We start from the raw sequence: 140,245 nt of genomic DNA on the forward strand, positions 1-140,245 counted from the left end.
CTTGAAATTTAATTTTTGTAAGAGTCATTTTCGTAGTCATTTAATTTTAAGCTCCTCTGCATTTCGTTTTAAGAGTTTAATTTTTATTTGCTCATATTGATTTTTAATTATTTTTAGATTCATCTCAATGTTTGTTTTAAGCTTAATTTCTTAATGTTATGAAAATCAATATCTTGTCACACTAAGCACCCACGTTTTAGGCCAACAAAGTCATATTATTACTTCTCAAACCTCCATTTTTAGCGCCACTGAATAGAATTAAGTGTTTCACTCGTGCTTTCTCTAGTACTCTGTTTGGCTACGAGGGGAAAGTTGTGGAGGTTAAATATGCTAACTCTGAAATTGACTTTTTCAAATTCAAATATCAACCGAGTATTTTACAATTTTCTAATTTTTCGAAGTGCTAAAAGTATTTTAAATTAAAAATTGCTCGTAACTTCCGTTCTTTAATTACTGAGTTTCCTGGTCTTTACGTTTGTTGAATTTTATTTTATTTATTTCTAAAATTTTCAAATAGGTTACATCTTACATTTTCCTAAAACATAATCTTTGGAAACTAATCTTCTTTTGTACTTAAAAGTTTTTCATATGTTCAGAGATTCAATGTATTCCTTGTGCTTTATAATTTTCCCATGTTCTTGTCCCCGAAATTAAATTTATATTCTCCTTTCTGAAGAGCTGTTATTTTATGAGGTCTTAAATCATCTTAGTTTGCTTCGACAAAATTTAAATGTTCTCAGCTTTTGTTTTGGTTAAATTCGATGATATTTTCTCAGATTATAGGGAAATATAAATATATAATGTCCTTGAATCATATGCGTGTAATTCAATTGTCCTTTCCTGTTTTACTAAAAAAACATAGTATTTGTCATTTATGTTTATAGACTTTAATTATGTCTTTTATTATGTTGTTTTATTAGAATGATGATTGTAATACTGAAGTATCAGAAGTCACAAGTATTGCCTGAAATTTTAGAATGTTGTGCCTGAAATTTTAAAATGTTGTTCCAAAGAACAAAAACATTATGTGTTTATCATTTATGTTTCTAGACTTTAATTATGTCTTTTATTATAGTGTTTTATGTACTTTAAGATCTATATTAACACTTAACTCAGATAATCATTCGTTTATTTTTATTATGTTTCTTAATGGACGTGTTTGTTTTATGTTTGTTGCTTATATATAACTTAAGTTTGCTGTCAGGCGGGTCTAGCCGAGTACGTCTTTAGTGGGTAGTGGGTGTGGGGATGGATTTGAGAATGTACCCGCGTGGACGGGTGTGGATTTGAAAATTTTTACCCATCATGAGTGATGGGTGGATGGTGGATTGAAAAATATTAGATGATATGAGGATGGGGGAGATGATATCCGCACCCGACCCGCCCGTTTGCCATCCCTACAAACTTTCATGTTTTCTGGTTTTTTAGGTCAGTTTAAAATCCACCACTTCACTGGAAAAATCTATACTATATTCTATGAATTTATTCATTTACTTTTGTTGTAGTTTCTCCGGAATTTTTTCGTAATTCGTATTTTTATTGTTTTATCATTCCCCTATGGAAACTTTTGAAATTCCTGGAATTCTTTAAAGCTTTATATCGCTTCACCAGCTACAATCCTTTCAAATGATGATTGACAGACCTACATAATTTATTAGAACTAATCGCAACTCTTCCTTTAAATGAAAAAATAAATATTAGAAAACTGTCATAATCTCATTTCTTTCGTCAACACCTATATAGCATGTGATTCATGCCAAAGATGGAATGAATCAACATCAACATGATTATGCCTGATTATGGTCCATCAGCTAGATTAGTTGCCTTACAGTTTATTTAATTTCTAAAACTTGATATCCATGAAGCTGTTGAGGGACAACATTTAATTGGAGTGGGATATAATTCTCGTCTCTTTACATATACATATCACTCCAATTTTTTATCCCCCATGGTTGGTTATCCAGGCCAGTTACAGAAGATTAAATATGAAATAAATTGGGCTAATAAGCAAAACCCCAAATTGATCCATGGAGGGTTCTCCACGTGATATGAAGGCCCCTTCCATACTACCAATAAAATATAAATTTGTAGTTGCGGATCCATCATCCATGGAAGAACATTACTTCGATTGTAAAGTGGAAAAATTCCTTGTATGTTGGTTCTTCTGAAATGCGTAATAAGCTCTATTCTTCGATCTTTCCATCAATTATCATTCTTTCCCTCTTTTTCCTCTTCCTTTACTCCACTTTCCTCCCTCTTTATACCAATAACGACTCCTCTTCACTGCCCACTAAGAAGTTCCTTCCTTTATCCTCTTCTTCTACTTGTAACCTTTTTGATGGCAATTGGGTGTTAAACTCCACCAAAGCCAAGCCTTTCTACGATGAGACCTGCCCATTTCATAGAAACGCCTGGAATTGTCTTAACAACAAGAGGGACAATATGGGAATCATCAATTCATGGGAATGGGTACCCAAAGATTGCAACTTGGAGAGAATTGATCCCTCGAGGTTCTTGAGTTTGATGAGGAATAGGAATATTGGGTTTGTTGGGGATTCTTTGAATGAAAATTTTCTGGTGTCTTTTTTGTGTATTCTTAGAGTGGTTGATGGGGGTGCTAAAAAGTGGAAGAAAAAGGGAGCTTGGAGAGGGGCTTATTTTCCCAAGTATAATGTCACAGTTGCCTATCACAGGGCTGTTTTGCTTGCCAAATATAAGTAAGCTTTGTTTACTTTCATTGATAGTTTTTTCCCCCAAATTGATTGAAAAATGCCATTGATATAATTTTATGTCCTATTTGTTATATTGTGATGCTTAGAATTTCACAAAACCAGATAGCAAAAAGAAAGTTGCTTGCTGAAACTGTGTTAAGCAATGAGTAGGCCATGTTTATATCAATCTATTAGAGGAAACTGGTAAAATGAAGCCACTTCCATTAGAGCCTTCATTAATGTTGTCGTCATGAAACATTTTGCCTACACGTTATGTTGTTTAGTTTTAACTTCCTCTTGTTGACAACAAAATCTGAAAGTTTTGTTCTTCCAAGGTTTCACGGCAACGGCTCCCAGTGTTGTTGTTCTTAATTTTTTTATTTAGTGATTCTTGGAATTATGTTTTCCCATTTTAATGATGTAGACCATCATGGATTAAACTGCAAGTGGTGTTTTATCTGCAATGAGAATTGAAAGCCCTCATATTTTCATTCTCTGAAATCTTTTTCGGATACGGGATTGCATTGTAGTTGCCATGACCGATGAATTTTTGGTTGGGATGGCTCTCTTCTGATTATTCCACTTGCCAAATTCCCTCAGTATTGTCCTGTATGTTTTAATATTAAGATCTGAATTGGAATGTCGTATCAGAGTTGACATCACTGTTTTTACCAAACTGCTGACGACTTTGACATGTTGTTTTGATCGGGAAACCAGTTTCTGACTTGATTGTTAGCAAATTTTCTTTTCAATGCTATGACTTGGAACTATTTTCTTATTTTAGTATCAGTAACATATGTAATATGGATTCTTATGTTGTTTCATTGGTCTTTCTTTGTTGTATGTTTCACCTACTTTTGCATTACTGAAAAAGGTGGGAGCCAAAACAATCTGCAGTTTCTTCTCAAGATGAACTAAAAGGAGTATACCGAGTGGATGTTGATATTGTTGCAGATGAATGGAGCAGGATCACCGACTTCTATGATGTTCTCGTTTTCAACACTGGCCATTGGTAATTTCTTTCATCTAAATTATAGAAGATGTTGGTCAATTAACATCTCTCTTTTTGTTATTATTTTCTGTCATCATAAGGGCTTAATATATAATTTTGAAATGCTTTTCTGATGAAATGTAGAGTATCTTAATACATACATAACACACTTCCCTTCATTCATATGCCTATGCATGTGCGGCGCAGTTATCCTGGGCCATTCCTCTTCGAGAACATCCTGTGCTAACCTTTGATTTTATCTTTGATTAGGTGGGGCTATGATAAATTCCCAAAAGAGACTCCTCTAGTATTTTACCGGCATGGGCGACCAATAAATCCTTCCCTGGGATTATTGGATGGCTTTCAAGTGGTTCTTGAAAATATGGTTCACCACATTCAAAAGGAGGTTCCTAAGAAAACTCTCAAGTTCTGGCGGTTGCAATCGCCGAGACATTTTTATGGTGGCGAGTGGAATCAAAATGGTAGTTGCTTGTTTGACAGACCCCTTGAAGAAGACCAGGTATCAGTTGATAACTTTTAATCATTCTTCAGTTGCAATGTCAAGGTTGTTTTTTTTTTCAATACTCCATTTAGTTTAGTCACATGATATTGCCAACTCTAGTCTTTTTTAATTTCATTGGCATGCCTTGCATGACAATTCATCCAATGTTAGTATGGTTTAAAACAGAATCTAATATTGGTCTAATGAAAACCATTTTGAATTCTAAACCTATATTTGGAATGTGCACTGGTATATTTACATTGGATTCGATACTAATGCCTGGACAGCTTGACTTGTGGTTCAATCCCAGCATCAACGGAGTGAATAAAGAAGCAAGAACACTTAACCATCTAATTAAAGAGGCAGTGCAAGGCACAGATATTCAGGTGCTTGATCTGACTCATTTGAGTGAGTTCAGAGCAGATGCCCATCCGGCAATTTGGTTAGGACAGAAAGATGCCGTGTCGATATGGGGCCAGGACTGCATGCACTGGTGCCTACCTGGTGTCCCTGATACATGGGTTGATATACTTGTGCAACTAATCCATAATAGCTTCTAGACAGGATGACGAAATGTGAAGAGAATCTAATCAAGTTTTTTACATGTTCACCTTGGATAATGCCGACCATCTTCCTCTTCGTGCAATGGATACACCTATATGTGAATGTGAATGTGAATTTGCACAGGTGAATGCCATAAGATTGGTGTCTTTGGAGATAAATGAGAGTTGACTGTTTGTAAATTAAACCCTGCTGCCTATAAGATTGCTTTTTATGGGCGTTATTTTACTCTTCTTTTTCCATTTTTCGGTTTTGGGGGTGGGGATCGAAAGATCAAGTTGAGGAATTCATCTACATTTCATAGGTTTAATATTCAAATGTGTAGAAAGAATGCCCATTTTTTAACTCATTCATTTGATTCTGTTCATGCTTTTAACATTTCTGAACTTTGAAGTTAAATGTAAGTGCAGCTTATTGTTAGCATATTGATCACTTGAAACATATTGGAACCGACTTAAGCGTACATGCAACGTTGACTAGATGACGGATGAATCTAGGCAGGGACGGCCGGGGCAATTGATTCTCCCTCGAAATTTCAAATTATCATATATTTTAGATGTTTTATATATTTTCTATTAATAATTTGTTTTTGCATTCTCTTATAATTTTACAAGTTCACATCTCTTAAAATCTTAGAAATTCACTATCCTAACATAAAATTTGACATCTGTCCTCTGGACAAGAGAGTTGCTTATTCCATTTTATTTTTTTGATTTATTTCTGGTGGATCTTTCTCCAGTATGGAAGTTACTTCAGCCTTTGGAAAAGAATAAGAGAATCAAAACTCTCATCTGAAATGGTGTATTCCATTTGTAAACTCCCATAGAAATCTTGTTTTGCTGAGACATTAAAAAGCCTTGCCACTTATGTTGTTACTATAAAAATGGGTATGTTATGTAAAACCAAAGACTTGGTGCTATTACGGGAAGAATAACAAAATATTTGTTTATGGATTTTTTTTGTTTCGTATTTAATTTTTTTTATTGTTTTAAACTATTTTATTCAGGGTAAACTATATAAATGGATCACTGAATTTTTAAGGTGTTTTCACTTTAATTATAAACATTCATTAAATATGTAATTCGTTTTCATTATGGTTATCGGCATTAACTGTCGTTAAAAATACTGACATGACATGTTAAAGCATTTTAAGGTTTTAAATTTGTAGTCACCGTTAAAATTAAATTTTTATGAACAAAACGACCGTCAATCAATTTTAACGACGAGAACAATTGGTTTGATCAAAAAATTGATTTGACTTTTAGATAAAATGTTTTAATTTTTAGTTTCAATTAGGATTTACTTGAAATTTGAAAGGATTAAAATATTTTTTAATAAGTTTGAACACAAAAGAGAGAGAGAGGAGTAGTTTGACGATCTTTTCAACGGTAGAAATCAACAAATGATAAGAGACAACAATCCAAGAGAAACTAATAGCTAAAATTTTTCGATATACTATTGTTAATCGTTAGATTATCTTGAAATCGAATTGTATTAATCTTTTGATCAAACAAAACATTTTTATTATTAGTATGATCATCGATCACTTTATTTATAAAAATTAAAAGTTTTTAAGAAAGAAGACTCCACGTTAGCAGTTGTAACGATAACTAACTATATTGATCATAATGAAATCGAATTAAAAAAATTAATAAATATAATATAAGTTTTAAAAGTGTAATGATTATTATTATTATTTTCACAAAATGAATATTATTATTGTTAGGTGAGGTAGTTTTTTTTGTCCACAAAAGTTTAAGTTATGGGTGGCTCCCAGTCCAGGGTCAGGACATATCTTAGATTCAATTGAGATTTACATAGGACTTTACAGATTACCCACAAAAAATAAAAGTGGTGAAATTCGAATTTGGCCTCGGCAAGTGAGGTAGTTTGTTTTAATTAGCTGACCTTATTCCCATATGTAATGGGATAAGTGGAGGTAGGATAATAGACTGCCAACGCCAGGTTGAGAGCAACTTCCGTGGGAGACCTCTGACAGTCAGAATTATGATAGGACTTTACAGATTACCCACAAAAAATAAAAGTGGTGAAATTCGAATTTGGCCTCGGCAAGTGAGGTAGTTTGTTTTAATTAACTGACCTTATTCCCATATGTAATGGGATAAGTGGAGGTAGGATAATAGACTGCCAACGCCAGGTTAAGAGCAACTTCCGTGAGAGACCTCTGACAGTCAGAATTATGAATTGCCCACCATAAGGCTCGATCTCACGACCACATGATTAAAAGCATTGCACTCTACCAACTGAGTAGACGAGCAATTATGAGATAGTTTGTTTTGTATTCATTAAATCTTCTAATTAAATACATAAAAAAGTGTCATTCTAAATAAAGAAAAAACGAAAGAAAAAAAAAGCGGAATCAGCCGGATTAATAAAACCCTAAATCCCTATTTTTTTCCTGGAATTCTGAGTATTTTTTAATTAAAATCCGTTCGAACATGGCTTCTTTAGAGATCGAGGTGGTATCATCAGAATCAGAACCAAAAACAACCCAACAACAATACTCTACTCAACAAATCCCTATAATCGACGTCTTCTCGGCCTCTGCTTATGGAGATTTTGATAAACTGAGAAAATTCGTGGAAGAAGATGACGCCTCACTTGCAACACCTGACGGTAACAGCTATTACGCCCTTCAGTGGGCTGCTCTTAACAACTTCTCAGATATTGCTCAATACATTATCGAGGTAAATTCGGATTTTTTTATCAACTTTCTGGTGGATTTTTCCTGAGAATTAAATAACTTTTTTTGGGTTAAATGTAATTGAAGCATGGTGGAAATGTGAATGCAACTGACAACCACCAGCAGACAGCTTTGCACTGGGCTGCAGTTAGGGGTTCGATTGCCGTGGCAGATGTGCTCTTGCAAAATGGAGCTCGAGTCGAAGCAGCTGATCTCAATGGTTATCGTGTAATTATTTTTTTTTCTTTTATCATTAGTTATCTATTGAGTCTTGGTTGTCCATATCTCCTTATGGGGCTGTAAAAGGCTTCATTTTTGTCCGGATTACGTGTCCAGTAGATTTTTTTTTAAAAGAGTGTCCACTAGATTTAAATACTGCACCAGGGGCATGATTTATACTTAAACCAATCTATTTTCATCTTCATGCATGTAATAATAGTATTTACTTTACTGCAGTGCATCTCAGGACTTAATGTTTTTTCTAATGCAGCCAGTTCATATTGCTGCACAATATGGGCAAACATCTTTCTTAAATCATATTGTTGCAAAATATCAGGCGGAATATGATGCACCTGATAACTGTGGGAGGTCGCCTCTTCATTGGTATGTTTTATGAAATAGGTTAAATGTATATTTCAGAATATTGGTTTACAGCATAAGATCATTTTAGTCTAAACTCTAATATATTCAACTAATTGTTTATTGGGCAGAGCCAAATAATTAGTACTATTAATTTGATATAGTCTTGTAGTATGTTTTTCTTTTTGGCTATTTATAATATTTTATGAATGAAAATGGTTATAGTTGCTCATGGATGAACCAATATCACTTTTTTGAATGGGGCTATCCCCCAACTATACAGGCTAGTACCAAGAGGATATAACAATTAGGTGTCATGTTTGTAAAACTGGGTTTTTCCCTACTATACAAGCAGCTAAGAGGGTATAGTGATCTGGTTGTTGTAGCATATTTGGGGAATGAAACTATGAAAACTTTCACATGCGACTTTGGGTATGTAGTTGATGTTTCCCATATATCCAAGCTGGAGGCAACCTGCATTGTCAGTCCTAAGTGCTTTCAAATGAACCCTTTCATTTGGTGGTTTTGTCATTAACCATTTGTTCCAAAAGTCATAGGAGTTCAACGAAACTGGTAATTGGTTAAGTTCTTACATTACTTTCTATTTCTTTGAGGTCATACTATTTGATTTGGGCAATGCCTAGATTGAGATTCATCGTTGTGTGGTCCTTTGAGGTCCCTTAGATGAACTGTTGGATTTGGTGGGTTTTTAATTCATCATTAGATCCAAAAGTTATACAGGTTGAATGGAGCTTGACTGGTTAAGTTCTTACATTACTTTCTATAACTAGGTTGTTCTAAAGTGTAGTGAATTCTATTAATTACAATTTCCAATCATATGATGTGTTAAACAGGGCTGCATATAAGGGATTTTCAGATACAATTAAATTGCTTCTATTTCGAGATGCATTTCAAGGGAGACAAGACATTGAAGGTACCATTCGACAGTTAATGTTTGCACTGTCTCACATGCAAGTTCTGTAGTTAATGTGTTGAATCCTTATGGAATTATCTTTATGATTTAAAGTTTTAACGGTGCTGGGAATCTTCTATTTTCTTACCGAACTCTGAACATCATTACGATTTATTCAGTGTGCTAGGCTAAAGATTATTCTCTAACCGCTTTAAAACTTCCAACTAAGTTTGATTTCATATACTCATTGCTGCCAGGTTGCACTCCATTGCACTGGGCTGTACTGAGAGGAAATGTGGAGTCGTGTGTGTTACTTGTGCATGCAGGCACAAAGAAGGAATTAGCGGTAAAAGATAAAGCTGGAAACACCCCTCTTAAGCTTGCATATGAAAAAGGTCATCAGCAGATTGCCCGTTTCCTTGTATGTAACTGTGTAGTTATGTTTTTCTTGCTTTTGTTTACCTAAAGTAAACTTTGAATCCTAGAGTTGTGGATGTGGTCTCTAAGAGGAAACTGACCTTTGGGATTAACCAGATGTATTGTCTCTGGATTCTTGTTAGTTTTGATTTTTGGGGACCCATTATTTAAGACGTTGCCTTTCTAGGGTGTATGTGAGGGTGTGGTGGAGCTTGAATCTTGTTTGTTTGGCTTCAAATATTAAGGACTGGAACAGCACATCTATCATCTAACATAGATACTATTGCACTGTAAATCAGTAAAATGTGTATATTTCATATAGAATGGTATTATCACTTCTCTAGTTTATTGCTTTTCGAGCTCTAGAGTTGTATGGTTAATTTAATTTGACGTCTGGTTAGAAACGAGTTCACAGAGATGGTTTACTCAGAATTTGCATCAAATTCTCAAACCATTCCATGTGACATCCCCTATTTTTACACTCTTAACCTTGGGTATCTTGTAGACTTTGTGGCTGTTTAATTTCCTTGTGTTGTTTTGATTTTGTTCAGTCTAAAGCAGATAGATCCAATAGCAAACGATTGGTGGACAGAATTCGCAGTGGGAAGATGGGGGAAGTTGGTTATGCTCCTATATTGTTTTGCTTTGTCGTTGTTCTAATTATCCTCTTCATCAACTCAGTACTTACTAGTGAGTAGACTATGATATTTAAGTAATGGACATGTTTGCTTTTTGCCATCAATCATGAATAATCCCTTTAAGTTGCATGTAGCTCCAAGTCTTCCTAAGGTAACTGCCATTGTTGGACTTTGGGGATGGATTGGTGTTTCTCTAGGTATTGCGTCATTGATTATGTTCTACAGGTGTAGTAGGTAATTGTTATGCTCTGGCTTTACTTTCATTGAGTTGATTTTACATTTTTTTTAATTTTCTGGTTTTCTAATTTGGAGCATGGTGCATGAAATATTGTTAAACAAACTTTGGTAATCTAATTGTATTACTTATCATTATATTTCTCTTTCGATTATTTGTTTATAGAGCACATTGCAATGTTCAATAGATGTTTAGATGTGTCTTTTCTTGTGTGGTGCTTTTGAATGTTTGAACAAAAATTGGAACATTTGACAATTTTTTATCTGTTTAAGTAAACTACTCAGTAAACATTTTATGATATTTGTAATTTCTGACCTTTAAATGAAACCATTATCTGATTTTAAACAAATTTTGACTTTTTAAATCTCTTTTCTCTTTTTCCTGATTTTCTTTCACAATTCTCTGCAGCAAAGATCCAGGCTATATAAAAAAATTTAGAAGATTGGATGGCTATGAAGATACAGAGGTATGAGAGTTTCTGTGTAATTGGTTATAAACTTTAATCTTGAACTGCGGCTAGGAATGGATAAAAGCTCAACTTCTGTGGAGATTGCTATATTGGTTAGGCACGGATAGCAGTAGTCTTTAAGTGAGCTTGGTCCTGATGCACATGGTATCATTTTTTCCTAAAAAGTTTTTACAGTTAACAAATCCCACATGTCATAATGTAATATCAATAACTTTTCTGTTTATATTTGTTTCTAGCACACGGTGAATTTGAGGCTTAAACTTACCGTAAATGGACAATCCATTTCAGTGTCTCTTGAATCTCTAGTTCCCAATTAGCTGGCAGAAGTAGGGACAAAAAGTTCTCTAGATTAGCCATTATTATGCATTAAATCAAGAGTTTGAGGACTGAGCCAGGCTGTATAAAAGGTCTAGCTTTGGAGATGCAGAAAATTTCTATGTGGCATGAGTGGGGTAAAGGGGAGTGAGCTTGTAACACCCCCAACCCGTACCCGACCTGGATTCGAGTCCGATGTGTCACATTGACTTTTCAAAACATTTACTTGTATAAAATAGTGAGTAATTTAAAAAAAAACTTTGATAACATTTAACTTATTCAAAACGTTTACAAAATATATCAGAGTTCATACAATTTATATCCTTAGATTACATGCCAACTACACTCTATAACCAGTACATATATTTTCTGATCTGACATTTGGTAAGGAGAACTGACCTGTCTTGCTCCGCATTACTCTTTACTCTTCTCGAAACCTACGTGTGAAACAATCACACGCTAAGTCGAAGACTTAGTGAGGCATAACAACTTATAATGCACTTTATAACATATATCAATACATGCATGTTCTGTTCTATCATGTTATACCAATTCCATGCATTCTTCGTATCATATAAAATCATATCAGATTAATTACAGTAAATACATACATACACATAATTCATCATTAACAGTTTATCATGTAATCACATACTTTTATGGTTAACCTTTTCAATCAAACACTATACACACACAACATCATATCATTTCTATAACATTTATCGTACCACTAACATATATTTGTTCATATCTCTGGATTAGCCCATGTACATATGTGAGAACTATCGATATGTGAGTCTATAGAGGTTGTGCACTAATGCTGTCACCACAGCTCGTATAATTGCACCGAAGTGCCGCGTAGAATTGCACCGTAGTGCCATATAATAATGTCCATAAGGACCACGTATTATTCCTTAAGAATCATATACATATACTAGGGATCAAGTATGTGTCTTTCAAGACTTCACACATGTTCCACAGAATATATATATATCCCGAAAGACCGCGTAGAATTGCACCGTAGTGCCATATAATAATGTCCCTAAGGACCACATATTATTCCTTAAGAATCATATACATATACTAAGGACCAAGTATGTGCCTCAAAGACCTCATAAATGTTCCAAAGAATATACATGTCCCGAAGGACCGCGTAGACCCTCGACTCTTGGCATGCCAACTATACCCCTAGCTCTCATGACACATAACATGGGCATTATCATTTATTTCATTTCAAATATTCACATAAACATGTAATTCACTTTCACATATCACGTATCACATAGCTTCTTTTCATATTATCACATAGTCACATAGTTCACTTACACGTAGATCATTTCCATATAATTCACATGTCACATATCTCATGTTCTTGTATAATTTCTATCATTTCTCACCCAATCACATTTATTCATGTAAACATACTTATCATATCTTGTTCACATAAGATCATATACTTCATATAACAAATAGAAACACCTAGAACACTTTCACTTAGCTTATATCAATTTTCAGAGTCCTTTCATATTATCTGATGACATATATCATATAGATATATATAATAACTGATATCATATTATCTACCTTATGCTCCATTTCTTTGTATTCCCTTTTTCATATCAGCATATATTTAAATATTCTTATATGTCCTATCAATATCCTATAAACTTATTCATATTCTCATATATCATATTTTAATATAATTTGTATAGTAATAATCTATAATTGTATCATATAATGATTTTACCCAAGTATTCATTTATAAAGTTTATATTACATGTTCAATTAGTCTCATACTATCTTATAAATAATTTTCATTTATTTTATATCATTTTCCTTTTCCACTCACATAAACCATCTATTTATTTAGTTCTATTTCTCATGACTTCCTCAATACTCTTTAATAAAACTTTGTAGCTCTTCACTATAATACATAAACCATAGTTTCCTTTAATTTATCAATCTTCCCTATATTACTTATGTATCCTTATTTATGCCCTCGAATTCATACTATTCTCTTAGAGTCTCCTAACATTTCTCGTATAATTACTTATACCATATCATATAACTTATACTTGATTATCTTATTCTCTCATATTCATTTCATTTCTTATGACTCTATCATATAACTTATTTCATGTTCTTCCATTATTACATATTAAAGTCTTACATACATCATATAACATATACAAAGCATATCCTTATCTTTAGTCATGCATACATACAATCAATGTAATACAGATAATCACATATAATTATAACTACACATAATCATGTCCATGACTTCATGCATATTACTCTAGGAAATAGACTCATCGCAAGTCTTATTTCCATTAAACACTACATATCACTAGTATGCACTCACCTGGGCCTCGTTGTTTGAATCAATCCTAATCCTTAGTTTGTTCCGGAACAAGCTTTCATTCTATATCTACATAATAATACATTAATACTTATCAGTATACTGATTGATATATTCGAAACTATCACTCTTTAGTCTCAAAGAAAAGCCAATTTCATCTTTTAATGAAGGTATGCATCGATGCACTACACCATGCATCGATGCATAAATCCTATTCGATGTTTGTATTTAATGGGATGCATCGATGCATAAATCCTATTCGATGTTTTCTATTTAAATTCATGCATCGATGCACTGCATGTGCATCGATGCACCTTAAACAATTTCTGGTATTTATCATCGATGCATCGGTGCACAATGAATGTGCATCGATGCACATTGCCCATAACTGACATTTTAGCACGTAAATCATCAACTCTTCCCTTAATTCTTCTATTTTAAGCCCCTCTTATGACATTAAACTCAACTACTATAACTTGAACCAACTTATATCCATGTAAATCATCTTTAACCTCAAAATCCTATCTTCTTTATGAGATTCAAGAATCATACCAAATTTTTCACATGTTTCAAATCCAATTCTAACACTTAATACTTCTTAATTAAGCTGATGGCAAGTCAAATCCAACTTTAGAACTTCAAAAACCTTTCTATAACAAAAGTTCATTTATAAACCCTTAATAGAAATTCCTTTCTAATTCTATCTCTTTGGTGTTTTAAACTTATATAAGCTTTCCTTAAGCTTATATAATACTCCAAGAATCAAAATCAACTTATAAATCCAAGAATTAAACAGCTGAAATTAAACTCACCTTTAAATGAGGCTTACGGGGAGAAGAAGAAGCTGGAGAAGAAGACTCTGGATAATTATCTCATTTCCCACGTGTTTTATAACCCTTAAAAGAAAGATAAAAAATCTTTCTGGTCAAATGACCAATTTACCCTTTATTTCCTTTAATAATTACTGAATAACCTTCATCATATTTCCAATAAATCATTGAACTATTCAATTATCCTACTTTAATCACCAATTTCTGAAACTTTATAATTTGGTCACTAATCCGGTATTGAGGATGTTACAGAGCTCTTAAGGAGACTTGTAGTTTGGTTGTATAATTAGTCTGTTACGACTGACTGAAAGGACGGTACTCATACTGTACTTTATAAAAGCACAGCATCTACCTGATTGTTAGAATCATGAATTAATTTTCCTGCACAACTACCATTCCTTCATGTTTCATTTCTTCTTATGTTAGGTGAATTGGGGAGTTTTTTTTTCTAGCTTGATCAATTAACCATAGGCTTGCCTTTTTAAAATTCATTCGAAAGGATGTGAGGGAAATTATTTAAAAAATGATTTTAAGCTCTTAATTTTTTTTTCTGTTATTTTACATGAATTGAACCGTTCTTATATGCTCAATTGATAGGATCTGTTGCTGAATGTTGATCTGAACAACTCTTCACTGTGGACAGGGAATTGGGATCAGCTTTGCCCTACCTGCAAGGTTTCCCGATGAACCTTTTCTTTTAACCATCTATTGCATATTTACATGAATATTCCTCATCTTGCAATGCTGTTTTGCGAATTTTATCTGTTGTCAGATAATAAGACCTATTCGTTCTAAGCACTGCCCTATCTGTAAGCACTGCATTGAACAGTTTGACCACCATTGTCCATGGATATCTAACTGTGTTGGGAAGGTAAGAAATTGGTCTTGAGCTAAATGTGGAAGATAACCATATAATGAGTGTCATCTAGATAGAAATGATCTGTTTAAGACCAATATCTTGGATGCAATTGCTATCATCTTACTGGTGCAGATATGTTTAGAAATTCATCTAGGAATAGGCTGGTAAATCACTCTTGTTTTTCATTCCTGGAGTGTGAAAAATCATATTCCTTCCGTTGCCTCTTGAATAGTTAGTTATTTTCAGTTTGGAAGATGTTATTGTTAGTGTTGATAAGAGTGTTTATATAAGGATGATATTGAAGTCACTTTGCTAGTGATATTGTTAGATGTTGAATTGAAGCCTAATATGAAGATCTAGGGCAGAAACCAATCCAGTTTCCCAGCTTTTACATCAATTCTGCAATCCATTTCATCTTTAGCCTCCTCAATTAGTTTTAGTGTTCCTTTCCCCCCACTTATCTGCTTTACTTGCTGTTCTCTTGCAGAGAAACAAACGGGATTTCTTTGTTTTCATTTGCATGGGAACTCTGACTTCATTCATTGGAGCATTCATTGCAGTTCAAAGTACCCACCTTTTCTGATTGAGATAAAATTTGTTTATATTCTACTTATTTAAAAGCTTTTGTTTGCGTCATTAGGGATTTGGACAGTAATACCTGCATTGTCTGCTGGTAAAACATGGATTCATCTTGTCATTGATCATCATCCTGGTATTGTTGCATTTCTCGTTTTGGATGTCGTGCTTTTGATTTCTGCTACGACTTTGACCATAATACAGGCATTCCAGGTAAATGAAGAGTCCATTTTTCTACTTTTAACTTTGTTTATCTGAACTATTTAAAGATTTTAAAGCTGGTTTAAGGAATGGAGAAATGACAATATCGATTTTAATCAAAACTGAAAGCAAATTGTTCCCCTTTCTATTTAAGATGATTTAACCTATATTAAAACTTTTCTGGTCTGTGTTTCCTAATGTAGATAGCTCGGAATATCACCACTAACGAAGTATCAAATGCTATCCGCTACGGGTATCTCCGTGGCCCTGAAGGACAGTTTCGGAACCCATATAATCATGGTTGCCAAAAGAATTGTACAGATCTCCTCATTCGTGGCTACACAGACGATGAAATTGCTTGGCCTCCATTACAAAGTGTTGCCAGTTAGAGAAACTACGGTTAGCTTGTGTTGTGTGTTCTTTTTTAAGTAGATGTACACATCCCATCCCACTTGTTAATATACAAACCCTTTGCACATTATGACCAGAAGAAAAGGGGTAAAAAGATACAAAAAGGATTATTCTTCGTACAGAAATGAACCTCTTCTATTTGCTTCCTGGTTAAAGGAAGATAAAACAGAAGCTTGTTCGATCTACATTGCGTTCTTAATCTTGTATTCATTACAGGAAATAGAGTAGGAGATATGGTAAAGTTCAGTAATTGATGCGTCTGCACTTGCAACGTTTGCTCATGGTTGGAGCTTTTGAAGGATTTCAAATGGAAGAAAATAGAGTAGGAGATATGGTCGGCCATTTTGCTGCCGTCCAGTTGCGTTTCATATTATACACTTCATTTATAATTTACTCTTTGTAATTGGGATGGAATCACGGTTGCAACTTGCAAGTTGTGTATTTATTTTTGGAAAATGCTTATTTTCTAAACATGACGGTTTAAACACTTGCTTGATAATGATATGAATATTCCATAGAACAATATGAACAAAACAACGTAGTCCAGCGCCTTCATGATTATTATTAGGGGAAATTATAATTAAGACCACTTAACTATTGCTCCTTTTTTATTTTGACCGTTGACTTTTTAATTTTGTTAATCAAATCATTTAATTAATTAAGTGTTGCAATCAAGTCATTTGTTGCAAACATTTAACGGTAATGGAAGATGTGACGTGATTACGGAAAAATTGATATAATAATAAATATAGTCATTAATATTTATACATTTAATCAATTTAATCCTAATTTTAATTCAATTAAATAAATTAAAATTTAGGACTAAATTAATTGAATATGAAAATATTAAAGATCAAATGTGTAATTATATCAATTTTTTAACAATAACATCACCTCTTTCATTAAATGTTAATGACAAGTAATTTGGTTATAACACTTAAATAATTAAATGATTTTATTCACAAAATTAAAAGATCGACTATCAAATAAAACTGATTAATAATTAAGTGATCATATGTATAATTTACTCTTATTATCATTACTCAATCGACAGAAACGACGTAGTCCGATGTCCTTCATCTTTTCCGTTTTCGTCGATCACCAGCGGAATAAGAATTGGGCCCCACGCTGACAAATGCCGACCAATCACATTTGTTTCGCATCATTTTCTCGCTTCTAATTGGTTGCTTAACGCCACGTCATCTCCCCAATCCTCCACCATTCATCTATAAAAACGTTGTGCTAATATTTAATCCAAAAGAGAATAAAATAACAAATATATAATCAGATTTCGGTTCTCTCTTAGCCTTTACGGAGTTGTTTTGCAGTGGACGGAAGACGATGAGGGTCGCCTGTTCTAAATCTTGCATTCTCTCATTGGCTTTCGTTTTATTTACGATTGTATCCTCTTCCACCGCCTTGGTTTCAACTCCCTATCCGAAGGCCGTCTCTGTAAGTTCTTTTAATGCTTTTTTTTATACAATCCATTGATATTTTTGGGGTTTTTCGTTATGAATTTGATGGGTTTTCTTTTTGGGAGTTTTTAGGATTTGAAAGATGTTGTGAAGGGATTGGCATTCCAAGCAGATGATTTTAAGATTTCAGGTTTGATATGAGGGATGCCCTTGTGGGCCATTCGGTGGCATATGAATTCGACATTGGAATCGATAATAAAGTGATTCCTTTTACGCTTTTGGAGGATGTAAATCGTTGGGATTACTGGAAGAGCCGGCTAGACCCGGAGATGAAAATGAGTTGGTGGAGCAGAAGGGGATTTCGGACTATGGGTTACCCGTTTTGGCCCCGTTTCAGCTGGCTGGACCAATGGAACTCTGGATTCAGGATGCCAAAGATATGCGAATCTCCTTACCGGTGATTTTTTTCCTTCTTTTTTTATATATATATTTTCCCCTTTTTCGTGTAACAAAAGTTTTATTCTTTGAAGCTTTGATATTGGGAATTTTGTTACTTAGGGATCTTAGTATTCATTGTTCATAACAAGTTTATTGGTGGTTTGATACTCTTGACTTGCATATCTTTGAAGTATATTTATTAATCTTATTGGTGGTTGATCCCGCAGCACGATGTAGATGCCGGTGTCCTGAAAAAGGTTATTTTAGCCGACAGTGCCGTGGTGACTGTCAAGGGTGCAAGATCAGTTAGTCTGCGCCATTCAGTCGATCTTCCGTTGCTTCTTAACAGAACTTATAATGGATTTGCATCCGGCCTTATGGCCCTTGCTCTGAGCATCTTCGTTTTGGGTCCAAAGGCAAACAAGAAAGGTTACTTTAAGTTACTCAAGGCTGATGTGGCGGCTCAAACGTTTGTGAAGATTGGTTTCGGGGTGGAGAAGAAGTTGAAAGAAGGAGATGGGTTTAGTTTGGAGGGCTTTCCTGAGTGGAGGACAAAGCCCTAGACGGTGAGAATGAACTTTGAGGTACTCGCCAAGGTTGAGGGGGAGAAAGTTATACCAGAGAGAATCATGCAGGTTGACCCTGTTGCTATGGAGGATACAATCGCACCAAACGAGCTGGCGGGGAACACGTCCATGTCAACCACTCCTGTTGTTCACCCTCCAAATCCCTTCACCTTGTAAATTGTTAAAGGGAGAAGAAGTGTCGAAGGTTTGAATTAGTTAACGAAACTGTAAAGACCGAGAAGAATCAATTTACCAGAAGATGTGAGCACATCATTTGTATTTAGGTCTCAATCCATGGAGATTCTTCAGAGTATCAAAACATATACAAAGCCCTTTTAACAGATTTTAAGTAGTTTATATATTGAACGACGCTCTCAGCAACACCAAATTTATTTGTTGATGAATGCAATACCCTTTTGAATGCTTCCAGCTAACTCTTCCTTTGCTTTCTCCAAACCAGCCCTGTTTAATAATCAGAGGGATTGACTGAGTTAATCTGCTATCTGTACCTAAGATAATAAGTGATTATATTTCTGACATAATATACCTCTCGTATTCGTTTAGGGGCCCTAGTTGAAAGACTTCCTCGGCTCCGGTACGACCAAGTCGTACCTTGGTTGCAAAGAAAGGAAGATTGGTAACCTGCGATCGAAATTGTTAAAGAAAATGTGAAAATGCAAGAAACAAGAAGAGTGTTGGCATGAAATGCCCGTATGAGAGGTACCTGGGAAGCTACAAAGGCACATTCCACGATTCCGGCATCACCTCTCAAGCCTCGGAGGCATGCATCTGCAAATTTGACAGCTGCATATGCCTATACGCACGTAAAAACCTTCCCTTTAGTTTATTTCATCCATCAACATTTTAAAAGAAAATAAGGAATCTGTTACAGAATGAATTGGAGATAGAATGGCCAACCATTGACAGAGTTGCAGATCCACCCCCAGCTTTTGCCTGCATAAGTGAAAAGATGAAACTTATAATTCAAGCATATCGATATATAACTCGTAAGAATAACACTTGCTCGTAGTTACTAGCCCCTCTGCATTTAGCAGGGAGCTAGTCCGAGGTTTGAACTTAAATCCCTTCTTTTTCTCGGAAACAGTTAATGGTGGTACATGGGAGACCGGACTAAGAAATGTTGAGGATGTTCCGACTTCTACTGTATATTTCATTTTGTTGATTCTGCAATCTCTGTTAAGGAAAACAAAGGGAACATTACCATACCTCAACAACTTCTGTCCCACCATTTTGAATGCGGTTTGTTAGATAATCAGTTTCTTCAGGGGTGAAGCTGCATGAAGGCTTGACCTGCAAAGATTTAAATCAAGAATAATTAACCGATGATAGATTATCAGAACTGAAAACAACTGAAATTTATAGATACTGTTGAAGACCTGTGATAAAAGAGGCAAAATTGTCACTCCTGCATGACCTCCAACAACAGGGACATTAACTTCTCTTGGATCAAGTCCCAGGACTTCCGCCTGTACGGAAAGACGAGAAAGTTTGCATATATAAGGATTAAAAACCAGAAATGCTGCAAAATTCTTGGTGCTCTAATAGAATGGTGGCTGAAGACATTGATTCTTCCATAGTCTACCATTATACGGTTATGCATACCACAAAAGTGTTTGCTCTGACGACATCAAGAGTCGTAACTCCCAAAAGTCGCTTTGGGTCGTAAGTACCGGCCTTCTTAGAGACCTCTGCCGCAATTGGAACTGTAGAATTCACTGGATTGCTTATCAGATTAACAATTGCATTTGGGCAGCACTTTGCGACTCCTTCACAAAGTGTCTTGACAATTCCAGCATTGATGTTGAAAAGGTCATCCCTTGTCATTCCAGGCTTTCTTGGAACACCAGCAGGTATGATCACAAGGTCCATGCCGGTCAACGCACTCTCGAGCTGTGGTTGCCCCAGGAAACCACGTACCTAGAACCCCCCCCCCCCAAAAAAATACTCGTATCGACGTTTTTGATTCGACATAATAATTTTTGTTCACTGTTAAATAATTGAAGTCAGAAACAACAGGAGAAGAAATATTACCACTGCACCAGTGTCCATGTGACTGAGATCAGCTGTGACACCAGGGGAGTTCACAACATCATAAAGATGAAGAACCGAAACAAGCGGATTCATCTTCATTAACATTGCAAGAGGCTGGCCGATGCCTCCAGCAGCTCCTAGGATAGCAACCTTGAACCCCGGTGACCCTCCTTTTGCTCGGCAATCAGCTCGCCTCAAAACAGAACTTTCCTCCATCTATTAAAACCAACACAAGAAAATAAACAACAAGAAACCCACCTTATTAATTAAAACTTGTTCTTATTAGACAACACGGAAGAGAACCCGGAGATTCGAAGGCTGGAGATGAGCCGCGATCCTGGCGATGCGCTGGTTAGCCTCCATTACTTTTTTCTTTTTTCTAGAGAGATAAACAGACAGTGAGGGTTAAAACGCGGGGTGGAGGTTAATATTCGGTTCTACCTGTGGCAAGAACGAATGGATTTGAACAGAAAAGCAAAAAAAGAGATAACGGTGAAGTTGACATAAATGTATATATTCATTTTGAGAAATTTTGATTGTGTGGAAACTATATTTTGAAGTCCTTATCCTATCTTTTAATCGCAAAAGAAATTCGTCTCTCAAAAACATGGTCTGGCTTCATTTCCAGGGTGATAAAATACTTGAGATGCCTGTTTTTTTTGCTCAAATACTTGTGTCTATATAATGCAAGCTGCTAACTGTAATAAATTATCAATATTTATTTCATCAACAGCTGCTAGTCGTCTTAATCAAAATTTACGATCAAATATTTTTTATTTACAGAATGGTGCGAACTTTAGTCGTTGCAGTAAATACTCGAAAAAGATAAATAGATTGCATATCAAAGCTAGAACAAACTTATGGCAATGGATTACAGTTACAGTTCTACGACAAAATTGTAAAAAAAATCCAACTCAAAACATCAAGGCTATAATGTCTGTCACAGTATCAGGGTTGGGATTTGGCATCGTGATGACAATGGTTGTAGACGATAATTTTAGAGAAATCAAACTAGTGTTTGAGCACTTGTTCCTTTAATGGTGACCAAAGGTTTAGTTGGATGTAACTAGGCCTTTGATTTTTTCCCTTTAGCTTCAGCAGCAGGTTTGGCCTTGAAAGGCATGAAGGACTTCCCGCCCATGAATGGCCGTAAAACTTCTGGTATTTCAACACCGTCTTCCTTCTGGTAATTCTCGAGGATGCAGCACAAGGTCCTTTCGGTCGCCGTAAGAGTAGAGTTCAACAAATGCACATATTGTTTTGCCTGTTCATTGTTCTGCAACAGGTAAACAATGGAATGCGGTTACAAAGCATGGACCAGAATTCAAGCAGCAGACTCAAGACTTGAGATGATAGATATTAAGCTATGGAAGTAGTTTCAGATTAATGCTAAACTGGTTTGAACTCTTATGAAATATGAAGATGGGAAAAAGGATGAATCGGTTTATATTTCTTAAACACTTGCACTCTGATTTTTTATATATAACAAGGCAAAAACCAATACAACCCACCTTTTTCTGCCCATATCTAATTTCCAGTCTCCTTGATTGATAATCTGTACAGTTTGAGCATGACACAAGCTCTCTGTAAGTCTGAGATGCAGGAAACCATGCTTCCAGGTCATATTTCTTGGCAGCAGCGTCATTAAGAGCACCAGAAACAATCACCACAATTTGATAAGGAAGCTTTAGCTGCAAAACATAAGTCACACTAATCCATGTAAAGATTCTTCAGCCTTAAAACTTCAGATGAAATAAGCTTTAACTAAACGTAGTACATTATCAACTGAGGAAAACTTGTGCATGGTTAGGCACTTTAGGTTGAAGGGCAAAGATTCCAATTTCTTTATTTAAAAGCGAGTTTCACTATGAAAACCAAAAAAAATTATCCCATGACCACCACTAGCCCTTCCACATGGCATGTGAAATAAATATGAAGGTAGCATAATAGAGCTCATTGGTCCAGATAAAGCCAACATTCAAAGAGTTCTATGATAGACACAAATGAGATTGGGTGAAAAGACTGGAAACTGTTACTAAATGCATTTGGAGTTATACCAGCTGATAAAAATCCTCAGAGTTTTTAATCATTTCCTCATGCATGTCCCAGGAGTCATTACCATTTGGACTGGTAATGCAGAACTGCTCCACTTTCTCAAACTGATGAACCCGGAAAATTCCTAGGGTATCGCGACCGTGTGAACCAGCCTCTTTGCGGAAACAAGATGAATATCCAGCATATCTGGGGGAAAAATATTTTCATAAACAAATAGCAACAGGAAACCCTTGACTAGAAATATAGCCATCACTTCTTTTTCATGGTTAGAACCTTTTAGGCAGCTCAGAGGGCTGGATCCAGTCATCTATGTGGTAAGAACAAAGTGGTTGTTCAGCAGTTGCAATAAGATATTTATCCTCACCCTCACCAGTCACCTAATGAACATCAACAAAACCTGTAATGCTTTAATGATTGGCAAATTCTTAACCTTAAAGAACAGCAACCATTTTCTTTTGTTTCTATTTCCTAATTATAAGAGGAATACTTCCTTGATAGCAAGTAAAGTCAGTAACAAAAAATTAAATCATCTCAATTTTGTAAAAAAAGTTCAAATCTTAGAACTTGAAAGAAAATCAAGACCACCCCAGTATATGGAAAGATGTGAGATCTCCAAATCAATCTAAAAATGTTACCTTGTAAAGTTCCTCGTCAAATTGTGCCAATTGGGCACACTTGGCCATAACCTCTTTTCTCATGAAGAACGGTGTTTGCAAAGCTGTATACTGCCTTTTCTCCAGAAAATCTAGCCCGAAATTGATCAAAGCTTGATTGAGGCGCACCCCATCTCCCTTTAGGTAGTAACCTCTACCTCCTGCTACATCAGCACCTATAGTACAGGGTAAGAGATCATCAGTTAAATGATTCCAAGATAAACTAACCAATTCAATTAGCTAGCTGAATTCATGCATAAAACAAAGCAAAGTTCATCATTAGAGAAACAACCTAAGGTTTCACAAACTAGTAGCTTAAAGAGAGACGCTAAACATCTTAAAACCAATAAACAATATACTCCATTACATACAGCAAAGCATGATAACCCTGAAAAATGCAATTACCCTTTTTTGTATCTGCAATCCCAAGAAGCTCGACAAGCTCAACATGATTCTTTAACTTAGGTTCCACACGCTTCTCACCCCAAGTTCTAATCACAGCATTATTTGCCTGCAATATATTGTCCACTTCAGTAAATTACACTGATTAAAGCATAAGCAATCAAAAAACCAACGGAATGAATAAAATTTGCTGGGTCAGTCACCTCGTCATCACTGACGGGAACTGAATCGTGCACAAGGTTACCGATTTTTTCCAATTTAGATTTCAAAACATCCCAAGAATCCTTAACCTCAACGTCTTTCTCGCCTATTTTCTGCTTAACTTCCTCTGTCTTTGCAATCATCTCTGATGCATCTTGCTTAGCCTTTTCCACATCGATTCCAACAACAAAAAACAAATGAAGAAAATGCCATAACTAATAGAAGAAACAAACGAGAGAAAACGAAAACTCACAATTTTAAGTTGAGCGACTTGCTTGTTGATCTTATTGAACTCTTTTCGCAGATTTTCAAGTTCATATAACACTGTACATGAAACTTAGCATTAAAAACGGAAAATAAAAAAATAAAATTAAATCGATACGTGAGAATGAGATTGGGAGATAACGTTGACGATAAACTTTGTCGAGGTCGATGATGGCGTCGACATCTCCGACGTTGGCGTAACGCCGCCGCAAAGATTCACGAACGATCTCAGGGTTGTGACCCTTCTCCTCTCTGAACAAATTGATGTCCAGCATATTTTTCTCTTCAGGTAACAATGTGAGTGAAATCGACCGTGTCGGGACTCGGAAATGAACCAGCACTAAAGATAAAACAGTATAAGAACTCGAAAACCCTAGTTTCTGATATTGTTTGGTTCCAAGTTCGCGCTATTCTTTCCTCTGATAGTTGTTCTGGATTCACAATCCACTGGGCGTTTCCCGTTTGAAACTATTGGGCTTCTAGGGCTGCTTTTAATTTAAGCCGAATTGAATTAACAATCTAACTAGCCATTGACTATTAATCCATTTTTTAGAGGTATATATTAATCCAATTCGACTTATTTACGTAAATATTGGGGGATATTTTGGTAAAAGTATTTAGAGAGTTGGTGTATTTTGAACCGTAACAGTTGAAGTTTTTTATGGATAAATTATAGGATTGATTACATTTATTTAAGTTTGGAATATTTTTTTACTAAATTTAAAAAACATAATATTTGGTTATTTTATTTTTATTTAATTAATATATGTCACTGAAGATTAATTGTAGTTAGAGTTCTTAAGGATTATTGGCGTGTCACAATAAATATATATATAAATAAAAAGAATTAACTATATAAATAGTCACTAATATTTGAGTAAAATTTCATTTTTTATTGAAGTTTCAAAATTAACCAATTAATCGAGATAATTTGCAATGTATGTCCAAGAATAATAATAGATACGGAACTCCACTGACACAAAGGGAGCAGTTGAAGCATTACCAACTGTTGTAGTCGAATCAATTTGCAGTGTTCTCACAACTAGAAGAATAGGAGCGTATATTTCCTGGCAGAAGTGCCCAAATAATGATTTAGTGATTGTTTAATTCCCAAAAAAATCCAGTTTACTTATTATTTCCCGAAATGGGGTGAAATGTACAGTGCTTCAAGTGGTTCTTCGGATATCTCGGCGTTTTTAGGGTTAATTTTTTCCATGCTTGATTTCTCGGCGTCTTTAGGGTTATGACACTAGGGGAATGCTCGGCGTCTTCAAGCAATTGGACTGTGGGATCTCTCGGCGTCTTCTGCATGCTACAGGGAATGCCAAGGTGGATCTCTCGGCGTCTTCACCTGTCGTCTGGCACACGGGAATCTCTACATGACTCTCTGAATCGTGCATGCATGCTGGGGGGCCTGGACGTCTTCATTTCTACATGACTCTCTGCATGCATGCAGAGTTGCTTTAACACTTGAATACAATAATAATGGGAGTGCTCGGTGTCTTTAGTTAATATGGTTACAAGGGCGTTCGATTTCCCGGCGTCTTCAGCTATACATGGAGAATATTTGGTTGCAGGTGGTCGTGAAATCTCGGCGTCTTCTTCTTCCTCCGAGATTCGTTCTGCATGCGTCTGTATTCTTTGTGGCCGAAGCGTGAGATTCATCTGAAGCGTCTGTATGCTTTGGGGCTGAAGCGTGAGATTTGTTGCATGCTTTGAGACTAATAATTTGCTCGAAGTCTTCAATTGCAGGGATGGTATTATAAAAAAACGTCAATAATTGGTGCACCGACTTGTTATAAAATAGGGGTGGGTATTGTATTTCATTGCATGCAGTTGGTTTTAACTTACAGAAGCAAGTGAGGGAATTTTTTTTGCATTAGATTCAATTGGAGCTGCTGCTTGAAGTGATATTGGAGATTTTTGTTGGTTCGGTAATTTTTCGAGCTTTGGTTTAATGTAGTTCAAAAACACGTAAGTTCTTTCTCGTTTCCCATGCGAACTCTGTTTTTTTCGTGTTGAAAGAATGCTCATATATGTTAGGAGAATGATACATTTAAATTTTGTTCATGAGACCATAGTAATGTAATTTAGAGTACTAATGTTAATTTAAAATTAGAAAATGTAAGTTTGATGATTAGGTATACGGAAAATTTAAGTTTGAGTATTATTGTTAATTTAAATTTTCGTGTGATTTTTAGTTGTATTTTTATATAATAATTATTAGAATTTTTATTTTGATTTAGTGGGAAAAAAATTCCCATTATGTAATCCTGACATTTTTACCGTAATAATAATGTATTTAAGTATTATTTTTATAAAACAATTGTTAACATAATTTATATTTATTATTTATAGTTTTGTAAATAATTAATTTTCATTACATTATTAATGTAATTTATTCTGAATATCTATATTTTTACGTGTAGAGAAAATGAGCAACAAATTTTTCACGATTGTCCATTACAATGGACATATGATGGAAAATGAGGTCGGAGTTATTTTTCAGTCTGAAACACCTATAAATATGATGTTTAAAAGGGACATCACATTTGCAGAGATCAAGGAGAGGATAGAAAGAAAAATACGTGCTAAAGTTGATGGTTTGAGGTACAGATTTATGGTATGTCCCAATCCGGTCAGGTATGCTGCAGTACCACTTGAAGAAGACGATGATATTATAACTATGGTTGAATTACATGACTCAACAAATATTCCAATTATTGAGTTATTTGTTGAGTTGTGTAATATATCTAATGTGCCTGGGTCATCAATAAATGTGGTTGGAACTTCATCTCAAATGGGTTTCGAGAGTCATTTCGATAACCCAACATATAGGTCAATGAACAGCTTTGTGGCGATGTTGGAAAGTGCAAATGAAGTTGGTGGAACATCTGGAGCCGCAGAGTATGATGCTGAAAACCACTGGGAAGAAATACTTGAAGATTCCAGTGAAGATGAAGAAACTGAGGAACCTCTTTTGGCTGAGGATGATGCCATGTTCCATGGTGATGAAGCTGATATCAATATTGATGAATATTCGACATCGTATCAACCTACCCCTCACATGCAGGAGATTGATTATGAAGCAATGAGGGCACCTGAATTCCCGGAGATGCCACATTTAACTTCAGGCTATATGATTGAATCGTCCGATAACTCTGGTGAATTAGCAGTTGGGAAGCAATACAGAGGAAAAAAGAAGCTACACTAGCGATTAAAGAGTATTGCATAAGAGGCCATGTAGATTGCAAGACTGCAGAGTCCAACCAGAAAACTTTGTACGCGAAGTGTGTTAAATATGGGCCCGAGTGTAAATGGTTGATCAGAGTGTCCAAAATGCAGAGGCAAGATGCTTGGGTCATCACAAGGTACAATGGTCCACACACATGTTTGCAAAACTCTATCGAACAAGACCACCGACTACTGGACTCCGATGTAATTTGTCAATATGTGAAGGTTTTGGTTGAACAAAATCCAAGGATCCCTTGCTCGGTGTTAGCTGCATCTATTCGAGACCAGTTCTGATACAATGTAAAATACAAACCCGTGTGGCATGCGAAGGAAAAGGCAAGGAGGTTGATATATGGCGATTGGGATACATCATACAATGAGTTACCTGATTTGTTACGAGCTATGAAACAATTCATACCTGGAACCATCGTGAAGTCTCAGACCATGCCTGCATACGACCGAGAAGATCAACTTGTTCAAGGGAAGAGAATATTCCATAGACTATTTTGGGCATTCAAGTCTTGCATAGAAGGTTTTCCATTTTGTAAACGTATGGTCCAAATAGATGGTACGTGGTTATACGGTCAATACAAACATATATTATTGATAGCAGTTGCGCAGGATGATCAACGAAATATATTCCCAATTGCATTCGCCATCGTTGAAGGAGAGACAACAGAGGCTTGGGACTTCTTTCTCAATAATCTACGTAAGTATGTCGTCCGAGAAGAAGGAGTTTCCTTGATATCCGATCGAGGAACTGGCCTTTTGGCAGTAATTGAACGACCGGGAAGTCGTTGGACACCTCCGCACGCATATCCCGCATATTGTATCCTTCATATTGGTAAGAATTGTATTGAGAAGTTTCATAACGGCCGTATTCGTAGGGAGATAGTCAGCATGGGTAAGTTTTATTTTCAGCATTTGTACTCATTTATGTGTTTGTTTATAAATTGACTTTAACACAATATCTATTTTGAAACAGGATATGAACTACGCCAACCAAATTTTGACAAGAGATTGGAGGATTTGAAGGCCATAGATGAGCGCGTTTGGAAATGGGCGTCGAAAATCGAGCGGGAGAAGTGGTCGCAAGCATACGATTGTGGTCGGAGATACGGACACATGACTACAAACCTTGCTGAGGCCATTAATTCAGTACTAAAAGGTATACGACATCTCCCAATAGCGAGTGTGGTGAAAGAGACATACTTTAGGTTTGGCTAAAGTTTGGTCTGATAAAGGGAAAGAGATCGAGTGTCTGATAAATCGAGGTAAAATCTGGGCTCCGACGGTGGTAGAAGCAATGGAAGCAAATGAGCGTATGGCAACCTCAATGTTTGTTCATGACTTCGATCGAATTGGACATACTTTTGTTGTCATCGCATGCATACGTCGCAACGAAGGAGCAGATCGAGAATCATTTACTGTTAATTTACGACAAAGATGGTGTGATTGTAGCCGCTTTCAGGCGTGGAGATATCCGTGTGTTCATGCAGTCGCTGCATGTATGCATACTGGACTCAATTCATACACTTATGTTGATGAGTGCTTTCACCTACAGAGGATATTAAATATATACAACCATGAGTTCAGACCGATCCCAAATGAATCTTATTGGGACAATCGAGATCATGATGAATGGTTGCCAAATCCACTACTTCGTAGAAGTCCAACGGGTCGACCGGAATCTACTCGTATTCATACCAGTATGGATATACATATTAAAGAGAAAGGCCAACCGAAGAGGTGTGGATTATGTAGAGGTGAAGGGCATTCAAAAAGAAATTGTCCAAACCTTCCACGGTATAGACCTCAGCAGTAATCTTATTATTTTATAAATTTTTATATTATATGCGATTCAATTACTCGAGTACATATTTAATAATAATTATTTAAATTTAATTATTTAACTTTAATGATTTAATAATAATTATTTAACTTTAATGATTTAATAATAATTACTTTAATGATTTAACTTTAATGATTTAATAATAATTACTTTAATGATTTAATTTTAATGATTTAATAATAATTACTTTAATGATTTAATTTTAATGATTTAATGATTTAACTTTAATGATTTAATAATAATTACTTTAATGATTTAATAATAATTACTTTAATGATTTAACTTTAATGCTTTAATAATAATTGCTTTAATAATAATTACTTTAATGATTTAATGATTTAATAATTTAATAATAATTACTTTAATGATTTAACTTTAATGTTTTAGGGTCTGTTTGTTTCCCGTAATTGGAATTACGGAATTGGTTTTCCCCGAATTCCCGTGTTTGTTTCACGTAATTCGTTTTCCGGAAAATGTTTTCCCGTGTTTGTTTCACGTAATTCGTTTTCCGGAAAACGTTTTCCCGTGTTTGTTTCACGTAATTCGTTTTCCAGAATGTAATTCATTTTCCTAGTAACAGAATTTCCTTTGTGTTTTCTGTAAAATGACTTACGGATTCATTTTCCGTAAGTCATTTTCCGAACTTTTCACTTCAAAGCAAAAATACTCAAAATAATTTTATTTTATGAATTTAATATTAATAAAATATTTTAATATCATTTTCATCAAAATATTAATTATTAAAATATTTAAAATATATTTATTAATATTTATAATAATATAATATTATATTTTTAATATTATATAAAATAATCAATTATATTATAATAATATAAGATATTATATTTTTATTTTAATAATATAAATTTTTTTATATATTTAATAATGAATAATATTATTTATATATTTCAATAATATTTTAGTAAAGATATTAAAATATACTAATTAATATTTTTAAAATATAATATAGTACTATTACTTTAATAAATAATTAATATAATTTATAAAATTTTATTTCACTAAAATATACCGAAAAAATGTTTAAATAACATCTTCCAAACATCATAAAACGTTTTCCAGATGTTTTCCAGAAATGTAATTCATTTTCCAGAAATGTAATTCATTTTACAGAAATGTAATTCATTTTACAGAAATGTAATTCATTTTCCAGAATTCAAATTCCAGTAATTCAAATTCCAGTAATTCATTTTCTGGAAAACCAATTACAGCTAAACAAACAGACCCTTAATAATAATTACTTTAATGATTTAATGATTTAATGATTTAATAATAATTACTTTAATGATTTAATTTTAATGATTTAATGATTTAACTTTAATGATTTAATAATAATTACTTTAATGATTTAATAATAATTACTTTAATGATTTAACTTTAATGCTTTAATAATAATTACTTTAATGATTTAATTTTAATGATTTAATGATTTAACTTTAATGATTTAATAATAATTACTTTAATGATTTAATAATAATTACTTTAATGATTTAACTTTAATGCTTTAATAATAATTACTTTAATGATTGAATGATTTAATAATAATTACTTTAATGATTTAACTTTAATGCTTTAATAATAATTACTTTAATGATTTAATGATTTAATAATAATTACTTTAATGATTTAATTTTAATAATTTAATAATAATTACTTAATTTTAATGATTTAATAATAATTACTTGACTTTAATGATTTATATTTACTGATATAATAATAGTAAATATATTCGATTCAATTACTTTAATTTGATACAAATAATTAAAATAAGGATTAAAACTCTTGTCGGTGTCGGGGTGTTGTTGAGTAATAATGTCGAGGCCCACGTCGGTTTCGTTGTTGTCGTTGCACTTGTTCAGGAGTTTGTTCAGCATAACCAACCTGCTCATTCATCGAGGGCATAGGTTCTGGTGTTGTAAATACATGCCCACCACCACTATGCTCTCCCATCTGAGGACAAACACTCGTACTTGTCATCATAGATGTCATCTGATCAAAATCATTTGTTGCCCCAAACATAGGAGGGAACATGAGTGATTTATGAGGAACATGATGAGGAGTGTAGGGCGTAACACCAGAATCACCAACCACTTGACTAAATGATCTTGTGTGATCAAAAGATTCTGGTGGGATATTATCCATTGTCTCTTGTTCTGCTCCACGGTGAGAAGAACTCCTACTCCCACTCCCACTCCCACTCCCACTCCCACTCCCAGTCCTTCTTGGTTTCTCGGGTTTATCGAATTTTTTCGTATACTCTATAAATTGTCGCCTTTCTCTGATCGTTGTCAAGAACGGCTTTCCATGTTCCCAAAAATAATTCAGGTAATCCGAACTCTTGAAGTCAAAGTCATCTGCTTGTATGGGAGTGAGCATTGGCAAGTATGAACCCCTGTTGTTCCAATGATTGATATGGTTAGCATGCCTCACCGACCAATCCTCACCGACCCTACCCCGCCCATCTAATCGATGAAGAGCATCATGATTCTCTGGAATGACTGGAATATGTTGGTGGAAGCCGAACTGCCTTAACACTCTATCGGCAAATTGGAACTCCACAAACATGAAATGGATCAATAGTGTAACAACACACCAATATTCACAACCCTCCCAGACATGTTGCGGTACGCACGACATAATTTCTTGATCATCGTACGGCCTCCAAATAAACTATAAAATAAAATTATATAGTTATTATTTAATTAAATAATTATAAAAATCAACAAATTAATAAATAACAATATTATAATATAAACATAATAAAAAATAAATTCACTTATTAATTTTATATATACCTCAACTTTGCATTTGATGTCAATCTTAAACCTAAACTCTTTCACGTTGTTGTACGCTAACCCCATTCTTTCTATTTTATGCCTCCATCTGTATACCAATCAAAATAAAATTTTGTAATTATTTTTCATTTAGAAAATATTCTTTATTTAATTAAAGATAAAATATTTTAAATCAATAAAATTACCTTCCGGCAAGAGGAAAGTCAACTGCAGTTCGGCTAATCGGTGTTAACCATGGAATTCTGTACCACGCCCACGATTGTAATAACATCGTGCATCCACCGATTTCAGTCGTGTACGCATCATTAACAATTAATGATGCCTTGCACATCTCGCGATATAAGAATGCCAATATTGCTGATGCCCAACTATACTGACGGGTCATAAAGAAGTTCTCCAAAAACGGAAGATATTGTATATGGACAAGATTACTGGATTTATCTGGCATCAAGATTCCGCCGATCAAACGTAATATATATGCTCGAGTTGCATATATAATGTCTCGCTCACTACATTGTGGATCGAGCTTAAACTTATTTGCCAACCAGGATAATCTCAGCCGTGACCCTTTTGCTATATCTTTGTCTGGTACCTTCCCAAGGTAACGCTCACATATTGCAAACATGTCAAGATCTGTATTTCCAACCACTGCCATTCCATTTGTAGGAACCCCTAGTTGTAAAGCCACATCCTCCAAAGTGATCGTACATTCACCACATGGAAGATGAAAAGTATGAGTTTCTGGTCTCCACCTTTCAATTAATGCACTTATCAAACCAGGGATCAACCGAAATTCTCTTACAAAAGCAACATCATAAAAACCCACAGTTTTCAAATTATCAGCAATACGTTGATCTGGCATTTCACAGTTGATAAGTCGAGGACGAAGGACTCGTTGTTCGTCATCCTGCAATTTATTAATCATTGTAATTAGAATTAATACACCGTTCTCAAATAAAAAAAATAAGTCGATCATATTACCAGTTCTCCCAAATTACTCGAAATGTGTCGACCATCTAGCCTCAAAAGAACATTTTCTTCTGCCATGTTTCAACAAATCTAGACAAAAAAAATTAAATATTACACTCAATTATTACATTGTTTTATTCAAATAATCAATTGCATGTTATCTACTTTAATAAAAAATAAACATCAAATATAATATGATCCCTAATTACTATTTGCTTCTCAACATTTTCAAACTTTGCAATTTAATCACTAAATTTATAAATTCTTTCAAATTTAACCAATTAAGCATATTAATACTAAATTCAAGCATAGTATACCAACTTTTTATAATTTACTCTAATTCCTTAAATTCTTCAAATTTTACAAAACGATCCCTAATTACTATTTGGTTCTCAACATTTTCAAACTTAGCAATTTAATCCATAAATTTTAAATTCTTTCTAATTTAACCAATTAAGCATACTAATACTAAATTCCAGCATAGTATAGCAACTTTTAATAATTTACTCTTATTCCTTAAATTTTACAAAACGGTCCCTAAAACTTTACAATGTTCCAAAATGGTCCCAACCTTATTTCAAATTATGTAACAACATATAAATTATTATTTCAGAGTGTAACAACATATAATCACAAAATTAATAAACTTATGAAACTAAAATTATGAGATCAATATGAAACCCTAAACCTTTAAAACAAGAATCAAATGAGATCTAGGGCTTGAGTTTAAATTACCTCAGGCTATGCTTTGTGATCTTGCTGCTGATCGATCTCCCTCTCAGGCTCTCACTGCTTCTGTAATTGTGAATTGCCTCAGCCCCAAACTCTCACTGCTTCTGTAATTGTGAATTGCCTCAGCCCGAGCAGTCTCTTATAAACACATTCGTAACTCATCCATGCATTATTGGATTTATTTGTTAAGAAGACGCCGAGATTTCCACGAAAACACCGAGAAATCCTTACCTAAATGTGAAGAAGACGCCGAGAAATCCAACAATTGCATGCCCCCCACATGCAGACGTGCAGCCCCTGCTCAACCCGTGATTTCTGTGCTTTCTCCCTGCAGAACCCGTGATTTCTCACGTCCAGTCCCATGCACAGCACTGAAGACGCCGAGATTTCCTACGAAGAATCCAACTGAAGACGCCGAGAGTTCCTATGAAGAATCCAACTGAAGACGCCGAGAGATCAATCATACATGCACAGCTCCCACATATCTATCATGCATGAAATTGCATGCATGATGAAGATACTAATTTTTTACCCATATTATTATTATTATTATTATTATTATTATTATCATTATTATTATTATTAAATATATATTAAATACATATATAAATAATTAATTACAGGCCCAATTACAACTGGACCGGCCCAGTTACAAACAAACCAGAACCGGTCCAGACCAACCAGAAACCCTAAACATTTGGGGGTTTCAGTTAAGGTTTCCTAACCCTAATCCCAGCCGCCTCATCATCACAGCCGTTGGATCTGAGAGATCCAACGGTCCTCAGATATGCCAGAAGAAACCCTAGGGTATCATTACCCTAGGGCCACGCGGCGCCGCCCCAGTTTCCAATCACCGCTGCCGACACTCTTTCGCCGCCTCCGCCGCTGCCACGTCCCAAATGAAGACTCCAGAAGACCAGCTGCCCTCCACACGCCATGGCTACGGGGTGAGTCACCACTGGTAGTCCGGTGACTCACCGAGACCCCCTCTTCGGACCGGTACGATGGACACACCGGTGGTGGCTATAAAAGCCACCACCTGAACCTGAAAAAAGAAAGAAAAAAAAAAGGAGGAAGAAGACAGAGAACACATACCAGAGATACAAAACCAAAAAAATATATATATATATACAAAATACTACCAACGATCTCAGTCAACATCCCACAACCAGCAACCAAAAACAGAAGAAAAAGGAGGAGAAAAACTTACCGAGGAAGCCAAACGCCGGATCTCACCAAAACCTTCGAAAAACCGAAGGTATTCTTTTTAGATTTGCTCCGATTGGGAGCCGTTTAACGGAAAAGAGCATCGGAACCGTCATTAGGACGGTCCGATCTACGTTTAGATGTAAAAAAAAAATTTCCGGCCACCGAAGACGGTGACCGGCGGCGGTGGTTGACGGCAGACGAACGTCGACTGACGGCTGCCGGCCGGCTAGCTTCTCTCTGTTCTAGAGAGAAGCGAGAGAAAATTCTCTCTCTCAGAGAAGAGAGAGAGAAAGAAAAAAAAAATGAAATGAAGCTGGCCCTTCGGGCCAGCCGGTTTTGACCTTATATAGGCCTTCCCGAACGACGTCGTTTCGAGAATGACTATGCGCGTAATTAGACAATAGTTAAACCCCGTCCGCCGTCCTCCTAATTTGTAATTTTTACATTCTAGTCACTAAATCGATTTTATAATACTTTTAATTCGGATCTTTAATTTTAATTTCTTTTATTTTAGTCCTTTATATTAAAATAATATATTTAGGATAAATAACAGATTTAATCCTTTAATTTTAATAAATAATATTTTAATCCTTAGTTTATATTTTTAATTTATTTTATTCTAATATCCGAATTTTAGATTATTTTATTTTAGTCACTAAATTATCAAAAAAAAATAGCATGTTCAATCCCTGTAATTCTGATTAATTATGAATTAGGTGTTTCAATTTTAATTTCACTATATTTTAATCATTTATTTTATGTATTTTTTATTGCTTTTAAATATATAGTTAGAATTGTATTTTTTTTACTTGTTTATATATTTAAATATTGTATAAATATATAATAAATAAATATTTATTTTAAATAAATTATTTTAATATTTAGTTTTCAATATCAAAGAAAAGGACAGTCTTAAAACAACTGGATGTCCTATTCTGATATTTTAAAATTAAAAAATTAAACAATATTATTTAAATTAATATTTATCAATATCAAAGAAAAGAGCTGTCTTAAGACACCTAGAAGTTCTTTTCTGATATTTTTAAATAAATAAATATTTTTTATATAATTTTGAAATAATAGGATTATAAATTAAATATATTTTTGAATTTTTAAATTTTAATAATAGAGACAATTTATAATTAAAAAGTACCAATTTTGGGCGTTGTAGGGGTGCTAATCCTTCCCTAAACGTAACCGACCACGAACCCCTTTTTATTATTAAAAAGAATGAATTTTTGGTTATAAACGCAGATCAGTTCAATTTTTTAATTGATGTTTTCTTAAAACTCTTTTAAAAAATAATTTTTAGGTATTCGACCTACCTGATCCAAAAGGCCGATGGCGACTCCCCAAATTATTTTCAAAACCATTTATTTATATAGATTTTCCCGCCAAAATAAATATTTCGTGCCCGGACGAAAACCGGTTACGACACATGAAATTGCGTTAAAGACGCCGAGATATCCAGCCTTCCATGCAAAGACGCCGAGAGATCCACGCTTCCACATCTGCTGAAGACGCCGGGATATCCAAGTTGAAGACGACGAGAGCTCCATCAAACCTGAAGACGCCGAGCTTTCCATATTTCCTATAGCAATCACTCCATTGTGGGAAATAATATCATGGCTTCATTATCTTGGGAATAAAAGTTTCCTTAAACATTATCTTGGCAGTTTTGCCATATTTCCTTGGTTAGAATACATTTGTTTCAGAGAAAGGATATCCTTTTATTGTTATCATCATCATTAGAATCACTATCATCATCATCATTTTTCTTGTTATTGCTTCGACTGGTATAAGGAAGTAAGGAACCCCTTTTCTGCTTTTTTCTTTTTCTTTTTGAGGGCTATTTTGAGCTAAAAAGACGATAAAATTGAAGGTGACTTGTCTAGATTTTAAGTTTTGCTGAGATGGTTGCTTCTTCTTCTTTCTTTCTTTTTTTTACTTCTAGAGTTGCATATGGGTTTATGCTTGGCCTGAGTCCTTGAGTTTCACTAGTCCAACAAAGCCACTCAACTTATGACTTGACCAAAACTGAGACAAACTGCTTATTGATGAAGTAGCCAAAATTGAAGAACAACTTGTTTTAGCATCTCATGTATATACATAATCTGAATCAGAAATCTGTTGCATTACAATGTCAAAATCTCAATTGTTAACCTGCTGACTGCTTCATTGATATTTTCTTTTATCTGTAAATGTATTGTCAGTCGGTATGATAAAAGAAAACTCTGAGACCAAACGGCAGCCAGCAAGTTGTTGAAATTAAAAAGATAGAACAGATGTTTTAGAAATGCTTCCACTTCTTCTTTTCATAGTAATAAAAGGATATCCTTCCTCTGTAGCAAGGAAATATACGTTCACATTCTTCCAGTTGTGCAAATTGTTTTGATTGCAACAGTTGGCAATGCTTCTACTACCTTTTGTGTGGGTGGTTCCGTATTAGCTCAGATTATTCTTGAACATATAATAAAATGATCTCCATCAATTTGAAATTTCGATGGGGAATCTAAATATTAGTAATCATTTATGTAGTTTATTCTTTTTAATTTTATATATTTATTGTGACATGTCAACAATTTGTTAAAGTCTAATATCAATTAATTTTCGGTAATCACATCTTTATTAAATAAAAACAAAAATGGTCATATATAATATTTTTTGAATTAAGTAAAAAAATATAAAACTTAAATAAAAGTGATAAATCTTATAATTTACCTATTTCTATCACTATTGATGACTTAATACATTATCATTTATTAAAAGGCAAATTACATTAAATAGTAATTAATGTTTAAGTAAATTTTTATTTTATATTAATATTTTAAAATTAATGATTTAACCATTACCGTGTAAATGACGATGATTGAACCCTGATTTGATACCGTTTCTTCACATGTTTGACCGTCCCTTTATCTCTTACAATCCTCCCGCTCTTTTGATTTTTCTCTCCACCAAGCCAATATCATAACTCCACCAGCTATAGCTTTCAAAACCGAGTTCTACCCACAATGAGTCAATGACTCAGAAATCCATCCTCTGCTTTGTGGTTCAGTGTCAACAATGGTGGTGCCCACCCTTTTATCACCATACCCTGACCTGCCATCTTCTGCAGTAGGCATTCTTGTGTCTGATATTGCCATGCAAATGAAACTTGTACACTTCCTTGAGGTTATAAGTAATCCTTAATTGATTCATATAAGCATCAGGAAAATCTGTTTCTCGCTCCAAGATACCATACATATAAAACTTGTCCTCCTTAGTTGAGAAAAAGAGTATTGAGAATTCAATGATGATTACCAGCCATAAAACAAGGTGACTGGAGTGAGTACTATTTACCACCTTCTCTATGTTTTCTCAGTGGACTGATGCAGTAAACCAGAAAACATAAACAACTGAACCAAAGGGGCATTGATCAAGACCTGGTCATTCAGGTAATTGCCGCGATCCCATACATCGGTCCCTCTCAAACTGAGTGAACCAACAGTGAAAACACGAATGTAAGTGAACCATTGAATATATTCAGCTACCAAGGCAAGGCATCAAAGGAATTAAATAAACAACCTCGGCCCTTTGAGTTTCCAATTATTTCATTCTTGATAAACTCCAAATTAGAATCCGATAGTTTGTAGGGGACCAAGTTGGTCTGGAAATCTGTTACATCAACGTTCAATGCACCGTCCAACCTAAGTGAAGCAGTCAAAGAGGAGAAAGTTTCATCGGTGTGCTCCAAAAGAGTGAGTTGAGAAAACACTATTGTAGGGCTCAACAACAGAATTAGAGACTTGAGGAACTGGATAGACACTGACCCGAAAACCAGCTTGGATTTCTTGCCGTAATCAACTGACAAACGCTCTAAAATTACGAAAAAACCCAGACAAGATCCAGTGCCCCCACCAATAGCATTGAAAATAAGGAACCCAGTGCAGTTATATAAACATAATCTAATTATAACAAATAATTAAAAACAATATTAAATATTAGATACGAAAACGTACTTATATTAATTGATATGTTTAAATCTTGAGTCTTTGTTTGATTGTGATCTTTTAAGAAATAAATTCTCTTATTGTAAAAACTCTCTACGAGATAAATGTAATACAAGTTAACATTTTTTTTAAGATCACCACCTATGGTATAGATTAAATATTATGTCAATCCTTTTTAATATTTATAAGTTTTTCTTTCATCAAATTATAAATATAATTTGTGATATTTGTTCTTTAATTCTATGACACCTTAATATCTAATATACATGTAATATAATAATTATTTAATTTTATATCATATTTTATGATAACATTATACATTATACAATTACATATAATTATTGATTTTAATCCGTCATCTCACGGTGGAAGAATTGACAATAAGTATTGGTCCTCACTTCATCAATAACAATGGATTTAAGATCAACAAAGACGACACGAGGGACGTGCTTTTCGACATCATTTTCCTAGAAAAAGGTGTTAAAAGCATCATCTCCTCCTCTTAAAGTCTTGTCACTTGATATTTGGCCATCATGTTGCATTTCATGTTTGAGGAGATAAAGTTCCTAGTATGTATTTTCGACCTAACCTCACACATTTTCTCCTCCGAACGAGAGGTTTCATTCGGATGCAAACGAGAACTGGATTGTTTTTGATGACGACACGAGATTGACGCTGCTTTTGATTGTGGATCTAGGGCTAAAATTTTTAAATATTGTTTTGGGGAAAAAATTCGTGAGATAATAATATTGAGAGATTATTTCGTCGAATAGGGTGAATGTCACAATATAACTTGGAGCCACATTGTACTCCCAGCGCCCTAGCCGGAACTCACCAAGGTCGCACTGTGCTCCATGCGGTTTTTCCCCACCAAGGTCGCATGGTGTTCCATGCGTTTAGCATGAAAAACACACATATGTCCCCCACTTGATTGCATGGCTTCTCCTCTCCCCATGAATGGTACCCGTCACGCTGCATGCAGCATGGCAGTCTGCGCCCTTACAGGGGGCAACAATAAAGGTTACATTTTGTAGCAGTAATTGCAACAATAATAGAGCTCGGTTGGTTGGGGTTTTATTATATATTGGGTGTATGGGAGGGAGGCACCGGGAGTAAAGAAAAAGAGAAGTAGAAGAAAGGAAGGAAGGAAGAAGAATAAGAAAGGAAGGAAGAAGAAGAAGAAGAAAGAAATAATCTGGTAAATTTTATTTTATTTTTTGATCTTTTAATCTCTTACTTAGTTTAGATTAAATTAGTTTTGTTTATAATAATGGTTTTATTAAATTGTTAATGTTATTAAATTTATTTTTTCTACATATTCGTTCAAATGACATAACAAAATCAACTACTTCATCTTGAAACTCAACATATTTATAGCCATTTGGGAGCGATGGTGTTATTATTATTTAATAAAATATTATTATTTAATAATAAATTATTATTAAATTACATAAGTTTATTTTATGATTAATTGATTAATTTCATGAATATTATAATTGTAGAAAGACGAACAACGAGTCTTCCGTCATCGGCTCAATATTTCCGCTAAGTCACACCTTTTGATTGAAGATAACCTACAAGAGGTTGGATTTTATTATGTCACATTTGTTCGAGAGTATAAGTTGGTCCCGGGTTTGATCAGTGCATTGATTGAACGTTGGAGGTCAAAAACACATACATTTCATTTTCCGTACGGAGAATGCACTATAACTCTAGAAGATGTGGACTTCCAACTCGGGGTTCCAACAAATGAGATAACGGTGGTGATGAGAAATCATTACAATAATGTGGAAACACTTTGCAATTAAGGCTGTCGTGGTTGGAGAATCAATTTAAACTCCAACAAAATAGTACCCAAGAAGAAATTGTATATGCAACTCGAGCATATATCTTGCAGTTGATTGAGGAGTTTTGATGTCGGATAAATCCAACAATCTGGTTCATATGCAATATCTCATGATTTTGAGAAATTTTCAGAATACGCATCAATACAGTTGGGAATCTGCGATATTAGCACTTGTACCATGAGATGTGCAAGGCATCAGTAATCGTCAATAATATTAATACAACATAAATCGGTGGATGTTTGATGTTGCTACAATCTTGGGCTTCGCACAGACTTCCATTTTTAACACCGATTAGTTGAACAACGATTAATTTTCCTCTTGCCTGAAGGTAATATTTATTTTCTCTATTTTAATTTAAATTCTTAATTTGAGTTTATTTATTGTGATTAAAAATAAGTAACACATATTTTTTTTGATTTACATATTGATAACTCCGTAAAAGGTAATATTTTGGGACATTTTCACTTAAGTTATTGAATGTTTAAGAGCTCATTTAGGACCATGTAGAAGCATTTAGTTGCATGTGGTGGAATTCGGTTTGCCGCGACATTTATTTTAAGCGGTGTTGCCTTATGGGAAAGGTGCTTGTTTGATGATGTGCAGGAACTAAAAGCAAGGAAAAGAGGAAAGGAAATGTCGTGACATAAGGAGATTGCTGAGCAAAATAAAAATGCCAAGTGCGACTGGCATTTCGAAAGCGCGCAAAGTGCGAGAAGATATTTTTGAAGCCAACTGTCTCCTACTCTCTGAGAGATCTGCCCGAGAAATCTACCTCGAAGATCCGCCTGGAAGGATCGGTACTGCAACCGTCGGTCCTACTGATGACGTTGCCTGCCCCTGCAGATCTTGTCTGTCCTTGGGTACCTGCAACGGGAATATACCGATCACTCAGCCAGCTACCCAGGCTGTATCATAGCCTGCTCTGGCCGACTCTCAAGCAACTTAACCATGGTTTTAGGGTTTCTTAGGAAAGTCAACACCAAGTCCTAGGATTAATTTTCCCCTATAAATAGAGGATGAAGCCACAATTTTAGAGACTTTGGTTTCACTCAGATTTGAGCTTAAAAAGTTAGAGAGAGAAGGTCTCACTTTTCTCAGTCAATCCTACTTACCGTGGCATTTGTCCTTGACAAGCCTGAGGGAGTGGCGTTCTAAGCGTCCGAGAGGAGCTAGATCGTTGGGAGCAGTTCTTGGTGGTCGAGGGAAGCATTTGGCAGTGCATGTTGAAGGCTTTTTCTCCTCCCCTTAGTTCTTTACTTTCATATTTTATTATTGGGTTGTAAGGAACGAATTAAACTTGCTTTGTGCTTGATTATTTCGAACCCCACTATGAACTAATCCTATTTGGTGGGAGTTTGCTTGGATGTTTAAGTTTTTATTTCAATGAATGGTTGTTTTTCTATGCTTTAATCTATTTTTTTTTATGAAACTTATTAGCCTTAAGGTTGTAGGAGCTACGAGAGTATCCTTTTCTTAGGAGGTTTTTAGGGTTCGATAGAATACATTGGTAAAATATCCTTAGTATTTGAGAGAAATTAGGGAGGAACTACATAAAAAAGGGGTTCTAGGTAGTAACTAGGTCTAATCCGCCTTAGAGATAAGGCTAGGATTTCATTCGACTAAAAGGAGCTGTGCAAGAACGCTAGGTTGGATGTTAATGCTGCCGCAAAAAGGTATTACCGAGACATATCCTATTATCTGGACCAATAGGATCACTGCAGGGGTTTACGCCAATCGATTTTACCAATGCATCTTTAATCTGTCAAGTCTCTTACTAGAGATAGCATAGGGCACCTCAGTAGATTCTGTCAGGTAGACTAGGCATATAAGAAATACCATTCGAATAAATAGACTTAGATTTTCCTAGTGACTCCTATCACTCACTTCTATAGTAGCTTGTCATGTGAGAAAGACAAAGTCCTATTAATTAACTCATATATTTATATTTCATTTTGCCTTGACATTTCCATTTGTTTGCACTAAACACAATCTATTTTGCCACGACATATTCATTCGCTACCACATCACCATCATTCCATTTCCATATCAATCATTCCATTTTGCCACATCATTATCATTTGTATATACCATCACTAACTTTACTTAGGTGACAAAGTAAAGTGTCTTGACAAACCTATTTGACTCCCTCAATTCCCTGTGGAGACGATACTCAACTTATCACTGTATTACTTGTTCGATTGTGTATACTTGCACATATATCTACACTCATTTGTAGTACTCACAAATAGCAGACACATAACGAGGCATAAAATAGAAAGGACGAGACTAGTGCAAAATAATATTAAAGAGTTTCGGATGAAAATCGACATTTATAGAAAAAAAGAATGTATATTTTATAATATAATATAATTATTTTATTTTAATTAAATTCATTTATTTATATTTATTTCTTTATAATTTTATATTTTTTTCCTAATGAATTAATTTTGGAGGCCTAATTTTATAATATAAATATAAAATAATATTTCTTTATTTATAATTTTATAATTTCGCGTCAAATTAATTTTTATAAATTTTAATTTTACAATTTAAATTGGAAGTTTTACCTAGATAGAGAAATTTTAACGTGTGTGTCGGTAGATGTTTTGGATGGTTGTCAATATTGGAGTGATGTTACATCATTGATTCATTTTGTTTTTGTTGAAATACAGTTTTCGGATTAAGTGTTGAGGCAGTTCGATTGCCATCGACCTATTCTACCCATTCTATGAGATCATTACCCTTACACAGATTAGATGGACTGGGTAAGCACAATGTGAAATGGGTTGCGAAGCACGCGAACTAAATTAATACTTGGAACAACAGAGCTTCATACTTGCCACATCTTGATCTAATTCCATATGATGATTTTAATTTTGAGATTTTGTGTAACACCCTTGGACTAATGCGGATGACCCGATCTGATCCGAGGTACCACATTAGGACCGCCGGAGCGACCCACAATTAAAAATCTCAGGAAAATTTAAAATTTCTTTTAAAACGTGTAAAATAATAAAATAATTTATAATTAAGATACAAGTTTAGAAAACCATTCATATATTACAAACAAAATTAAAATCATACACATTTTAGACTCAGAAATAAAAATAGAATACCACCTACATGCCCCCTCAACACATGCACCGGACTCTGCAAGTAACGCCGATGGAACTCCAATGTTGATGTCGATAGCTGCAATGGTTCAATTCTTTTAACCTAAAATAGTGAGTAACGGAGTGAGCTTTGGAAAGCTCAGTAATACAAAACTACCAAGTGATGCTGAAGGACATGCAAATAATATGTAAGAATAATTTTCCTTATTGATTCAAACATTTACAGATTTTTATGTTGAGCAAAGGTCCCACTGATATCTCATGTAGTAAAAGAAAGGAAGCTTTCAGTTCATAGTAAATGCTCGGTGGACTAGGTTCAAGAGATCATAATAGGGTGTCTAGTGTGTTCCCACAAAACTAGTAAAAATGTACAGATCTTTTTTTTAAACAATAGTAGTTTAAAACGAATTTAAAAAACTATAGTAAAATCCTCCAACTGAACGCCAATATGCAGTTCCCCAGACCTGTATTCATAAGGACTTACCCTAGGCCCAAAGGGCATAAGTGTCAACCTAAGGGGGCACCTTGGGTCCATAAGATCTTACCCTAGCCGAAGCATAGGTGCCCACTGAGGGGAGTGCCCTTAGGCCCATAAGAACTTAACCAATGCACACAACAGAGGAGCCAGCCTAAGGAAGTGCCTTAGAGTCCATAAGATTTATCTGATTAAATTTCCACCCAAGAGTCACTTTAGGTCCATAAGGAATTATCAGTCGGTGTTGAACCTATACAAGAAATTTCCAACAGCGATTAAACCTGCCAGAGTCTTCAGTCATACCAGAGTCCAAGAGTACCCCGTATAAAATAATTTCAGTCAGTAAATAGAGATATCATAAATCAGATCAGAGATCATAATATATATCAAAGTTCATAACATAAATTAGAGGCTAGACTGTATTTCACATAACAGAAACATACTTTTAAAATAAGAGAAAACATATGTGTGATCATGGAACACACTAGATGTTCCAAATATTATTCAGAGGTTATTGGTATTTATCAGATAGGGAATCATGAAACTTTTTGTAAACTAATTAAATTCAGAGACGAGATCCCCATAAAAGGGTTTAATAGCTGACATATTCATTAGTTATCCAGAACGTGATTTATATGATCATATAGTATTCAGATATTTTTCGGAGGCACTATGTAATCATAAAGGTATTCAAAATCCTTTGCATCAGAGTTACTTATGTTTTCATATATGACAATAATGATTCCATTATTCAGGAAATCAGAGACATTTTGGGCATTAGGTTCTTGGAGAATTCTTAGTGATTTGATCTAATAAGGGAGAAACGAAGATTCAGGGCATTTAAGATTTGTATCAATCTATCTGAATATCGAGTTAACTCAAATTGAACAAATCCCAGAAATGATACCTGTCAACCGATCAAATCGTTGTACTTTAAGGGTATTCACTCTTTACTACAGACAACTCTTGTCGAATTGATCATCTTCAGAACCATTACTTAATGGATCTTAGGGAGACGAGCAGATATTCCAATGGTCTTTATTACATTTCTACATTGCAACTATATCAGAAAATGATGACGTACTTGATTCGTGGTTCAAAACCCTTTTAGACATTACAACATATAAGATCATCAGTGTTTCCAGACTTATCCAAATTATTCGCTTGATTCAAGGCCATTGGGGTACTTAAATTAATTAGTATTCAAGTTTATCTCGGTCACTTCAGAGTTTCTAAAGTATTCCTATCGTTTTAATAATTTGAATACATACAAAACTTATATTCAATTCAACTTTGTCATTTCGAGTAATTCAGACGTATAAGGTACTTTTGGTAATTTAGCCTCTGGGTGTTCGCTCAAAAATTAGTAATTTTAAGTCCTTTACCATCTCAAGATCATGAGCGATTATCATGATTATTTTCACTTTCGGGGAAAAACCTTATCTTTTACAACATACCGATATTTTTGTAGTTTCATGTCCAAGTATTTCCAACATTTAACTTTTAACAAAATAAATCAGAATTTATGAGTCCTGAGATTTACTAATTTAGTGATTAATTCATTGAACTTAGATTTATTTCCGATTGGTCTACCAATTTCTTATATGAGTCATCCGAGTCGTATTCGGTTACCGATTTTTTACTGTATTTGGATCGAGTTTAGAATTAATTTACTATATATATGAGACCAAACATATTCATCCATGTATTTACCAATTCCAACATGTTCCATAAAGTATGCATAAGGCATTAATGTATTAACTCGATTTTCGTGCTCTACCGATCAAACATTTAAACTTCATTCGATCATTCTCGAACTTTAATCCAACGTCCAATGATATCTTGGATGTATACAAATAGAAATTATGTCATAAACGTAACTTAATTACAAAAAAGGATCAAATCGGGAGATTAATCAGTGAAAACAACTTACCGAGTTTGAATTTGGCAAAACGGACCTAAAAAACGGACTTAGGATGTCGAAAAACTTCATGATAGGTTTTTTTTAAAAGTCAACGGCTGGTCAACGACGATCAACGGCGGTCAACGCGACTCATTTTAACGGCTCGAGTGGCTTGGTCATCAGGCTCCCCTAAATGACAGATGACACCCACGCACAGAGGGCAGCGTGTGCGACGACTTCGATCGTCAGACGGAGATGAAAATTTCTAGATTTGTAGATCGAGACCTCGGGAGTCTTGTACATACGCTATTTTATGACAAAGAGCACCAAAACGCGATGACGGTGAGGGAAAACATCAGTCGAGGTTTGCTCAAGATCGATCATGGAACACAATGCTGGGGGCGGTGAGTTTAAATGATGATTAGATCGGCGATAATTGGAAGATTTTCACTGCACAATTTGAGGTTTCCGTCAATGCTTGGGGTGACATTTACGATGATAAACGCCATTACACAATGAAAGGATGGCCGGGTTAAGTTCTACGATCGACTACGCGTCGAATGAAAGGGCGGCAACGACCCGATGGTGGCCCGATGACGAGAAAGAAAGGCGAAACGGGGGGTGGCAAATGTTGGGTTTAAGGATTTTAGGTTTTTGTTTCTTAATGGAGAAGATAATTAGGGTTTTAGTTATTTTACTGCCCATTAAAAATGGGATAATTCAGGTTTAAGCCCCTAAATTTCCTATAATTTCAAAAATCGAGCTGCATACTTTTAAGAATATACAATTTGGTCCTCAACTTTTCCCTTCTTATGACTTTAATTTGATACTTAAAATTATTAAAATCTTACCCCTAAATTGGGGTGTGACACTTCGACTTACCTTTAGTATTATTGGGATCATGGAAAGTCGTACCTTACGACGTTGGGAGAAAGATAACAGTTTAAGAAATATAAGAAAAAATTTGGTGCAACCGATAAATTTATACCGAGTGGAAGTGGGAGCTCATCCCAACAACATGAAGCAGAAACAACAAACCATTTGATGATTCTTCAGTTCTGGCATACATACCCTAGTTGATGCATCTTTAGGCACCTATCTACTCTCACATGTTTGAATCGACGTATGACTTTGAGCAAATGACATCTATGATATCAAATATGATCATTTGTCAATCTACGTTTCTATGAGGGATAGAGAGCAAAGTGGTGGAATGATAGAGCATAGTGGTGGACATATATTTACAACACTGACTGATATGCCCCTAATGAATGAGGAGGATGAGTACTATACTAATGAGCAACCACAACAACCATAACGCATTAGACGTCTGCCTCGACATTATCATTCCACAACACCTCGACATCGACAATAATTATAAAGTCAATTGCTATTTGTATAAAAAAAATTAATAGTAAATAAAATGTTACTGTATGTTAAAATTAAATATTTAAATTATATTAGTATTTTCTAAACATAAGTAAAAAAAATTTTAGAAAATTTTTACCTTAACTTAAATATTTAAATTTTATTCTTATTATATTTTAAAATTAATATAAAAACTATATTTTTTTCAAGGCAAATAATTAACCTTATCCCAATGATTGGTGGAAACGGCTAAATATATTAAATTAAAATAAATTAAATATTCAATCGGGCGATGACACGTGTCATGATATTTAACACTACTAACACGTGGCACGATCTAATTCGAAGATTAAATTTATTTTAATTTATTAAAGTTAGGACTAAATTGATAGAATATATAAGTAAAAGTTACCAAATATGTAATTATATCAATTTTATTAAATTTTAAAAGTTAAAATGAGATAAAATATATAAATTAATTTTAATTTTTTAAAATTAAAACTAAATTAATTGAGTATAAGTGATAAAATGTGAAATTATATCAATTTTATTAAATTTGAAAAGTTAAGATGAGATAAAAAAATATATATATTTATATTAAATAAGAATAAAAAATTATATTTTTAATAAATAACAATAAAATATATATTAAGTTAAGATAAATATACATAAAAATACATATATAATTACAGATGAGGCTTATATCTTGGTAGGTTTGGACATTTCTTTTTTGAATGGCATTCACCCTTATATAATATGCATCTCTTTGGTTAAACCTTTCTCCCAACCATGGAAATCCATACTGTTATGATTACGAATGAACTCGGGTTAACCCTTTGGACTTCTACAAAGGATTGGATTTGCAACCATTCGTCATTATCATTTTTTGACTAATATGATTCATTGGGATATGTCTGAATGCATAGCTGTAGACATTTAATATCCTATGTAGGTGAAAACGGTCATTAACATAACTGTATGTGCTTATACCAGCATACAAACATGCATCGACTGCATGAGCACATGGATATCTCCATGTCTGAAAGCGATCATAATCACACCATTTGTGTCGTAAATTAACTCTAAATGTTTGACATTCTCCTCATTCGTTGCAGCGTATGCATGACACAACAAAAGTATGACCAACTCGGTTGAAATTATGAACAAGCATTGAGGTTGTCAATTACTCGTTTACTTCCATTGCTTCCACCACTGTAGGAGCCCAAGTTTAACCTCTATTTATGAGATACTCAATCTCATTGCCTTTATTGGGCCAAACCTTAGCCAACCTAAAGCATGTCTCTTTCACCCCACTCGCTATTAGGAGATGACGTGTACCTTTTAGTACTAAATTAATGGCCTTAGCAAGGTTTGTAATCATGTGTATGTATCGCTGACTCTTGTCATATAGTTGCAACCATTTTTTTCGCAGTATTTTTAAGAACACTTCCAAACATGTTGATCATCATAAAATACCTTTAAATTCTCCAACCTCTTATCAAAATTTGGTTGGTGTGGTTCGTATCTTGTTTCATTATATATATATATATATATATTATATATATATATATTATATATATATATATATATATATATTGTTATACCTCAATTAAAAAAACCACGTAAATCAATACACACATGTTGAAAATAAAACTTACACATGCTTACTATCTTGCTACGAATGCGGTCATTATGAAACTAATCGATACTATTCTTACCAATATGGCAGATACAAAATGTGGGATATGCATGTGGAGGTATCCAACGACTTGCTGATCGTTCAATTACCGCCAAAATTCATGTTCCTAATCGGATGTCAAACAAACTCTATCTTTTCAAACGACATATTGCCGTAGATTGGTCAAAAAGAAATATCAAGCCTCTGTTGTCTCTCTTTCAAAAATAGTGAATGCAATTGGGAAGATATTTCATTCATCATCTCGTGCAAATATCATAAACAATACATGTTTCTATTGTCCATACAACCACATACCATATACTTGGACCATACGTTTACAAAATGGAAATCCTTTTATGCATAACTTGAATGCCCAAAAGAGTCTATGAAATATTTTCTTCCTTGGAACAAGTTGACTTTCTTCGTCATATACAGACATGGTTTGAGACTTCACTATGGTTCTCGGGATGAATCGCTTCATTGCTTGTAACAAATGTGGTAGCTCATTGTACGATGTATCCCAATCTCCATATGTCAGCTTCATTGCCTTCATTTTCGCATTCTAAACCTTGTTTTATTTTACTTGGTATCCAAATTGGCTTCGAATAGATGCAACTAACACTAAACAAGGGATCATTGGATTATTTTCAACCAACACCTTCACGTATTCACATATTACATCGAAGTCCAATAATCGGTGGTCTTGTTAGATTGAGTTTCGCAAACATGTGTGAGGACCATTGTACCTTGTGATGACCCAAGTATCGTGCCTCTGAATTTTATACACTCTGAACTTCCACTTGCACTCTGGACCATATTTAATACATTTCGCATATATGGTTTTTTGGTTGGACTCTATAACATGGACATCAACATGGCCTTTGATGCAATACTCTTTAATCGCCAAAGTAGTTTCATTTTTTCCTTTAAATTGCATCTCAACCGAAAATTCACCATAATTTTTGAATAATTCAACTATGTGGTATGGAGGTATATATGGCATGTATGGGGAATAATGATGCCCTCATCGCGTCATAATCTATCTCGTACATATGAGGGGTAGGTTGATACGGTGTCAGAACTTCATTAGTGGCTAGATTAGGTGCACCACCACAGCAAAAATTATCATCACCAGTCAAAACGGGTTCCTCAGTTTCTTCATCTTTAATGGAATCATCATAGATTTCTCCCCATCGATTTTCAGCATCAACATCAATAGTTAATTTTGAATGATATATGTTTATCTCCTCATACTCTGCTACTGCCTACCGACTTCATTTTCACTTCCCAATAGTGCCATAAAACTATTTATCCATATATATGTCGAGTCCTCAAACTTATTTCCGAAAGTCATTTGAGATGAACTTTCAGCCACATTTCTTGATGACCCTAGAACATCAGATATCTTACGTACATCAACAAATAACTCAATATATGCAATATTTGTTTACTCATGTCATCCAATAATGGTTCCAATATCATCATCTTCTTTAACTGGTACTGCATCATATCTAACTAGATTGTGACATATGATAAACATGTACTTCAAACCATCAACTGTAGCTCGAATTTTCCTTTCTATTATTTACTTCATTTCTACAAATGTGATGTCCCTTTTGAACATCATATTTATAGGTCTTTCAGATAGAAAAAAAAACTTTGAGATCATTTTCCATAATATGTCCATTATATTGAACAATCGTGAAAAAGTTGTTGTTCATTTTCTCTACAAATTCAAAATTTGTATTTAGAATAAAAATTATCGTATACTATGATCATAAATCGTAAAACAACAATAGTAAATTTAAAAAATATTTATAAAATAATAACATAATAATCAATATTAAAATACCTCAAATAAAATTTCTTTAAACTTAATTCATCGTTTTTCTGTAAAAAAAATTAACAAACTATTGGACTAATTTAAGACAAAATAACATAAATTTAAACCTATTTAACATATAATACATACTCAAATTAGAATAACGAAAGAAAGAACACATTAAACTATTTGAAATGCTCCCTCTATTAATCTTCTTTGTAATTCTCTCTCTATCAATTACAATTGTTGCTCGTATCTTTAACTTTAGATGATCACTCCTAATATCATTCTTACACACACACACACACACACACATATATATATATATATATATATATATATATCTAAAAGAAATTCTTTCTTTATGTTCAACTTGTTATTACAGGGTATGGGTTAGGATAAGGATATGAGTTAAACTTTTATCATTCGAATATCAACTACCAGGTCGAATGCCAGCTACAAGCCTGCACATACGTGATTGGTGCATGGGTCATGCGACAGGGAGAGATACATGGAGTGCATGGTATCTTCGAATTTTTGGGGTGAGAGTCTCTTAGACTCCACGACGTCTCCGAGGTGTGGCTCCATAGACGCATGAACGATAATGTGTCATCATCGGTGCAGGGTATGAACACCGTGAGAATAATGCGTCTTCAGACTAGACTGTAACATTCACCTCATTAGAATAAATAATCTTTCCACAACATTATTCGACGAATTATTTTTTCTCATTGTATTATCTCACAAAATCAATCGTGGATCTAGAGGCAGTCATTTTGGAGAGGCAAAAAAATTAATAATCGTAACAATTGTCTCGCATAACAAAAATAATGTCAAATCAATTAATTAACAAGTCACATCAGTATTTCACCACCCCAGTAATCGTTTTATGTCTTCAAAGGTCTTCACCTCTTCAAACATTAAAAATTGGTTATTTATTAAATAATTTTAAATAATTTAATAAGGTTATTTATTTTTAAAAATAATTTATTTTAAATATTTTAAAAATATGGTTATTTATTTTAAAATATTTATTTTAAATAATTTATTATTATGGATTGATTTATTTTAAAATATGGTAGATTTATTTTAAATAATTATTATATGGATTGATTTATTTTAAAATATGGATGATTTATTAAATAATTATTAGTATGATTGATTTATTTAAAATATGGATTGATTTATTTAAATAATTTATTAATATGATTGATTATTTTAAAATATGGATTGATTTTTATTGTATTGTATGGATTGATTTATTTTAAATAATTTATTAGTATGAATGATTATTTTAAATATGGATGATTTATTATGTAGTTGTATGGATTGATTTATTTTAAATAATTTATTAGTATGATGATTATTTAAAATAGATTAATTTATTTTAAATAATTTATTAGTATAGATTGATTTATTTAAAATATAGATTAATTTATTATTGTAGTTGTATGGATTGATTTATTTTAAATAATTTATTAGTATAGATTGATTTATTTTAAAATATGGATTGTTTTTTTTAAATAAATTATTATTGTAGTTGTATGGATTATTTCAATTTCAGTATTGTAAAACTAAAATTATTTAAATTTCAGTATTGCAAAACTCTTTTAAGTTTAAAAATCAGTTTATTTATATTTCAGTTCATTTTAACAGTCTGCAGACGTTAAAAAACAAACAATCTTCTTCTTGCAGACTGCAGACTTTTGGTCCACCTCTTCTGCTGCAAATGTGGTCCGCAGACTGCAGACCTTTTACCTCTGCAAAAACAAACACCACCTAAATCATTATTGTATGAACCATGTTTATATTTGTACATGTACACATGACACAGGGAAGTTATACAGTGCGACAGTATTAATATGCGGTTAAAAAATATTATCGATTTTGTTATTATTTAAATAATAAAATTAGTAAAAAATTATCTGAAATATTATTATTTTTATCGGTTTTGTTATTATTGAGCACTTTACGCGCTCAAATTTGATAATATATTCAGTAAAATGGTACCTAAAATATTATTTTTCTACCATATATATTATCAAACCCATAAAACACAAATAATAACCAAATCAATAAAAATAATAATATTTTTTTATAATTTTTTACTAATTTTATTATTTAAATAATAATAAAATGACTTCCCCGATGACACAAATAGGCCTGTAAATGAACTGAACGTTCAGCGAACTGTTCATGAACCGTGCGGCGGGAAGTTCGTTTAAGTGCATTTATTTATTAAATAAACGAACATGAATTAGATTTTGTGTTCGTTTAATTAAATGAACGAACACGAACATATGTCTCATTCGTTCATTTACGTTAGTGAACATTCGGTTATGTTCGTTCAGTTATGTTCGTTTATGTTCGTTCATGGTCATTCATTTATGTTTAGCCCAATCTTCTTAAATCAATTTTGGTAATCAATTTGTAAGTATCTTAAAAATATTAATTAATATGATATTCTGATGACTAATTCTATAATTAACCCAATTTGATTTGGAGATTAAATCCAATAAGTTAACATGTGAGGCACCTCGCACCTATATTCTTTTTTTCATTTTTTTCCCAAACCCTTGTGTTCACTAGAGAGTGGAGACGGTCGTTGAAAGTTTCAAAACAAGTTATATTATAGTGCAATATGAAGTTTTACAGATATGTTTTCATCTCTTTCTCTGTTTTATTTGGCTTAATAGTTGATATGTAAAGTTATTACAAGTATCTTTCCACCTAAAACTCAAGAAAACATCATACTGCTTTCTAGAAATAGATAGGAAGATAAATGTAACAATCAAAAGTATATAAGCATCAGTAAAGAGAAAAATATATAGAATTTGCCAGAAAACAAAACAAAGGTTTCTATGCAATTTCTGCAAAAGAGTGTAATAGCGGAAGTAATGGATTTTCTAGGAAGAACTCATTAATAAGTAGAAAATACACTTTGACAATGAATTTTTGTTTTCATAGTTCTTGTGTGGCCTTTAGTTGGAGTAGACTTTAGGTACGTTAAAATTTTGAATGATGGTTTAACAATAATATCAGTTACGATATGTAGCATCGAAGGGATTTCGGATCTATGTTATTGCCTTGTAGTCCAATTTGTACCGTTCGAAATCTTCATGCTGTTAAATTTTCTACTCTGTCAACGGAAAGGACCATTATTAACAAACCTCACTAAAGTCTGACATTGATGTCACAAAACTTTTAGCCGGCAAATTTATTAGAATAACGTAATGGAAATAATTGTTCATATGTAATCATGTACTACTAAGATAAATGTTATATCGTTAAATTAAAGTCGTGTGAATCATTTAATATCTTTAAAAGATCGATTGAAATATTTAATATCTTCAAACATTTCATCACTGCTAATCAACTCTTTCGCTATTTATCACTATAGATTTGGTTGATTTGCATTGTCGACTATTTTTCATGAAAGAACAATGAAAGGTATGATCTCCAACGTTTATGTTCGTTTATGGTCGTGTTCATTTATGTTCGTGTTCGTTTATGTTCGTGTTCGTTTATTTATTAAATGAACGAACATAAACAAGTTATATTCCTTAATAAATGAACATGAACAAAAAAAAATTTATTCATTTATATTCGTGTTCGTTTATTTATTAAATGAACGAACATAAATATAACTCCGTTTATATGCGTTCGGTTCTTTTACATACCTAGACACAAACGTGCAATTTTTGATTGAATTGGAAGTCCACAGCCAATTTAACGCATGCCAGTGCTGTCCCATCTCAGTGCACCTTTCCAAAATTTCACGTCGACCAGTGTGAAATGCTGACCAAGAACTTCTGTTTTGGCGTAATTCTACCTCCAGTCTCTTTCTTTCAACTTTTAAGATTTAATCCCTCTACTTTTGGAATAATTTTAGTGTTCAACGTATTAATCGATTTATCTAAATTACATACTACAAAGATCTATTATAAAATCAAATATATTAATCTAAATTATTTTATTAATAATATTAAAATTTAAACCATAAACAAGGTCTAATCTCTTATTGTATTAAACCAATTGATAATTGATTATTTATCTACTTTTATTTTCATTTGCTTAGCCTCTCTTCCTATCTATATAGTAATTTGAAAATCAAAATTCAATTGATAAAATTATCTATATAGGTTTTCATTGTTAAATCTAACTCAATTCTAAGTATTCTTAACTATTTGACATTGAACACTCAATCATCCTTGCAATCGTAGATGCTCGAACCCGTAATATATAGGAATAGCAATAATTCCTTTAAATCACAGAAGTAAGTTAGTTCATGCTTGAACTTTAATTTTAAATTAGATACGTAGGAAAAAATTGAAATTAGAAAGTTTGAAGAGTATAGGGATGGGGACAAAATTATACATTTTTATTTTAAAATTCCTAAGATAAACCCGTATTTCCCTTGTGATGAAATTTAATCACTAAATTATTTTTTTCAAAATTATACTTAAATTATATTTTTAATTTATTTTAGTTACGTTCAATGATAAAGAGACACTATCTTATGGTGATATGTCAGCATCATTATTACTTTTTAACAATAGGTGACTAAAACGGAATAAAATATAAGTTCAGGTATAATTAAAAAATTAGTAAATGATCAAACAAAATTACTTAAATAGTTAAGGGACTAAATACAAATTTACGCTTATTTTGTTGTTCGTTGAGCTTACGTATCTTAATTTTCATTTTAATGGCCGATCATCTGGTCTCCATATATCTACACGTAGCAATAGATTAAGGGGTGTTAGAAATATGTGTATTCCTGAAAATTTTAGATTTTTTGTATATTAAATATATATTTTATATAAATTATTTAATTCGTATCCTTAATTATTTAATAATATCACATTCTTTAAATTTAAATTTTTAATATAATTTTTTATACTCGGACTCCGGACACAAATTCCTACACGTAAATCAAATTCAATTAATTTACAAATAAAGCTCTCCCCTCGTTGTATACGCATGCTCTCTATCGCGTTCCCATTTTCCACGCTTTCTCTTTCTCAATAGCCTCTCCACTACCTTCGGCCTTCACTGACCGCCATGCCGGTCCGGCGAAGCTCCCAGCGATGGCCTCTTCATGTGACCATCTTTCTCTTTTCATTCATCTTCATCGTTTCTTATGCAAAATCTGATGAAGTGGAGATGTTGCTGAAGTTCAAATCAGCTGTTGAAAGCTCGGATCCTAACGTTTTCAGTTCATGGAAACAAGGGAACTCTGCATGTGACTTCGCCGGAGTTGTTTGCAATTCGAATGGGTTCGTCACCGAAATCAATCTTCCCCAACCACGAATTGTGAGTTATGTTCCTTTTGATCCAATCTGCGAGTTGCGATCACTGCTGAAGATTGATCTCGGGAACAATTCTTTCCATGGGAATGTTTCGGAGTACCTGAAGAAATGTTCTAGCCTGCAATACTTGGATTTGGGAGTCAATGCTTTTTCTGGAAAAGTGCCTGATTTGTCTTCTTTAACTGGATTGAAGTTCTTGAATTTGAACAACAGTGGATTTTCCGGGATTTTCCCATGGAAATCACTGGAAAATCTCACGGAATTGACTTTCTTAAGCCTCGGTGACAATCCGTTCGATGCAGGTCCATTTCCTCTTGAAGTTCTGAAGCTTGAGAAATTGTTTTGGCTTTATCTCACAAATTGCAGCTTCACTGGACATATTCCTGAGGGAATTCAGAATCTCACTCTGCTGCAAAATCTTGAGCTCTCCGATAACAGATTGTCGGGTCCAATCCCAGCTGGAATTACCAAACTTAACAAGCTTTGGCAATTTGAGTTTTACAACAACTCACTGTCGGGGAAATTACCTGTTGGATTCGGAAACCTTTCGAACCTTAAGAACTTTGATGCGTCGATGAATATGCTCGAAGGCGACTTATCGGAGTTACGATCGTTGAAGAATCTTGCTTCGTTGCAGCTCTTTGAAAACCAATTTTCAGGAGAGGTTCCAGTGGAGTTTGGTGAGTTCAAGCACCTTGTAGGACTATCACTATAGAGGAACAAACTTACTGGTCAGCTTCCAACGAAAATCGGGTCTTCGTCGGATCTTAATTTCATAGATGTTTCGGAGAATTTTTTGACAGGTCCTATACCACCAGATATGTGCAAGAATGGCAAAATGGTTGGTCTTCTTTTGCTGCAGAACAGCTTCACTGGCTCAATCCCGGAGAGCTACACGAACTGTAAGTCGTTGGTTCGATTACGAGTGAATAACAATTCGCTGTCGGGGACCGTCCCTGCCGGAATATGGAGTTTGCCGAATCTCTCCATAATTGATCTTAGCATGAATCGTTTTGAAGGTCCAGTGACGGGTGATATTGGTAATGCCAAGTCTCTTGCACAACTTTTCTTGGCCAATAATCAGTTTTCAGGGGAATTGCCTACTTCAATCTCTCAAGCTTCATCATTAGTCTCGATTCAGCTTAGTTTGAATATATTTTCGGGCCAAATTCCGGTAACCATTGGAGAATTAAAACTCCTAGGCAGTCTTTATTTGAATGGTAACATGTTTTCTGGTGTCATACCAGATGCATTAGGCTCTTGTGTTTCTTTGAATGATGTAAACGTTGCTGGTAACTCACTTTCCGGTAAAATTCCCGAGAGTATAGGATATTTACGTAACCTTAACTCCTTGAATTTATCCGAAAACAAACTCTCGGGTGATATTCCGGCCACCTTGTCATCTTCTAGATTAAGCCTTCTAGACTTGTCGAACAACCAGTTAGTCGGTCCCATACCGAAATCATTATCTATTCAGGCTTTCAAAGACTGCTTTGAGGGGAATCCGGGCCTATGCAGCTCGGATCTCGAGAACTTCCGGCCGTGTTCGTCAAATCCCGGTACATCGAGTCATCTTCGCATGTTTTTATCCTGTTTCATAGCTGGAATATTAGTCCTGCTCGTATCATTAGGATGTTACATGTTTGTGAGGGCGAAGCAGAGTAATCTTGATCATCCATTGAAGAAGGTTTCTTGGAACATGAAATCATATCGCATGCTGAGTTTCACCGAAAAGGATATCATCGATGCTGTCAAATTGCAGAATCTAATAGGTAAAGGTGGATCAGGGAATGTCTATAAAGTTGAACTCGGAGATGGCAAAGAACTTGCTGTGAAGCATATTTGGATCTCGGATTCCAGAAATCGTAGAAGCTATCAAAGCAGTACAACTATGCTAACACAAAGGAGCTTCCGGTCTCTAGAATATGATGCAGAGGTAGCAGCATTGAGTGCCATTAGGCATGTGAATGTGGTTAATCTGTACTGTAGCATTACTAGCGAGGATAGCAACCTGCTGGTTTACGAGTATCTACCGAATGGGAGCTTATGGGACAGGCTGCATTCATGTCAAAAGATGGAGATGAACTGGGAGACGAGATACTCCATTGCATTAGGAGCTGCAAGAGGGTTAGAGTATTTGCATCACGGATGCGACAGACCGGTGATACACCGTGATGTGAAGTCTAGCAATATTTTGTTAGATGAAGAGTGGAAGCCGAGGATTGCTGATTTTGGACTCGCAAAGATCGTGCAGGACAGCAATGGAGGGGATTGGACTAATGTTATAGCCGGAACTCATGGCTACATGGCTCCTGGTAAGTTTCTTATGCTTTTGTTCATATGATTCAAGTAACTTGCATTGAAAAAGCTTCTGATTTGGTTTTAATTGCTGCATAATTTAATGGCAGAGTCTGCATACACATGCAAGGTAAACGAGAAGAGCGATGTTTACAGCTTCGGAGTTGTGCTTATGGAGTTGGTCACGGGGAAAAGGCCGGTTGAGCCCGAATTCGGAGAGAACAAGGACATAGTTTACTGGATCTATAATAAACTGAAGACCAAAGAAACTTCAGTCGAGGTTGTGGGCTCTAGCATCTCAACTGCATCAAAGGAAGACGCCGTCAAGGTGTTAAGAATTGCAGTACACTGCACGGCGAAGATTCCGACGCTTAGACCTAGCATGAGAAAGGTAGTTCAAATGCTGGAGGAGGCCGAACCTTGTAAACTTACTGATATTATTGTTCATAAAAAAGGTGAAAGTAGCCCCACTGAGGAATGGAAGAACAACGGTAAGTAAATCCGAAGCTATTGAATTCCTCATCCAGTAATTCCATGGAATTTGGAACCCCGAGTGAGCAGCAAGCACTTGGAAGCTTCTTCTTCTTGCTTGGCTCATTTGGACCATAGTTGCAGCAGATAGGTAGCAATAGAAGCAGGTGATAATAAATCTAAAATATGTAGGTCTTTTGTTCTTCTTCTTCCTTGTAATATATTTGCACCAGTTTTCTGTCAAGGAAATAATGTAATCAAGGCTCTAGTTGCTGTTCAACCACAGTATAAAGCAAATGTAATCGTTTTGGATCATCCGCCATCTGGTTTGGAGTCATGACAGATTCAGATTTAAGATATGTTCATCTAGTTCCTTTTCCTTTTCCTTTTTCTTCTTTTGTCTTGAACTATGCTAAAATTAAAAATTGATTGCGGATGTTTTTATAAGGGTAAAGTACACAAATGATCATCTAATTATAGGTATTGTTTTGTTGAATCTCCCGACTATTAAAAGTTATAAAATAATCCCCAAAATATAATACGTTGTTTTGTTGAGTCATTCGACCGTTAAAGGTTACAAAATGATCATTCGACTATTCATTTGTTGCAAACTCATTCTTTTTCATTAAAAAATTGATAACAGTCTGAGCTTGACGATAACCTGTTGACTAAGATATGATAGTCGTTTAAGATTTTGTGATCAAATTTTATCATACCACAGTCAGTAGGTTAACGTTCAACTCAAAATGTCGTCGATTTTTTAACAAAAAAGGATGAGTTTGGAACATATGAATAGTCAGATAATTTTTTTGTAACTTTTAATAATTGAATGACTCAATAAAGTAACTTCAAGTAACTTCTTATAATCGGTGAATCATTTGTGTACGTTACCTGTTTTATAATTCTATATTAAATTAATAAAATATATAAATATTTGAAATTAAATATATTAGTATGTCTATTATTTAACAAATATATCATACTCCTATTAGAAATTAAATAATTAAAACGTAAATTAATTAATAATCGAATGATTATGAATATAATTTATTGAAATAAAAAAATTACAATTAAGAGTTGATTAAATAAAACGGTAAAAGTAGAACAAAAACGCCTCATTATTTTTTTCAACATAAAAAAAGCCTCATTAGTTAAAGTAAAGCTAGCGGGTCGGTTCTCCCTCCCGATTGAGAGAGGTAGGGTTTGGGTTGTGGTTGTCGATTTCGAAGGAGAATCGAAGTGGGTGCCTCAATTGTATTTCGGCATTGCCCCCATCAAAAGACAATGGCGGGCATAACAGTAGTCATCTGGATAGTAGCATTTCTTATAGAAGCACGAATAGGAGGCATGAGAGCAATGTTAGTGCTTCATGCTCATCAAGCAAAAGAGTAGAAGAGGGTAGTTATTCAAGGGAAGATGAAGGTCTAAGAGACGAGGAGATCAATGAATTTCTTCAGTCAAGGTTTGTACTGAATTTATACGGAAAAAATCATTATGTTGAGGAAGAATTAGTGGTTTGACAGGATGAGTCTCTTGGCATTTGAAGCCCCTCCTTAGCCTATGCATGTTGACTTAGATGGTTATTAGGGAAAGCAAACGGTGAAATGTTTCCTCAACTGACCTGAAACCTATTTTATGATGACAGGGTGAAGCATGGTCGAGGTTCTATAGGTTCAAGGATGTATGACACTGGACCTTATCTGCCCACAAGTTCTACGTTCCCAGGGAAGCTTCCGACAACCTCCCTCGGAATGGAACATCTTGTCAAGTTGGGTCCTGAGAAGCCTTCTTCACTGAGGCATGATGAGTCTTTTTTCGATTCAGATCCCCATGTACATAGAAAGAAGAAAGATAAGGACGACCTTGCGAGATCGGATAAAAAACACAGTAAGAAGCACAAATCTAAAGAAAAAGGTAGAGATAAGTAGAAGAAAGAAGAGAACAGAAGTGAACATAGCAAGTGAAGCTGAATATTTGTCAACTTCTGTATACTACTGGATTCTTAGTTCTTATTCTATGATGCTAATTGATCATATATGCTTGAACACCAGAGTTTGAGTTTTTCCTTCTCTGATCCCTCTTTATACCGCCATCTAGAGGAGACGACTGCCAACTAAGCATTTTAGCAGAAAAACTTGCATTAAGACGGATATCATGAGTCGTTGTACTGATGATCTATCTCGTCAAAGATCTCCTCCTGGCCAAGGGCACAAACATAAGGCAAATGTGTGAGGAACTGTTGACAGAAGAGGAATCAGATGCTTGCTGCTAAATATGGTAAAGGGTAATGATACCTGTAAAAGCTCTTCAATGATATCTTCCATTGTTATTATGCCAACAGCCTCTTCGGAGTGTCTCGGGAGTGGATTGCCATTTAGATATAGGACGTCTGAATCAACCCCGTTTGTCCACTTCCTGCTCCGAGAACCACTAGAATTACCAGCGATGGGAAAGCTTTTCCATTTCTTAAGTGAACGCTTTCATCTTAAAGAACTATCTCGGTGATGTTTGTCACCGTCTATGTCGACTTTCACTTCTGGCAAGGGACCATGTCAAGAGACAAAGATCACAATAATAAATATCAGTGGCAAGAATTTCATCATAAATATGTTCATACGATCTGCTAAATCATGGTATGAGTGAAAATTGGAAAGAATATGTCCCAGGGAGGCTGATACTTACTCCTAACAGAGTTACTAGAGGGCGTCTGATCTGTCTTGTTGCATTGTCTTACAACGAAGGCCATGCGGCTATGACCCTTTTAAAATTCATTTAATATATCATACAATGGCAACGATTCTCGAACCGTATAACATCCAAATATATTTATACATATAAGCAATCAAAGTGTCAAAGGGGTGTGTCGTAACCGGTTTTCGTCCGGACACAAATTTTTACTTGGCGGGAAAAATAATGTAGATACAAAATAATTAAAAAAAATGGTTTGGGAGTCGTCATCGGCCTTTTGGGTCAGGTAGGTCGAATACCTAAAAATTATCTTTTAAAAGAGTTTTTTAAGAAAACATCAGTTAAAAGATAAACTGATCCGCGTTTAACCAAAAATTTGTTCTTTTTAGAAATAAAAAGGGATTCGTGGTCAGTTACGTTTAGGGAATGATTAGCACCCCTACAACGCCCAAAATTGGTACTTATTAATTATAAATTGTCTCTATTATTGAAAATTTAAAAGTTCAAAAATATATTTAATCCATAATTCTGTTAAGTTTATTAATATAATTTTAAGATAATATATTAATATATATATTTTATTAAACAAGATATTTATTTATTTAGAAATATCAGAAAAGGGCTTCTAGGTGCTATAAGACAGCTCATTTCTTAATATTAAAAAAATAAATAAATTTTAATAAAATATAATATAAAAATAGATTTATATATTAAAATATTTTTTATCAGAAAATGGACATCCAGTTGCTTTAAGACTGTCCTTTCTTAATATTGATATATATTAAAATATGATTGAAATGATTTAAAAATAATATATTAAATTTATAAATAGTATTTTCATAAAATAAATAAACATTATTTATATATATTTATAAGACTTAGATAAATATTATATATATATATATATATATATATATTGACATAAATAATAAATAATAATAGTAATACTAATGATAAATATATAATCATAAATATATGAAAGTAAAATATGATTAATAAAATTAAAACATAGTATTAAAATGTAAAAAGTAATAAATCTTGTAAAATAAATGAAAATATTAATCTTAGAGACTAAATTATAATCTAATAAAATTAAATACTTAATTTATAATTTATTTAAAACTACAGGGATTAGATATGCTATTTTATCAATTTATTAATTTAGGGACTAAAATAAAATTATATAAAACATCAGTTATTAAAGGTAAAATATTAAAAATCGCAGACCTAATTCGAATTATTAAAAATATATGTATTAATAGTGTAGTTTGACCTAATTAATTATTAGGGATCAAAATAAAAGTAATTGAAATTACCAGGGACTAAATAAAGTATTTATCCTAAAATATATAAATACTGCTAGGGACTAAATTATAAATTAATAAAGTTAGAAGACCATATTAAAACATATTAAAATTGATTTCAGTGATTAAATTGAAAACATTACAAACGTGGAACACTACGGAAAGGGTTTACCCTTTAGTGAAATTACGCATACACCCTCCCCCAAAACGCTGTCGTTTGAGAGAGGATTTTTAAACCCTTTAACCGGCCCAAAATAGCCATTTTTCTTTCTCTCTCTAGGAGAGAGACTCTCTCGCCTCTCTCTAAATTTCTCTCGATGAAGAAAATCCGACAACCATGCCGGCCACCGCGCTCTGGTGGCAATGACCACGGAAAATTTTAAAACCCCCCAAAATATAGATCGGAACGTGCTAATACCGATTTCGGTGTCCTTTTTCCCTAAAAAGCTCCCAATCGGAGCAAATCTACGAAAGTACCTTCGGTTTTCAAAGGTTTTTGGTGATTCTTGGAGGCTAGTGGTGACTCTGATCGAGGTGTTGTCTTCCTCGGTAAGTTTCTCTCGCTCTTCTCTATTTGTTTTGTGGTTTGCTTTGTGGTTTGTTGGTGTTTTTCTTCAATCTTTGGTCTCTTGCTCTCCGTCTTTGCTTGCTGTGGCCTCCTGTCCGTTTTTTTTGTTTGCAGGTGTGATGAGGCTTTGTAGCCATCCAGGTACTAGCCTCGGACCGGTTCTATTGGTGATTTTCTGGTGAGTCACCATAGCTATGGTGGTGACTCACCATAGGCAACCACGTGGACGGTCAGAGTCATGGCAGCAGAGCTTCTGGAGTGTCGGCGATGAGGTGGCGTGGCACTGGAAGCTTCAGGCAGTGGCGACGTGGCCCTAGGGTATGATACCCTAGGGTTTTCATATGGCTCAATGGTGGCCGTTGGATCTTTCCAGATCCAATGGCGGTGATTAGCTGGCGGCTAGGGCATGAGATGATACAAATCCTAAACATTTATGGTTACTATTGGGCTACCGAATATGGGCCTCTGTATTTGGGTTGGGTCTGTAATAGTAAATAAATAAAATTATTTAATAATAATAATAATAATATAATAATTATAATTATAATTATAATAATAAAATATAAATAATATTCAAATGAAAAAAACGAGTATCTTCAGCCCCTCTTTGCTTATTCTTGTATTAACAAGAATAGGGAAAAGACGAAAAGATAATAAGTTTTTTTTTTCATTTGACTTCACTTGATTATGATGGAAATGTTGAACAAATTCTTCTTTGGGATTAGTTCTTCTCATTATGAACTTTTTCACTGGGAAAGGCGATTTATCTCCTTCTGTGATGTAATCTAGCAAAAAGTTGAACAAATTCTCCTCCTTCTTCATATGAGTTCTTCTCATTATGAACTCCTTCTGGAAATGCTGATACTGATCTATTTTCTTCTGTGATAGCATCAAACAAAGGTTGAACAAGCTCTTCTCATTATGAACTTCTTCTTCCTTCTTCATATGAGTTCTTCTCATTATGAGCTTTCTCTGGAAAAGTTAATCCATCAAGTGATGAATTCAGGCAAAAGGTTGAACAAATTCTTCTCATTATGAATTTCTTCTTCCTCTTCAGATAAGTTCTTCTCATTATGAACTTTCTCTGGAAATGTTGATCCATCAAGTGATGAATTCGAGCAAAAGGTTAAACAAGTTCTTCTCATTATGAACTTATTCTTCCTTCTTCAGATGAGTTCTTCTCATTATGAATACTTCTGGAAATGTTGATCCATCAAGTGATGGATTCGAACAAAAGGTTAAACAAGTTCTTCTCATTATGAACTTCCTCTTCCTTCTTCAGATGAGTTCTTCTCATTATGAACACTTCTGGAAATGTTGATCCATCAAGTGATGGATTCAAGCAAAAGGTTAAACAAGTTCTTCTCATTATGAACTTCCTCTTCCTTCTTCAGATGAGTTCTTCTCATTATGAACACTTCTGGAAATGTTGATCCATCAAGTGATGGATTCGAGCAAAAGGTTAAACAAGTTCTTCTCATTATGAACTTCCTATTCCTTCTTCAGATGAGTTCTTCTCATTATGAACACTTCTGGAAATATTGATCCATCAAGTGATGGATTCGAGCAAAAGGTTGAACAAGTTCTTATCATTATGAACTTCTTCTTCCTTCTTCAGATGAGTTCTTCTCATTATGAACTCTTCTGGAAATGTTGATCCATCAAATGATGAATTCAAGCAAAAAGTTGAACAAGTTCTTCTCATTATGAACTTCTTCTTCCTTCTTCAGGTGAGTTCTTCTCATTATGAACTCTACTTGGAAATGTTTTAAGAAAAAAACATTCTGCACTGTAGGGCTTACAGCTGACCCGAAGGTTTTGAAAACATCAAAAAGCTCCCGAAGGCTTTTTGGAAACATCATGCACTGTAGGACTTACAGATGACCCTAAGGCTTTGAAAACATCAAAAAGCTCCCGAAGGCTTTTTGGAAACATCATGCATTGTAGGACTTACAGATGTGAGAAATAGTTTACTAAGTAAGAAACTATGAAAATCGTCTTCTTACTATTCAACAATTTCATTTTTAGAAAATATTGAATGAGAAACTATGAAAACCGTTTTCTCATTATTTTTCAAAATAACATGTTGATTGGGTAACATGCCCCAATCTCAAGATAATGCTCACTCTTGCGGATTACGTTCATCTATTCTTCAGATGTTTGCGTGATTCATGTATTTACGGTTTTGAATACCTTCTTCTTGTAAGGTATTTTTTTACCCTGAATCTTCTTGTTCTTCCGAAGATCTATAAAACTTCATGTTTGAATGCACTTAGATGTATCAATGTAATGCATTATCTATTGTGTAAATTATATTCTTATGAATGTTGATGCAATCTTCATTTGACTTCAAAGTGGTGAACTTGGTCTTCTTTCACTTCATCATTTATTGCCAGGATTACCTCTGGAGTGTAGCAACTTATGCTATCAAGCTTTCATTTCTGCAGAATCATCTGATCAATCTGTATCTTGGTGTCTTCTTTGCATCATTTAAGTCTCAGAAGAAATGTTTCATTTGTGAAACTCTTGCTGTAGTCATAACTATGACTTTGATGCCCCATTTTATCTTGGATAAAACCAGCTTTCTTTGTTGGGACTTGTGTAGAAATTCAATAAAGCTTTCATCTTTGAAAAGAGAATCTATCATCTTTAAAAAGAGAATCTATCATCTTTGAAGAGAGAATCTATCATCTTTGAAGAGAGAATCTATCATCTTTGAAGAGAGAATCTATCATCTTTGAAGAATGTAGATGTAGATATGTCTGACTTAGCAGGGATTAATTAGGAGAGTAGAGTATGTTCTAATTTGACTCTTTGAAACACATCACAAGGAAGATTTATTCTAATTCCTTTCATGTCTCCACATATAATCAGATCTTGAATAAGGCAACTTGGACCATATCATGTCGAGATGCTTAACAATAACTTGTCGTTCAATCTTAATTAGCTCCACCAGTTTCTTGTTGTTAAAAATTTCAGCTCTCCTTTCTGTGGAAAGAAATATTCATCATATCTCACTTCTACCCTTGAGGTTGAAGAAGACAAACTTCATCTTGGACCAATAAATGGAAACCATCTGATCATAATATTGGTTCAACATCAGAATGACTGGTTCGTAAAACATTTGTCAATACATTCATCATCTCATGTGGTTTATGCTCAGATGCTAGTAAAACATTTGACAACACATTCATCCTTTCCTGTGGCTTCTGCACAGATGCTATTTGACAACACATTCATTATTTCATGTGACTTATGCACATATTTCTAGTCAGGGAGGTTCTTTCGTAGAGCTCAGAACTTTCGTATAATGTCACAAGACCACTTGAGAATAAAACTCAATAGGAATATAAATGAGATGCTGGTGTGACCAAAAAGTTGATCAAATTCGCGAGATATGCTAGTGATGAATTGAATAAGAGATACTAATTGATCTTGATATTGTCTCAGGCAAGGGTAAGTGTGATATTGATCATGTTTTCTTCCATAACAAGTGTTGTAGGAAGTAGAAACACTTCAGCTATAGGATCCATGTACATAAGAAGGTTTATGGAATTCTTACTATTGGGGATGAAACACATTGGATAAACCAAATAGATGAAAATTCAGTTCACCCTGGCTGATAATGATAACCCTAGTAACAACGGGAATAAGAATAACATAAACTGAGCCTCTTTATTTGTTCAATATCATCAAGTAAACAAACACTGATGAGAAAAATAGATTCGTGATCTCAATAGCATGATTGAAACTAACTGTCTGGAATCTCAACGAAATATTTCCAATCATTACCGACACAAAATACAAAATTCAAAGCCGATATTTTAAGAAACTGAACCCTGGATCAAATAGTTTGCCTAGGGACCATCCTTATTCATGCAACCGTGATGTAGCTTAATAAAGAACATGTTGTCGTGTGAAACATGATTTAAGAAGATTGAGTATTTGAAACCATTCTTGCTGAGTAGATATTTGTTCAACAATATGATCCTGATGTAACTGTCTGATGAACGAAACAATAATGTATAGTCAGCTCCACTGTCACTGTTTCACCATTTTCCTTCTTCATATCTTTCTGTCTCATTGGAAATATTTTTTCAAATCAATGATCTTTAACACATGATGATATGGGCCTTCAGCATGTCCCAGCATTGCTGATACGAACGTTCAAAAATGCATCAACAGTTCTAATTCTGATTGAAATGGGCTTTCAGCATGCCCCGATATTTGCTTCTTGTTAATCTGAGCCTTTAAAATGCTCCATATGAATCTGTCTAAAGTAACCTTTAAAATGCCCCAACATTTGCTGATACAGATGTTACAAGTGTGCTCAACATTACTTCTTGTTTAGATGAGCCTCTAAGAATGCCCAAATATTCATATTGTTGTGAGCCTTCAAAATGCCCCAATATTCTATTTCTGGTTGAAATGGGCCCTCAAGATATCCCTCTAGATCTGTCTGAATTGGGCTTTCGAGATGCCTCAATTTTTTATTTCTGGTTTACTCTCGACGTCTGTTTGACTGAAATTTCATGATCCCCACGAGGTCCAATTTTGATAATGAACTATTGTAGGTACTTGTAGCTTTATTCGTGCCCCAAATCTGTTTATCTTGAATACTCTCATTCTGGTGTCACTAAACAGTAGTATCATCAAGTAACTGGAGAAATTCTCTTCATGTTGTCACAAACTTAAGAAGTACTCAATCATTCTGACAGAAACGTCTGAGATATGTGTCTTTTGAATGAGGTGACCATTTTCTATATCTGGAGGGATCTAGTCAGACAGAGTAGTATAAATTGCTTGGTAATTCATTCCAGGCTGACATAGTGAACCTTGTTTTCAGTGAAGGCTATTTCTGGAATATACTTTTCTGTGGGAGAGAAACCAATTTATGTGAACAGTAATCTGATGCAACAGCAAGACTACATATGCAGTGGTACAGGCTTTTGAAAAATCTGCACTCATGCAACATGTTGATTCTGATAACAACTCATCTGATTATGAAGTGATCTTTCAGGATGATTTCATAGATATTGAAAGTTCTTATCGAGGAAATCCTGAATTTTGATTCTGATGAGGAGAATAAACTATTATACTTGACGAAAATTGGGGTACTCAGAAGCTGAGACTTCAATAGCCATGAAGAGATGTGGTCTGAATTCATCAATTGCAGAGTTGACAGATTCTGAATTCATCAATTGCAGAGTTGACAGATTTTATATGTGCTGCTCAAATATCAAAGGTTGCTGACGCACTTCTTCTGGTAGAAGATAGGAATCCATTATGCAATGATCCTAATTACAAGAAAAGGCTAAACTCGAGCTATGATTTTTGGGAAAGGAATAAGCAGAAGAAGCTTGAAAAGAAGCTTCTTAATGAAGACGATCATGCAGTTCATCTTTCAATTCCAATAATTGGTTCTGGGGTTCTTACCGAACCAGATCAGATAACTCAAAGAACACTTCCAGAAGATGCTATTGGGTCTCTTTATTTCTACTATGAGCAAATTCATCTTTTAAATCCAATGATTAGTTTTGGGGTTCATACCAAATCATATCAGATAACTCAAAGAACATTTCCAGAAGATGCTATTGGGTCTCCTTATTTCTACTAAGAGAACGTGGCACTTGCTCCAGTTAATGTTTGGACTGAAATATCATAGTACTTATTCGATGTAGAGCCAGAATTTGTAGATTCAAAGCATTTTCATGCTGCTACACTAAAAAGGGGCTATATTCATAATCTGCCAATTGAGAACAGATTTCCTCTTATCTTGTTTTCTCCACGCACTATGTATGATATTTTTCCATTGACAAAGAAATGATGGCCTTCCTGGGATCCAAGAACAAAGTTGAACTGTTTACAAACATGTACAAGAAGTTCCAAATTGACAGAAAGGATCTGTAAGGCTCTTGAAGTTTATGACGATGAGCCACCTTCGAGTGTCCATAAGTATATTTTAGATGAATGCCGAAAATGGAATCTAGTATGGGTTGGAAGGAATAAAGTTGCTCCATTTGAACCTGATGAGGTGGAAATGCTTCTAGGTTTCCCTAAAAACCATACCCGATGAGGAGGATCTGCTAGAGACATGTTCCCCGGTGGTATCAATGTCCTGTCTCTTTTCTCTGGAATCAGTGATGCAGAGGTTGCCTTATACTGTCTTGGTATACCTTTGAAAACAAATGTGCAAGAACTGAATGATGATCGGTTGGAGCAATTGATGAGTAGATTTGGCGGATTCGACCTTGTTGTCGGTAGCATCTTGTGTAACAACCTTAATGGAAGCACTAAACATCATCAAGATGGACTCGAGGATTTTTGTTGGTGTATTTTCTTGCAATGACTGTCACAGTGACTGTCTCTACTGCTGCTCCAAAATACACACTGCCATATCCCACTCTTCCCTAACCATGGAAAGGTTTAGTTGATGATAAAACTGGTTATCTCAACTTTTGGAATCCTGTACAACATACAAGTGTAGAATCTGTTCCAATGTCTTATTCTGTGCCATAAGTTCTCAATTTCAAATTTAGCAATCTTCTGAAGGACATAATGGATATAATCCTGACAAGGAAAATAATCGGCATGGAAGAGGCAGCAATGATGCATCAAGACTTGAACCAGTATCACAGTATAACCAGAGTGCAGATGGTGGACTTGTTCATTCCCATAATATACCTTAATGGGACTTATAACTCTGTGATGTAATCTTCTAGAGAACAAGGATTGATGGCTGGGGAAAATAATTTGTCTGGTGATGCTTATTGCCCTCAGCATGAGATAAATGATAATTTTTCTTGATGAATTGCTAATAATGTCACAGGAGATCGTTACAAGTTCAATTCTCCAGACTTTCTGGTTTCTTGGACCACTTGCTTTCAAGAAAGTGAAATGCTTCATTATTCTGGCATTGTTTTTTTTTCTACAATAGAGGTAGAATAAACAACAATTGCTTCAAGGACCTTCCTTATTTGAGACTGTCCTGTTTGAAAATGTTTTTTCTCATTTTCTTTATTAAAGAATGAAAGAATTTTGTAAAGTATTACCCCTTTCAGGTTCACAATATAATCAAATCATAAACAATGAATTTAATGAATATCAAATAAATCAACTATACTTTTAAATCATTCAAAAATCATAGTCCTATGGCAAGTGTCAAAATTATTGACAGATTTGAGGTGTAGGTTGATTTTGGTAAAGTAGGTTCTTTCAAGTTGGTTCAGTATGTCGCTTCGGGCTTCCACTAACTTGAAGAATTGGTAATTATGCTCATCTTGTAGAGATGCTTCTCGTTTTCAAATTCTCAGGAACATCTTTTGGGATGTGCGGTGCTTCATTTAAGAGCTTAAGATCATCTCTTATGTCGTTGTTGCACCATTCAATATTCGAGCCGCCTTTTCAGGTTTTTAACTCGAATCCTCCTTTGGTTCTAATATGTTATTTAAAAATTTACATCTTGAACCCCCCTTTTATCATTTTTCATATCATGCATTAAAGATTTTAAAAACCAATTTTTGTAAATAAAAATCAATCTTGAGAGGCAGAATGAATTCTGAAGATATTCTCTTTAGATGCCTTCAATCTTGCTTTACTTGACTTAGATATGCCTTGCTGGGGATTTTTCCATCATCTGGATCCCTCTAGACTGCCAAATTTTGGATTCATTTCCAGTTTTTCATATCTTCATCATTTCTTGCTCTTCTTGTTGAATATGAATATCTGAATTAATTGTACTTGATCCATCTTGTAACTTGAGGCTCCATGGAGTCACCCATCTTGATTCAATTTCTCCTTTTTTTCTTTCTTTTTTCTTTTTCCTTCTTCTTTCTTTGTTGGATGAGTATAAGACTTCAATTGCTTTGAACACCTCCTTTTCCTTTTTGTCATTTTTTCTTCTTCAAGTATAATATTTCTTGACAGAATCTGAGTTTATTTGGTTTCTCATAACTTTCCCATCCGTTTTTGCCAAGATCAACGCTTCTCGGGAAAAGGCCTTTTTTCAACATAGGTCCCTTCTCAATTAGACATTCGTTTCCTACAGAAATCTTTATGTATAGGCAATATTAGATCACACTCTTAGAACTCTCTTGGATGTACTTTCTGTTCGTGACCTTTCATCATCCATTTCTGATACATCTGCCCATGGCAAATAGCTTTCAATTGGTTCTCATCAATAAGGTTTAATTGATCAAATCGAAATTGGATACATTCAGTCTTCTCCAATTTTTCCTCCTTTAGGATACAAAATAATGGGATCTCAACTTCAATTGGTAATACTGCTTCCATCCCATAGACTAAACAATAAGGTGTTGCCCCAGTAAATGTTCGTACAGTAATTCAATATGCATATAAGGCACCAATCTTTGTAAACTTCAGTGGTCTTTGTAATGATCCTCTTAAGGTTCTTATTTGCTCCTACAAATGCCCCATTTATCTTTGGGCGATATGTTACTGAATTTGCATGCTTGATCAGTGTGCGAAGTTCAGTTATCTCATACATAGAAGTCCTTATAAAAAGAGGTATCTCCAGGGGGATGAATATTCAAGATTAACTTTATTTACATGAAAAAAATGTAATTAATGCATGATATATTTATTTCAATCAATCACTTTTTCCTTCTTCTTTGAGTATGCCCTAATCACTCGAAATTATCTTCAATGAGTTGGTCCATGATGCCTCATCTCGTCTCTTCTTGTAGTAAGATTCACGGATAACTGAAAGTTTGGTTCTTTTGAGGTTTTTTTTATGATGGCATTGTATTTGGAAGGTCAAATGTGTGACTTTTGAAGTCATATATATGGTAGAAAGGGTAATATCATAAACCAACCAACTCTATTCGAGAAGGTAAACATCTAGAGTTGGTGTCTCAAAAATAGGTAGAGACATTTCTTCAGAGTCTCAGATAAATGTACGGTCAAAATTTGGTTTTAGTAAGGATCAAGTAATTGGCATTGGATGGAAGGTATAATTTTATCACTTGCCAAAGATATATAATTCTTGAAAAATTAAAAGAATATTTAATCTACTTGATACTCAATAATCTCAAGATTAAAAATTGATTCCTTGCTCATAACCATAAAAGCAATACACATTTATTTATTGCACAAAAGCGGAGAAAAGAAACAAAAAACAAGTTCAAACAAGATGCTGAAAATAGAAAGTACTACAGTGGTAGATAACACTTCCACTTGTTTATGCATCATTACTCCTCTAATGTTGGGTGTGTAATAGGATCAGGGCCATTATCCTCATTTGCCCCCCAATTCTTGATAATTTCTTGTGTCAAGACTCCCTTGTCGACGAGTGTCTCTATTTCCTTTAACAGTGACCAACAATTCCCTGTTGAATGTCTAGATATCCCCAAGTGAAAATTACAGAAGCTATTTTGAACATAGCAATGGGCATAAGGCTTTGGTGACACCTTCACCAATCTTGGTGTAATATATTGACCTTTAACCAAATGAGGGTACAGGTCTGAGATAGATTCTTGAAACACCTTCAGAGTTTTTCTCGCTAGCGAGGCTATCACCTTCTTTGATCGCTCTGAACGACTGAATGCTCTCATGTTATCGAGGGGGTTCTGGGTGCTCATTTCAGCTATAATTGGGGTAGTGTTCACCAAACTCCTTAGATTGCCCCTTGGGACCAAATCTTGAATATGTCTTGAATTACCATACTCTCTAATAGGTTCTTGATCATCAGACAATATCACATCGAACTCATCATTATCATTCAGAACCTTATTCACAGCCTTCATAGCGGGATTCTTTAAGGGTTTCTCTCCATGGAGTACAACATTTATCAGGTCCATCAGTTTTGTCATTTGCTCTTTTGAATTATTATGGGATTTTTTTACTTGATCAATCATCTCTTGTTGAGTCTTGATAAGTTGCTCTTGTAGTTTCTCAATTCTACCAACCCTTGCTAAAATCTCATTCATGGTTATTATCTCTCTTTAGGAAGACCAAGTTAGCTCCACTTTGATTTCAAAAATTCTGTCATGGAATCTTCCCCGAATTATTCCACATGTTTAAATGTATGCAAAATATTTTTAAACAAAATGTAAATATGTAAAGATGCAAACGCAAAAAAATGAGAATATGAATACAAACGTAAAAATGCAAATATAAAAATGTGAATGTAACCATAAAAATGTAAATTGTGCAATACAAAAGGAAACATAAAAGTATAAATGCAAAATGAAAAATGCAAGGATGCAAAATGCAAATGTATGTATGAAAAGGTGTTACTCAAGAGTGATCATCTTAGAACAGATTTCATTGAACACAAAAGTTTTAGTACATCAAACAAAACTTTACATATAAGGATATCTTTCACTTCTAACTTCTCCAAATCCCAGTTAGTTTCCATTTATGCTCAAAAGTTGAGTCTTCAGTCTGCTTCATCTCCTTGTAAAGTCAGCTAAATCTATTATTTAAGAACCATATTATTTGTCTGGACTGCAACTTCTTCTATGAGATTCTCTTTCATCTTCTGTGTCACTTCTCGGAGTTGCTCATTTTCCCTTGTAAGGGATCATTTCTGTCCAAGAAGTTCTTGAACAAGGTCTTCATATATGTTGCAGTTCTTTTCAGCTTGGTGACCCCTGTTATCCACTCTTCTGGGGTGTTTCCTATGCCAATATTTTGAAAGGCTTGACTGATTTTCTGGAAATCTTCATGCATGGTTTCCATTTTTGTGCTCAATTTCTTGTTTTGATCGTTCAAGTCCTTCAAATAACATGCTTGAGCTTCATAAAAACCTTCACTACTCTGAATGCCCTGACTGATGCTCTTACCATAGACTGCTTTTGGTATCAATTTGGCAGGATCTTTGTGGAGTACTTTTGGTATTAATATAACAGGATCTCTGTGTGCATTGCTTGCTTCTATCCTCGGAGTTTCCTCAAGATGTCTTTCCTTGGCCGCATTATATTTTGTTTGATCATAAAACTTTTTGTCCATTTACGATTTCTTTCTAATTTGATGAACAGTATTTCAAGTCAACACCTTTTGGTTATGCCATGATCATGTAATGCAGGCACAAAACAAAAGAAATCAATATAAACAAGTTAAAACAAAACAAAATGTATGAAAAATAAAAGTGAGAAAGGAAATAAATAAATTGGTAAGTACCAATTAATGAAAAGAAAATATTCTACCTATCATGGTATATAATATATCCTAACCTCATGTTTTCTAGTTCCATGATTTGTTTGGAAAAATTAACCTAACAACATGATTACTAGTTCGCAGGCATTTATTCAAAGAGAAAAATAATAAATTAAATAAATTAAAAGCTAGAGCTTATTTCTCCTTTGTGTACACCTATGAACAGAGGTTCAGTACTGTCTTAGATCAGGTGAATTTCTAGGGTTTATTATATGCGGAGTTTCAGTTCTAGGAGTAAAGGTACTCGAATTGTCCTAGTTGATGCCCCCTTGGGCTGTCAAACCCTCAATCCTAGTCCATTACAGACTTAAGCAGATCGAGTTCAATTCGAGGGGACACATTTCTCTATGCCTGACACGGAGAATAAATTCTCACGAAGACATAGAGCATATGAACCCCGAAAGTTACTTGCTAGGTCTGACACGGAGAATAAATTCTCACGAAGACGTCGCTTTCACTCCCACTTAAAAGGGACAAACTCAATTATAGAGCTTATGTTATACAATGTAAGTGTTGTGTGTGAGGAGAAATGTTCAAACCTCTGACAGAAAAATAAATAATGAAATAAAATACTTGCAAATAAAATGAAATATTAATAATATATATAAATACTATGAAAATAAAAAGTATATATATATAAAAAAGAATTATAAATTAAATATATGAATTTATAATTTATAATTAATAGAGACAATTTATAATTGATTTTAAAAGCTTGACAGTCCCCAGCAGAGTCGCCAAGCTGTCGTAACCGGTTTTCGTCCGGGCACAAATTTTTACTTGGCGGGAAAAATAATGTGGATACAAAATAATTAAAAAATGGTTTGGGAGTCGCCATCGACCTTTTGGGTCAGGTAGGTCGAATACCTAAAGATTATCTTTTAAAAGAGTTTTTTAAGAAAACATCAGTTAAAAGATAAATTGATACGCGTTTAACCAAAAATTCGTTCTTTTTAGAAATAAAAAGGGATTCGTGGTCGGTTACGTTTAGGGAATGATTAGCACCCCTACAACGCCCAAAATTGGTACTTATTAATTATAAATTGTCTCTATTATTGAAAATTTAAAAGTTCAAAAATATATTTAATCCATAATTCTGTTAAGTTTATTAATATAATTTTAAGATAATATATTAATATATATATTTTATTAAACAAGATATTTATTTATTTAAAAATATCAGAAAAGGGTTTCTAGGTGCTTTAAGACAGCTCCTTTCTTAATATTAAAAAATAAATAAATTTTAATAAAAAATAATATAAAAATATATTTATATATTAAAATATTTTTTATCAGAAAATGGACATTCAGTTGCTTTAAGACTGTCATTTCTTAATATTGATATATATTAAAATATGATTGAAATGATTTAAAAATAATACATTAAATTTATAAATAGTATTTTCATAAAATAAATAAATATTATTTATATATATTTATAAGACTTAGATAAATATTATATATATATATATTGACATAAATAATAAATAATAATAGTAATACTAATGATAAATATATAATCATAAATATATGAAAGTAAAATATGATTAATAAAATTAAAACATAGTATTAAAATGTAAAAAGTAATAAAGCTTGTAAAATAAATGAAAATATTAATCTTAGAGACTAAATTATAATCTAATAAAATTAAATACTTAATTTATAATTTATTTAAAACTACAGGGATTAGATATGCTATTTTATCAATTTATTAATTTATGGACTAAAATAAAATTATATAAAACATCAGTTATTAAATGTAAAATATTAAAAATCACAGACCTAATTCGAATTATTAAAAATATATGTATTAATAGTGTAGTTTGACCTAATTAATTATTAGGGATCAAAATAAAAGTAATTGAAATTACCAGGGACTAAATAAAGTATTTATCCTAAAATATATAAATACTTCTAAGGACTAAATTATAAATTAATAAAGTTAGAAGACCGTATTAAAACATATTAAAATTGATTTCAGTGATTAAATTGAAAACATTACAAACGTGGAACACTGCGGAAAGGGTTTACCCTTTAGTGAAATTACGCATACACCCTCCCCCAAAACGCTGTCGTTTGGGAGAGGATTTTTAAACCCTTTAACCGGCCCAAAATAACTATTTTTCATTCTCTCTCTGGGAGAGAGACTCTCTCGCCTCTCTCTAAATTTCTCTCAATGGAGAAAATTCAGCAACCATGCCGGCCACCGCGCTCCGGTGGCAATGACCACGGAAAATTTTAAAACCCCCCAAAATATAGATCGAAACGTGCTAATGTCGATTTCGGTGTCCTTTTTCCCTAAAAAGCTCACAATCGGAGCAAATCTACGAAAGTACCTTCAGTTTTCGAAGGTTTTTGGTGATTCTTGGAGGCCTGTGGTGACTCCGATCGAGGTGTTGTCTTCCTCGATAAGTTTCTCTTGCTCTTCTCTTTTTGTTTTGTGGTTTGCTTTGTGGTTTGTTGGTGGTTTTCTTCAATCTTTGGTCTCTTGCTCTCCGTCTTTTCTTGCTGTGGCCTCCTGTCCGTTTTTTTTGTTTGCGGGTGTGATGAGGCTTTGTAGCCATCCAGGTACTAGCCTCGGACCGGTTCTATTGGTGATTTTCCGGTGAGTCACCATAGCTATGGTGGTGACTCACCATAGGCAACCACGTGGACGGTCAGAGTCATGGCAGCAGAGCTTCTGGAGTGTCGGCGACGAGGTGGCGTGGCACTGGAAGCTTCAGGCAGTGGCGACGTGGCCCTAGGGTATCATACCCTAGGGTTTTCATATGGCTCAATGGTGGTCGTTGGATCTTTCCAGATCCAATGGCGGTGATTAGTTGGCGGCTGGGGCATGAGATGATACAAACCCTAAACATTTAGGGTTACTGTTGGGCTATCGAATATGGGCCTCTGTATTTGGGTTGGGTCTGTAATAGTAAATAAATAAAATTATTTAATAATAATAATATAATTATAATAATAATAATAATAATAATAATAATAATAATAATAAAATATAAATAATATTCAAATGAAAAAAAAACGAGTATCTTCAGGGTGGACGGTGAATGCTTTGCACAATAATACGAATTAAAGTTGTCCACTTTTTCAAGACATGATTTACTATAAAATATCTTGGAATCCTTCGTATAGTAACGCTCTTCACATGCACTGCATCTTCATGGTGGATTGTCAATAGATTCTTGACCTTGAAGATCAAGACTCCAATGATGTTTGTAGGCTGCTCATAATAAACTGGCACTCTGCTATGCCCTTTCTCCAAAACTAAACTCATCAATTCCCTGTCCATAACATGTAATGGTACTTATCTAATGAAAGCTGAGAAAGAGATGCAAATGCTATCTTTCTTGATAATTTACAGAAAATAATACCTGTCAAGCTTGGCATTAATATCGATTGTAAATGTTTCAGATATGGGTGTCATCGCATCTTTAGCTGTTTTCTCGGTAATCTCAAGTGCTCCAGCAATAATTGTTGTCTCGTCATGCGTTAGTTCTAACACCTTTTCCAGCCTAATAAAGGTACAACAAAAGGATCATAAATCTGAAAGTTACGATTAAAAAACAAGTATTGATTCGATATATGGCAACAGCCAAGTAAATAACAACTTGTATATATAGAGAAAACTAAAGGGTTTTTTATGCAATATTTCTCAAAAATGCCGAGAAGCTGTTAAGCACACCTCGTTGCCATGCAAATTTACTAGGGTTTTCAACTCTGCTCTTCGAAAAAGTGCAACGTGTCCATGTCCCAGGAGAAAGTCCAGCTGAATCGATCAAGAGAGCTATATGCAGGAATTTTACAAGCACGGTTGTCGTTCTCACTATGAAAACGGCATTAATGGTGAAGGATTATAGCAATATTCATTCCCTTGCTTATCGGGTAGGCAACAGGAAAACAGATCCAAACAAGAACTTGAACAATAGGAGCCACCGTTGCACCAATTACCAAACCATACCGAGAACAAAGAGATTGTGGTATTATCTGCACATACAATTAAATTGTAATTAGGATATGCATAGAACTTGCTTCCTTTTTAATGCAGTTGTATGCAAATCCACTTTCCAAGAAAAGATTCAAGCGAGAAAATCTGGGGACAATTTTTAAAACGAGTGGAAACTTTTTAGAAAGCAAAAATTATAGCAAATGATTGTAACACACAACAACAAAGTCATATCAAAACATCTCATGTTCAGGGTACCACTTGTGCTGAATTAAAAGCGATAAATCTAATTAAAGTGGATTCACCTCACCAAACAGAAGAATCAAGGTAACCGAAATCAGGATAGCACCCCATGCTGTGACCAGACTATCAAGGAAAATGGGAAGTGCCTGATAAAAGTAACAAAAAACTTACAATATATACATATATATAAAATTTCCAAAATCACGAAACGAGATCATCTATTGGAGATGAATCTATAATATATGTATATATACCTCCATTGAAGCAGCATTGCATAGAAGCGGCGTACAAAGCAACAAATGCTGATTTTTGACAACCGGCAAAATCTTTGCTGCTCGAATAAGGAATAAGTTGGCTTATACATCGTACAGAGAAAAATATGGGGAAGAATTCATTAACCATCACTTTTGTCATGTAATTTCTAAATCTCAATATCTCTAATTAATGGATTCTGTTATTTCATTCGTTTGATTTCCTTTCAGAGAGAGATAGAGGGAACCTAAATTTGAGTGAACAAGCAATTAATACTGATAAGCTCATCAACCACAGTAAAAAGGTAAACATTCTATCATTCCATTAATGATTCGAACTCATTTGCTCCTCATAAATTAAAATAAATCATTGCTAATTTTCTTTTCTTAATCAATTACAGGAAATAAAAGAAAATAAAGAAGTGCCGGCATGTTTACGATTGGCGGGAGTACCAGACTTAGCCAGAACCTCGAGATCAACAAGACTCAACGACATGAGGCCTAACGTAAGGTCGGACATCAATCCGGCGAAGACCACCAACTATACTATTATCACCATGTAAACAAAGAAATCCGTTTCGCAACACTTTAACTCCACCGCCATTCTTGGTTACTCCATTAGCTGTTCAAAAGCAATGCAGCTCGTTGTTTTCTTGTTCAAAGTCTAAAGTCTGTATTGTTAAAGGCTTTTCTCCTCTTCCTGGATGGTTTCATGAAAGGTGTCGTATTTAAGGTGAAGGAGTGGTGGATCAATGGTTACTATGCGATAGACTTTGGCTCATTTTATTTGTTGCCTAGGCTGATGCTTTCCTTGTTTCTGTTTGGGTGTGCGTCGTTTCTTCGGTTTTTCTATAGGGGTGGTTCATTCTTGTTAGTTTTTGCTTGGTTCGTGTTGCCGTAGTAGCGTGATCGGATATAGTTCTGTGTTTTTGGAATCGGTTGTAAACTATTTCCATCCCAAGAACACTCTTTTACCTCCATTTAGATGTAGGGATATTTTTTAATGAGGTCATTAGGACGTTTCTTTGTGTTTTCTTCAATACAAAGAATCCTTTATTTTCAAAAAAAAAAAAAACTCCACCGCCATTCAATTTCTTCTCTCAAAAACAACCTGGAAAAAAGATAGAAAGATTTCAAAATGAAATCCTAGAGCTGTAGTTAGAAAAGCGATGAATCCATTGCCAAAAGCATGTTGTCATACGTTAAGAGCTGTTAGCCTTCTTTTTTAGATAACGCGGAAAAAAGATTTTTGTCATACTATGAACGAGGAAGGAGAGAGATGACGATAGTTGTAGTAGTAAATATATTCGGGTCATTTAATTATATGTTTTATAATAAATCTAGTTATTTTTAAAGATTATAAATAAACAATTTAATTAAAATATTATTATAAATGAATTATTTTTTATTAAATATTAAATGAAATAATGGTTTGATTTGATATGATAATAATTGGTCACTAAAATTTATACATTTCTATTATTTTAATCTTAATTTAAAATAACTTAATAAATTTAACTCTTTATATTTAATTATTTTTATCAATTTAGGTCTTCTCCTCTTAAAAATATTACATTATTTTCTTGTTATTTTTTAGTATAATAACAATTTAGTCGTCACTTGTCATTATTACATGACAAAATGCATATATTTAATTACTGCTTTGATATGAAAGAATCGTTCGACTTAATAATATAGTAAAAAGTAATTAAATTGATAAAAGTTAAATGTAAAGAGTCGCATTTATTTAATTGTTTCAAATTAAGATTAAATTAATAAAAATACATATTTTTTATTTAATATTGACAAATATTACATAATTTTTGAAAAAAAATCTAATAAGTGACTATAGTAATAAAAATGTTATATTTTAAAAATAAATTAAAATTCAAATAAATTGTACTTGAAATGTATATATATTATCAATTTGTTAGGGAAATTTTGCACATCGACCTATCAAAGCCTTAAAATTATTTGAAATATATAGCGATTTCTCTTGTTTATCAAATAAACCCTCAAATTGGTTCAATAATTTGAATGGGGTTAGGTTATTTTAGGTGGGACATAAACATGAACTGCACATTGAAAGCTACCGAACGAAGCATTGATTGGCAATAACGATTCTTTATTTACTGTGCTCGTATTGTGAATGAGATATACGTAAATATATTAATGGGTTATGTCAATTGGTAAGCAGTTTGACATCGTATGTCTCGAATTTGAGTTATTATATATGTAAAAATTCCTCATTAAGAGACTTATCCGCCAAAATTAAGTATGCGACACGAGTCAATCCTGATTTATTAGGACGAAGCCTTAAAAACCCAGATGACAACAAGAAAAAATATATATACATATTGTTATCATTGCTATTATACTAATCATTAAAGATTATATTAATGCACATTTAGGGATGGTTATTTAATTCGAATTTGGGGAATTGATTTTATTGTTTTGAGTAGAGCTGGGTATACAGGCTACCCACCCGTTTAGCCTGCGGGTTTTGACGGTGTGGGCTTAAATGGAGCGGTTTAAAAAGCCCGAATTCATAAACTGTTTTGAATTTTAAGGCCCGCGGGCTAAACGGGCTTACCTGCAGCCCGTTAAATAACAACAATTTTAAATGCTTTAAATGCAATAAAAAAATAATGTTCTAACTTGTTACACCTTTAAAAATAATCCAACAACTTGAAAAGAAAGATAACACCGTCAAAATAATAAATAATATTTAAATTTTATTTTAAATAGCCATAAATGATTATAAAATAATATTTGTTTTAATTTTTTTAATCACTAATATATATATAACGATATAATTACTTAAACTCAAATTAAAAAAAATAATATTCACTTATATCACCAAATTGAAAAACAAATAAAGCAATAACCACATTATACTTTTATAAAACACGATTATTCAAGGCTATAATATGTTATTCAAGACTATAATATGAAGACACAGAAGTGTCTGCAAGCAGAAATTCAAACATAAAATTCAACAAAGTCAAACATTACACAAATTTAACAAGAAAGTTGTCTAGTAGTCCTAATAATTGTATTGTATAGATACTTTAGAGAAAGACTAAAACATAATATGAATATATAAAATAAAATACTTACATTATAAGAGTAAATTTGAAAGATACGGTTATATTAAAATTTATAAAATATAAGTCATTAATTTGTTAAAATATATTTATTTTGTAAAAGCTCTTTAAAAGTTGAAAAGTTTGTTTTCAATTTTTTCTTTTACTTTTCTTTCTTATTTTTAATCCAAATATTACGTGTCATGTGATATATTATTAGAATATCACGTGACTTTTTATAATTAAAGAACAAAATGGATAACATACTTCATGAAAAAAATAAATGTCAAAATTAAATTTTAAAAAATCTTTAAATACCAAAGTGATAATGATGTAAATTTTATAAGACTAAAATACTATATAAATCTTTTAATTTTTATTTTTAAAAATAAAGAATAATTTGATACATTGTAAATGAAAAAAAATATCAAACAACGGTAAAATTATGACAAACGTCCTAATAAATTTAAGAACTACAATGGTTATAAGTAACATCATATTTATAGGTAATTTATTTTTTTTTCGATAAAATTATTTAAGTTTATTTTCTCTAAAATTTATAAATTTTAAATTAAGCGGGCTTTGCGGGCTACCCGCGGTTATACCCATTAAACCTGCGGGTTTAACGGTCCGAACTAAAAAGCTTACAATTTAAACGGGCTTTAGTTTTTTAGGCCCGAAACCCGCACGGGCCGCGAGTTAAACGGGTAGCCCGCGGGCCTTAACCCATATACCCAGCTCTAGTTTTGAGTTTGGGTTAAACTTTTTTGAAAGGTGTAATCAGATTGAATTTTAGTTACGGTGAAAATAATTTGACATGATCCGAGATAATATTATAATCTTTTCTTATATATTTAGAAACAATTGTAATAATATTATTCTCTATATTTTTTATTCAATTAGACCCTTATTTCACTTAATAAAAATAAATTATATATATTTGAGTCGAGTTGGATGCAAATCGGAGATGGGTTCAACCTAAAAAATAAAATCAATTTTCAAGTTGGATGATACTCTCCTAAGTTTAAGTCAAATCGAGTGCAAATAAAATCATTTAATTTTTAAATTAAATTCAGATAAATTAAAAACTCGATCAAACTCATCCCGTGAACATTCCTATACACATAACAATCACACCTTCTTTTTGTCTATAAAACAAATTATTTGCAAGGATAAGTGGAAATGCATATAAGAAAGGGATAATGAAACAGATTTGATGTGTTATCTGTCAAAGAACCAAACAAAATCTATTTGGCAAGCTGTCACCACTCGCCCTGCTGCGTGGGCGTAGCTCTCTTGCTTTCGAGTGGGCTCAGATCTTCAATAAGCCTTAGCCTTTGCTGCTAGGGGTGTGTAAATTTGGGTATCTGGGTTTTTGGGTATTCGTAATATTCGGGTCCATGCCTATTTAAATATTTAAGTAGATAAAATATATCACCAACAAAAAATTCAAACGAATAAATTGATAAAATTATAAATATATTTTTTTAATTTTAATAATAAAAATCTATTTTTATTCGTTAAAAAAAGTATTTAGACATGAACTCGGTCCATGCCTATCTTTCTAGTGGCCGAAGTACAAAAAGTAGGGTGACGTAAGAATAAAACCTGCCGGCCATGTCGGAGTCTCCGACAGGGAATCTTCTCTTTCCCTCAAACGCCAAATGGATATATGGTTTTAGATCTCACATTCTCTCTAATGAAAAAAAAAAGAAAATAATCTCAGTGACCAAAAATCTCAGATAATATACGATTTTGATTAATTTTTTTTGGATTTGTAAAAATGACCAACAAAATCGCAATGCGATCTCTAATTAAAAGTGATTATTCAAGAAACAATTAACAATCATGCACCTTAAAACAACTGAATCAACAACCAATTGCATTAGTATTATACGATTAAATATGTCATAATTAAAAGTTAATCTACAATCAATCGCGATTATTACAATTTTAAGCAAAACATTCAAAAATAATATCACTATTTAAGGCTCAATCCCACATAGTATTGAGAACAAGTGTTGGTAATGCTCAAATCCCACATAGTATTCGAAACACTATTGGGAATGGTATTTAAGGCTTGGCTTTCCCACTTCCTTGTTGAGTGATAGAGAACAAGGGAGACTCTCGCGCGCCGCCGCCGTCGTCCGTCTCGTCTCGTCTCGTGGTCGTGGTCGTGGTAATACGTGTCTTCGACACGTCCGCGCGGATACTATCTTTTTAGAGAAAATTCTTAAGAAACAAAATCTTTTTTTTAACTATCACAACTGTAGACTTTCGCAACAACAACTGTAGACTATCGCAACGCGAAATGGAAAATCACAACGCGATTTTCAACTATCGCAACGCGAAATGGAAAATCACAACGCGATTTTCAACTACCGCAACGCGAAATAGAAAATTGCAACGCGATTTTCAACTATCGCAACGCGAAATGGAAAATCGCAACGCGATTTTCAACTATCGCAACGCGAAATGCAACGCAAATTTGCGATAGTGGAGATCGCAATGCGAATTAGAGATCGCATTGCGATTTTGTTGGTCATTTTCGCAAATCCAAAAAAAAATTGTCAAAATCGTATATTATCTGAGATTTTTGGTCATTGAAGTTATTTTCTCAAAAAGAAATCAAACACACAATTTTTTACCAAGGATAAACTATATTGCTAGTCACTGAATTATTAGGGTACTTTTACTTTGGTCATTAAACTTTTAAAATATATATTACATCATTAAACTTTTAATTCATTTTTATTAATGTCACTGACAATAATTTCCGTTAAAAATATTGACGTGATGCGGTAAATTTTTCTTTCCTAAAAAGAACCCCTAAAGTTTCAAATATGTAGTCGCCATAAAAGGTTACATGTTCGATAAACGAAACAATTGTATGTTAATCTCAATATTGGAAGGATCCATTTGACCAGAATATTAATATAGTTTGATTTCAAGTTTATCAGACTGTTGATAAAGATTTTTTTTTAAATTTTTAGTCTATATTAGAATTTGAGGAGATTAAAATGTTATCCGAGGAGTTTGAACTAAAAGAAAGAAAATAAGAAGAGAAGTTTAATGATCTTTCCGATAAAAAAACCCTGGAACAATAGAAAAAATGACAACATAATAAGACGAATATCTAATAGAAACTAAAAGTTAAACTTTTTTGAAATGTCATTGTTAATAATCAGATTAAGTTAAAACTAAAATATATTAGTTTCCTGGTCAAATGAATCTTACCAATCGTTGGGACTTGAGATTAATCGACGATCACTTCATTCATCAACATTTGGACTTTAGCGATAGCTTCAATTTGAAAAACTAAGATTTTTTTAGGTAGAAGACTTTAATGTACCACGAAAATGACCTAGTGGAAGTGAATTACAAGTTTAGTGATATTAATTTATTTTTTAAAAGTTTTACGGTCAAAGTGAAAGAATCTTAAAAGTTCAGTGACTACCAGTGTAGTTTATTCTTTTAATAATTAAAAATACTTAAATAAAAGTAGTGTAAAATAACTTAACCCAGAAAGGACAGGTAGATACAAATCTGGATCGTGCCCTAAGAGAAGCCCATAAAAAATTCACTTGAATTCTTCAAATCTTTTTTGCCTTCAGGTAATCTTCGTACTGATTGCTTTGTTTTTCTTAAACCCTCCGTTACTTGAATTTTATTACAAATGTATTAGAAATGGGTCTGGTAGATTATGAACAGATATTGGATTTGATTGGGGTTAATCGTTGATTGCTTGTTAATTTGAACTGGAATTTGTGATTATGCCAAAGCATCTTTAGGAACTGTTGTTGATGTAGCCGAAGCAGTTACGTAGGGTTCAAGATTTAATAATTTGTTTTTTATGTCACCAACAGAAGTCACTTTACATTGATTGCAGTATTATCACTATTGCATAACCATGTCAAGGAGGCCGCTAAATCCTGCTCGACGCTTTGCTGATGGTGGAAGCATCCCATTCATTGGCTCAGTACAATCTAAAACACGCTCATCGCCATTACTATCTATTGGGCTTTTGGTTGTGGTAACTTGAACTTCCATCGCGCCTTTTTATAATCTTTGTTTTCTTGGTTCTTGTCACTTGTGTTAGAATGTTACTATCAAAGATGGTATTCTTTGTATTAGAAAGCTTGCGGCTGGTGCCAGAATTATTGTCTTGTTCATCTCCGTTGGCTTCTTAATAGAAAGCTTTTAGTTATACTCTAAAAATTGCAAGAAAAGGATTAACTCAGTTCTTGAAATTTCAGGGTGCAATTCTTCTGATTGGCTATTTGCATAGTGGTTCAGGTTTCTTTATTCTATCCTTTTTAAACTTCTCTTTCTTAGATGCGATTGTTTAAGTTGATAAGGTTCATGAAGCAATCTGTGTTCAGTTGTATCCGCCAGTGTAAAAGAGGAATCAAGTATAGTTGAAGGTAAATGCTTGTTACACCTTGTTATAGTCATTCCCTAGTTCTGAATAATATGGATATGAATGTGTGTTGTCGATCTATGATGCTGCAGTTTGGTTTTGTAAGAGTGACATTTATTACAAAATGATCTTCTGCTAGTGTTGTATATTACAAAATGATCTGTAAATGGGATTTTCAATACTGTAATGCCCCCTAAATGCAGTTCCTTAATTTTAGAAATTTATTGATCATCTACAGTTCTATAACTCTTTAGGATAAGTTTATTGTTACATGCATGTTTCTTTCATTCGCAACTTTAAATGGTAGAATGAAATAATAAATTTACTCTCGAGGATTCGAGGTTGCAACTGTTCAATTGATTCTCTGCCTTTCCTGTTAGCTGGGGTGTCCAGTCCCCAAAAAGAAAGGATGGGAAGTTCATACCGAGAGTTTTGATGTATATGCAGGTGGTTCCTCATGCACATTTGAAGTTCAGAGAGCGCTACCTGTTTTAAAGAAGGCTTATGGTGACAGCATGCATAAAGTACTTCATGTTGGCCCGGATACTTGTTCAGTGGTGTCCAGGTTATTAAAGGAGGATGATACTCAGGCCTGGGGCGTGGAGCCATACGAATTAGATGATGTTGATGCCAGCTGCAAAAGTCTTGTGCAGAAAGGCATTGTGCGTGTGGCAGATATCAAGTATCCTCTTCCATACCGTGCTAAATCCTTTTCCCTAGTCATTGTGTCAGATGCCTTGGATTACTTGTCTCCTAGGTACCTTAATAAAACTCTTCCAGAACTGGCGAGGGTATCAGCTGATGGTGTTATTATATTTTCTGGTAACTTCCTCATTGTGTTTTATATGTTTGAAATAAGATTAACATTTTCTTTTGAATATGTGTGCATTTATTAAAAGAGAACTGTAACCTAAACTTGATTTGACATGGGGGATAGAGCCTTCTTTAGCTACTTTTTGTGATGAATTGTTAACTGGACTCACATTGCTACTTTCGAATATGCATTCTTGCATGCACTTTTTTTCATTATGTCTCATTGGTATATAGTTCAGGTCCTGTAGTTTCTTGCTGATGTATGATTCCATGAGCAGGTTATCCAGGTAGGCAGAGAGCTAAGGTTACAGAACTATCCAAATTTGGTCGTCCTGTGAGTATTTTCGTAACATTTAGGTTTCTTATTTTCCTCTGTTTTTAGTAGTTGCAAGTTTGATTTGTGTGCTTTTGGCACGTTTAGAAAGCACTATTTGTGGTAATTCCCGAAAAAATTCCTCGCTGTCATGTATATAAGCTCCTACTATAATAGATTGATCACATATATTGAAGAAGGGCCTGACATTATGAAATGTTTTTTTTCCTCATTTTTTTTGTGAAGGCCAAATTACGGAGTTCGACTTGGTGGATAAGATATTTTATTCAGACTAAACTAGAAGAGAATGAAGCCGCCGCAAAGAAGTTTGAACAAGCTTCAAGCAAGAGGTCATATAAGCCAGCTTGTCAAGTTTTCCACCTAAAATCGTTGCATTAAAGAATCCCGGCATCAGGCCCAGATGTTAACCAATCAAGTCGGGCTCATCGGTAAACAGCGTTCATATGACGTCCTCTTTTTACTCGAACGGTAAACAGTGTTGCGATTAACAAACCCTTTTGTAATCAGCTATTTCGCTTGACGTTTTTAATGGTGAAGTAATTACTTCAAGTGTTGTGCAATCATGTATTATTTCATCTTCCCAGCCTTCTTTTTTGTTTTCCAGTGTTGGTTTATGTTTTCTATCTGGGTTTTCTATTTTTTCTTCAAATGTTCGTTTTTGACCAGGCATTGTTAATCTTTCAAATATACCCAAAAAGGGGGGGGGGATCAAATATATCCGTATAAGACGTGATGCTGTGTCTTGTAATTTCAAATGATATTTTCTTGCTTTACAATTGTATGTAAACACATGTTTTTGCTTTACAATTCTGTCTTATAATATAATTATCACAAATTTAAAAAGAAGTCGCTTTAAATTATTAAATTGGTGAAACGATTAAAAACAATCAAATAATGCTATAGAAGCCAAATGTATCAAAAAAATATAATGCAGTGTCTTTTCATATAATTTGACCAAAAAGTAGTTAATACTTGAGCAAATTTATAAAGTGTTCAAGGGCTAACAATTGACGCCATGGCAACAACAATCAATACTTTATTTGATAATACAAAATTACATTATATAATTTGATTAAAGATAATCAATATTTAAATTTTGTGGAGATTAAAATCTTCAGCTGTGCTACTCCGCAACCGGCAGCACCCCACGGTCCATCCCCAAATAGGAGGTATTTTGGGGTTAAGCGATGGCCATGGTCCATCCCAGCTTGTCCTCGATACCACCAGTTTGAATCCCTGTTAGAGTTGCATGCAATTTCTGAGCCACTGTTTCTGCCCCCAATTTGTATTCAATCCTGCATTTATATGATCAACAAGAAAAACAGATATTAGAATTAAAAACTAAATGTTTAACCGAAACATTTGCAGGCAATCATCATTTTGACAGATATTGACCAAATAAATGGTGCTAAAATTCATCCTTTACCTTTTACCCTGGTAGGTTATACTTGCAACAGACTTCACAACCATAGCTGTCCCTGTGCAGAAGACTTCTTCAGCATCGAGCGCCTCCTCTAGCGGAACAACTCGTTCCTCGACCTGCCAACCAGAGAGTTAATAGGCATACGAATATATAAGAAAACAGCTTTTTATGAAGTTGAACTGGGGCAAAGTTTGATAGTAATTACTGATCAGTTACCTGGTATCCAAAACCTGAAGCAAGTTCCATGATGCTTTTTCTTGTGATTCCTGGGAGAATTGTCCCATCAGCTATTGGAGTTGAGATGACATTTCCCTGCATTTCAGCACACATATGATTGAGTATATGTTCTTCAAGATTCGTTCTACAAATTAGTCCGATTCCCATCGGTTTTACCTTGAGAAAGAAGATATTACAAGCAGAACCTTCCTCGATGTTGCTTCCAGTCAATGCATCCAGAAACAAGACATCTGAGAACCCTTTAGCTCTTGCTTGAGTTAATGGCTTGTAAACCTGCATTGATATTCAAAATATGGTCAAGAATACCATGTAAAATATAGATGCAGAAAAGGAAATTATACAGCAAAAACGAGTTGTTACAGGTGAATAATTCGTGACAGCTTTAACGCCTCCTGTACCACCAGGAGTAGCTCTATGGACTTTGTCTTCAACCATCAAGTTCAGTTCAGCCTTTAAAAATGAAACCACTATACTTAACATCCTGATTTCATTTCATATTTGCACACAAAAGAAAAGAGAAATTAAACCTATATTAGCAAACGCCCACGGTTTTGGGATCTTACCTTGTTATAACTGCCCACTGGGGAAGCATACACTAAGAATGTGTACTCTGATGCTGGTTTCACTCCCAGATTTTGACCAGTTCCCATAAGCAAAGGCCTAATATATAATGATCCTTTTCGATGCGGTGGTACCTGTATCATACAAATATTACTACACAAATTCTTTGGCAAGAAGGGGTGTAAAGTCTATGTCGAATACCCATCGCTTGTTGGCCAGGACAGTCTTTTTTACTGCGTCTATGAATTGCTCCACGGTTGGCGATGGCATGCACATCCTATCCGCACCGATCTTCATCCTCAGGGCATTCTCTTGAGGCCGGAAGAGGAGAATCCCCTCGTCTTCCTTCCTATACGCCTTTAGTCCCTCGAATAACCCCTGATGCCACCATTTTTATATCCTTGGGTGATTGGCATTGGTTGATTCAAGAGTTTTTTTCATCATACACTTAATCATATCCTACCTAGACTCTTCATATATCCTCAACAAAATATGTTCGATATCTACGATTGATACATAGATCACGTATATAGAAGAACATAAAAATAAATAAACATATTTTTATCAAACACTCATTGTCGAGTTCGAACAAGAAAAGACTAGTGATTATGAGACGTAACCTGGCCATAGTTCAATATTCCAGATGAAGGGCACAACTCAATGTTACCAAAGCGAGCTATGGTTCCTTGGGAAAACTTTCCATCATCTTGAGTGAAATTCATAACGTACATGTAATCAGTCTTAGTTAGAGCAAATTCAAGCTCATCCCAATTCACATTCGCATACTCCGTCTTCTCCTTGCTTTAACAACAAAAGGATATAAGTTCACAAAATCATCAACAACAAAAAAGTAAACCCAAACGACTATGGCAATCAAATTCAACATGGTGAGCTTTTAAATCGATTACACAAACAACAAGGTTGAACATTGAATATCATCATACGAAACATTAAATCTAACGAAACTCAATAGGCAGAAAAAAAGCCGTCACCTTTACATGATTAAAGATTGAAAAAAAAATGTTGAAAAAGGATCTTACCATTCGACCTCGTTTTGTTGAGATAAAGAACCCATTGGGAAATGTTAATTTTCTTCGGGAGAACGAAAGAAGAGGAGAAAGCCAAATTCGTTTTTTGTACACTTGCACCGAAATTAGCGAGTTTGAAGGGTTTATATAGTGGCAAAATAGTGAAAATGAAATATATGCATTAATTTTCATTCGATAAATCAAGTCAAATTAAATATTAGAAATATTAACTAAAGAAAATGAATAATTTATCAAACACAATCTAAATTAAAATAATGTATTTGGATTAGTCCTTTTATTCCTTTCGGCATGCACTAATTGACACCACATTCAAGCTTAGTGTGAAATCATAAAAGAACATTCTCAAAAGCAAGTTAGCAAAATATTATATTGGCCACGATTTTGGCAAAAATAACCATAACACTAATCACTTAATTGAAGCACGATAAATTTAAAAAAGTATTTATTTAAAGAGTTTGAAATAAGATTTGATAAGTTAATAAAGCCTATAAAAAATAAATCATATCAAGTCTTTAATGCTTTTGATGAATAACAACACTTCGTTCACACCGAAAATTTTAAATAAATAATGATATTTTTCATTATTTGATCACCGCATGTTTTATTCAAAATTTTATATATGGGTGATTGTAGACTGAGTTACTTATTTATATATTTTTTAAATGAATAATAAATTAAAAAAAATTATAATTAATAATAATAAAATCCATAAAAAAAGGTAATATAACCACCGAAAGCCTTTCAAAAATCTAACTTAAATTTGAAGTATACAATTTTAAAAATATATATTTTACCGTCTTTTTATCGGAACAACTCTATAATACATAAATTCTCTTCAAAGTTTAAAATGTGTTTTCAGAAATTTTTATTAAACGAGGCCTAAGCTTAATATGTCGAGTGATTTCAATAGTAAAAGAGGATGTTGTTCTCTCTAGAATATCCTAATTCAAGCAATTGTATCTGTAAACAATGCGTATACATTGTTAATACACTAAGAAAATTTTGAATAGATATAATTTATTTCGAATAATCTAGGGTGATTACACACACTCTGCAGACGCAACTGCTCGAACCCATTATTTTTAGGGAGAACAATACTTCTTTTAACCACTAAGATCACTTTATAAATTCTAAACATATACTATCTTAAGACGACACGTACATTGTGATATTAGAAGATATTCCAAAGGAAAATATATTGTTGGAACAATTGAACTTTTAGCTGAGTCAATTGTTGGAAAACAATATTACAAGTATATTAATATATTATATAATTTTATATGATATTTGATTTATTAAATAATATTGTAAATATTAATTATAAATGTGAAAAATAATATGAAGAAATATAAATATATATAGTATATGATTAGAGAGAGTCGTTTAAATTGAAATCAATTAATATCATAACATTACAAATAAATTTAAACAAAAACTCAAACAAATATATTTAATTTGACTCGATTCAAAAATAAATAAATAAAAATTTAAATAATAAAGTAGTACTTGTCAACTTAATTAACTTGAATTTATTCTATTAATCAAATATTTCCTCTATTAATGACATGTATTTTGTTTAAGAATTAACCACCATTAATTTGATGCTTGTGTGTTGAATGATTACTTTATTATCTTTAATACGTTTTCTTGACTAAATACTTGATATAATTAAACACCTTTGGCTTCAATTCATGAAAGTTGATTCAACTTTAAGGAATAAATGCTTAGACTGAACATCACTTCTACCTGTAAATAACTTCAATGGGGAAGTATCTCATGTCAACTTCTATGTTTGTAGACAGTGTGGCCTACCTAGGCCATGGCCCACCCTATGCCCAAAAATAGGGTAAATTACTCATTTAGTCACTCACTTCTTATTTTTTTGTTTTAGTCACTCAACTATTATTTATTTTAAATCATACCTAATGTTTCATTTTGGTTATGATTTGGTCACTCATCCTTAAAAAATTAACGGTGATATTAACATATCATTATAAGATAACGCCACATCAAGATTGAAAAATAATTTAAAAAATGTCATGTTAGCATCATCGTTAACATCTTAACGACATTTGACCAAAACAGAAGTAAAATGTAACCTTAGGTATGATTTAAAAAAAAATAGTTGAATGACCAAATAGATGGTTTACCCTAAATAAAAATGTGTATAAATTATGTTAAGAAAATTATACTGTTCCAATTAATATTTTTTTTCTAGATTTAATTCATATATATACATAAATTAAATTTTTTGTTATGTTTTGTTTGTAGATATTTATAACCCATATTCAATAAATATAAACTTATAGACCCAAATCTTAAAAAAAATATTGGATAACTAAAATTAATTATAAATTTAATTTAATTCAAATATTTATAATTTTTAAATTTATGAATTATAAATCATCCAAACAATTTGATTCAGATCTATTTTTGTTATTAGCCCTAATCGTTAGTAGTAGTACTACTTTCACTTGTGGTGTTGGTTAAGTATGGTAATTAGCACCCTAAACAAATTACCTAACCACATTTATTGGTAGCAATATCTCATTGGGTGGGTGTCTCTGAGAGAATTAATAGCTTTGATTACGAAAAGAGGTTAGCTCATGCAACGCCGAAGTTATAAAAAATGTTGTTTTTTTTAGAATTCGAGTTCGAATAATTGTATTTGTAGGGTGTACATTATCAATGAGTTAATTTTTTTAATAGATACTAATTTATAATCACCTCAGATTATTTGAACAAAAATATTGGAAAAATAGACTGCAAAATCACACCGTTAACACTGACTGAAAAAATAATAATAATTCAAAAGTTGAAATCATAAACTGTATCATGGTAAAAACCATAGACTTATAAATGAATTTGCCCTGATGTGTGTAATCGCTCCAATAGGCGAATCGTCCCCCGAGGTCTCCAAATTCCGTACAACCAAAACCATATTGGACTGCTGGCGGTATTACAATTCTGATCGGAAAGTATAAAGAGAACAATTTTAGAAACACTAAGAGAGTGAATAGTGAGTTGTAGAGTAAGTTGAGAAGCTGAATTCAACTCTCTATTTATAGGCTAAAAATAGGGGTATAATCATCTGACAAAAAATTAGATTAATATATGATTTTAATTTTGGAATTAAACCTTATTATAACTGCTAAAACGTCCTAATGAATCTTACTCAAAAATAATCCAGGTTCATTGCATCAATAATCAGTTGTTATAACTAATGAAATTAAATCATGTAACTCCTGATATTAACAGATTGTCAAATAACTATTAAATTTACTTAATTTCAGACAGCTAATTAATCGGTCCTCAACCGCCTATAAATATCAGATGAAATCTTTCACATTTTCATTTGTTCTTTCAGAGAGAAAATCTACACGAATTTTCTCTAAAAAGATAGTATCCGTATGAACGTGTCGAAGACACATATTACCATTATCACTATTATTACCATTACCATTACCATTATCACGACTACTAGTTTAGATGAGACGGATGGCGGCGTGCGAGAGTTCCCTTGTTCTCTATCACTCAAAAAATGAGTGGAGAATGTAAACATTAAATACCCATCATCAATAGTGTTTCTAACTCTATATGGTTGAGCATTACCAACAAAAAAATATTTTCTCCCTCTACATATATAAGATTGAGCATTACCAACAAAAAGTTATTCTCTCCCTCTACATATATGGGGATTGTCTTTCATAAAAATCTTGTGCATGATGCACAACGCATGATGTGGGTTTAATGAATAGTTTAAGAGGTTTAATGAAAAATACGTTTTTTTATAAAGTTTTGAAAGTTCTATAAACAAGCTTTTAACAAATGAAATGATGGGCTTTTCTTTATTTGCATAAACCTTTAAGACAAAACTTTTAATGATGTGCAGTTTGAATCATTCATTATAATCATGCTAATAAGTGGCTCAATAGTAGTTCTATTTGATCATGCGTTAAATTTAAGTACGGGCGTAAATAAATAAAATGTTTGATGAACTGTTCGTGTTTGTTTATGTTCATGAATAAATTTGTTTAAAAATTCGTTTATTTACTTTTTTATCAACTCATTTATAAGCTTGTTGACCCGGTTCTCTTTTTCTATTTATTTTTTACATTTTAAATATTGACGATGCTAGGGATAAAATTGAACACATGAAGAATTTAGAGTTTAAATTGTGAAGCTTAATGAATTTTAGGACTAGTGGCATAATTTCATCTTTTTTCTAAACATATGAACGAAATGTTGACAAACATATAACGAACCAAACACAAACACCTTAAAAAATAAACAAACATACACGAACATGAACCAAACATTAATATCTTCAAACAATGGTTGATCTATAAATTTAAAAATAAGAGTACACAATTTTAATATATTTTTTTATAAAATGAGTATGCTAATTTTTTTTTATTTTATGAATAGGTTGTGGGTTGATGAAGCGTTCGATATGGGAGGGAATTAACGTATTGTATATTTACGAGTTTGGATGGCCCGTAGTGTACCCATCCTTAACCACAATCTTGTTGCGGTTTTAGAAGATCTCTTTGGGCCAAAATTCAATTAACGCTTCCGTGGGTGGCTTTCAACCTTTTAAAAGCAATGCTCATTTTCTCGTATTATTCATGTTTAATTCATTTAGCATTCATGAATACACAATTCGTTTATATGTTCTCGTACATATTCGTTGAGTACTTGTGAGTGAACATGATACATCATATGTTCGGAAATTGTAAAATTACACCTCAAATCCTTAAGCCCCTTAAGCTTAACAGTTTGAACTCTAAAGTTTACCTTGTGTTCAATTTAATCCTTACCTTCACAATATTTAAAATGTAAAAAATAAATAAAAGGAAAAAAAAGAAAAGTAGTTTATAAACTTCCTTGAGTAACTAAAAATAATTAATTTGATTCAATTGAATACGTCAAATGTTGACTCCTTCTAAGGGGACATTACAAAGGTTGAAGTGAAACAAAGGACAAACGAAAACGTTTACCTGTAAAAGTTTTCACAATCCTCATTTCATGCATCAAACAGCGGCATCACATGATTGATTCTCTAATTACATATAGTCAAGAGTAACTTTATTGATCTTATTTTTATAAGAAATATTTAAAAAAAAATAAACCTTGAATATTGTATACAATCAAAAGCAGAATTCAGTGTATCTCTCTCCCTAAATCAATGTCAAAACACGACCCCTGAAGAAGCATTCTAGTCTCTGCTCCTCATCACATGCTCTACTAATTGCATATTCATCTTTATTATATGCACTGATAGTGATATTTTATTAAAATATAGCAACTGCAATTGCCAAACACCACTTGTTTACGTGTGGTGGAGACTTCATTCCGTGAGATGCCGTCTGTCTAAATTAATCACCATGTTATATATATTTATAATATTGTGGACAAAAATAAATTTTTATGTTAGGGAAATAAATTTTTAAAATTTTAAAAGGAGACAAATTAACTTTTAAAATTCTAAATGAAAATATATTATATATAAAAATTATTTAAAATATATAATAATTTAAAATTTTCAAAAAAAGATGATTGCTCCACGTACGTCTCTCTCTGTGTATCCCTATATAACGTCCTTTTTCAATAAAATGCTACGATAAAATGAATATAGTTCTTGAGCAATTTCCGCAATTTAAGTATGGAAATGGAACAATGAGATATATAGTAATTTGAGTTCACATGATTACGTTACTGTTAGAAGAGTGCATGTTGACGAAGGGAGCTGAGATTTTCGACCAACTATCACGCATGTGACATGTAATATACGCATAGATGAATCGAGGAGTTGGAAGTATGTAATTATAGTTTCAAAATTTTCAAATCTTCATATGATTTATATATATTTTTGTCGATAATTCAATTTCATATACTTTTGACATTTTATAATTTTATACTTTTAAATTTTTATATATAACTTTTTAAATTCACACTTTTAACGTACAATTATTTATCCGTCCTTATCTATGGGAACATATCATTGTTAAAATTTTAAGGGCAACTCGGTAAAAGGGTAAACTTATGAAGGGAATTTAAGGCTTAATATATTTAAAATGATAAAAATTTGAAAATATTAAATAAATTACATAAATATATATTTTTTTGTTTGTCCTCCAAGTTTCAAGAATTCGTTTTTATTAATACGGATCGACTCGCGTTGCACACGTAGTTTTGGTGGGTAATTTTCCATCAGGGATTTCTACATACATAAGGACTTGAACTCAAAAGTTTGTTTAAGCGATATCAAGCTACTTATCACTTGAACCAACTATTGTTGGTAATAAATATATTTCAATTTGACAAGCGATATCAAGCTACTTATCACTTGAACCAACTATTGTTGGTAATAAATATATTTCAATTACTATAAATTGTAAAATTTATAAAAAAAAATCAAAATTTAAAAGAGAGACAAAATAACATACATAAGTTCAATAAATATGTTATTTTTCAGTTAGTTGGTTCAATTTGACAAAAAAAAATTAAAAATTCGAATGTTAAAAACGATGATTTTTTTTAAAAAAATTAAAATAACTTTTAAGAAAAAAAAGGATTAAAAAATATCATTAGATTAAATCGATATCATAAATGAACAGTGACTGTATTTTGATCATTAAAATTGTTCTCACTGAAATTAAAATTTTAAGATTAATAAGTAGATTGAAAAGAAAGCATAGATGTATATGTTTAGGTTTTGCTTGTAAATTGCAGCTCTTTTCACATAAAAAAAAATTGCAACTCTTTTTGAAGCCCACAAAATGTTAATTGTTGTTATACAATGCATGTGAATTCTAATGCATATTTTATTCTTAAAAAAATATGTTTAGTTGCTTCTCTCGTACATTTTTGCTCTACTCTTGGAAGTATTTATAAAGAAATTTCCTTTTATTTTTGTTTTTAATTTCTTAACTTCCCTTTCAGCCATTTCTTCCTTGAGCTATTGCCTATATAAACCCTAAACCATAAGTCATCATACACAAGAAAAACTAGTGACAATGTGGTTCATCAAGCTTCTCTTAGCTATATGCTTCATGACCCTATGTCTATTTCACTCGTCCCGAGCTCAAAATTCTCCTCGAGACTTTGTGAGTGCTCATAACGTGATTCGTGCCACCGTCGGGGTCGGTCCGCTAGTTTGGAACCACACCTTGGCTTCCTATGCTCAGAATTATGCCGATGAAAGGATAGGTGACTGCAAATTGGAACATTCCTATGGACCATACGGTGAAAACCTTGCTGAAGGCTATGGCAACCTTGATGGCGCCGACGCAGTGAAAATGTGGGCTAGCGAGAAGCCTGACTACGACCACGGTTCCAACCGGTGCAAGAGTGGTGGTGACGACTGCCTGCACTATACTCAAGTTGTTTGGAGCAAGTCGGTTCACCTCGGGTGCGCCAGATCCCAGTGTGCAAACGGATGGATTTTCGTTATTTGCAGTTATGATCCTGTTGGAAACGTTGAGGGTGAACGTCCTTATTAATATATATATATATATATAAATTGTTGTGTTATTCCTTGTAAGTTAGTTGTTTCGAATCACCTGTCACATGGGATTCAATATAATTTTATGTTTGTAACACGCACGAGAGAAAAAACCGATAAAATTGGGAGAGATCAGCAATTCACGGGGTCTCTTAGTGGTCTCAATATGTATGATTGATTATATTATTGAATATATAACAATATTGTTATATCCCTTAACAGGTGGAGTTAAAAAATTTATTTTGGATTGTTCAATTTTAAAAATAATATTTTGGGTGTCAAATTTAAAAATTACGAAGTAGATGAAAATGATTAATGGATGTCAATTTATATCTAAGGGTGTTGATATTATTTAAAAAAATTAATTTTATTCTTTTTAAAATATTTTTATATTATTTTTATATTAAAAATATTCCAAAAAAAATAAATGTCACCCCTCCTTATATATTACCTCTGTCAGTGCCCCTGTCAGTGCCCCTTGAGACGTTTTCAAAAATTACCAGTTTTCCATTAATCAATATTTTTAGATAGACTTCTTCACCTATAGAAATCTCCAAGGAGTCCATGACTTATGGAATAAGGAGCATCAATAGTTTAGAATCAATTATTGTACATAGCTGTCCATAATTGTCTTATGTCTAATACCACTAATTAAGATCACTATAAAATATCTCTCTACCACGACTGATTGAATGATTTTCTTCTTCTTCTTCTTCTTCTCAACAACCCTCCTAATTTTGGCTTCTTGACTTATTTTCTTTATGTCTTCACCTCTGTGAGAGGAAAATGTCAATCAATAAGTGTCCCTGTATCGATTATGATTCTATGTCTCGAAAGGGGTGAATCGCTCCTATCAACAAACAAGGACGAAACTACATGGGAGGTGGGAGGGGCAAATGCCCCCCTCACCCACCACTTTAATAGTTTAATTGAGTTTAGGTCACTAATATTTTTAAAATCATTACAATTAAGTCATTGTCCTCCCAAATTTATTGGTTTAATTATATTTTAGGACCCTTTAAGTTTTAAAATGAAATATTGATTTCTATTTTTTGTTTAATTACTCTTTAAGATCCTTCAATTTTAAAATTAATAAAATTAAACCATAACTCCTTTTAATTTTTATGGTTTGTTCAATTTTAGAGGTCCTATTTATTTTAAAGTTAAACAACTTGTCCCTCGTAGTTCAATCTTGGCTCCGTCCCTGTCAACAAACATAATATTGAGTTTGATTGGTAAAGGAGACATGAACCCTAGTTATCTGTTCATGGAAAGAAAAGCACAAAATATCTGGTAAAGGAGACATGAAACATAGTCATCTGTTCATGGTTTGTGTAAAAGGAGATGTCAAATTTGATTTTAAGTTGGGACGTTTTAGAAGACAAACATGGTTGCTATTAATTAGATAAATGTATCTCCGGTCAAAGTAGAACTTTCTGAGATAAAGCTCAAGGAAACAAGGTAAGAATGAAAATGTTAGCTTGGATCCCCATTTCATGCATTAAACTGCGCAACGCACGTTAAATTCTGTATTTACCTTCAAGTCAAAAAGTAAAACTTCACTTTGAAATTTGAATCATCATTTAAAAATTGCAATTCACAGTTTCATTGTCAAGAGATAGGGAAAATGAGAAACAAATTTCCAGTAAATGTTTGCCTTATAGCTTTGACTGTTGCTCATGTTTCCGTTGCACAGAACTCACCTCAAGACCACCTTAGAGTCCCTAATGCAGCTCCTGCACAGGTCGAGGCTGAACAGATGACATGGGACATCACCGTTGCAGCCTATGCCTAGACTGGCATAGAAGCAGTGGAGTTGTGGGTCAACCAGAAGCCTCACTACGACTATGCCGCAATGAATGTATCGGTGGAGAGTGTTTGCATTATACTCAAGTGGTTGACATCAGGGTAGTGTTAATCTTCCGTCCTCGGGCGCCATTAACTTTTGGGTGTCAGAAAGGCCGAGGTATAACACACCTGTGTTGGTGGGGAGTTCAGGGGTTACACTCTCGGCCACAGGGTCGGACAGTCACCTTTTTATGACTTAAATATTAACCATCAAATTACCATTTATTCATCATCTATCCATGCTTACGCATACTGTAATTTTTATCACAATGCTTCACTTTAAGGTCAAAATCTAATACAAGAACCACTCTAGTAGGAAACTTCAATTTCAAAGAGATGACTCCCCAAGTGATTTGAGATCTGCAGACTACATGATAGTTCAGAAATTTCTACATTACTACTTGAACTAATTCTTGGTTTTTCAAGAAAGCTCAACTATCCTTGCCCGCTTCTTTGATCTACTCTTTCCTGCTGCTTCACTAACATCATTGTCTTTGCCCGTATCGGATTTTCCCCTAGGGCAGGATGTTTCATTATCATTGTTGCCATCATCGTCACTCTCCTCATTATCATCACTGCTATCATCTGATTCTGTTCCACTACTACTACCACCACCACCAGATACTGTAATCACCGGCTGATTACCAGCAATTGCAGATTCAGCAGCAGCCAGAGCCTCAGGCGTGTGAAGATCAGCTACACCTAACATCAAATCCTGTTTCACGATATGCAAAACCAAAACTTATTAACAAACTCCTAGACCATTCGATTTGCACAATTAGAGAGAGAGTTCAGTTTTAGTGTTACCATTTCAATGACTTCAGAGTCATTCCCATTGAGTACTTCAATATCATATGCTTGAGAATTATTCTACATTATGATGAACAAGAACATATGTTAGAAATTAAAAGAGCATTCACCGATGATCAAAATTTGAAAACGAACCTTTGTTTCAAGTTCCAGCCTTTTATTAGCTTCAGCCATGACTCCCAAGAAATCTTGCACTTTTCCCAAAACTGCAATACTCAAAAAGAAAGATTTCAGCACTCAGCAGTAGCTTATAGTACCCCATGACTGGAACTCCGATAAATCAGTAGATCAGGTACAGAGGAACTTATAAAATTTTAAGGGAAAAAACATATTATCAATATAAAACACAAAGAAAATCCCTAAATTATATGAGAATTCCCCTTCAGTCCATCCCTGGTGCATGCAACCAAAAAGCCAAAGTATATGCCTATATTTATAATTCTCAAGGCTCAAACAAAGATCATAATTCCAACCCCAAATTACAAACTATCAGTTTTAAATTTCTTTATTCGGCATAGATAATAGTATTACATTCCCCAAATTGCATATTATCAAATTCTATTATTATGCTTTTTAAAAGCTTAAAATATATACTGGGGACGATTTACCTTGACTTTTAGGAATCTGGGTAATGGCTGGTTTCTTGGCAGCATCAATTTGAGAGGTCGAGTCCTTTTCCTTACAAACAAGAAGTGCAGATTCTGTCGCACAAACACCAAATATATGAATTTTCAATGAACAGGAAATAAAGTAAAAAATTATCTAGTACACAACAAGAAAAAGAATAGTTACCAAGGGGTGAAGAAGAGCAACCCTTGTGCTCAATCCGCAGAAGATCTTTGCTTGAACTTCCCATTTCTCTGTTCAGTCAAGGGGAGGGCTGCAAATCAATCTTCAAGTTTAGGAATAAAAAACTTAACTTCTAATTTTTGGTCTGAAAGAAACTTGAAGGCAAGAAAAGGTTTGGGTCAGGGACTGCAGAAGGAGGAAGACGACGGTGGCGGCGGAATGTGTTTAAATAGCACCCAATTCGTAGGGCTTTTATTTTTCCAAAACTATTTAATATAAAAAATTAATTTTAAATTGATAATTTTGTGTTCAAATAGCAGGGTAAATTTCTATTTCGGTACTTATATTTGGCTTTGATACTTAATTTGGTAACTGAGATATTTTTCAATTAGGAATATAGATTTTACTTTTAGGTTTAATTTGATAATTTATTTTTTTCAATTAGGTACTTCAACTTAATTTTTAGTTCAAATCGATATTTATAATATAATGATTTATTTAAACCATTAAGTTAAATTTAAATACTAATTTAAATAAAAAAATTGATTTAAACATCTAATTAAAAAATTAAATCTTAAAACTAATATTAATTTTTTTTATTAATTTGAGGTGATTACAATATAGTATTTGTTCGAAAAATTCTTATCTATCTAATAATGAACGCTCGTACACCCTTGTAGATATCATACTCAAATCTAATATCAATATTTTTTTACTTTAAATGTATTTATATTTTTTTTGAATTAATCTAGAGTGATTACAAGATAATATATGTGTTCTAAAGATTCACGATTATTTGACAATGAAAGCTCAAATACCCATAAAAACCAATTGGGACTCTTTATTCACAAAGACAGTTTTGAAAATGTATTTTGTTTGATTAAAGAACCATATTTATTACCTATTAGTAAATGTTTTTCTTCAACAAAACTAAGAAAAATCAAAGATGACACGGTTTAAGGTCTATATTACATATTAATATTTGTTCAGAATTATTTTTACCTATTGGTAACATGCACCCATCTATTAATATAATTGTTTGTACCCATTATCTCTAGAGATAATAACATTTTCTTTTACCATTACAATCATTTGATAAACTTACAGTGATGCATATATACTTTTTAAATAAGATCGATTACCAATAAGATGAAATTATTTATATGGACAATAAAAATTAAGTTTTTAATAGTTTAAGCTGTCCAAATTTTTTATGATTAGATATAATTTTGTATAGTTTTTTTGCTAAAAGAAATTATTTACTTGTTTATAAATATATCTGGAAGTAACTTAGTAAACGGTAAAAATATCTTACTGCCTAGAAAGTTTAACAAGCGGCAGCTTAGTTTAAAGTTAAAAAATGATGATTTTAGGGTACATCGAAAATGTGATAAAAAATTATAATATTTTAGGTTGGTTTTAACTTAAAATGTTACATTTTTCAATTATATTATATAATAAACTTGACATTTCATAATCATGATTTCTGTAATTAATTAGAGTCCTTTTGTAGGTTCAAATTGATGTAAAATAAATTACTTCATCTTGTTTAATTGTTTTATATAATTATTCAATATTTAACCATCTATTAATATACCTTATGTATCTTATAGTTATCAGGATTCGACAGGGAAAATAATTTACCACTCAAGAACAAACTGAGTCTAAGACCCTAAAATACTTGGAAATAATCAGCAGAAACTTTTTCAATGTGATTTTGATTTTGATTATCTGTTTATTCCACACAAAGCAATCAATTAAATATTAGAAAATTCCTCCAAATCCTCGAAGAACAAATCTAGAGGATCAAGAACATAATTATTCTGAAGGTTTGAATTGCATCCTCCTCCAGATCCATGAGGACCAGGCTTGTCGATTCCCTAAGAATTTGGGTTGTATCCTTCAACAGGATAGATATTGCGTCCTTCTGGAGGATTATCATTGTATTCTTGTGCAGACCCGACATTGTTCACTTCCAAAGGATCAATGATGTATTCTTCTACAGGATCGGCATCGTCGTCATCTGTAGGATTCACAGGATCGATATTGTATTCTTCTGCGATATTTGCATTGTATCCTTCGAAAGGATTGAGACTGTACCCTGGAGTTGGAACTATCATATTGGGAACAACGTATCTCCCGTCAATCATATTTACATCAAACGCCACCCCCTTCGCCCGATGAATCCCCAATGTAAAAATGTTGGGGATTCGAACTCAGAACAGCCACCTTCTGCTCTTCCACATTCTTCTTCAACCTCTCCAAGGCTGATTTTAGTTCAAGGAGCTGTGACGTGTCAAGTTGTTCAATCTTTGGCTGCTGGAATTCGCTCGTCAACACGTTAATCTCTTCACAAATCACTCATGAACAATACAAATATAACCTCGTTTTTGATAAAATAAATCCAACAATGAAGATATATAATCAAACCTCTGTAAGCTACATGTTCAGCTGACGGATATTATCCTTACGGAGAGCGTCGACGAGCAACGACGTTCCCGAAGTATCTGGCGGGTTGCGATTGAGATATCGATCGATGACAGTGTCAACCGTGGGGTTGCCAAATGAAAACGCCTTTTGGGACGGCGAGAAGATAACAATGGCGAGCTCAGCACCACGAAGGGTGCTGATTTCACTCGCCTTTTTTAACAGACCAGCCTTAAGCTTCGAGAAGGAGACTAGGAGATGGGTTTCGTTCGTCATCTTCTTCATTTCATCTCTTTGTCGGCCTAGAGTCTTCTTCTCCATGTCTGAAAGCACCTAAAGAGTAAAAACCAATAGAGTTATAGGGTATTCCGTGAATAGGATATGTGATTAACCTGATGAAAATGTTAAAGTATTTATAAAGAGATTAACAAATAAGTTTAAAACACTTGTAGCTGTACATATTTATTATGCTTAAGGTTTTATTTAGTGTATACTTTTGTTTGAATTTAATTAGTTGCTAGTTTTAAACATATACAGTGAAAACATTAAAAATGTCATATCTACCTGCCAACTCTAATTGGTGCGTTTATGTCTAAGATTATTTTAGAATATTTATTTAATTACCAGGAGTAATGTTTTAATTCAATCATAATAATCTGTATATTCTACTTTTTATTCATAGTAATCTGTATGTTGTATGCTGACATGATCTTGAATCAGTATGAAATTCAGATAATGTAGAAATAAAGGGAGAAGGAAAATATTCGAATGAATTGATTAAATTTAGTTTAGGGTTTACATGTTTTTTTTGTCAATACGAGATGATTAAATTTTAACAACTACTCGTGAAATCTAACGCGCCTTTGCTTTCCCTCGCTTCTTCTTATTCTTTTTATTATTAAAACACAAAAAATAAATATTATAGAATGCCTTTTCAATAATAGAAACTATGATATTTTCATTTTATATGTGAAACATGAATCTAAAAAATCACCTTTGGTATAATTTATTTTATACAATAAATTTAATATTCTATAGTTATAGTTTAAGTATTTAATTAGAAATTTGTGTAACAGTACATTGATATAAAACAATTGTTTTATCTTATTTAATTTTAAGATTCTATTAAAATATATTATATTATCTTATAATTATTAGAATATGATATAGATAATAGTTTGTGAACTTATATATCAAGAACAAACTAAATCCCAAACTTATACAGAAATAATCGGTAGAATTCTTTGTTTATTCCACATAAAGCAACCAATTAATTAGAAGACTCCATCTCCAAATCCTTGAAGAACTTCTGGATCAAGAATATCGTTTTTCTGACGGTTGGAATTGCATTCTCCTTGATCCAGGAGTGTAACAACCCGAAGAAAAAAAAAACAATTTAAATCGGTGTAATTTGGATAAATTTGGGGATTAAATTAAAAGTTTTCAAAACTTATACACAATATTAGAAGTGAAGGAAATTCAGGGACCAAGATCTGAATTACTCCTTTTAGTGTCGGCAGGAAATTTGATATATACGTATGTATGGTTTTCTGTTTTCAAAACAGAAAACAATTGTGAAATTCCTCCTCCCGCACTCTACTTCAAAGCCTGATTCCAACGTCGTCCGACCTCCGACCGTCAAATTGAAACCACCATCGTGTTCATCTTCGACCCGTGAACAAAACCCAGTAAATCAATTATAGCGAAACGCTGCCAAACAACGTGAATTTCGAGTCAAAGTCTCGACGTTTTTTTAGCACTACCGCCGAGAAAATCTTAAATTCATCTCCGATCGTTGATCGGTTTTCGACACCTCTCGCACCATCGTGTTCCTTGTGCCGTTTCGAGTCCGCCGGTGTCAACCTTGGTCTCCGTCGACGGCGGCGCGTGAGGAGGTGGAGCAGTCAAAGATTCGATCGACTTGAAATCGAACTCTCCGCCGTTCAAAAATTTGAACCGATCTTTGTAAGTATCTCGAAATCGCTCAAAATAATTTTTAGAAAATTTTCCTTAATTTTTAGACCCCCGGAGGAGGCCTCACGTGCCACACGCGCCGCCGCAGGGAGAGTGAGTGGCTGAAAATCGATCTGACCGGTTTCGACCGGTTCGAACCGGTCTCGACCGACCGACCGACCCGACCGTTGACCGTTGACTTCCTTTGACCAAAACTTAAAATGGCTCTGACCGACCATTAAACGACCGTTAATCTTTTCCGAGTATACCTATTCTGATAGTTTTCGACGTCCCGAATCCGTTTCCGAAGTCCGTTTTGTCAAATTCGAACCCAAAGGCCTCCAAATCGATGGTCAAAGTGGTTGACTTTGACTTTGACCAAGAATTTAAATTTTCGAAAAGACATACTTTATGTTTTTCGACGTCCTGATTCCGATTCTGTAATCCGTTTGGCCAAATTCAAACCCGAAATCCTCCAAATTGATAGTCAAACCCTGAAAATGCTTATATACTTAAGAATTTTAGCTTTGAACAATTAAGTAAGATTTGGAGCTGATAAATTATTATTGTTTGAAGGTACAAGAGACTCTCCGAGTCATTCGACAGCTCGACCCAGCTCTTCTAGATCAATTAAACCACGTGTGCCAGTATTCACCCGTAAGACCCGTAAATTTTATGATTTTAGAGATTTATTTATGTTACCCATAAGTAATATAGTGTTATTATAAAATAGGTTTGAAAACTGTAGCAGAGCATGGTGAAACCAGCAATCAGTAGATCTACTATTTGAACCTATTATCGAGGTGTGTTCCCTAATTATTACTGAACTGTTTTATTGGTTTTAATATGAGGTACACTGAGTTATTTGGTTACTGTTTTATTGATGCACCAATTTAATGTGATGATTTATGGAATTTGTGTCACGATGCAATTGAACTTTTGGATTGAATTACAATAGTATAGCTCTGATCAAGCTAATAAATAGAATGAGCCTAATGTGACTCTTGGGGCCCCAAGATACATTAGGTTGGCTTCCCTTGCTGTGTGCTTAGGGTAAGCTATATGGACTTGGACTTACGGGCTTAAGGATACAAGCTATAAAGCTTATCCTTAGGTTGGCTTTCTTTTTGCTGTGTGCTTAGAGTAAGTTATATGGAAAATAGTTTTGGAAATTACTGATGGTATACAAGAAAAGAGTTTAAACTATGATTTTCAAAAGTTAAACTCTTTTATGAATTTATGAGATTTACTGGACTATGATTTGTTTAATGTACCTATTGTGATTTTAAGGTAATATTGGGACACACTGAGCCTAGCTCACCTTTCGAAAATATTTTTCCCCCTTTCAGATACTGTTGGTTAGATACATCGGTTCGAGCACTTGGAGGATCAACATATCTCTTGAAGTATATCTGATTGTAATGTTTTATCTTGCTAGTTGACTTTATTTTGGTGACATGGACCTTATTTTAAAGTATCGTATTTTAGGATGATGACACTTTTGCTATTACTGTTCGGTTTATTGTGATTTTGATTTTGAAGACATGTTTTAAATTAATTTATTACTTATTGGTATTATATTTACAAGTTGGGTTTTGATGGTATAATTTATTTCATGACATTTATAATGTGATTTTACATTGATTGAATAACGGTTTCAAAAAATGTCTTTAAGAATCATAATATGATTCACTAGACTTAGTCGAAACGCATAGGCCGAGTCTAGGGGGTTACAAGGAGTATCAAGAATGTTGTGTTTCCATGAGGATTAGCATTGTTTATATACTCCTCCAAATCCATTAGGACCAAACATGTCGATTCCCTGATGATTTGCAATGTGTCCTTCAACAGGATTGATATTCCAACCTTCTGTAGGAATATCACTGGATCCTTGTGCAGACCTGACATGTTGCACTTCCGAAGAATCGACAGGTATTCTTGTGCAAGATTGACAGTGTCTTCATATGTAAGATTCACAGGATTGATATTGTATTCTTCAACAGAATTAGAATTGTATCCTTATAAAGGATTGAGATTGTATCCTGGTGTTGGAACTATATATCGTATTGGGAACAACGTATCCTCCACACATCATATTTGCATCGAACGCCATAATGTTGTAATTAGGATTCACCCCTTCGCCTGATGAATTTCCTATATAAACAGCTGGAAACTCCCATTCAGAAAGAATATCAAGCTTATGCGCTTCCACATTCTTCATCATTGATCTATGTTATTTTAGTTGGGAGAAAATTAGCGCTAAACCAAGTTGTGTTCGAGTCACTTCCTCTATCCCGATAAGTTATCTTAGAGGCTAAAAGTACGGGCGGATTTAAAAACATCTTTTAGGGTGAACATATATATACCAACAACATAAATTTTCGTATAGATTGAACACAAATAAAATTTCAGGGGAGCACTATTAGTAAAATAAATAACTAAGTACAAAAAATTCAGATTTCAGGATGAACATTTTTTTTATTAATTAGGATGGACACTTGCTCACCTTAAAATACATTTGCATTCGCCATGGAGTAAAAGGACTGTCTCGAATGTATTGTTACTTAACTAAATTCGAATTGAACAAGCTCTTAGAACTCCTCTATTATAATTACCATCAACCCCTCCATACTCGTACTTCTCCTACGTACCATCGAACCTAATAGATACCAAACCATTATCAAAATCTTGAAAAGATGACGATGATGTTGGTTATAGGTTTATTTATAGAGTTGGGGTTTAAATTGGGAAAGAGATTAGGAAATTTGGAAATTTAGGTTTGATCTAAATATTTCAGATGAAAGTTAAATTTAATGAGTTATTTTGAATTAGGATTTAATCCATAAAATGTATATAAGTTTTGGGATTTAGCTTTATTATATTAAGTTACGTCACTATTCTCATTAAGTCGTTAGTAAAAATTAACGATTAGTGATTAAAATAGAAACAAAGTATATTGCTAAATATGTTTTAAAAAAAAATTGAGATACAAAAATAAAATCACGAGAATAGATACAATATCAAATAGGTAGTTTATTCAATTTAAAAATAAATAATTTTTTTAGTAAAATAAAAATATGAAGTAAAAAAAAGGAAAAACAACATAAATAAAACCTAATTAGCTATGTTACATTAAAAGAAAAATACCAACTTCTCATAAAGTTTCTTTTTAATGATTCAACTTTGGATTTTTGTGCCCAAAAAAAAATGTGTTATGACTTATGCCTCAATGGGGTTTCAGCAACTGCCAAGAACAGCATACGTGCAATTTAATATGGCGAATTTAAATTTATTTCTAATATTATTTTAGAAATATATATTTTCAAGATATAAAGTTTTTTTTGAATATAAGAATATGCCCGCCCTGAAATTCGGATTTTTTATGTTAGTTGTCCACTTTATTGGAAGGGTCCACCCTGAAATTTTATTTGTGTCCGTCCCATATGAAAATTTTCTATCATTAAAACATATGTACTCACCTTAAAAAAAATTCTAGATACGCCAGTGAAATATAGATAAGAAAGAAATAAATGAAAGAAAAAGAAAGAAAGAAATGTTTGAATGAACATCAAATCTTGTCCTCCAAATCTTTAAAGAACAAATCTAGAAGATCAAGAGTATCATTATTCTGAGGGTTGGAATTGCATCCTCCTCCAGATCCAAGAATATTATTTTCATGAAGATCATTATTGTGTATTCCTCCAAATCCATGAGGACCAGGCATGTCGGTTCCCTCAGGGTTTGTATTTTATCCTTCAACAGGATTGATATAGCGTCCTTCTGTAGGATTATCATTGTATTCTTGTGCAGACCCGACATTGTTCACTTCAAAAGGATCAACAATGTATTCTTCTACCGGATCAAAATTGTCTTCATATGTAGGATTCACAGGATTGATATATAATCCTTCTGTAAGATTATATTGTGCAGACTCGACGTTGTGCACTTCGAAAGGATAAACAATGTATTCTTCTACAAGATCAACATTGTCTTCATTTGTAGGATTCACAGGATCGATATTGTATTCTTCTACAAGATTAACATTGTATCCTTCCAAAGGATTGAGATTATATCCTGGAGTTGGAACAACCTATCTCCCCCCGATCATATCTGCATCGAAAACCATATTGTTGTTATTTGTGTAGTAATCAGGATTCACCCCTTGGCCCGACCAATTCCCAATGTAAAACTGTTGGGGGCTCGCATTCAGAGCAGCCAGCTTCTGCTCTTCAACATCCTTTTGCAACTTCTCCATGGATGATTTTAGTTCAAGGAGTTGTGATAGGTCAAGGTCTTCAATCTTTTGCTGCTGGTTTTCGCTCGACATCACTTTAAGCTCTTTGCCACGTTCCTTTGAAGCTTCTAACTGGATCGTCGCCTGTTACAAGTCACTCATGAACAATACATACATATAATCTCGTTTGATAAAATAAATCCAACAATGAAGAGATATAACCAAACCTGTGTAAGCTCCATGTTGAGCTGACGGATATTAGCTTTACCGTGAGCCTCGACGAGCAACGACGTTCCCGAAGTATCCGGCGGGTTGCAATTGAGATAACGATCAATGACAGTGTCAACCGTGGGGTTGCCAAAAGAAAACGCCTTTTTGGACGGGAAGAAGATAACAGTGGCGAGCTCGGCACCACAAAGGGTGCTCTGATTTCACTCGCCTTTTTGAACAGACCAGCCTTTCGCTTCGAGAAGGAGACTAGGAGATGGGTTTCGTTCTTCATCTTCTTCATTTCAACTCTTTGTCGGCCTAGAGTCTTCTTCTCCATGTCTGAAAGCACCTAAAGAGTAAAAACCAGTAGAGTGATGAGGTATTCTGTGAATAGGATATGTGATTAACCTGATGAAAATATTGAGTCTTTATACAGAGATTGATAAATAAGTTTAAAACACTTTTACCTGTACATATTTATTATGCTTAGGTTTTATTTAGTGTATTCATTTGTTTGAATTTAATTAGTTGCTAGTTTTAAACCTATACAGTAAAAACAATAAAAATGTAATGCTGCCTGTCAATTCTAATTGGTCGTTACAAATTTTAATGAAAGTGTAAATTTTAATTATTCAACTCTGGATTTCAAAAAGTCAGAATTGAGCCATACATGGGAATATCATAATTTCAGCAATAGCCAAGAACAATATATATATATATGTATTTAAAATGGTGAATTTAAATTTATGTCTGAGATTATTTTAGAATATTATATATAATATTTTTATTCGAACATAATAATATGTATATTGTATGTTGAGATATGCTTGAATCTCTGTGAAATCAAGATAATATAGAAATAAAGGGGAAACAAAAGAAAGAAAGAAAATACTCGAATGAATTGATCAAATCTAATCTAGGGTATATGTTATTTTAATAGAGTGAGTGAGTGATTATAAAATATTATATGTTCAGAATTTTCTTAATCGATTAACAATGCACATATACACCGTATACACAACTATTCAAATATGGGTCCTCTAAAGGGGAACAACATTACATTTTACCACTAAAGTCATCCAGTTTCCATGTGTAGATTTTTTAACGGTTGCAATATTTAGTATCCAAAAGTAACCTAATGCTTACAGTTTCAGAGAAATAGTGAACTAATTATTGAAATACGAAGAACCGTTGAAGTTAACTAATTTTTAAAATACTAAAAACCGTCAAAGTTAACTAATTTGTTCCTTCATAATATTTCTTCAACGGTTTCTATTAATTAACAAATTAAAGCCGTACTTGTAGAATCTAGTGCGGCTTCCTTTTATTTTTTTCTTATTAAAACAAAAAAATAAATATTTTCAATAGTGCTTTTTCAACAATAGAAACTATGGAATTGGAAGAGGGGAACTCATTTTTATTTTTTGTGTAAAATATGAATATAAAAAAAATCACATCTGATATAACATATTATAGGAATGGTATTCCAACCTTCTGTAGGATCATCACTACATCCTTGTGCAGACCTGACATTGTACAGTTACGAATAATCGACAATGTATTTCTGTGCAAGATTGACAGTGTCTTCACCTGTAAAATTCACAAGATGGATATTGTATTCTTCAGCAGGATTGATATTGTATCCTGGTGTTGGAACTATTTGTGTTGTACTTGGATGGGATTCATACGATAATTGTACTAGAGGAAAATCCATTGATGATGGAACGTGTATGTAACGAATTAGGTCAAGTTCCACATATATGGTCTCAAGTCAAAATTGAACCATGCATACAACTTTTTTTTTGTCTACTTTAAAGGGCATAATACAAGAAAGAAAAGCTTTATGAATTATGATCAAACAATGGTGATTACTAGAAATGGCTAATGGGCAACCTAGTTGTAGAGACAGGCGTATCAACAGGAAACTACCGGATTTGCAGTGAGAGATCTTTCAACTGTTGGATGTCCACTTTCGATGGAGCTCTAGTGAGGGCACACTGCGCGGTGGTTGTCTTTGGGAAAGCAATGACATCTCTGATAGAACTTGCATCTGCTAACAACATAACCAATCGATCCAAACCATAAGCGATTCCCCCTGCAAAAAATACGAGAAAATAGATAAAATATCAGATGAACTCTTATTCCAGATAGAAAAAAAGTTTGTTTTGTGGCCTAGGCGTGTCATACCATGTGGAGGAGCACCCATGTCTAAAGCTTCCAGAAGATAGCCAAACTTATCTTCAGCCTGTAAATAACATAGAACCAAATTTATTAGGACAATAAGAGAATTTGACAACTCAAACAAAGCAGTATCTTTGCTTTTCTAGGATCTAGAAGCATTCTGGTTCCGTATATGATTTTTAGTTTCTTTTTAGGACAGTATATATAGGATCAGACAATCAAATTGACACGAGCTAGATAACAGAATCATCCACTAACTTGGTTTTCTTGGCCGCAATGATAAAGGCAATAGGCCAATAGCAAGACGTGTAATGGACACGACTTCCCCGGTTACATGGTGCAAACGATATCCATAGATTTATAAATTCTTGAGTAGATTAAGGTTCTTCTCACCTGTTCAGGAGAGATGCCAATTGTTTCCAGTACTTTCTGTTGGACCTCGCGTTTATAAATTCTTAAACTTCCTCCACCAATCTGACAATGCAAGAGGCAATGATGCATTCAATTATAGAACGGTCGACCAAATCTTACCCTTTAAAGTTTATAGAAAGCACATAATATAAATACCTCGACTCCATTGTAAACCATGTCATAAGCTAGGGCACGTGCAGAAGAAAGATCTTCCATATCTTCAGGGTTTGGTGCAGTAAATGGATGATGCAAGGGCTACAATATAAGTAAATTTTCAACAACAGGCAGGTGAAAGCCGTAAATGATGTATACAAAAAAATAAAACTTCCATCCATATATACATATATATTATTATATTAATTTAGCAATCTAAAACTTCCATACAAATTACTTTAACAAGCTAAAGCTTTCACCAAATTACGTGTAAGCACATATGTGAACAAAAAGAAAATAAAGAAATAATCAAATCTAAAATTTGAATATATACTCGTATTTTGATACAACAAAGAAAACTTACAATACCAAGGAAAACTAAATCTAAAACTTCAGCTACTCCCTTAATTCCTCGAAAATGACAGAATCTCACACTGTTAAACTACGATAGGGATGTTACAAGTACAAAGGGAACTATATATCACACAAAAAAGGCAAATTCTTTCAGGAATATATATATATATATATATATATATATATCAATTATTTCAATAAAATTACCAAAAAATAGCAAGAGCATGACACGGACCTCAAATCTTTGCTCTGAATCATTCCACTCGAACATTGGGAAATCAGTCACCCACAAAATTGAATGCTTATACTGCATTTCAGATTTGAAGCAAATGCTTAATTTTAGAAAAGAAAAAAATAATAAGCAACAAATATGTATTTCAGATAGAAGCCTGCTCAGGAACTTACATAGTCAACCAAACCCAGTTCATGGGCCATGAATACCCTAAGTCGATCCAAGGTTCTATTAACCGATGTATGATGACCAACTGCAAACAAGATCAGATCACCTGGTCCTGCAGAGCATTTTCTCAAGAATTCTTCTCTGTTCTCTGGACACAAACTAGATACTAGAGCAGGAATTCCTTCGATCTCCCCTAAAGGAATAATAAAACCATCAGACCAGGTTTACAAATAGCAACTCAACTTTTCAAAGGGGTGCATATGAACTAGATAGAGAATATTACTATTTACCATCATCCAAGACCTTAAGGAAGGGTAAACCCTTTGCTCCAGACTTGATTGCCTCATTATAAACATCACCTTTCTTAAGAGCTGTGTTTGAAAACCTTTTAGCGCATGAAGGCACACATAATGTTTTGATAATTCCCCCATTTTTTAATGTATCTGCAAAGAGCCTGAAGGGAGAGTCTATGAAGACATTAGATACCTACAGCTTCAACAAGAGGCAACAAATTAGCAAATATTAGACAATGTACATCAGCAAAAAGTAGACAGTGTGTGCCAAGTGTAAGAGTGACCAATGATCATTACATTTTTCAACTCAAGATCAAATCTGATATCTGGACGATCAGAACCATAACGATCCATTGCCTCAGCATATGTTAGTCTTGGGAAAGGGTTAGGTAATTGGATGCCATTAATCTCTAGAAAGAGCTGCATCAAATATGAGATTAAAATGATTTGAAATTCTTGTAAATGCATAAAGTACTTCAAATGTTTGATATGGTGAGAGCAATCACCTTCGGTCCTTTATCTACATTCAATTTAAAAAGGCAGAGTGCCAAAAGGTCTTCTGATGAATGCCTTGAGTGTCTACCTAGAAAATCAATTAGCAAACCTAGCTTGATTAACTAGTGGGCCATTGGGCAGTGTAGATGATGCCAAGCCAATTCAAAGGCCCACAAGCTGAGCCATCAAGCTTACCTCAAGCCTGAGCTGAAGGCGGGCAGCCTAGTATTTAGTTAAACTTGAATATTTTAATTACCAACCCCACCCCAACAGATACTTATGAACAGCTCCTCCTGAAAGATATTTTGGAGCTAGGACAAATCATTTTAGCATATAGGTCCCAATTCACAAACCTTTCTAATTAAGTCTTCGTTAAGTTTAAGCATGTCCTCCAACGGAGTAAAAGCCAATTCCATATCTAGTTGTGTGAACTCAGGCTGTCTGTCTGCTCTCAGATCTTCATCTCTAAAACATCTGGAGCGAAAAATGGAAAAAGGAAAAGAATTTATATCCTGGTTATACTCCAGAAGAGTCTCGCAATAACTAGTGTTACCCTAATTCTTAGCAGAAATTGGATATTGTAACCCCTACCCCATTTTTTCCTAACAAACATAGGAGAAATCAAACCGAGTCCAAGAACAGAACAGGCTCATCTTGACTCTCATCATGCAAATTGAGAAAAGGTTAAAAATTTGTTTGAGTAAATTAGTCTTTCCAAAACAAAACTAAAATTGCAGAAAGCTTATCAAGATAGGAGAAACGGAGAAGAAGTAAAAAACTTACCTTGCTATTTGATAGTATTTATCAAAACCGGAAACCATTAACATTTGCTTGAAAAGCTGCGGACTTTGAGGCAAAGCATAGAATGTTCCTGACTTCAAAATATACATTAGAGTGAATCAAACCTGTTTCATTGTCCCAAATCCCAATAATATAAGTGATGATTGATGAAGACTTGAAAATTTAACACTTGTTGACTGAATAACCACCAGTTAGGATGCAAAAAACTCCTCCATCATAAAAGTTGTTTCATGCAGTCTTAAAGAATTTAATAGCAGCTGGATCACTAATACCTGGATTCTTGAGGGAACCAAATAATCCCGAGCACCTTCTGGAGTAGATCTAGAGAGCATTGGAGTTTCAATCTACCTTGTAACCATGAAAAGGTCAGAAGCAAAACGGAGACTGAGCATGAACCACCATAAAATAACTAAAGAAATAACAATTACTATATTAAAACAATCTTCATAGGGTTACACCTCCACAAACTTATGTACATCCTCTAGGTACCGTCGAATGAGTTTCACCACTTTATGACGCAGCATCATGTTGAAATGCATTTGTTGTCGACGTAAATCAAGGTATCGGTATCTATGAAACAGGTATTCCAACAATAAACATCAACTCAAAGTCCCAAATATATCATAAGGAAAACCATTTGCAGTAAACTGAATTGCTAGATATAATTAAAAAAATAAAAGCAAAAGACCCAAAAACATATCATAAGGAAAACATTTGCGGTAAACTGAATTGATTGATATAATTAAAGAAGTAAAAGCAAAAGACCCAAAAAGAGACTGTAAAACTAAGCTAATCAGGTAATCAGGAACAATGTAGCTCATTCTCTATCCCTTCATATGATAAGACAATATCAGGTTTATAAGCAAACAATGTGCATAGCTTTTTTGACAAATTGAAGTAAGATACAAGTTGGCCACCTTAAACGGATTTCTTCCTTAACAAAATCATTTGAATCATCCGCGCTAGTAACCAAAAATGGAAGCTTTGATCTCACAGCATTCAATATCTGAACATGCTCGGCAGCGACCTGGCAGACATAATTTACACCGAATTAAAGATATAATAATAAAGAATGAATAAGCTCAAATACAGTAATACGCCTCTATTGAGCCGGTTTTCATCAGTAATGGGAATGAAAAGCATAGACTCAAATAGAGTAAATATACCTCTATGGAGCCAGTTTTCATTTTCGTATTAACAGACTCACTGGGCCGAGACCGGACAACACCACCGACAGCAACAACATACTCAACCCTCAAATCTTTAATAGCATCATGAGCATCAGGAAACTCACCCGGAAGCGACGTAATCTATAATTCAAAAACAAACAAAAGCATCATTCCAAAAAGGAAAAATAACCCAACTTTACAATTTCGTTTATAGGAAAGTTTGCAAATGAATACCTGGACGATGCCAGTGTGGTCTCTGAGATTAAAAAAGGTGAGGCCACCATGGACCCGGTGGAGAGCTACCCACCCGCAAAGTCGGACCCGAGAACCCACATCTTGATTTGATAAGCCACCACAGAGAGCGGTGCGGGAGACCCAACGGAGAGAGTCGGTGAGAGGGGATATGGGGTTGGGAGTTTCGGAGGAAACGGAAGGAGGAGGCGATTGAAAAGTGGAAGCTGAAACAGAGGAAAGGGTTCGACTTCGACGGTTACTGCGAAGTGATTTTGGGAGTATAACGGAAGGGAAAACAGAGAGAGGTCTGGCGCGAAAGGAGAGGAGAAGGAAGGATTTGAGAAGCAGAGACATTGTTCCGAGGTTTTTGAGAGAAGGGGATTTCAGCAACGTTGCTCATACGCACAACACAGGGTTTAATGGATTGGGTGCTCGCCTGCGCAGTACGTGGCTTCTATATTGGTTACATTTAGTAAGGATAAACTACAAATTTAATCATTCAAGTTTTGTTTCACTCTTATTTTAGTTATTAAAAATTTTAAAATATATTTTAATCACTCAATTTTAACATTGTATTGTTTTTATCACTCACCATTAAATGATAAAAAATGTATCGACATGAGAGATGGTACAATGATACACCAAAATAATATTATTTTTCACTTCTTACAAAAGCTAAATTTAAACCAAAATAATATCATTTTGAATCTATACAAGAAAAGATTTTCCTTTTTATTTTCCTCTTTTTCTTTTTGTCATCTTAATATTAGGTTAAGCCTATTCAAATTTTAGGCATCATGTTGTACATCGTCTTAGTTGTCGTTGGTTGTCGTCATCGACCGAAAAGTCTCAAAAAAATTCATTAAATTTATTTCATTCTCTTAAAAATAAATATGATCATTTAATTAAAAAATATATCAAAACCCATAAATTTAACCTTATTTTATTATATCTTTTTTATTGTTTCCCTTTCAACACAATATACAATAAACATTTTTTATTTGTTGTTGGATTCATACAATTATGATGGACATTTATTTTAAGTTGTTTCACGCGTTCAAATTGTTAGGAATTTAGGGTTTAGGAATTTATGGATTTATGAGTTTAGGATTTTGGGATAATGAAAAGAGTAATAGTCGGTTAATAAGCTGGCGGCGATAGGTGTTAGTCGTTCGGAAACGGAGATGGTGACTGAAAATGATTGGCGAAGACTGAAAATGAGAGTGGAAATGATAAATTTAGGGCTTTAGGTTTTTCTTTATAATTTCATAAAAATGTGAGCTTTTTTAAATTAATAATTTTCTTTAAATAATAATAATTTTAAAAAATATAAATGCGACATGGGTTAGATAACGGTTTTTTAATGGTCGTTACGGTATAAGTACTTAAAAGCGTAATGTTGAAAAATTTAGGCACCTACTTTGAGCGAAAAAATTTTAGACGTAAAGTTTGGACACTTGTTTTTGCATTAGACTTTTTTTTTATTTTAAAACTTATATGGTATAAATATTAATAAGATAAGTTATATTATAATAAAATAAGTCATGACATCGTACTTTTTATGATTTAATGGTAAGAGTAATTCAAAAGTTCAGTGATTAAATTGAAGATTGTTAAACTTCAATGACTGAAATATAAAAGGAAAATAAAGCTAAATGGTAAAATTTATGATTTACCCTAAAACAAACCGTGTAAACTACAAGGAGCTCGTTAATGTTTTCATAAGTTAGTTTAATCATTAATGTTTTAAACACTAAGGGGTCCGGTTTTATCGTAAAATTATCATTCTATCGTGATGGCCTATTAATGTTTTAGTTTAAGGAGATCTTGGGTGTTGATAGCTTCATTTTATGGATTTCAAATGTTCTGAGTTTATGGGATTATGACCGAGTTAAGGACAGTAGGATCAACCGTGATTAGTAAAGAAAAATATTAGACGACAGCATTTTCACCTTTAGCGTGCACAATGCTGCATTCATCAGTACTGTCTGCTTGATCTACAGCAATGCGTGGCATTTGCAATAGAGGAGTTACCTGCTACAAGATGACAAACATGGATAGAATTAGTGGCCACTTGCCATGCACCCTCCTTACTCAGTCAGTAAGTACTTCATATTTTCCAGGTTGGACAGGGCATTTGGCTGCGAAAACAAAGGACAATGCAGGAGAGAGTGCACTGGAGAAGAAAACAATTTCAAGTAGGTTAAGACATTTGAAATGAAGGCGGGTTCTTCCATATTTTGATATTAAGAAAGAGAAGAAGTAGTTTACTCTTCTCCATGCGTCTTTTCTTGGGTTTCTACTCAAAGTCAAGATTCTCGCTAATCTCCACGTTGCGATTCGACTCTGCTTCCTTGAAACAAACTTCATTTGGCTTTGGGGTTTCGACCCTCTACATAAATTGCATATATAATTATTATCTGACAATTCATATGTAGAGTTATCTGCTAATATAATATTTGTTTTTCCCAAGAGGCCTTCATTTTATCTAGAGCTAAGATGGTAAACCCCCAAGTATCAACGCAATAATGAAGTTCGACCTTCTTTTCTGTGAATTCATTTCGACTATAGCCATGTCTGTTGGCTGCCACCCATAACTGATGCTTGATTTGTTTGAGTTACTCGATGGTAGCATGTTTATTCCGTTCATTTCTCTTATTTAAGTAGAGAGTTATAGTTGGTGAGATGACAACATTTGACCGATGTCTACAGAAATGAAGGCATAAGTGTAAAGAAGGAGAAGGAAGTAGTCAGGATTTTCTTATTTGGTGTGGTTGAAGAGTATTTATAGTAACTCTAATCGATGGTGTCAAATATAAAGTAATTATACCTACTCATAGGTCACCAACTAAATAAATTTGATCATTAGATCTTGAATTTCGTTATAGTAAATCATACGAGTCTATCGGAGATTTTGTTTATACACTATAACTTGTTTAATATTACAATACTCTTATGTGCAAAAAATATGAATTTCCAAAGATTATGATAAAAAAAATTATTTAAAAGCGGAGAACTAAAATTTCTGGAAGTGACATTAGAAGTTATAACAAACTCCATTGCCTTTTATTTCTCCCGTAATATTTCTATTATCACCATATTCCATGAAAAGTGAATGGGGAAGAAAGCAGTATTTTTTTTCTTCAAATAAAAACATGTAAATCATAATAATTGTTTGACCTTCAACTTTCAGCCCTTTTGAGGTATTTTCATCTTAAGTGCGACCCTCCTTTTTGATTATTTTGAAAGGTACGTGCACCACCAACCATGCATTCACAGCCATCATTCCACAATGAACCCATACGTGTGACGCAGACATGATTGCAAAAACAAGACATTTTTTATTACTATAAAAGTTAGCTCACTCAACATGATTCCCCATGCCAGCTACATCCATGCACTTATGTGTTTACCAGCTGTACCGTTTCTCTTTCATGAAGCGTTCTACAAAGTTACATTTCACGCATAAGGTTTAGGGTTTAAGTTCGGACAATGACATCAATGTGGGTCAAGGGTACATCAGTTTAAGGTTTAAACTTCATCTAAACAATGAATTGTTGATAGGAACAAGTTTATTTAGTCGATTGTTGGCGATCATCCCTTCTAATTTAAGAGGAGAGTCGCAATCGTTGAGAAATAGATCATCGCCCAGTATTCATCCTTTAAGTTATGTTATTGTGAGTGGCGTAAGTCTATCAAATGTCATATTTAGAGATCTTACGTGATAGACTATCTAAAGGTTAATGGCATTATTATTCCAAGATTAGAGATCTTTTAGCAACCTTGATGAACGGAAGAGCCTATTTAACGCTTTCAGCTGGTAGGGGAATTACTAGTTTTTGGAGATCATAGGTATAATAGAACTATTGCTATAAATAATCCCTAGTCGCCTCAATGTTTCTTTTCCCATGGCTCCTTTTAAAAGTGCCCTGTATAGAGCATCGCCCTGATCGGTCAATTAAAAAGGCCACCACAAAGCCACAACAAAAACTTGTTTACACCCTTCTTTTAATGAAAAAAAAGGGACTCACCTCTCCATTCCAAAAAGCTATCTTCAAAGGTGGTATTGCTTTCTAAGACAAGGGACAAGTAAAAAGATATGGCCACCCTTTGCTTTCATGCACATATTTGTATACAGCTCATATATAGCTCTCCTACCTATGCGTCTTATCTTGCCCTAAGTACACTAATCAATGTTTCTCTATGTTAAAACAACAATGGTTCTTATTTATTTCAACTTATAAAAGAAATATATATATCCTCAGTGTAATGAGTAGTCTCAATCCATCATACTGTCTCTTCTGTACCTTGTAAACCCAGATTTTATACTTTATTCTGCTGCAATTAATGCTGGTTTTGGATGTTTCATATATATATATATATATATATATATATATATATCGTATTGGAGTTAATAATTATGTCTTTGGTGCATTTAATGCTGGTTTCAGTGAATTTTCTATTCTAGCTTTAAAGCAACTTGGGGTATCGCCATATTTGAACCAGTTGGAGTTCAAGGAAGCAACAACACACAAACGCTCCAACAGAGGTAATGTCTGAATCTGATTCCATCTTTGGCTCCATTTTGTCTGCTTCTCTTTTATTAGTCTTGTACTGGAAAAATATTGCATGCCTATGTTTTTTTTTCTTCCCAAATATTTTTTGCTGGCAAATCATAATCGTATCTGCCCACGCAATGCTGCTCTAAACTGAATTTTCCCCCCCTTAGGAATGAGAATCTCAGCTGAACTTGCTTTTATTACGATAAAAGTTACTTCCTTTGAGATGAAATATATGCAACGATCAGCCAACTCCGTTTTCAGCTCTTAACATACAGATTTTTCACATTGACACTGATCCATTACAGAAAAAGGACAAGAAGAACAAGTTAAACACAATCTTTGAAGCTTCAAGTATATATCCTAGTTTTTTGATTGTATGATTTTGTTACCCAGAAGATAAATGGGAGAAATAAAGGGTCATGTCGAAGCTAAGATCGGAACTTCAAATATCGAAGTCCGAAACTCGTTGAAGCAGGAGGTACAAATTCTCAGCCTTTTCATTTATGTATATGTTATATGTATGTGTGTGTGTACATTGAAAGTAATAATAATTTCCATTTTCATATTTCTGCAGATTCTACAGCTTGAAGAACGATTGCAGGACCAATTTGTGGTTAGGAGTACATTGGAGAATGCATCAAGTCATAGGCCGTTTACCTATGATTTAGCAGTTGAAAATTTAATCCCCACAGTAAATTCATTAGTTCTGTTACTATTTTCTTTTATAAGTAACTTTTTGCCATTAGTTGATTACATTTATCCGGGTAAATCCCATTGATTTTGTTAATGAAATGATACATCAATCAAATTCCAGGATGCCAAGGAACTTATCAAGGATATTGCAGTTTTAGAACTGGAAGTTGTCCACTTGGAGAAGTATCTTCTCTCGTTGTACCGTAAAAATTTCGATAAAACTTTCTTGTCTCTAAAGACCATTGATGAGAAGTCGAAACCAAGTTCAATGGCACATAAAGAGATGTTTCAAGAGGTTCAGACACATGACACTATTCAATCTGGTGATCCGGTTTTGTCTTGGAACTCAATGGGAAATCATCCAAAGGAATGCAACGATTTTTGGGGTACTGCAGAACTGTTAGATTCCAGCATTTATCGAAGCCATTCGTCACTCTCTGATCAGCGACCTGCTTATTCGGTTAATTCTCCACAACAAACCGTTGCTAAAGCTGTAGAACAATACCATTCTCTGCCTTTGTCCATGTTGGAGGTGAATTATATCAATGTGAACTCCATTTTATACATGCATTTAGACATCAATGCTTATGATGTTTTGAGTTCTGATTTTCTTTTCCCTGTCAAATTTCCAGCAAGCTCAGATGGATTCTTCAAACGGATACAGCTTGGCAGAGTATTTTGGAACCGGCGGCATTGACGATCATGTGACCGAAACACCAAACTGGCTTTCTGAGGAGATGATCAAGAGCATTTCAGTCATATATTGTGAACTTGCAGATCCACCTTTGATTAACCATGATTCCTCTCCGATTTCACATTTTGAAAACCCTTTTAGCATTAGGGAACCAAAGGAGTACAGCGGACCTTACTGCTCAATGGTGAAGGTTCAATGGATCTGCAGAGATAGTAAGAAGTTACAGGATATTGAACATAAGTTCCAATACTATAGGTGAGCTTTATTTATCACTCTTATATACATTAGATTTCTCATTTCAATTTAACCGAAATAGAGAATATAAATCGAGTGTTTTATAGGTCACTTGTTTATCAGCTGGAAGAAGTTAATGTTCGTAGGATGAAACATGAAGAGAAGCTAGCTTTCTGGATTAATGTACACAATTCTCTGGTGATGCATGTAATGTTTCCCCTTAGCATTCATCTTTATATTCAATCTTTGTTACAACTTTCTGCATGTAATGCTTCGTTCTTACAGGCATTTTTGGTTTATGGCATTCTGAGAAACAATCTGAAGAGATTGTCCTTATTACTCAAGGTGAGCAAAGCTTCTCTGGTTAATTTAACCAAAGATCATGGAATCGATGTTTACCATTGCATTTACAAGCCTAAATATGATACAGGCATCCTATGATGTGGGGGGACAGACCATAAGCTTAGACATAATACAGAGTTCAATTCTGGGATGTCGGTTGCCTCGTCCCGGACAGGTACTTTTTCTTCTCCGAAACTTTTATCCACTTATGGTGCATAGGAAAGAATTTAGATACTTGTTTATCTCGACACTGAATGAACTGAATTCTTGCATCTGCTTGCAGTGGCTACGGTTTTTGTTTCCTTCAAAGACGAAATTGAAGGTCGGAGTTCCTCGAAGAGCTTATGCAATCGAATATGCAGAACCTCTTCTGCATTTTGCACTTTGTTCAGGAAGCTATTCGGACCCTGCGGTACGCAGTTTGCCATTCACCAAATTGAAAATGTTAATGCTCAATTCATATCAATACTTACCGACTTGGATCGAATGTACAGGTCCGTATATACACACCAGAGAAAGTGTTCCAGGAACTCGAAGTTGCAAAAGAGGAGTACATACGGGCAAACTGGAGTGTCAACAAAGAACAGAAAATTATGTTACCAAAGCTTATGGAATATTTTGCAAAAGATTCAAATGTTTGCTCAGCTGGTTTGTTGCAGATGGTTGAGCAATTTATGCCTGATTCACTGAGGAAAAATCTTCAGCCATCTTGCAAGAGGAAGACAGGGAAAACCATTGAGTGGATCTCCCACAACTTCGCATTTCGATATCTATTTTCAAAAGAATTAGCGAAGTGATTGTATTGAATGCAAGAGATGGCGGTGGGTTTTTCGAATGATAGATGAATCATAACTGCAACTTTCTGAAAACCCTTTGGCACTCAAGGATCAAATGAGCTGAAGAAACAAGTTTGGGGATTTTCAAACCTTGGAGCTCATTTACTCATTATCCTGTTCGATCAAAAGTTTCTCCATTGAGAAAGTTGTGATTTGGCTGTCATTCCTAATTGTGTTTCAAGTTCTTGCATGCATCTTAATGCGAGAATTTATTGTGTATAATATTATACTGTAACACAAACATCTAGATAGGTTTCACGATTAAAATCATCATCTTAGTTTAATCTTTCAACCATTTCCCTATCTTATTGTCGAAACGATTTTTTCCTTAAAGGTGAAAAAGGTGAGATTTTGAAAACCACATTAATTCTTAATTGTCCCTTTTTAATTTAAAAATAAATGCGATTTAAAAAACCTCTCATTTCGAAAAATTTTGAATTTCCTTTACGATCGAAAAATACGGTTCGAAGAGTCGCCACCAATCTTTGATTAGGGTGTGATTGGGCACCCAAAAATTCTTTGTCATTTTAAATAAAAATTAATTTTAATTAAAACAACAAATTGAGGTCTGCGTGATCAAAATCCGAGTTCGGGAGTCGATTACGTTTGGGGAAGGATTAGCACCCCCACAACGCCCTAAATCGGTACCTAATCGATTAATTAACGTATTTGCAATGAACTTTACAAATTCGAATTTATTTTGATTTTTGATCTCATAAAACAAAGATATAAATTTAAAAACATTCAAAAGCACTCAAACAAATTAAATTAAAATTACCAAGTCATTTTAGAAAGATAAAGAATGTTCGATTATTTACAAATATCGAGACCAGATCTTAAAGATATAACAACCTTTTCTCGATATATTTAAATAAACGAACATTTCTTTTTCTCTCGTTCCCAAATTTTAGGTGATGAATCAATTTTTTTGGTTTCACTTTCGGGATACACTTTTATTTTAAAATCATTAAAAGCGGACCTCAAATCAGTTATGACTGCCCACTTCAACAATTTTAAATTAAAAGGGTATTACCCTTAGTCCGATTATGTAATAGGTCGAGTTATGCAAATAAGGCTATCATGCAAATTATACCAAAAATGATGTCATGTAAAGACAAAATTAACTAAAATATGCCATGCACTCAAACAAACTTCTAACTCTTATAGATAAAAAAAACAATAAAATTCATATGTATTTACAACACTAACATACATTAGAATAAAACAATATATACAATAAAACATGCTATTAATAACTCGATTTCACATTCAAAATTACCATGAAGGACCATAATAAAATAAAATTAAACTAAGCATGCAAAGTAGGAATAAACAACTAACTTAAAAACAAATCTAAGAATGGACTATGTTAAAATAAATTTAAATTTAAAGAATTAATTAAAAAAGTCTAAATTATGACTAAATTAAATCTATGGACGAAAATAAAAATATTAACATAATTACATACCAAACGTAAAAATACAAGATATTAACTTGAATAAATAATGGGGTCAAAATAGAAACTTTTTAAAGTAATGAGCCAGAATCACAATCATTGCAAAATTCAATTAAACACACAAAATGGACTAAAATAGAACATGCAAAACTAGAAGACCGAATATGCAAACAAGAGAAAATAAATACCCTAGCATTTAGGACTAAAATCAAATGTGCATAAAAGTTAAAGACCAAATTACGAAGCAAACAATACTCGGCTTCAGGACTAAAATGGAAATCAACAGCATACGCAGTGACCTTAAAATAATTAGCCCTAATAACCTAACATAAAACCTACTTTAAACTAAACCTAATCCTACACTCATATTAAACCTAACCCTCAGCCGTTTCACTCATCTTCTCTATCTCTCCCTTCTTCTTCCCCACGCTCGCACATTACCCAAATCAGAAAAGGAAATCTACCGCTGCTCCATCTCTCGGCCACCACGTCTTGGTGGCTCTACTCCGTTCGATACCCAGTATAACTCCAAAGTTCAACGCCCACTTAAACTCGGCACTAGACCAAACTTCGATCCTATCCCTCTCTTCCCATGAACGCTTCAAGTTCTTCACACCGGCCACCGCTCGCCGATGACCACTCTCCATTCAACACGGTCTTCTACTTTGACCACTCAAAACAGAAATCTCAACTACTCATCTCTCAATCCCGACGACACGAACGAATGGTCTCTAAGACTAAGGGTAAGTAATCTCTCTACTTCTTCATTTTGTTTGGTTAGAACATGCTGTTAATAATAAATGAAAATAGTTACTGAAATATGGAAATGGTTGAATACCTGTCGAAGAATATTCGCTTGTATGCACTGTATATCAAAATGGAAACCTCTGTTTACTTTCCAAGATTGCTTTGTTCTTCCTTCTTGCTCTATTGTGTGAAATAAAAAATAAATAAAACTGTTCTCTGGTTTTCGTAATAGTATCTAATTGCTTCTGAAATTTGTTTTTTATTTGTTGAAAAATAGATGTTGAAGGAATCGTTTTTTTCCTCTGATTACAAGATGGTCTCCTCTTTTTTTCCCCCCTATTGATGAATGGTTATCTAAAAAAACTGACCATCCCCCATTTACAGTTTTTTGATAACTCACAATACCCCCCACTCTCTACAAACCGTTCCCTCTAGTTTTTTCTGGTTTCTTAACTACCCAGACAAATTAAGCATCTACAGCTGCCCCTCTTTGTTCATTGTCGTGTAACGAGAATAGAGCAAAGATCAAAAGATGACCGAATTTGTCTGGTCTTGAGAATGTTACGTCAGGATAAATACTTGAAAAATCTTCAAATGACGAGCCTGCTCCCTATTCCTTCAGGAAGTATAAGACTCGAACAATCTTCATAAAAAGTGTATGCTCTCTATTCATTCAGAGAGTATAAGACTTGAACAATCTTTAATAAAACGGGTCCGCTCTCTCTTTCTTCAGAGAGTATAGAACTCGAACAATCTTCAATAAACTTGTCCGCTCCCTATTCATTCAGAGAGTATAGGACTCAATCTTCAACGAACTTGTCCGCTCCCTATTCCTTCAGAGAGTATAGGACTCGAGCAATCTTCATAAAACGGGTTCGCTCTCTATTCCTTCAGAGAGTATAGAACTCGAACAATCTTCAATGAACTTGTCCGCTCCCTATTCCTTCAGAGAGTATAGGACTCAATCTTCAACGAACTTGTCCGCTCCCTATTCATTCAGAGAGTATAGGACTCAATCTTCAACGAACTTGTCCGCTCCCTATTCCTTCAGAGAGTATAGGACTCAATCTTCAACGAACTTGTCCGCTCCCTATTCCTTCAGAGAGTATAGGACTCAATCTTCAACAAACGAATTTGCTTCACTACTCTTTCGTGAAGGCTTATAGAGGATTTGCTTCAAAGGTCAAACCTGAAAATCAAACATTATTCATCATGAATGTATATTTGAAAAATATTATACTAAAATATTTAGAAGTTGAGAAATTTTTTGAAAATCCATCTCCATCGTGAAAACTTGTCTGGAGCCATTGAATATTTGAATCTGCTTTGACTCAATTTTCGTATAAACATCATTCTTGTCAAAATATCAAGACCAGTTATCTTCATCTCGATGCTTTCATATCTTCAATCTTCAACTATCCCTGGGAAACCTGTAGATATTTAAGCCATCATGCGATTATGAATGCCATGATCCTACTCATGCCTAAAATGTATGCAATTCAATGCGTTTTCTTCTTTGAAGGAACTCTATCTCCTTTTGATCTCGATGGAATTCGGCTTCATCTTGGGCACAGAACGTTTGACCAGTTCACACCAGTTAACAATCTCAATTCCATATTTCTCGGCTTAACAGTACCTTGACTTATTTCTTTCTTGAAACCCGTCAGTACCCATGACCAACTTCTTGATCAATGATAACCTCCTTGAGTCATCTTTTAATGGCTGAGATTTTCTACGAATTTGAGGATTTTAGTTTCCCATGGTCACACAAGCTTACATGTTTAAACCATTGTCAACTTCAGAATACCTGCATTTTCCAAAACCTTTTGCACAATAATACAAAATGATCTCATGTACTTCAAGTTAAGCCATATGTTTTAACCTTTCAAAATAAGATGTTTGCAAAAGGGAAATTATCAAGAAAAGACATCTCATTATTTGTATAAATACAGAGAATTTTAGGCAACTAAATGGCAAACTTTTAACTGGAAACAGTAAAAGAACAAAAGAGTAGGCGTCTTCAAATATCAATAATGCAAATGCTTTTGAACTGACACGCCGTTAGAATGTCTCGAGCATAGCTTCTGTCAAAAAGATCTTCAAAATTGTGATGCTTAAGAGTATGAAGCTACTTCTAAACTCCCAAATCTCTATCATTGGATGCCCTAAACCAGTATTGAATCTCATATGCATTCAATTTCTCTTGGTTATTTCAATCGAGACTCATTAATCTTCAGTCTCATCCCTGATCACCAACTGTCATTGTTACTATCCATATCAGGAGCTCTTTCTACTTCCAAAATTGATTCAGAACCTCCACCATACACGAATTCTGAATTTCAAACTCAACTCAAGTCGCCCTTTGCGGGTTTTCAACTTGAGACCTCCTTTGGTTCCAAGACGCCCTTTTCGGGTTTTCATCTTGAACCCTCCTTTTATTTCTCTTTTTTTTTCTTTTTCTTCCTTTTTCCATTTGTTCTCTTCCCTTTTTCATTTTTTCTTCTTTTTCTTTCTTTTTTTTTTCCATCATTTTCTTTTTCTTATTTTCTCATTTTTTTCTCTTTTATTTCTTCTTCAAGCAAAATATCTCTTAACAGCATCGGAATTCACTGGATATGGTAATTCTGATCCGTCCATTTCAATTAGGACTAAAGCTCCCCCAGAAAAGGCCTTCTTGACAACATAAGGTCCTTCCCAATTGGGCATCCATTTTCCTCTGAAATCCTTCTGAATAGGCAAAATCCTTTTAAGCACCAAATCTCCCTCATGGAATTCTCGAAGGTGAACTTTCTTACCATGTGCCCGTATCATACGTTTTTGGTACATCTGACCATGACAAATAGCTTTCAATCTCTTTTCTTCAATCAAATTCAACTGGTCATACCTAGCTTGGACCCATTCTGCCTCATCAAGCTTTACCTCTGACAAAATCCGAAGTGAGGGAATTTCCACCTCAATAGGTAAGACAGCTTCCATCCCATAAACCAAAGAAAATGGTGTTGCCCCAGTTGAAGTCCGTACTGAAGTTCGATAAGCAAACAGAGCAAAGGGCAAATTCTCATGCCAATCCTTATAGGTCTCAGTCATTTTCTCTATGAGCCTTTTGATGTTCTTATTGGCCGCCTCTACTGCCCCATTCATCTTTGGGCGATAAGTGGTGGAATTATGATGCTTTATTTTGAACTGTTTACAGACCGAGTCCATCATCTTATTATTTAAATTCAACGCATTATCAGAGATAATCCTCTCTGGTAAACCATATCTACAAATGATCTCCTTCTTCAAAAATTTGCATATTGTAGACTGGGTAACATTTGCATAAGAAGCTGCTTCTACCCACTTGGTGAAATAATCTATGGCTACCAGAATAAAGCGATGACCATTTGAAGCTTTGGGCGAAATTTGTCCAATAACATCCATGCCCCACATTGAGAATGGCCACGGAGCTGTCATTACATGCAACGGATGAGGAGGAGTATGTATCTTATCTCCATAAATCTGACATTTTCGGGCATAATTGATACAGTCTGTTTCCACAGTTGACCAATAATACCCAAATCTCATAATTTGTCTAGCCATAGCATGCCCATTAGCATGGGTACCACATATTCCCTCATGCACTTCTTCAAGAATCAATTTGGCTTCTTTCGCGTCCACACATCTTAACAAGATCTGATCCAGACTTTTCTTGTATAGGGTCTCACCATCAAGCACATACCCTGATGCCATTCTTCTAATGGTTCTCTTATCATTCTCAGTGGCCTGTTCTGGATAATTCTGATACCTTATATATTGCAAGATATAATAATACCAGGGGTTTCCATCTTCTTCCTCTTCGATATTGAAACAATGGGCTGGATACTCATAAGCCTTCATTTCAATGGGCATCATATTTGAATGCTCGCTCATTTTAAATGCCGCTGCCAGTGTGGCTAAGGCATCTGCCATCTGATTCTCTTCTCTAGGGAGGTAATTGAAAGTTATTTCTTCAAATTCTTCAACAAGCTCCATAACCAACTTACGGTATTCTACAAGCTTGGGATCTTTTGTCTCCCATTCTCCTCTGAGTTGGTAGATTACCAAAGCTGAATCACCATACACTTTGAGCATTTTTACTTTGCGTTCAACAGCAGCTCTAATACCCAGAACACAAGCTTCATACTCAGCCATATTGTTAGTACAATCAAAATTAAGCCGACTGGTGAAAGGATAATGCTCTCCCTCTGGTGAGACCAAAATTGCCCCGATTCCATGTCCCATGGCATTTGAAGCACCATCGAAGTTCAACTTCCAATATTTACTAATGGATGCCACTGCTTCTTCTACCGAAATAGCCATTAAATCTTCATCTGGGAAATCAAAGCTCAACGACTCATATTCTTCCGAAGCCCTGCTTGCAATGAATTCTGCTATAGCACTTCCTTTAATTGCCGTCTGGTTTACATACTGGATGTCAAATTCGGACAATAAGATCTGCCAACGAGCTAATCTTCCAGATAATGCAGGCACACCCATTAGATATTTCAAGGGATCAAGCTTGGATATAAGCCAAGTAGTATGATACAACATATATTGCCTAAGCCTTCGGGTATCCCATACTAAAGCGCAACACAACTTTTCAATGGGTGAGTATCTTGTCTCACATTCAGTGAACTTCTTGCTGAGATAATAGATAGCCCTTTCTTTCTTCTCAGTTTGGTCACGTTGCCCCAGCACACACCCCATTGAATTTTCATAAAACCGACAAATACAGAATCAAGGGTTTGCCTGAGATGGGTGGTGCTAAGATCGGAGTGCTCGACAAATATCTTTTCACTGCTTCAAAAGCTCTTTGACAATCCTCACTCCATTCCCCAGAGTTATTCTTGCGAAGAAGGCGGAATATGGGATCACACTTTTCTGTCAGCTGTGAAATAAACCGAGCTATATAATTCAATCTCCCCAAAAATCCTCTGACTTCTTTTTGTGTTCGTGGGGCTGGCAAGTCTTGAATAGCCTTTACTTTATCTGGGTCTATTTCAATTCCTTTTTGGCTTACTACAAATCCCAACAGCTTCCCAGATGTCACCCCAAAAGTACATTTATTTGGGTTGAGTTTTAGCTGGCATCTTTTTAGTCTTTTAAAGAGCTTTCTCAAATTCCCGATATGTTCTTCCTCTGTCTTAGCTTTGACAATCATATCATCGACATAAACTTCTATCTCTTTATGCATCATGTCGTGAAATAACGTCACCATGGCCCTTTGATATGTTGCCCCGGCGTTCTTCAATCCAAACGGCATTACTTTATAGCAAAACGTTCACCACATGGTAACAAATGTCGTTTTTTCCATATCTTCAGTGTTCATCTTAATTTGATTATAGCCAGAGAAACCATCCATAAAAGAGAACAAAGAATTTCCAGCAGTATTATCCACTAGCGTGTCTATATGTGGCAAAGGAAAATTATCCTTTGAACTAGCTCGGTTGAGATCCCTGTAGTCAACACACATTCGAACTTTCCCATCCTTCTTCGGTACTGGGACAATATTAGCTACCCATTCAGGATATTTGGCCACTTTAAGAAACCCGGCATTAAATTGTTTTTTCACTTCCTCTTTAATCTTGAGCAGCATCTCAGGTCTCATTCTTCTCAGTTTTTGTTGTACCGGTTTACATTCAGGCTTTATTGGCAATTTGTGAACAACCAGTTCTGTATCTAAACCCGGCATATCTTCGTATGACCAAGCAAACACATTCTTGTATTCTTGAAGCAATTCTATCAAATCTTGTCGACCTCCAACTGACAGAGTGGTACCAATCTTTATTTCTCTCTTATCCTCATCTGTCCCCAAATTCAAAATCTCAGTAGGCTCTTTATGAGGCAGAATCTGCTTATCTTCATTCTCCACCATTTTCAGCAATTCAGAAGGTAGTTCACATCCTTCATCATCATCACAATCTTCGATCTCTCCTTGACATATAGGCTTCTCGAAATCAATCTCCGGGTCAGAGTCATTGGCATTCATATTATTGATATATGAGCTCCTGAAAAAATAATGAAAGAGAAGATATATATACATATATAAATATGGGAGAATCTTTTCCCATATAAATAAATAGAAATAAATAAATACATACATATATACAACAAAGAATGAATGAATGAAATGAATGGGAAAATGTTTGCCATTTGGAACTAATAGAATGCATCTTTTATTGAAAGCAAGAAAAAACAAACAGCTTAACCCTTTACATAAAATCACCTATTGCCCCAGGGTATGAACAACAGGGAGAAAGTTCCAGTGCATTACTCTGTAAAAGATTTGTAAACTACAGGCAGTTCTTCCGCGGTCCAATTGTTCAACACAAAGCCCGGTGGTGCAGGATAAATGCCCATAACTCTCATTTCCTCAAATTCATCATCAGTTATAACATTAATGCCTAAATCTCCCAAGGCATTCTCAACCATCGTCTCAGTGTTCCTTGAATTCCCTTGAAACATATGCCCCCTAGACATGAAAATGCTACTCAACGGCGGGAAGGTCATGGGTTCCCAGCTAAGGTCTTCACCAGCCCATCTTGCCTTTCTGATTTCTTGGCCCTTCTTAATTCCCCTCATCTTATCCCTCGAAGTTGGCTGATATCCCAAACCAAATCGATCTTTTTTAGTAATAGGGCATATAGGATTCACCGGTCCTTGCAACTGTCAGCCTAAACCCTTTCCAACTTTTGCTCCTCTTCCAAGAGTCAATTTAAGCCCCATCTTGGTACAGTTTGACAATCGAGGCTTTGGTATCTTCTTGCCTTCAGCCACAAACGTAGCATTGACAAACTCCAACGATCTGAAAGAACACTCGACGGCTTGCTCATCAACTTCAATATACGGAGCAGTAGTAGAAACAGAAGCAATAATGTCCTCTTCAGTATGAATACATACCAACCTTCCATCAATCACAAATTTCAGTCTCTGGTGTAATGTGGACGGAACTGCACCGGCCTGATGAATCCAAGGCCTTCCCAACAAACAATTGTACGTAGGCATAATGTCCATTACGAGAAATTCCACTTCATAAGTTGCTGGACCAATATTCAGAGGAACATCAATCTTGCCCAACACTTCTCTTTTAGTCCCATCGAAAGCTCGAACCACAATTTGACAGGTTCTCATAAGTGTACTATCTAATGGAAGCTTCTTTAGAGTCACTAAAGGCATCACATTCAAAGCTGAACCATTATCAACTAAGACCCGGGACAACACATGCCCTTTACATTTAACTGTAATGTGCAAAGCTTTCTGACCACCAATCATCCCAGAAGGGATCTCATCCTCAGAAAAAGATAAAAAATTATCAGCTTGTATATTGGAAACTAACCGATCAAACTTTTCAATGGGCAACTCTTTCGGAACAAAAGTCTGGTTCAAAACCTTTAACAGAGCATTCCTATGGGCCTCTGAACTCAAAAGTAATGATAAAACAGAAATACGGGCAGGCAACTTGTGTAACTGTTCCACAACACTGTATTCACTGTGTTTCAGAAACTTCAAAAATTCTACCGCTTCACTCTCAGTTACTGGTTCATTAATAACAGGCTTATCCTCTTCTATCTGCACATCCACTTTTTTCCCTTTATCAACTGCAACCTTCTTCTCAGACTCTTTAGGTGGATTAAGAGAATAACACCTACCGCTTCTAGTAAAACGTCCCACCTCATCTACTTCCTCATTCTCTTTTGTTACATCTCCCATCTGGCAATCATATCTCCAAGGCACTTGTTTATTATCCCGATATGGGAATGGAGATGGAGGTGTAATAACCACTTTCGGGGCTACCTTCTCAGCAACTCGATTTTTGGGAGTAATAATTAGGGGACAACTGGCATTGTATACTCCTTTAGACGATCCTTCTGAAGCGCAAACTTCCGCTTCCTCTTTTTCAGCAATCTCTCTAAAGAACTCAATTTCTTTACTGTCCATCATGTCTTGTACCAAAGATAGGAAATCATGACATTGCTGAATACTGTGTCCTTCACTGTTATGATACTGACACACCTCTCCACTGTTAAACTGTTCACCCATCAAACTGGGCTTCAACAATCCTACCTTGACCATCTGGCACCACACCCAACTCATGGGTGATACTACATCACTAACCTTCCTTACAATTCTCTTTCCTTTCTCTTCAGTAATCGCATTAACTCCTGCCCCTGCATGGCTTGGCAACGGATTCTGAGCTATATTTGGCTGCTCATTGTCACCAAAGTTGATGACATTCCTCGTTCTCAAAGCTTGGACAACCTTCTTAAAAGCAATACAATTCTCAATGGAATGCCCAGGGTTCCCTGCATGGTACTCACACTGAGCACTAGCATCATACCATTTGGGAAAAGGAGGTTGCATTGGTGTCACGTGATACGACGAAACCACATGTCGATCATACAAAATCTGAAACAATTCCTTATAAGTCATCGGAATTGGATCAAATTGAGGCCTCTCTCTCCTCTGGTCCCTTGCCCCTTGTCTGTTGTCATTTTGTGTTGATGACCCTGCTCCTTGAGGACGGGAAACAGTAATGTTATTAGAATCGTACTGCCTCACATTACTGACTTCGTTTTCCTTTTTCCTCGTTGGTGGTCTCTTACTAGACTCTCCTCCCTCGAGCTTCCCACTCTTAACAGCCATTTCAATCATTTCTCCCGCCGTAACTACATCAGCAAAACTTCGATAAGGATTACCGATAAGATGCGAGAAAAAAGGAGCCTTTAAGGTGTTGACAAAAAGCATATTTGTTTCTTCCTCTTCCAATGGCGGGTGGACTTGCACTGCTACATCTCTCCAACTCTCGTTAGACTTCTTTTCCATTCCTTGCAACATCATCCTGTTGGGCCTAACATCTTTCACATGTTTGTATTGCTCAAGAAAGGACTTAGCCAAGTCTTTCCACGATTTAATATTAACTCTACTCAGCTGGTTATACCATCGGATTGCCGAGCCAGTTAAGCTTTCCTGAAAGCAGTGTATCAACAATTGATCGTCCCCTATGTATCCGGTCATCTTCCTACAAAACATTGTGATATGTGCAGAGGGGCACCTGGTACCATCAAACTTTTCAAAGTCAGGAACTTTAAACTTTGGAGGCAAGACCAGATCAGGAACTAGACTTAACTCCTTTGCGTCGAATCCATAGACACTGGTATCTTCCTTCATGGCTCTGACCTCTCTTTCTAACTGCTTCCATTTCTCTTCCAACAGATTGTTTTGGTCCTTCTTGGCTTCTTCATCAAGGTCCGGAACTTGATGATATTGATGTTCTTCCTGATACGAACTAGATCCAGGCTGTATGTTAACAGAAGCACCGACTGGATTAATGTGCACCTTTCCGACATGAACATGAGTCCCTTGAACGTTCTGAGATTGCTCTGGGGTGAACCCTGGAGGATGAAGTGAGTCCTCAATTATACCTTCTGGCATAGGGCTTTTCCCATGTTCCGGATTTCTTCCTTCCAACATACTCGTAAATTTGGCAAACATCTCCTTTTGGGCATTCATCATATCTTCTTGTATTTTCTTGATATTATCTTGTAACTCCGACTGAGCCTTCTCAATTTGGGCAAGTTTGTCTTCCATAACTTTCTTCCTGGTTCTGTAGATATGCTTGGATTTTCCAGTATTACTCTGTCACAGAGTCATTTTGTTATCGCTGATATTTATTAATGAATATGAAACATATGATTATGAATGAATAAAATGCGATGCAAAAATTAAATGCATTAAAAATGCATATGCAAAATGCAGGGTGTTGATCCCGGAACGACTCCTTAGAACAACTCTTTATATTAGAACGACGTTCAATTACAAAGTTGAAACATATCACAAATAAATCTGCACCATTTCTCCTATTTGCAGTACATGTGCTAGCAACTCCATGATCTTCTGGTTCTCTTCAGCCTCAGGATCCAGTTCTTCAGTCACATCAGCAGCTTCCTCAGATAGAATGACCAAATATTGAGCTATCCCCCGCGCCTGAGCTCGCCTGAGCTTAACTCTCGCCTGAGCTCGCTCCCACCGAAAACGCCACTGTATATCCCCCTCATAAGGAACTATCGATAACTCACTTGCTTGCCTCTGAAACTCTTGAACCATGGCTTCAAGCTCGCTCACTTGTCTCTTCAAACTTTCAACATCCCCACGGCTTGAGCTACCTTCCCCGCTTCGGTATCGTCGTAATGCAGTCTCTAAACTTGAAATTTTCCCCTTCAACTTCTCATTCTGGGCTTGACTCTCTTGTAACCGCTGCTCTAAAGAATCCTTTTCTTTCGATAAAATTTTCACTTGGTGCCTGCTTTGCTTGAGCTCTTCTTGACTCTCTCCGGCTACTCTTTTGAGGCTCGCCACCTCTTGTCTCAATTCGACAGACTTACTCGAGCTAGAACCTACTTGAGCTTTTACCATTCGCTGATAAGTTGACCGAAGATCGTCAAAGTCTAGTCGAAGTTGCTTCTTACTTTTTCAATTCGATCTGCTCTACTCTTCTGAATATCGATCTCCAATCCCTTTTGATACACTTCATCTTCTAGTTTCTGCAAAGTCATTCTCCATTGTCTCCGTTCTGCTTCGAAATCGCGCTTGGCTAACTCTAATGGAGATGGCACCACTCTCAACTGTTCCTCCACCGGCTGAATATTTTCAGGATTCCCCATCGGGATATTGTCATTTACTCGACTGCTTCTCCACTGCTCGTACTCTTGAGATAACTCGAGATCATAGGTAAACAAATTCACACGACGAGTTTGCTTCCAAGCCTCAGCAACCCCTTTAACTTTAACCTTATACTGATCTCCTTTGAATGCAAAATCTGATCCTACCAAGTCCCACGTGGCTGGAATGAACTGCCTTGACCCATACTGTCTGGAAACTAGTAGCGGTGCATACCCAACAGAGCCCCATATACCTGGCAAAGGAACCCAATCTCGCTCTCCACATCGGTAAAGTATATCCGAAGAGGTATTCCACGAAGCTCGCCACAAAATATCTCCATCTCTGATATCCTTGAAGATGACCATCCATTTTTCTTCAGTAAAACCCCCAGGCCACTCTTTAGAAAGAAAATCTTTCAAAGGCGAAAACCCCTCTAGAAACACTCGTCCTGGTGCTCTTTCAACATGTTTAAAATGATTCAGAATCCACACTAGCAGCAAAGGCGCACATCCTATAAAGCGTCCTTCTCCCTCGCGCCTACAAGAACTCAAAGACCGAAACGTCTCAGCTAGAATAGCTGGAACAGGATCCACGTGCTTGTCTAATCTTTCAAACAGGTCAACAACTGATACATCTACATATCCTAGCACTTTTGGAAAAATAATGAGCCCATAAATCCCTAAAGCAAACAAATCAAGCTTCTTTCTCTTATCAGGATGATGAGCAATTACTTCTTTCAGAGCAGCCCAAGAGATGCACTCACTGTCTCCTTTCTTCTTAATGTTTCTGATTACCCAATCTTCACTCATTCCGGTCATCACTAGTAATTTCTTCTTAAATGAAGGAGTGACTGGCAGCTTGGTATATATTCTATCTATCTGGGACCTCGGACAACGGACCAATGCTTGATACTCCTCTATTGTTGGTGTTAGATCCACTCTACCAAATGTGAAACAGCTATAAGCCGGATTCCAAAACTGCGCCAATGCTCTAAACAGATTTCGGTCAATAGGAACACCCAGAAGACAAGGAATATCGCCGTACAACTGATAAAACATCTCCTTATCGGCTGCTTCCCATCTTCCCCATATCTCTCTTAGCTCACTCAGATCATTCTGACGTATGTTGATGTGAGTGTAACCAAATAACTCTGACACATATCCAGGCGTCACGCTGTCTCCATTGGTCAACTGGGACTGTTCCGACCACCTCAGAACATCTGCATTGTCCTCAACCTCTTTCCGAACCGTTCGTTCTGGCCTTCTATATGGACATCGACCCAAATCAACACCATGTAATGGACAATGCAATGCAAAACAGAAAAGAAACAAGGCAAAAACAACAAAAGATCGGTTAGTAAACATAAAGCAATTAAGTCGGGATAATAATTTATTCAAGAATCCTACCCACATGCTGGCTACCCAATCATGCTTTATCAGATCCTACCCAACATGATATCTACCCCCATGCTTTGTTATCCACAAAAATAAATCCTAACCGCATGATATCTAATTCGCATGCTTGTTCAAAAAATAAACCTAACCGCATGATATCTAGTTCGCGTGCATTTATTCGGAAAAAAATGAAAATAAATGACTCAAAAAAGCTTTTCCTTGTGTACCCTCCTCACGGGATTCTTAAGGTTCGGGTTTAGTTCAACCTAAGTTCGGGCTCTACGTTCACTATATGCCGGGTTAGGTTCTAAAGCAATAGGTTCTCGAATTGTCCTTGCCGGTGCCCCCTTGGGCTGCCGAACCCTCAATCCTGGCCCATCACAGGCTTTAGGGGATCGAGTTCAATTTCGAGGGAACACACCTCCTTATGTCCATGCGGAGGTGATTACCATCACGAGGACCATAAGGCGTGAGCTCCAGGAGCGATCCACTATCCCATGCGGAGGTGAAAACCACACGAGGGCATAGTTTCTCACTCCTACTTAAATAGGACGGAGCGGGGTTTTAGCTCATGTTATGATAATGCAGTTGTGCAGTGTGTGAGGAAAAGCGAAAAACAATCAATAAAAACACTCAAAATCAATTCCCAAAACACACAATCATTCTGAAATCATTAGCAAACAGATCAGTACAACTATTTAATTGTCAATCAAATTAAATTAAAGAAATCAAAATACAAACAAAACTTATTAAAAACCAAACAAGGGATCAAAATCAAATTAAAACGAATTTGTAATTTTCAATTGCAAAGACAATTAATTAATCGACTATC

General features: G+C 34.3%; 13 protein-coding genes and 3 pseudogenes across 14 annotated transcripts; 8 read left to right on the forward strand and 8 right to left on the reverse strand.

Moving 5' to 3' along the window:
• Nucleotides 1–2,097: 2,097 nt before the first annotated feature.
• On the forward strand, nt 2,098–5,093 carry LOC120134687 (protein trichome birefringence-like 12). The gene is made up of 4 exons (XM_039151129.1): nt 2,098–2,717; nt 3,586–3,723; nt 3,973–4,222; nt 4,492–5,093. Exons 1-4 carry the CDS (start codon nt 2,170–2,172, stop codon nt 4,762–4,764), a joined length of 1,209 nt encoding a protein of 402 aa, XP_039007060.1. The 5' UTR covers nt 2,098–2,169; the 3' UTR covers nt 4,765–5,093.
• A 2,001-nt stretch (nt 5,094–7,094) lies between these two features.
• Nucleotides 7,095–16,730, forward strand: LOC120134685 (probable protein S-acyltransferase 23). The gene is made up of 13 exons (XM_039151127.1): nt 7,095–7,473; nt 7,557–7,697; nt 7,960–8,072; nt 8,903–8,982; nt 9,219–9,382; nt 9,930–10,068; nt 10,151–10,250; nt 10,660–10,717; nt 14,825–14,902; nt 15,000–15,098; nt 15,574–15,652; nt 15,727–15,875; nt 16,067–16,730. The coding sequence occupies exons 1-13, from the start codon at nt 7,225–7,227 to the stop codon at nt 16,250–16,252; spliced, it is 1,635 nt and encodes a 544-aa protein (XP_039007058.1). The 5' UTR covers nt 7,095–7,224; the 3' UTR covers nt 16,253–16,730.
• An 815-nt stretch (nt 16,731–17,545) lies between these two features.
• On the forward strand, nt 17,546–18,943 carry LOC120134690 (annotated as a pseudogene).
• A 3-nt stretch (nt 18,944–18,946) lies between these two features.
• Nucleotides 18,947–21,108, reverse strand: LOC120134689 (malate dehydrogenase, glyoxysomal-like). Its single transcript, XM_039151130.1, has 9 exons — nt 21,049–21,108; nt 20,746–20,961; nt 20,317–20,631; nt 20,091–20,180; nt 19,921–20,004; nt 19,612–19,647; nt 19,418–19,507; nt 19,241–19,335; nt 18,947–19,155 (listed from the first exon to the last, which is right to left on the reverse strand). Exons 1-9 carry the CDS (start codon nt 21,106–21,108, stop codon nt 19,083–19,085), a joined length of 1,059 nt encoding a protein of 352 aa, XP_039007061.1. The 3' UTR covers nt 18,947–19,082.
• A 446-nt stretch (nt 21,109–21,554) lies between these two features.
• Nucleotides 21,555–24,660, reverse strand: LOC120134686 (serine--tRNA ligase-like). Its single transcript, XM_039151128.1, has 9 exons — nt 24,463–24,660; nt 24,310–24,380; nt 24,059–24,220; nt 23,859–23,964; nt 23,436–23,629; nt 23,074–23,177; nt 22,803–22,986; nt 22,257–22,436; nt 21,555–22,021 (listed from the first exon to the last, which is right to left on the reverse strand). Exons 1-9 carry the CDS (start codon nt 24,593–24,595, stop codon nt 21,812–21,814), a joined length of 1,344 nt encoding a protein of 447 aa, XP_039007059.1. The 5' UTR covers nt 24,596–24,660; the 3' UTR covers nt 21,555–21,811.
• Nucleotides 24,661–38,134: 13,474 nt separating this feature from the next.
• LOC120134253 (tubulin alpha chain-like) lies at nt 38,135–41,918 on the reverse strand. Its single transcript, XM_039150716.1, has 4 exons — nt 41,886–41,918; nt 41,741–41,832; nt 38,697–39,076; nt 38,135–38,262 (listed from the first exon to the last, which is right to left on the reverse strand). The coding sequence occupies exons 1-4, from the start codon at nt 41,916–41,918 to the stop codon at nt 38,135–38,137; spliced, it is 633 nt and encodes a 210-aa protein (XP_039006647.1).
• Nucleotides 41,919–56,366: 14,448 nt separating this feature from the next.
• LOC120134103 lies at nt 56,367–59,439 on the forward strand (annotated as a pseudogene).
• Nucleotides 59,440–59,471: 32 nt separating this feature from the next.
• Nucleotides 59,472–61,458, forward strand: LOC120134254. Its single transcript, XM_039150717.1, has 4 exons — nt 59,472–59,490; nt 59,642–59,734; nt 60,603–60,870; nt 61,054–61,458. The coding sequence occupies exons 1-4, from the start codon at nt 59,472–59,474 to the stop codon at nt 61,334–61,336; spliced, it is 663 nt and encodes a 220-aa protein (XP_039006648.1). The 3' UTR covers nt 61,337–61,458.
• Nucleotides 61,453–80,190, reverse strand: LOC120134105 (annotated as a pseudogene).
• A 5,994-nt stretch (nt 80,191–86,184) lies between these two features.
• Nucleotides 86,185–88,641, forward strand: LOC120134083 (probable pectin methylesterase CGR2). Its single transcript, XM_039150557.1, has 7 exons — nt 86,185–86,286; nt 86,562–86,705; nt 86,929–86,968; nt 87,055–87,096; nt 87,540–87,914; nt 88,184–88,239; nt 88,465–88,641. Exons 2-7 carry the CDS (start codon nt 86,583–86,585, stop codon nt 88,615–88,617), a joined length of 789 nt encoding a protein of 262 aa, XP_039006488.1. The 5' UTR covers nt 86,185–86,286; nt 86,562–86,582; the 3' UTR covers nt 88,618–88,641.
• A 778-nt stretch (nt 88,642–89,419) lies between these two features.
• LOC120133919 (branched-chain-amino-acid aminotransferase 6-like) lies at nt 89,420–91,262 on the reverse strand. Its single transcript, XM_039150410.1, has 8 exons — nt 91,081–91,262; nt 90,662–90,838; nt 90,463–90,594; nt 90,260–90,349; nt 90,056–90,172; nt 89,879–89,974; nt 89,666–89,778; nt 89,420–89,534 (listed from the first exon to the last, which is right to left on the reverse strand). The coding sequence occupies exons 1-8, from the start codon at nt 91,189–91,191 to the stop codon at nt 89,420–89,422; spliced, it is 951 nt and encodes a 316-aa protein (XP_039006341.1). The 5' UTR covers nt 91,192–91,262.
• A 6,046-nt stretch (nt 91,263–97,308) lies between these two features.
• LOC120134255 (pathogenesis-related leaf protein 4-like) lies at nt 97,309–99,014 on the forward strand. Its single transcript, XM_039150718.1, has 2 exons — nt 97,309–97,327; nt 98,515–99,014. The coding sequence occupies exons 1-2, from the start codon at nt 97,309–97,311 to the stop codon at nt 99,012–99,014; spliced, it is 519 nt and encodes a 172-aa protein (XP_039006649.1).
• A 2,128-nt stretch (nt 99,015–101,142) lies between these two features.
• LOC120133864 lies at nt 101,143–102,688 on the reverse strand. 2 transcript variants are annotated; one of them, XM_039150361.1, is made up of 6 exons: nt 102,633–102,688; nt 102,467–102,549; nt 102,283–102,375; nt 101,810–101,880; nt 101,672–101,734; nt 101,143–101,579 (listed from the first exon to the last, which is right to left on the reverse strand). In XM_039150361.1, the coding sequence occupies exons 2-6, from the start codon at nt 102,528–102,530 to the stop codon at nt 101,286–101,288; spliced, it is 585 nt and encodes a 194-aa protein (XP_039006292.1). In that variant the 5' UTR covers nt 102,531–102,549; nt 102,633–102,688; the 3' UTR covers nt 101,143–101,285. The 2 variants fall into 2 exon arrangements, with proteins under 2 accessions (XP_039006292.1, XP_039006293.1); XM_039150362.1 differs by having other exon boundaries at nt 102,467–102,676.
• Nucleotides 102,689–110,591: 7,903 nt separating this feature from the next.
• Nucleotides 110,592–111,624, reverse strand: LOC120134256 (agamous-like MADS-box protein AGL62). The gene is made up of 3 exons (XM_039150719.1): nt 111,346–111,624; nt 111,003–111,221; nt 110,592–110,933 (listed from the first exon to the last, which is right to left on the reverse strand). Exons 1-3 carry the CDS (start codon nt 111,622–111,624, stop codon nt 110,592–110,594), a joined length of 840 nt encoding a protein of 279 aa, XP_039006650.1.
• A 1,392-nt stretch (nt 111,625–113,016) lies between these two features.
• LOC120134011 (aspartate--tRNA ligase, chloroplastic/mitochondrial-like) lies at nt 113,017–118,204 on the reverse strand. Its single transcript, XM_039150491.1, has 15 exons — nt 117,779–118,204; nt 117,542–117,685; nt 117,293–117,402; nt 116,834–116,945; nt 116,648–116,719; nt 116,358–116,449; nt 115,928–116,048; nt 115,377–115,499; nt 115,077–115,272; nt 114,792–114,979; nt 114,622–114,693; nt 114,036–114,134; nt 113,862–113,942; nt 113,475–113,532; nt 113,017–113,382 (listed from the first exon to the last, which is right to left on the reverse strand). The coding sequence occupies exons 1-15, from the start codon at nt 118,130–118,132 to the stop codon at nt 113,213–113,215; spliced, it is 1,992 nt and encodes a 663-aa protein (XP_039006422.1). The 5' UTR covers nt 118,133–118,204; the 3' UTR covers nt 113,017–113,212.
• Nucleotides 118,205–122,529: 4,325 nt separating this feature from the next.
• LOC120134257 lies at nt 122,530–125,175 on the forward strand. Its single transcript, XM_039150720.1, has 10 exons — nt 122,530–122,691; nt 122,737–122,818; nt 122,915–123,031; nt 123,155–123,565; nt 123,666–123,982; nt 124,069–124,168; nt 124,247–124,306; nt 124,392–124,478; nt 124,587–124,715; nt 124,798–125,175. The coding sequence occupies exons 2-10, from the start codon at nt 122,741–122,743 to the stop codon at nt 125,098–125,100; spliced, it is 1,602 nt and encodes a 533-aa protein (XP_039006651.1). The 5' UTR covers nt 122,530–122,691; nt 122,737–122,740; the 3' UTR covers nt 125,101–125,175.
• The last annotated feature ends 15,070 nt before the right edge of the window (nt 125,176–140,245 follow it).

The sequence above is a fragment of the Hibiscus syriacus genome, unplaced genomic scaffold, assembly GCF_006381635.1.
Source record: "Hibiscus syriacus cultivar Baekdansim isolate YM2019G1 unplaced genomic scaffold, ASM638163v2 tig00110597_pilon, whole genome shotgun sequence".
Taxonomy (NCBI): Eukaryota; Viridiplantae; Streptophyta; class Magnoliopsida; order Malvales; family Malvaceae; genus Hibiscus; species Hibiscus syriacus.

Coding starts and splice junctions, on each gene's coding strand:
- LOC120134687 (XM_039151129.1), top strand. CDS start 2,170: ATGCGTAATAAGCTCTATTCTTCGATCTTTCCATCAATTATCATTCTT. Junction 3,724..3,972: donor GTTTTCAACACTGGCCATTG/GTAATTTCTTTC, acceptor ATCTTTGATTAG/GTGGGGCTATGATAAATTCC. Junction 4,223..4,491: donor GACCCCTTGAAGAAGACCAG/GTATCAGTTGAT, acceptor ATGCCTGGACAG/CTTGACTTGTGGTTCAATCC.
- LOC120134685 (XM_039151127.1), top strand. CDS start 7,225: ATGGCTTCTTTAGAGATCGAGGTGGTATCATCAGAATCAGAACCAAAA. Junction 14,903..14,999: donor AGCTTTGCCCTACCTGCAAG/GTTTCCCGATGA, acceptor ATCTGTTGTCAG/ATAATAAGACCTATTCGTTC. Junction 15,099..15,573: donor TATCTAACTGTGTTGGGAAG/GTAAGAAATTGG, acceptor GTTCTCTTGCAG/AGAAACAAACGGGATTTCTT.
- LOC120134689 (XM_039151130.1), bottom strand. CDS start 21,108: ATGGAGGCTAACCAGCGCATCGCCAGGATCGCGGCTCATCTCCAGCCT. Junction 20,632..20,745: donor ACATGGACACTGGTGCAGTG/GTAATATTTCTT, acceptor GGGGGGTTCTAG/GTACGTGGTTTCCTGGGGCA. Junction 19,508..19,611: donor GATCTGCAACTCTGTCAATG/GTTGGCCATTCT, acceptor ACGTGCGTATAG/GCATATGCAGCTGTCAAATT.
- LOC120134686 (XM_039151128.1), bottom strand. CDS start 24,595: ATGCTGGACATCAATTTGTTCAGAGAGGAGAAGGGTCACAACCCTGAG. Junction 24,381..24,462: donor CGACAAAGTTTATCGTCAAC/GTTATCTCCCAA, acceptor TTTCATGTACAG/TGTTATATGAACTTGAAAAT. Junction 23,178..23,435: donor TTGACGAGGAACTTTACAAG/GTAACATTTTTA, acceptor GATGTTCATTAG/GTGACTGGTGAGGGTGAGGA.
- LOC120134253 (XM_039150716.1), bottom strand. CDS start 41,918: ATGGTTAAGTTGCTTGAGAGTCGGCCAGAGCAG. Junction 39,077..41,740: donor CTTCCAGGCGGATCTTCGAG/GTAGATTTCTCG, acceptor TGTTATAATTAG/ATTATGTTTATATAACTGCA. Junction 38,263..38,696: donor TGGAAACTCAAAGGGCCGAG/GTTGTTTATTTA, acceptor TGGCAATATCAG/ACACAAGAATGCCTACTGCA.
- LOC120134254 (XM_039150717.1), top strand. Junction 59,735..60,602: donor TTTGGATCATCCGCCATCTG/GTTTGGAGTCAT, acceptor CCCGATTGAGAG/AGGTAGGGTTTGGGTTGTGG. Junction 60,871..61,053: donor AATGAATTTCTTCAGTCAAG/GTTTGTACTGAA, acceptor TTATGATGACAG/GGTGAAGCATGGTCGAGGTT.
- LOC120134083 (XM_039150557.1), top strand. CDS start 86,583: ATGTCAAGGAGGCCGCTAAATCCTGCTCGACGCTTTGCTGATGGTGGA. Junction 86,969..87,054: donor CTATTTGCATAGTGGTTCAG/GTTTCTTTATTC, acceptor ATCTGTGTTCAG/TTGTATCCGCCAGTGTAAAA. Junction 87,097..87,539: donor GGAATCAAGTATAGTTGAAG/GTAAATGCTTGT, acceptor ATGTATATGCAG/GTGGTTCCTCATGCACATTT.
- LOC120133919 (XM_039150410.1), bottom strand. CDS start 91,191: ATGTACGTTATGAATTTCACTCAAGATGATGGAAAGTTTTCCCAAGGA. Junction 90,595..90,661: donor TCCTGGCCAACAAGCGATGG/GTATTCGACATA, acceptor TGTATGATACAG/GTACCACCGCATCGAAAAGG. Junction 90,173..90,259: donor CTGTCACGAATTATTCACCT/GTAACAACTCGT, acceptor ATATCAATGCAG/GTTTACAAGCCATTAACTCA.
- LOC120133864 (XM_039150361.1), bottom strand. CDS start 102,530: ATGGGAAGTTCAAGCAAAGATCTTCTGCGGATTGAGCACAAGGGTTGC. Junction 102,376..102,466: donor TTGCTCTTCTTCACCCCTTG/GTAACTATTCTT, acceptor TTTGTGCGACAG/AATCTGCACTTCTTGTTTGT. Junction 101,735..101,809: donor GGCTGGAACTTGAAACAAAG/GTTCGTTTTCAA, acceptor ATCATAATGTAG/AATAATTCTCAAGCATATGA.
- LOC120134256 (XM_039150719.1), bottom strand. CDS start 111,624: ATGGAGAAGAAGACTCTAGGCCGACAAAGAGTTGAAATGAAGAAGATG. Junction 111,222..111,345: donor GTTGCTCGTCGAGGCTCACG/GTAAAGCTAATA, acceptor GACTTGTAACAG/GCGACGATCCAGTTAGAAGC. Junction 110,934..111,002: donor GGAATTGGTCGGGCCAAGGG/GTGAATCCTGAT, acceptor GGGGGGAGATAG/GTTGTTCCAACTCCAGGATA.
- LOC120134011 (XM_039150491.1), bottom strand. CDS start 118,132: ATGTCTCTGCTTCTCAAATCCTTCCTTCTCCTCTCCTTTCGCGCCAGA. Junction 114,980..115,076: donor CCTTAAGGTCTTGGATGATG/GTAAATAGTAAT, acceptor TTATTCCTTTAG/GGGAGATCGAAGGAATTCCT. Junction 114,135..114,621: donor ATTCAGAGCAAAGATTTGAG/GTCCGTGTCATG, acceptor CTTATATTGTAG/CCCTTGCATCATCCATTTAC.
- LOC120134257 (XM_039150720.1), top strand. CDS start 122,741: ATGGGAGAAATAAAGGGTCATGTCGAAGCTAAGATCGGAACTTCAAAT. Junction 123,032..123,154: donor TTGAAAATTTAATCCCCACA/GTAAATTCATTA, acceptor ATCAAATTCCAG/GATGCCAAGGAACTTATCAA. Junction 123,566..123,665: donor TGCCTTTGTCCATGTTGGAG/GTGAATTATATC, acceptor TCAAATTTCCAG/CAAGCTCAGATGGATTCTTC.